Source organism: Juglans microcarpa x Juglans regia, chromosome 3D (assembly GCF_004785595.1).
Source record: "Juglans microcarpa x Juglans regia isolate MS1-56 chromosome 3D, Jm3101_v1.0, whole genome shotgun sequence".
In the NCBI taxonomy this organism is placed as follows: Eukaryota; Viridiplantae; Streptophyta; class Magnoliopsida; order Fagales; family Juglandaceae; genus Juglans; species Juglans microcarpa x Juglans regia.
The window spans coordinates 14,405,653-14,549,831 of NC_054598.1; the positions used below are offsets into that span (position 1 = coordinate 14,405,653).

The window sequence follows — 144,179 nt, forward strand, 5'->3', positions numbered from 1 at the left end:
CAAAAATAAAGGTAGAACAAAAAAATGAACCTAGCAATATGCTGATAAAAATTGCTCATCACCCTCGTGGGCGAGCAGAATGTTGATCAAAATCAATTCCCTCCCATCCCTTGAAGGGCGAGCCACAGGGTGACCAAAAGTGCTCACTAGCAGGGCGAGTGAAAGGTGATTGAACCGGGGGGTGAGTAAAGAGTGCTCACACCTCTGAAGATCAAAGTGTGCTTGTATCCAATGCTCGCGTCGAAGTGAGCAACAATAACTTGTACCCTGGATAGGAAAATATTGCTCTTCGGGTGAGGGTGAGGAAAAATGATCATCCTTGGGGCCACCAGAAGTGCTCGATCAGAGTGACAACTATATTGATAAAAAGTGTTTGTCATCCTCGTGGGTGAGCACTATGTTGATTAGTAGCACTTGGCATCCCGGAGGGTGAACAAAGATGTCATCCCAAAGGTTGAGTGAAGTGCTCTAACCCCAGGTAAGAGACAACACTAAAAAAGTGCTTGTGCCTCAACATGGCAAGTGCTCGCACCCCGAAGGGCGAGAAAAAGTATTCGACCCCTGTGCGAGCTCATGCAAATAATATCAGTTTCACGAGAAATACTTAGTAGAGAGTGAGCATTCAAAAGATTAATAAATGAAGTGATGTTTGTAATAGTGCTCGCCGCCTTGGACTAGCAACAACATCCTGCTCCCAGAGTAAGCATTTTACTTGCATTAAATGCTTGGGAATTATGTCCAATGGCCAGTGGAGGTTAGGTAAATTGCACCATCTCGACCGGATATAATACTTACGTAGTAGCTCAGCTCCCGAGCATGTAAAAGTGTACCCAATCTCCGTAAGTGTTTGACTACTGCTCAAATTGGCCAAATGACCAAGCATGTAAAGTGCACCAGATCGCCAACAGTACCTAACCTCCGATCAAATTGACTAGATGGCTTGGGATATCTGATCCTCGATCAAATTGATACGATTACGTGGCGAGCAATAACGTCTTGCACCCAAGGGTGAGCACTTTGCTCGTATCCTAGCATTGTACTCATAGCTCATCTTAAACCCACGATGACGTCACAATCATAAATCTTCATCTCAAAACCCATCTTAGAACCATCAAGTCCATGGCACAAGTACCCACAAAAGGTTTCCATCTTAGAACCATTAAGTCGGCCGAAAAAATGCCCACTAGAAATCTCCATCTTAGACTAATGGCAACGACATCACTATGGATCTCTGGTGTGAAAGTGAATATATTTCTGGTTGCTCTATATTTCCATCTCTAGCGTGGCCATGGGTGCGCCATGGTCAAATCTGTTCACATCGACACGATAATCATTTCTGTCATGAGTTGCGCCATGGTCGATGAATAAACATGGATATGCAATTTCTTTAGATAAGAAGAAGTATGACGCAGAAGGAGAAGAAAAATAACAAAAGAATGAAGAACAAGAAGAGGCTTGATAGAGAGTGGGGAGTTAGAGATAAGATTAATATAAAGCTGGTTCTTGAGATTTCTGGTTGTCGGCTGACTTGATTTGGATATAGTTGTTTCTATCTAATTTAATTTGTTGTAGGGATAATTTAGTCAATTCGGATGTGGAAGGGGCATTTCAGCTAACCCGGGTCTCTTACAGGGACACTTTGGTGGGATCACTATCTATAGTAAGGGCATTTCAGCCCAACATGAGATTCGTAAGGGACATTTTAGTCCAAGTCATCACATGAATTCCTACATCGTAGGCTCTAAACTCGCTCTTTTATTATAGATAAATATTCTCTTCTTTCGAATTATATTGTAATTAATGTAATTAGATTTTTATATGGAATACCCTATTCTTTCCTCTTATATTACTATTTTAATTTAATAAGTCTATTATTAAAAAGAATGAGTGTTGGTTTGATTGTTGGATTGAATTTAATGTGCATCTCCCCTCTAATATAAAAAACACTGGAAACATGAACACATACAATTGGAGGAGAGTTGTTCCCATAATTCACTGCTCATTAAAATATTATATTCCAAAACAATATAAATGAAACTCTATGCAATCACTTTATGTAACCTTGTTTCATCCCATGTTGCATACAATACATAATTTACAATTAGTTATATTTAGTTTACGAAAGATATAACAAAAGAAAACTTATAAACTAACATGTTTCAACAATTTTAAAAGAATCAGGAGTAAGAATACCAAGACACGAAAGAGTTTTTACATATACCTTGATTTGTTTGACTAAGGTGGTATGGATTTCTATCCAAGGAGGAGGATTAATGTGTAGCCTTTCGAAGAGTGGGCGGCATTGTTTCCTCATATCTTGGTAGAAATCAGCAACATAATTTAAGGAACCAAGAAATCTTTGTAACTGTTTTTTATAAAAAATGACATCAGGAAATTTGTTAACAAATTTAATAACTTTACTGATAGGTTTGATTTTGCTTTCAAAGATGTCATAACCAAGGAATCGGATTTTTGTTTGAAACAATTTGATTTTCTTGGCTGAAACAACAAGACCATTTAGTGTAATGATATCTAGAAATGAATTCAACTGTTTCTAGTGTTCATCAATAGCCTTGGGAAATATGAGAACATCATCAATATAGACAATAGTAAAATGGGTGAATGAGTTGAAGATATCATTCATGATATGTTGGAATTCACTAGGGGTATTTTTTAGACCAAAGGACATTATATTCTACTCATAGTGTCCAAAAGGGGTGTTAAAAGCAGTCTTATATCTGTCTGACTCTTCTATCTGGATTTGCCAAAATTCTAACTTTAGGTCAAATTTGGAGAAGACAACAATATCACTCAACCTATGAATCAATTCATTTTTGTTGGGGTTAGGATACATAATCCATTCTAAGACTTTGTTTAAGAGTTTATAATTGATAACTAGACGAGGGATCCCTATCTCAAGCTCAGCATTTTTCTGGACATAAAAAGCAGCACAAGACCAATGAGACTTACTATGTCTAATTATTCTTTTGTTGAGCAGATCAGTAATTTCTTTTTGCAAAATTTCAAAGTCTCACTATTCATTTGAATAGATCGAGCTTTGGCTAGAATATTTTTTTCACAAAAGTTCTTAACATAGGGTAAAGTAACAACATGTTTTTTTCTGTGCCAAAAAACATTTGGTAAATCAGAACAAACATCAGAAATCAGGCATTTGTTAAAATCATCAATTTTTTATCGAAGTAAAGTAGTAGATAATTGGTCTGAAATCTTTTTGTATTTAATGTTTTGTTGGAGGAAATTCAAATGCTTGGTTTTTGCAGAAAGTAGAGATTTCAAACTTTTAACCGTATCAATTTCAAATCTAGAAGCAAATTTAAACTTGATTTTCGGTCTGAAATGATCAGTGGTAATACCATATTTTTTAATCAGAAAGGGATATAAAGATGAAATGAAGAGGATTCCCAATATAACTTTGTCAGACATATTTCTGACCAAAACAGAGGGAATCTTGAAACAAACATTATCTAGGCAAACATGAGCAGTGTTTATCTCATAATTGATCTTCATCTGTGATCCATTGCTGAAAACAGTAAATCAGTAGATTTTTCAAAATATTTACTAGGTATTAATCCTTCCTGGATACAATTCATATCCGATTCGAAATCAATATTTTTTATATTATAAAATAAATTTAACGTAAACTTACATTTATAAGAATTTTTTAACACTTTTCTTGGGCGATTGCAAAAACTTATTGATAACAACAAAAAATGTACAAATATCTTCATGAGCTTCCGTGTTCAACTAACGAACAAAAAACTAATAACTTGTTTTCAATAAATTAACCATTTTTCTCCATTTTACATTAAGACAGAAGCAATATAGTTTAAGAAAGTTTAATGTTTTAATCAATCATAATAATTTGATATTAGAAAAAGAATTAAATATTTAAGTAAAAGGATATGAATGAACATAGGTAAGTACATAAATGACCTATCACACGTTTCAAGTAGGGGTGACAAATCGTATTCGTGGATCATATTTGTGTGGTGTTAAGTCATGAGTATTCAACTATATAATTTAACTCGAATACGACTCGTTTAATTAAACTGGTTAGACTCTAAAACCTAGGGCTGCTGGGCTGGCCCCTGCATCTCTGGCTTGCCCAAGCGGATGAGTGGCGGGCTTTGTAACAGAAAGGAAATGTGGGTGCATGCCAACCTACCCACCCCGTATACCTTAGTATAAAAAGGAAAACTTAAAACCCTAATTTTATTTTCTCTTCTCTCTTTTCTCTCTCTTCCTCCATTGTTCGACTTCGACCCCTCATCTCTCAATCTCTTATCTCTTCTTCTGTTTTCATAGCCTCTTCCATTGATGCTCCAACCCCATAGCAGGAAGCATGTTAACTTGTTTAATAATTAACTTTTATTGGGTGAACCTTGACACAACCGATTTATCAAATTTTAACTTGTTCAACCTGTTTTATATAAATGGATTGATTTGACACGTATATTTATTTTTTAATCTAATTATTATAATACCATGTGCAATACAATGATAACTATATAAATCATTCACAATATTATAAATGGATTCATAATAAAATATTTTATTACCAATACCCAAATCAATAATATATAAGAAAATTAATATGTTCATAAAATGAAATTATATAGTAACAAAAAAATTCAATAGTTTGAAAATAGTTAAATACTAATATCTATTCTCTATAGATAAAGAGAGAGTTGCGGCAATTTTTTTGGTACTTGAATGGGCAAGAAAGCCATTCAAATTGTGGGTTTGCTGTAGCTATAACACTGTCATAGCTTAACCATTTTTCTCCCATGGCTTAACCAACTTGCACGTTGTCACCCAGCCTCTATAGACTTATCCTATCTCGCGTGTTACCAAGGAAACATTATTTACTTCTCAAGATGAAAAGTTGAACATTGCGTTTGCTTCTCCACCAAATTGACACAAGAAAATCACAAAAAATGAGAGATGTAAAGGTGTAAAGTACACACAAGCTGAGTTGTTATAGGTTTTCCAGTGACTAATGATGACAAGTTGGCCATATTGACACAATGTGTTGTCTTGTTTATTCTACATAGAATAAATCAATCTGACAGACATGGTTTTGTTTGGTGCTCATTGATTTTCTCCCAGGAGATTCTTGTGTGGCTCTATCTCATTTCCTTTCTCGCTAATGCCCTCTATTTTCTCTAATTCTTTTACACTTCCTTGTAGTTTTGTTCCATCTTGTGTGCTTTTGAGCTCACTCGGGATCATCGAGTAAGGTAGCACTTGAATCATTGGCCTTTCTCGTGATTCTCGAGTAAGAGTGTTGATTTTCGTGAAAATGCATATTTGTCTGAAAAAATAGAGCATAACATGGAAATAATATTGATTATCCTATAAAAATGGGTTTGTTGGTCTTTCAAAAAAATCCCAATCCCTCGTTAGCTTCCTCTTGAATTGATATAACAAAATAGATGGTGCTGAAATGTTTATTATGAGTTAACTTCCTATGAACTTGATTTTATTTTGCTCAACTATTTCTATTTTTTATTTTAAAAGAAGTTCAGTTTGCACACTAAAAGGCAACGTGCTAGCCACCCAAGCGGACATCTCAAGAACCAAAGATGATGTTGTTCGCCCCAATGCCAGCAATATGGAGAGTAAGAGTGCTCGCCCCTGCAACGAGTATCGTGGAAAGGCAAAGTGTTCGGCTTTAGGTGAGCACCATGGAGTGCAAAATTGTTTGCGCCATGCAAGCATGATGGAGAGTAAGAGCGCTCACCCCAGACGAGCATTGTGGAAAGCAAAATCGCTCATCCTTAGGTGAGCATGTAACGTCCTATCCCCGTATGTCTGGAGAGTTATCTCTTGTAACCTAAAATCATCCACATAACATATTTATATACTCCAAATTTTTAATAAAATACAAGTTAATTTACTCAAACCAAATATATATGTTTCTCCACCAGGACTCCAAAGAAATACCGTAATTAAATAATTTAAAAAGTCCACAAAAACTCAAAAATATCCATGACCCAAAATACCAAAATAACATAAAATCATTAACCTACTAAATAAGACTCCAATAGATACTTATATCCTTTGGTGCTTATTTATCTACGATCATCAAACCTTACTAACACCTCTTACTTTTGACTTCCAGTTGAGGCATCAAAACTATCTGAAAAATATTTACGAAAATAAGGGATGGGTTATCAACAACTCAGTAAATAGAGAATATATACTAGTATGTAAAGATGAGCAATTACAGAGTTCAGAATGCCGATCAAAATATTTACTTTCAGAATGCGTAATCAAAACATGTTATCAAAAATATGACGGTGAAACTTTCTTAAACATTCTTATTCAAAAACAAAATCATTTGGCATATCGTAAACTGAGACATCATCTTCATATCATATCAAAGCATTACATTAACCCTCGTGGTAAGGTTATAAACCATCATTTTACTTGGGATAGAGTCTTATACCATTATTATCACCCGTGATAGGGCTGTGTACCACTATTATTACCCGTGACAAGGTCGTATAGTACTATTATCACCCGTGGTGGGACCTTAATTGAACGGAACCGAAAACGGAATCAGAAAGTTATGTCAAAGGATTTCAGCTGCCACATCATATCACAATAGAGTATGGAAACAAATTTAGAACATCTTCATATCACATGCATAAATTTTCATAAATTTCATATTCACCCTTTTACATAGTTTAGAAACAGAATGCCAAAAATAAGTTCATGTCTACACCAGTCATGACGAAAATACTTGTATTTTTCATACAGATTTCATGAGTAATGCCGAACAAATAATTGAGGTTGTTTCAAAATTCTTTTCATAACAAAACATGCATATTTTTCATAAAATTAACCCCAATTCATTTCCTTTATGCAAAGTCTAGCATAGGAACCCCGCTTACCTATACTTTTTAACTTTTTTGAATTTTCCCACCACAATATCGAACGAATATCAATCGTACCCTATAAAATAAATGCGCGACTTGCTTAAATCTCCACTTAAAAATGTATTTTGATATTTAATTCTAAAATACTAAAATAACCTCTCTCCTAAAAATATCTCTAAATCTCATACTCTTAAAATATCATCACTTTCCAAATTCATTGATACCCACTTAACCTTCAATTAACATAATTTCAACTCAATCATTATTCTATTTAAGTTCAAGCCCAACCCAACACAAGATATTATAGGTGTTTTGCAACAATTAAAAAAAATGGGACTCAACGTACCCACGTAAAATAACATCATCAGCCATGAGTTACAAATAAAGGGTAGGGATATAATTTAAAATTAAAAAAAAACTTGAATCTTTCACTGGAGGCTACGTGTGGTCTTAAGGGTATTTATGTAAAAATATATAATAGTGGGTAAAAATCAAAGGCTACAGAAAAAAAAAAGTTTCAAAGGGCTACATATGATGAGGGGGGAATGTGCGAGATAATCACCGAGAGGGCACAACCATCGTGCAAAGGCAGACCTGGTGGCTGGACAAAAAATAGGCAGCTGAATCGAATATCTTGGTAGGTACATTTATGAAATACAATAGAACAACATAACAAATAAGTACAAAATCAAATATTGAACAAATAAATATTAAATATTTATATTTCAATTAATACTTGATAAACCCAAAAGAAAAAACAAAATACAAAGCATACCCGAAAGCAAAGAACAACTGGAAACGCTTACAGAAGAAGTCTGACAAATTAATGAAAACAATTAAGCTGACAAAAAATAACAAGACAACGTTAAAATTAGTATTGCTAATTAAAATTTGTATAAGAAACTACATCATATAAATAAAACTAAGAACGTGCCATTATTAATGTGTTAATATTGATCGAACTTAAATAATATTTGAATGTTAACATTTTTTTTTTTTTTTTTTGGATTCCTTAACAGCTTCTTTTTTACTAAATTGAAAAAAAAAATTTATTCTTTAAAATATTGATTGTATTCTCTAAAGAAAAAAAAAATAAAAGATACCACCATAAAAAAACAATAGACATCTTAAATAATTCTCTTATTTTTTTAAAGAAAAAGATATATATGAGAAAAAATTTTAATAAAATAAAATCTCTTATTTTATTTTATTAAAATATTTTTCGTTCATCTCATTCTTTTTTTAAAAGAAGGGAAATTTAGGTATATTTTGTTTTATTGTTTCAATATGTTTATTGTTGTATATATTGATTATATTTTCTAAAGAAAAAAACAAAAGATACCACCATAAAAAATCCTCAAAGATTTTCTTGCTTTATTTAAAGAAATGGACACACCCAAAAAAATTCTAATAAAATGAAATCTTTACTTTATTTCATTAAAATGTTTTCCATTCATCTCATATTTTTTATAAAAAAAAACAAGAAAAACTTGGATATATTTTATTTTTTTGTTTCAATTTGTTTTATTGTTGTATATTTGTATTCTCTAAAGAAAAAAATTGATACAGCCATAAAAAAAAAAAGAAAAAGAAAAATGGATATCCTGAGAGATTCTCTTATTTTTTTTAAAAGAAAAAGATATATCAGAAAAAAATTTTAACAAAATAAAATCTTTATTTTATTTTATTAAAATATTTTTCTTCATCTTATACTTTTTTTAAAACAAGAGAAACTTGGATATATTTTGTTTTTTGTTTTTTTTTTTTTTTTTGTTTCAGTATGTTTTATTGTTGTGTAGATAAAATACAACAAAATTTTCTAACTATAATATTTTTTTTCTGATATTCTGACAGCTTGTATTTTACTAAGAGGAAAAAAATCATATAATTTTAAATATTGCTTGTATTCTTCAAAAAATTCAAAACAAATTTTTATTAAAAATTATAATGGATATCCACAATGATTCTTCCAAGATACATTTTGTTTTTTTTATTTCAACATGTTCTGTTCCTTTTTTTTTTTTTCAACATGTTTTATTAATTGTTATTATTCTGGAAAAAATAGTAAATTTTTCTTAAAAAAATAGCAAATTATTTTAAATAAATTTTGACAATTTTAATTGCATAGGCAGTTTTATTTATTTTCAATTTTAATTATGATGTTTTGCAAGACTTTTTCATATATTAAAAAAAAAAAGGTGATTACAGTTTAAAATATTTATTACATTAATATCTAAGAAAAATAAATGCTTACTGTAATAACAAATTTAAAACACTGAAAACATTCCCCCTTATTTAAAAAAAAAAAAAGAAATAAATGAAAAAATCTTGAATAAAATAGTTACAATTTGTTTTCACCATAATTTATAAATGATCTTTTAATTTAGAAACTTAATTTTTTAAAAAAGGATGAATGTCCTCATGTTTGTAAATTTATCGTCACAGTAAATATATTATTTTTTAGAGACAATGCAATAATAGTTTTAAACTATAAAACCTTTATTAAAAAAAATTCGCCTAAACAATCAGAAAAAATAAAAAATAACAAGGGCAATTTAGACCAATAAATTTTGAAAATTAAACACAAACATATTTTAATTTACAAAATTCAGCCTCAAGAAATAATTTTATAATTTGAGTATCTTCTGAAAAATCAAGATTGTGCACAGGAGTTTTACAAATCAAAAGTTATCATTTACAAATCAAGATTGTGCACAGATGATAATATTCATTTTCAAAACTTATAATCATTGGTATGTGATTTAAATATAAATCAGCATGAAAATACATCCTGCTTATAACCATTGATATCACTTGGTTTTATAATCAAAGTTTTCATCTTTTGGAAAAAACAGATAAATAAGCGAAATTGAGTTTTCATTTTTGACATAAACAAAAGAGCAAATTGTGCATCACAACCAATATTGCTACACTTTAAAGCAGAACAAAATATATAGAAAAAATATATATATGGTACAAATTAAACCTTTGATATCACAATTTTGATAATTTCATACTTACATCACTTTCATATTTAGATAACAACATCTTATAGTTAGTAAATATAAAATTCAAAGAAAACAATAATAATAGGATTTCTATCAAACTGTCTATCATAATACAAAGAATATAAATAAGGAGAATTTTCATCAGATGATGGAATAAGAATATAACAATTTCTTCTTTCATCTGAAGGTAATTGCTGCAGAAAATTATATTAAAAAACTCCATTATCTTATGACAACCGTCATTATCTAAACTCTTTTTTTTAGAACAAATAGAATCATAGCACTAAGCAATGCAATAAAACTGACTAATTCACATGCAAATCACAACAATGCTAAATAAGAACATTCTCATCCAGTCCATCTATATTAAATGGCTGCAAAACCCCACCTGAACCCTGATTGTCTTTTGGAGAAAGTACCACAAACGACAACATGGTCATTCAGGTGAGGATTATCCCGCCATATCGATGGGGGCTCCATCAACACTTGTGAATTAACCTGCACTATAATACCATCATCACAGCCTAATAACAGCTCACCTCCCCTGATACGAAATAATGCAAAGGACCGAACAACACATAACAAATTACCCAACACAGCCAACACAAATCATAACATGCAAACGAAAAATAAAATCCTAAATTCTTCTTGCCGACGCGCGAAGAGAGCTGCAGATGATGAACACACTGCATATCATCCGACTCATCAAACTATTAATCCCAATTCATAGAATATAAATAAAGAGAATTTTCGTCAGATGATGGAATAAGACCATAACAATTTATTCTTTTATTTGAAGATTATCATTGCCAACAATCATGCAAAAAAATTCTATCATCTTATGAAAACCATTAGCATTTAAATTCTTTTTTTTAGAACAAACAAAATGACATGTTATTTTTTATTTCATTGTAAGAATCACATAACAATCATAACATACAAACCAAAGAAAGCAAAAAACAATAAGACAACTACAAATGATACAGCAAAAAAAAAAAAAAAACCTTCACAACAATAAAAACAACAAACAATCATAGAATAAAAAAAAAAACACTGCATTATAAAAAAAATAGAAAACATCATACTTGGAAAAAAAAATTAACAAAAATTCTACCTATATCATCAAAAATCTGCTGCACAGCAAAAAAAGGGTTAGGAAAAAATGTATTTGTTGACAAATTTGAAACTTTTGATCACTCTTAAGACTATAAATAAATTAATAATTACATGCTATAATGAAATTTAAAAATATGAGAAATAACTACAAAACGAAAAATTCGAGAAAGACAAACCTTAAAGTAAAACCCCAATGTCAATCATATTGTTAGAAACTTCCTGCCAAAAACAAGTCAATATTAAACATTGAACATAAATTTGCTAGAAAGACCAAATCAAAGCTCAAACTCAGAAAGTCAAGAGATACCAACCTGAAACGAAAAGTCCAAACCACTTAGTCACCATAACATCAAAAGAAAATAATAAGACAACAATTTATAAATTTTATCTTCTATACTAAAACAAAAATAAAGGGAGGAGGAAATGAATAAATAACCAACAATGAAACCGAGAGAAAGCAGATGAAAGAGAGAGAACATGGAAGGCAAATAAAAAGGAGGAAGGAAAAAAAAAAAAAAAGCAAAACCTGAAGCCCCTTTGACATTGACACAGTAAAAACACCAAACCATCCCTATGTAAACGGACATAAAAGAAAAACATAAAATGATAGAAAAGACAAAACACTAAAAAAACGGATGGAATGCACGGAGGACAACAATCTTACTGTTCACCTCTATCGCCACTTATTTATTCACCATAGAACATATATTACATATCAAATCTTGAAACATACAAGAAAACATATAAACGAAGACATAAACCCAAATCTTACATTGTTAACAGAACAAACAGAAAATACCTGTTTGTTGAACAACACACATGAAAAAAACTGAATCATAAGAAAAGAAAAAGCAGGAAAAATATCACTAATGATACAACCAAAACACAAGCTTTACAAGAAGATGAAAATAAAAAGCTAACAGATTATAGCTGGACGAAAGCAAAAAAACCAACAAAAAAGCAAAAAATACAACACTGCATTATACTTGGAAAAAATTAACTTTACATAACTCAAAGTCCATAGAACAGATTTTAAAAAAAATTTTATCTATACCAACAAAAACCAACTTCACAGCAAAAATGCAAATACAAGATATAACCTAAAATAAAAAGCAACATTACATTGTGAAAAAAAAAATACAACATTGGATCATAAGCAAAATTATATTTTCTTACAAATCTATAGATCACATATAATAATACAACCAAATACAAATTCTACAATATTGTATTATAAAAAAAATTATATAAAAAAGTCATGACTAATTTGAAAAAAAAACCAAAAATTCTTTTTTTTTTTAAGAACAAACAGAATCACAGTATAAACCAATGTAACAGAACTGACCAATTCACATATTCACACATAACAACAAGTAAATAGCATGCAAATCACAATAATACTAAATAAAAGCATTCCATAGCTGCAAGGAATCATTTACATCGAATGACTACAAAATTTCACCCAAACCCCGATTGCCTTCTGTGGAAACTACCACAAATTACAATATGACCATCTAGGTGAGAATTATCCTGCCATATCGATAATGTCCCATTAAAAAGACCAAACCATCCCTAGCTAAACAAACACAAAAGTAAAACATAAAAGGATAGAAAAGTCAAAACACTAAAAAACGGAGGCAAATAAAAAGGCGGAAGAAAAAAAAAAAAAAAAGAAGCAAAACCTGCAGCCCCTCTAAAAAGACCAAACTATCCCTATATAAACAGAAAAATACAACACTGAATTGTATGCAGAAAAATTAACTCCATATAACTCAAACTCTATAGAACAAATTAAAAAAAAAAAACCTTGATCTATACCAACAAGAACCAACTTTGCAACAAAAATGCAAATACAAGATTGCATATGTAAATCACAGAACCAAAAACAAACACCAACATTACATTATAAAAAAGAAATACAATACTGGATCATAAGAAAAATCATATTTTCTTACAAATCTATAGATTACAGATAATAATACAACAAAATACAAACTTTACAATACTGCATCATAAAAAAGACTATATAAAAAAGACAAAACTAATTTGAAAAAAAAATAGAAAAATTCTTTTTTTTTAGAACAAACATAATAAAAGACCAAACATCATGCAAATCACAATAATGCTAAATAAAAGTATTCACATCCATTGCATTTATATGGAATGCATAAATAAATAGCACTTAGAATCATGCAAATATTGACAACATGCATAAGCAAAAAACCATTCACATCGAATGGCTGCAAAACCCCACTCAAAACCCGATTGCCTTTTGTGGAAAGTATCACAAACTGCAATATGGCAATCCATGTAACACCCCGTATTTCAGTGTATTTTTACTGAAGGATTATTTTTGATTATTCAAAAATTTATCCTCTTATTTTAAAATTGGTTGGATTTTTAGTAAGTTTATTTCTATGATTTTATTTGGTGAAAATTATTTTTTTGTGCTTTCCAAATATTTATTTATTATTATGCATTTAAATTGCTTTTAATATTTAAATTAATTACTGTGGGATTTAATTATTTCAATTTGACTTTACCATTACGTTTAAATTATTTTATTTAACTTGTGGTTTTAAAATCGTCTCCGTTGGATCTTTTTTGTGACCCAAGTTATGAGGATTGGACCTCATTTCTTTTCCTCCATTTTTTCTTTCCTTCCTTTTTCTTTTCTTTCTTTTCTTTTTTTTTCCTCATTTCCTCTCCTTCCCGCGCGATCTCTCTCTCTCCTCTCCTCCGCCCGTTTCCATCGTCTCCTCCCAGCGCAGCCGTCGCGCCGCCGTGCGCGACACCGCCCAGCCGACCAGCTCCCCCTCCCTCCGGCGACCTCACCTCCCAAACCTCAGCCCCTACCTCGCCGCCGGTAGCCCACACGCCCCCCACGAAGCCGCGGGCCACCTTCACGCAAGCGCCGCCGTGAGCCGGCGGTGGCCCTCACCGCCCAGCCCATTAGCTTCCCCAGCCGCCGGCGACCTCACCCCACCAATCTCACCTCCATCCGTGCCGCCGTTAACCACCAGTAGCTCTTCGAAGCCGCGGCACTCCTTCCGCCGTTGCGCCGCCGTCGCACCACCATTGGCCACCATCTTCCTACCACTTCATCCCCGACCTCTTGGCAACCCATTGGACCCAACCCCACCTCCGATCCGTCACCGGTGAAGCTCCACCAACTACATTTCCGATTTGGGCATTTTGGTCTTCTACCGCCCATTCCGCCTCCACCCACGGCAAACCACCGCCACCATTGGCTTCACCGACCTCCCTAGGCCCTACCCTATCAATCTTGGGTCTTCGTTTGTCCTCGTTGAAAAGTTGGTAATTGTGACCCACGGCCACAGTGTATTTTACACTGTGGTGTTGCTCAGAAATCACCACTTGCAACTTCGAGATCCTCCGGAAATTATTATATTGTACTGTAAGTATTTTCCTTAAAGAACTTTCGTGATTTAAATATATTTTTGCACTAACGCATATTATCTGTGAATTGGGTTATTTTGCCGGACTGAGTCCGAGGAGTTTCGGGGGTTGGATGGATTGTGGACGGAGTTGTGTTTGTTTGCATTGTGAATTGTGGTTGTTGGTTATGACTTGTTCACGTACATCGCATATTGCATGCATGATCATGTTTGTAAAGAAAACTGGGTTTTCGTGTATTGCATACATGTTTATGTATTTATTGGATTTGGATTTTCATGTGAGTAAAAGGAAAGAGACTGTAGGGATGGTGGTAAGCAGGGATGGTGGTTGTGTCCCGCCTGTGATTCCCGCCTACAGTGCTCTGTTAAGTATTTATTGTGTGTAAAGGAACTGTAGGGATGGTGGTAAGCAGGGATGGTGGTAGAGTCCCGCCTGTGATTCCCGCCTACGGTGCACGCGTTAGGGATGGTGGTAAGCAGGGATGGTGGTTGTGTCCCGCCTGTGATTCCCGCCTACGGTGCACGCGGTAGGGATGGTGGTAAGCAGGGACGGTGGTAGAGTCCCGCCTGCGATTCCCGCCTACAGTGTCCGATAATTGGATTGTTTGTGTGAATCATTTTATGGGAAAATGTGTTACGGATATTTTGGGCCAAAATGGGATTTTTGGCGTGTGTTGGAAATAATCATTTTTCTGGGAAAAAATGGTATTTTATGGTTAATTGTATTTTGCTATATTGTTGGTTGCATTAATGTATTTTTATCCCGAGAGTTGTTTGGTTTATACTTACCTGTGGTACCATTTTATGGTATCGCAGATTTTGATGCAGATGATGATGACGAGCCTTAGTTTGGCTCCGGTGGAGGAGTGATCTGGGATTGCTCCTGTTTAGTGAGTTATGTTTTTATCAATTACTGTATTTACCTTTTGTATTATATTTGGGATGACTGTATAATTTTTAAAGATAAATTGTGTTAAATATTTGTATTTAAATTCTGGTACTTAGTTGACTATCCGCTGCGTTATTATATTTGTACACTGTTGCATGTACACACACTGGCACTTCGTTGGGATGTGTGACCGTGTTGTCACCATCCTGGCGTCTCGATCCCTGTGTATTTATATAAGGGGGATTGGGGGCGCCACAATCCAGGTGAAGATTACCCTGTCATATCGATGGTGCCCCATTAACCAATAAAAACCAACTTTACAGAAAAAATGCAAATACAAAATTGCATGTGCAAATCACATAATCAAAAATAAAAACCAACATTACATTACCAAAAAAAAAAGATACAAAACTGGATCATAAGAAAAATTATATTTTCTTACAAAATCTATAGATTATAGATAATAACGCAGCCAAATACAAACCTTGCAATACTAAATTATAAAAAAGATTATATAAAAAATCCATAACTAGGCTGAAAAAAAAAACAAAAGACACAAGAAATCGATCTTCTCACACAAAAAATACAGAAAACTGAGAAAAAGCAAACCCAAAACCAAACAGAGAGAAATATATAATTTTTTTTTTATGAAAAATACAGAAAATCCGCAACATGCAAACCCATAAAACGCAAAAAAAAACTCATGGAAACTCATGAAAAAAAGACACATTCTCAAAAGGATCCAAAAAAATACACAACCCAAAAAAAAAAAAAAAATACGCAACACTGGATTATAAGAACACAAACAAACATACTAGAACACACGAACAAATGTCTAACTACATGAGAAAAGATAAAACACAAAAACCTCATGGAAACCCACGAAAAATACACATTCTCAAAAAAATTTAAAAAAAATACACAAATTTGTGGACATAAAACGAATAAAACCGCACGTGAAATATATGGACTCACATGAAGCTGGTGCAAAAAAAAAAAAAAAAAAAAAATCCCAACCTTGCAAAGAGAAGAGATTGTGCAAAAAAAATTTTTTTTTTGACAAAAAATGCAAAAAAATAACACAATGTTTTTACAAAAAATGCGGCCAAACAACCCTGACGAAAACGAAGGAAAAAAATTCCAACCTTGCAAAGAACAAAACTGAAGAGACCATGAAAAAACAATTTCGACAAAAAATGCAAAAAAAATATACAAACCCAAATCATACAAAAAATGCAACAAAAAATGCGAACCAACAACAGGAGCAAAAAAATAACCCACAGAACATCCCAAACAAAAATGCACAACCACCCCAACCTTGTAGAGAACAAAAATGTAAACCAACAGTAAAAGGGAAAAAAAATCAATTTTTTACCAAAAATGCCACCCAACAACCTAGAGAAAAAAAAAAGAAGAAAAAAACCAAACCTTCGGGAGAACAAATCTGAAGAAACCGCAGGAAAAAAAAAAGCCAAACTTGGATCATAAAAAAAATGCAAGAAAAAATGCGAACCAACAGCGAAAGGAAAAAAAAAACCCACAAAAAACCCAATCGAAAATGCAGAACAACCCCATAAAAAAATATACATTTCCACCCAAAATGCAACAGAAAATGAGAACCAACAACAGGTGGGAAAAAAACCCACAAGACAACCTGAACAAAAACGAAAAAATGCAACCGAAAATGCAAACCAACAACAGGAAGGGAAAAAAACCCACAAAAAAACCCAAACGAAAACGAGGGGAAAAAAAATCCCAACCTTGCAGAGAAGAAACCTGAAGAGAAACCACAGAAGTCAAAACACAGAGAATAGAGAAGACAAAGATAAATGGCCAACAGAGAAACTGAAAGAAAGCAGAAAAAAGAAGAAGAAATAGAGAAACAAAGAAAAGATGAAGAAGAGAAGATAAAAGAAAGAGAGAGAAGATGGAAAACAAATGAAAAAGCGGAAGGCAAAAAAAAAGTAAACCAGCAGCCCCTGACACCAACAAAGTAAAAAGACCAAATCATCCCTATGTGAACAAACACAAAAGTATAAAACATAAAAGGATAGAAAAGTCAAAACACGCTAAAACAGAGGTAAGCAAAAAGTTAGAAAGGAAAAAAAAAATACAAAACCTGTAGCCCTAACACAGCCACAGTAAAAAGATCAAACTATCCCTATGTAAACAGACACAAAAGAAAAACATAAAATGATAGAAAAGTAAAAACACCCAAATACGGATGGAATGCACGGAGAACGATAATTTTATTGTTCACATCTATCGACATTTATTTATTTACTACATATATATATATATATATATATATATATATAATATGGTTGGAAACCTTAGATTGTAGTGAGGAAGATCATCTTATGGGATATGGTCCATAATTTATAGGAATTGAGTGCTTTAATTCTAGAACGGGTTTAGGAATTTAAACGTGAATGGTAGGTACTTTAAAATTGTAATCCTATAATGCTTGAAATTCGACACGCTCATGGACTTGGACTTAATAATAAACTGGGCCATAATCCTCATGTCCAAAATAAATCCATCATCCAATAATATCTTTGGGCCATTAGGAGAATTTCTTGGGCCAAATTCTAATTATTTAGGCCCACTTGGTCCATAAATTATCTTAACCTAATTATCAACCTCAATAAAATTCATACACTGTCAACATAAATTTTTAGGCCCGTAGTCTGTTCTAAAATTACTAGTTACTCTCAAGTAGCTTTGCATACATATTATTTCCAATAAAAAAATTTGAATGCGGCTTGGTGCTAGACCTGGTATTACATGAGCACCATTGAAAGAAAATGTGCTCACCCCCAAACGAGCATTGTGGTGAATTTCGGATATGGCTAAGCAAAAAATTGAAAATTTGACACCGCTCCGACTTCGTACCATCGGAGTCGGAGCTCCGATAAAACGAATTTAGAGTCGGATTTATTGTTTTATTTTAGTCAGAGTCGAATGTGTTGTCTGACTAACTTCGACTCCGCTCCGATCTGACTTTGATATTATACCTATGTTATAAAAAATGTATTATTTATATATTGATCATATATACTAGTACAATTCGATAGTTATATAGTTATATAACTGGAACTTATATAGTTAAATTAAATATTATACTAGTATGAGCTAATTATTATAAAATAATATATTTATACTATAATATAGATAGATTAATAGTTTAGTATATGTAAATATAATAGTATTACTACCATACATAATCAATTATAGAAATAAATTAGACACTACTATAATATAATAACATATAATACTAATGTATAATAACGTATGATTAGATACTATAGTATATGTCTACTATGGAAATAAGTCAGACACTAGTATAAAAATAAGTTATAAATAAGTTAGACACTAGTATAATATAATAACATGCAATGCTAGAGTAAATAACATGTAATTAGACACTATAAATGGTATGTAATACTATAATATAATAACATGTAATTAGATACTATAATATACGTCTAGTATAAATTATGAATGATAGGATATCAAGAATAGCCTAAAGGGCCAACTTCATAAGTTTAATTTCTTTATTTTTTTAAAATTTTTCATATTTGCATAGCATATGAATAATTTTTAGTTATATTTTTGGTTTTTTCATATTTAAAATTTGTTTTTTGTTGTTATTTTTTGTAATGTTTTTAGTAAACTTGAAACTTGAAAGCCCACAAAAAAATGAAGTCCAAAATGGGCTAAATATGAAGCAAAAAAAAAGAAGCCCAAATCCGACTCCGCTTCAACAAGTCAGAGTCGAGTCAGATTTAGGGGGATACTGACTCCGATTCAGTCGATGCTCACCCTTAACCATAGATGAGGGTGAGCATTGTAGAAAGCAAGAGTGCTTGCCCTCAGGCAAGCCATGGAAAGCAAAAATGCCCACCATCTCGGAGAGCATTACGATAACAAAAGTCCTCGTCACATATGAGCATTTTAGAGAGCAAAAGTGCTTGCCTCCAAGCGAGTATCCCATAAAGACGAAAGTACTCACCCCTAGGTGAACAACACTAAAGAAAAAGTGTTCACCCCTGGCGAATTCCATGTGAAAGGCATAAGTGCTCACTCCTAAGCTATCACCATTTAAAGGCAAAAATGCTTGCTCCTAGGCGTGTTACGAATAACAAAAGTGCTGGCCAATTTAGTTTGCATTGCAAAAATAAAAGTGCTTGATCGCCAAGGTGAGTATTGTGGAGAGCAATTGATCTGTCTATTAGGTTGCGTTTGGATAGTGAGGTGATCTTATATATTATGTAAATATTAATAAAAAAGTAATAATAGAATATTGAATAATAGTGAATAATAATAAAAAATAGGTAAAAATGTAATAAAATAATAATAATAGTGAAAAAATATTTCACTATCCAAGGTAATCATGTTTTATTGAGTTAATACATTTTGATATATATATATATCAAACTCAAATCCTTTTATGTCCCATTGACGTTGAATTTAGAAATTGTGCTATTGCCACCACTAACTTCAAACCAAACCAAGCCAAGCCAAGCCATTCCAATTCCATACACAATGGCTTATCGAGCTCATATCGCCCGGGTAACACAATCACAAGTGCCGGAAATGTGCGTGTTTTCAGAGACAGACAACGAGCACTCATCGTAGTGGAAGTGGATCCAAACCCTTCCTTCTCTCTCTCTCTCTCACAGATCCCTCCGATTTTACGTCTTCGGATCTCGGGGTTCGAATTCGGACCGTTCATTCAGCTGGCGAATTCGACACCACCGGTGTTTGATCGCGTACCGTGTTCGGATTTCGTTCGGATCTGGCTGAGCTTTCCCGGAGCATCATCACTGACCCAATCATGAATCCGTTCTCTTCCGGAACGCGCCTTCGGTTAGTTCCAAATTACATACGGTTTCCATTATATGGATCAATTACACAAAATCTTACTTGTTATTCTTTAAACCTTGAAAATATATGTTAATCTTGGTTCACGTCGATTTTTCTTATTAAGATTGAAACAAATTGGTTGCTGCGGCTACCCATTCGGCATAATTCAATATTTTTACGGTTGAAAAGCGTAGCGTGTATATCCGCTTTTTGTTCATTATTGGGATATTTTTGTAGTTGGAGTTACTTGCTTTTGAATAGCTTTAACCCGGGGATTCATACTGAATGTGTGAGATAGTTGAGTTGGAAGCACCAAAATGTTTTAGATTTCTTTTTGTGGCACGGGTAAATGTGCTTGAGATGGGAGTTGGGTTTAGTGGGAATTGTTGAAGCAAATGTTGAAATTTAAGGTTGTGGTTTACCCAGTTAGTGGGGTGCATATAGTCTTGGATATATGGTCTTGATGCGGCGCGATATTATTTGTAGAGAATGATAACTTGGTGTAGAACGCCCTGAATCTTGTTGGGGCAATGTTTCTCTTAGTTTAGCATAAGACAAATGTAAGAAACGTGGTTCCCGGAAAGGTGCCTAATAGGTTTAACGGAATGAGCCAAAATCTGATGCTCTAGCCTCTGACACTACCTTATGATTCTGGAGAGGTTTCTAAAGTATGTTTTGGAACGAATTGAGAAGTGGAATTTCAACACTGAACATTCTCAACTTGGATCATATCCTGACGGAAAATGCCATCTTAGTTTGGGTTAAATTGTATTCCCATTCTTGTTTATCCATATAATAGCTTGAAGTGAGATGGAAATGATAAATATGTATAGGAAGCTTTTCAAAGTCATACAGTCAATAAAGACATTGTAATATATGTACACATGGGAGATAGTTAGGTATTTTCTCATGTATACATCCTGTCTACTTGGGCTATGCCTCATTTTCCTTTGAATAAAATTTCTTGATTAACCTATATATATATAAAAAAAAAGATTTCCCATGTCCAAGTCAGTTTCCCCACCCCCCCCCCCCCCCCCCCCCCCCCCCCACCATAAAATTATGCTAGATATTAACCTAAAACAATACCAGAATCCTTCCCACTGGTTTACCGCTTGAGCCATAGCACAAGGGATCCACAGTAACCCACACACACACAACACATAAAATCTAAAGCCATCTTCAACAGGGCCCCACAGGTTTACGGCTCAAGCCATAACTCATGGGTGCATCAGCTATATAATTCACCAAATCTACATAGTAGTCTTATCCAAGAATAAAAATCAGCATTTTTTTCCCAAAAAGTATTTAGGATATTTTGTATGTAATGAATTTTCTTTTTTCCTTTTTAACCTAAATGACAAGAATATGGAGGTTAGAGCTAGTGTATAAGTGTTAGTTACCACTTAGTCAAGGCTAATGTTATTATACTATGTTTTTTTTCTTAATAGGCACTTAAAGGTTTTCAATGTTGAGCCCCAAGTTTAGATTTCTAAATAAACATAAAATGGTGGGAACACCAGATTTTTTTTTATGAGTAGGAACACCAGAAACTCAAGCTTAAATTCCATTTTCAGCTAATCAATCAGTGGATCATTGGGAATCTTTATCATCATGGCCTATGGGTAACCATGGTGAAACTTAATAAGTTTCAAAATACTCATTTTTGGATTCATACAATATGGATGCTAGAGTGGCATCTTTTTTTTTTTTTAATAAGTAAGAAGATATTTTATTGATATTGAAATAGGTATAGCCCAAGTACACAGAAAGTATACATGTGATTACACGTAGTTAGGAACTAGAAACGGGTACAAGGAAATTATGAAAGTTGAGACCATTAAAGTCTATTACGATGGCCCACATAAATAAAGTCTTTGAGAAAAAACTCTTAAACTCTTCCAAACTAGAGTGGCATCTTATAAACAGTTTGTCAATTCTGACTTAATTCTACAACTTGTCTAAGCTTTTGGCATATGTCTTAGAATGGGTTGGATAATTTTTTATGACGAGGAATCTTGGAGACTATGTAAGCACAACATGTCTTTTATCCGGTTAAGTCCGGGATCCTTGTTAAGCTTCCCCATCAAACGGATAAGATAAAGTCATCGGCTATTAACTGATGTGATGTGGCCCCTAGAAATTGTTTGCACCCAAGACTTGGATGGAGCATACCACCAAGACCAAAATCCTTATCACTTGAGCCAGCACCTAGGGGGTGAGAACGGGTTGGATAATGCCAGTTAGATCTTATATTCAGTCTTTATTGAGCAACAGATAGAATAGAATGGAAAACAAAAGTTTCTAGGATTGGAAAACTTCTGATTTTAGTTTATGACAATGATGAAATGTCCCTGTTAATTCTGTTTTTGTTTCCCTTTCCCATGAAACATGAAATAACCCATTACTCCCATCTTTCTTTTTTGTGTTTTTAAGGTGTTTAATCTTGTTCATAAAAGTGCAGACAAAACTGTTTCTATTACCTTCAATGCTTCTTACTCCATTTGTTATGATTTAGAAATATTCCCGTGGCATAATGTAGCAGAACAATCTACATGATGGATTGGGTTGCAATCGATGTGCTAAATTGCACTTTTTGAAGTTTTAAATTATGGATGGCCCTTGAGGTGGTTCATAAAAGTTCACCAGATCACAAATAGAAGACCCGATTCTAGTAGTCTCTAAGACCACGATACCTTTTGTGGTCCAATGCATCGCCTTTTGCTAGTTAACTGTTTTGATCATTTTGAGTGAATGGTTTCTCATAAAGACATAAGGCAGTGGAGAAGAGTGGTCCTTCTTTCTTTCTCATGAGTATGTAATGTGCTGTCCTTTGGTATGCACAATTAAACTCCTTAAAATTTTAGTTGCTGAGTGAGAAGGCCATTTCTGTTTTTCTTTATTATTGTTTTGTTCTGCATTGCTTAATTGTATTGCTTCTGTTCTTATTTTTTAGGTGCTTCATTCAGTCAGTTTATATATTTGTAAGTTATTTTTATATTTTCTTCAGAAGCCAATGTTTCATGGACCTCACTCATTCTTTTGAACGTGATAAATTTTGTTTTGTGGTATATACCTATATCAATGCAGGGACATGATTCGGGCTATACGTGCCTGCAAAACTGCAGCAGAGGAACGTGCTGTTGTAAGAAAAGAGTGTGCTGCTATTCGCACCTCAATTAATGAAAATGATCACGATTATAGGCATCGTAACATTGCAAAGCTCATGTTCATACACATGCTTGGCTACCCCACACATTTTGGTCAAATGGAATGCCTTAAGTTGATTGCATCTGCTGAATTTCCAGAGAAGAGAATCGGCTATCTTGGCCTCATGTTGCTTCTTGATGAAAGACAAGAAGTTCTCATGTTGGTCACAAACTCACTAAAACAGTATCCAATGCTTTATTTATTTTTCAGCTCTATTTTTTCTTAGATTATTTTTTTTCTGTGTAAATCCCTATTTCTTCTCTGTTTTATGGTTTCCCCACATTATGCCTACTAACCGTGTTTTAATGTTATTAATTTTAAATTTGTTTTTAAGTGAATGGTTAATTGATATCGCATTCTTATGAGAAAACGAAAAGAGAACAATATCTATGCTATGTTGCATTCTTAACCTCTGTGCAGAGATCTTAATCATGCAAATCAGTATATTGTGGGACTTGCTCTTTGTGCTTTGGGGAATATTTGTTCAGCAGAGATGGCTCGTGATCTTGCACCAGAAGTAGAAAGGTTGTTGCAATTTCGAGATCCAAATACTCGGAAAAAAGTGAGTCTTTGTGCAGATTGAGATGTTAGTTCTGTTGAAATTATTTTGCAACCATTTCTATTTGATTACTAGTTTTTCTTGATTCTAGACATCACTTCCTTCCACATAGTTCAGCAGAAGTATATTTGAGAGAGAGAGAGGTAGTTTCTAGCTTGTAATCATTTTTATACAGAATAGAAGAAAATTTCCGACATATGTTAGTTACCCTTGACTACATGTTTTGTGACATGGGATAATCCTGCCCTTTATTTTCAGTGGCAGGACCTTAATCATCACCAGTTATTCCTACAAGGATGCTACTTGTAAACAGTTCTTTGCCAAATTCATTGCTTTTATTTTAGCCCTTAATACTCACCCTGAAAGAATCTGGTCCACGCATTTCTATTGTGAAACTACTTATCATTAAAATGGTCCATTTATTTAATTTTTTTAACCGGCTGATTCATCCTTCCAATGTTTTTCCCCCTCTTGATGGAAGCTATACCAACATGGTGTACTTGTTTAAACTACCATGGTTTTCCAGATGTGTTTTCTTTGTTGAGAAAATAATTTGAACTGATGCAAATTCATGTTTGGAGTTCATTGACCAACATATATATTTGAATTTCTGTTGTGTAACTTCCTGTAATTTGATGTTATTGGTTAACAAATTTCTCTTTAATCTTTCATTCTTGAAAGTTGACTACACTCAATGTTGTATGTAGGCAGCTTTGTGTGCTATAAGGATTATAAAGAAAGTACCAGACCTGGCGGAAAATTTTATAAATCCTGCTGCTGTCTTACTTAAAGAAAAGCATCATGGAGTTTTAATAACTGGAGTTCAACTTTGTACAGATCTATGTAAAGTCAGTGCAGAAGCTCTGGAATATTGCAGAAAGGTAACTTGACCATGTCCCAGCCAATATGTTTCCTATTACCCATAATAGAACAAAGGCATTCTATGTAGTTTATGCATGTGAAGTTTAATGTTATTGCGTGGAATAAGTTGTTTGATTAATGTACTTAACAATACAACAAACCTGCTGTTTTCACTGGATACGAAATGGCTTTAGTAGATCAGTTTTTTGTTTTTTAATTTTTTCTAAAATTCTAACAAGAGGTGTTTCTACCATTATTGTAGAAGTGTACTGAGGGTTTGGTCAGAACTTTAAAGGATGTCGCAAACAGCCCATATGCACCCGAGTATGACATTGCTGGCATCACAGACCCTTTCCTCCATATTAGATTGCTTAGACTTTTGCGTGTGTTGGGCCAAGGGGATGCAGATGCTAGTGACTTGATGAATGACATACTTGCCCAGGTAAATTGTCACTTAAATGCTAACTCATGCTATCTTTATTTGTTCTATGAGGTATGATTATTGGATTATCAGGAATTTTTGCTTTGCAAGATTGTTGACCCCATACCTAAAAAAACCTATTGACCCCATCAATTAGTGGGGTTTATTGGTTTGAGTTCTATGGTCAGTATATATCGTATCTAGAACTCTTAGGGGTTTGCTCCAGTGGTAACGGCCTTGGTCTTGGTGGTTTGCTTCCTCTAGGTCTAAGGTTCAAATCCTCTTGGGTGTAAACAATTTTTAGGGGCTATTGGACTGGTGGAGTTTTCCCTTGAATTTCCTGATGTGAACTTGCAGGAAACTCCTTGCCACGGGCATGTGCACCCCCGGGATTAGTCGGGACTTTGTTTTTGTACACTTGGTGCCGATAATATATAAGTTGTATCTAGGATGAAATACCAAATTCTTGCATGGAGTTTGGAACCTTGATTGTTTTAAATAAAAGGGAGGGGTGTGGAAGGAGGTTCTTAAGATGCATGTTTTATTAGTAGAAAGCAGCTTAACAGCCATTGGAAGCCAAGTTGGAGAATCTTAATGAAATATAGTTGATAAGTAAACATATTCTGTGGTTGTGTGTGGTTGCTCAAGATTTTTAACAATTAGCATTTAGGCCATGTTTGGCTGTAAAAAATGTTGGAAAGCTTTTTATTTGGGTGGGAAAATGTTTGAAGATGATTTTAATGGATTTTTGTGAAAGTTATGGATCCCATTAAAAATGTGTTTGGATAGATCGTTTGTGAGAAATGTTTCTAGAGAAATTTTTAATGTTTTGTTGTAAATTCTTAATTTAAAAAATTAAAAAAATAAAAAGAATACACAAGGCAACCTTAGGGGGGGTGGGCCCCGTTATGGTGGTGGCCTAGGTGGCCACCGCCATGCCACCCATCCATGATTTTTTAGCTTTAGTTTTTTTTTTATTTATTTTTTAATTTTTAATTAAAGGAGTGATAAAATTGTTTGAGGGACTTCTTATGGGGGGATGGATGAGTTGTTTAATTTTCATTTAGTAAAATGGGCCACAATACGTTCTCCAATTTCAAAAGGTAGATTGGGTAGCAGGAATTTTCATATTATTAAGAGAGTTTTATTGGGTAAGGCCTTGTTTGGGAACCCATTTCAACCCATCTCATCTCATTTCCTTCCCAAACATTTTTTTTTATAAGTAAAAATATTGTATATATCAAAAGGAGAAACCAAGTACACTGAATGTATACAAGAAAACACCTTGCCCAAAATGACTCAACAAGCCCCTAATGACCCAAAAAGCCCATAAAAAAACCAACCCAAAGTACATCAAACCCGACCCCAATCCCTTGTTTCCCGTAAAACTAAAACTCTACCTGAACACCAACCCCAACACTTTGATTCCCGTCTTCACAATGCCCTCTCTTTAGACTTCCCTCTAGTTGAACTACCACCCTTAGCGTCGTAGTTGATTGCCGAAAAAAGACGTTGTAACTCCCTATTTTTCTTGAAGCTTGTTTTGGTTTCAAGTGTGCGGCTTGCCTCAATCGCAGTAATTAGTTCGTTAAATTGGTCTTCACATCCTCCATGTGAAATTCCCACGAATTGCTGAATCTCGTTAACTTTAGGCATAATCCAATCCGCTATTGGAGGAAGAGAGACTAGGGAGCCACAATATCCCCATCAAACTGCACTCCCGACTCTAGACATTCCTCTACACAAGGCACCAATGCCAAACCCATTGGTTCTCTAGTAACTCCATTGGTTCTCTCTAATGGTATCAGGGTCCCCATTGGAGATTCTGGGGTGGCAGCAAGTCCCTTAACCTCTGGGGTGATAGCGGATCCTGCATCTCCTTCAGACCTCGGTAGTACACCCTTTTCCTTCAACTCTGACGAGGGAGCCATAGTTACTTCAGGGACCAAGGGTGTAATACCAACTATCGATCTATCCTGTGTTACATGAGGCGAATGACATTCTATTACTGATGTCTCTACGTCAATACCTGATGTAGACCCCGCTTCAAATAATCCAAATTTCCTTTTGACCCGCCATACTCTCTTGGATCTGGTTATAGGGAGAGAGCCGAATCTGATCTTCCGTTTTTCTTTTTCTAAGTTTAAAGGATTCGGGCCTATCATGTTTCTTACCACCCTGTTGCCTCCGGCTGAAAGTCGGTCTATTTTCGTAGACAAGAAGTTATCGCTGCCTTCAACTCGACAAGTTTGGTTTCCATCTCCTTTAGAGAATTGTGCATCTTGACAAGCTGGTCCTGAGGTGTGATTGGCAAAACCCCCCACACTCTGAACCCCCGAAGCATGTCCTGTCTTTAGAGCTGCCGCGTAGGATTGCCTTGCCACCGAAGATGTACTTGGATCTTTATGCATTTCCAAGTTCTCCCTCCCTGCCACACCACCTGCAGCACCTTGTCCTTCCAAGCTGTCACTCCCTCTCTTGTCGAAGGAACAATGACGTAGCACTTCCCCCATTCTTCTCCAGCCACTGCCCCCCTCTTCAGGAATGAAAATAAAATTCCTCTTCCCCGACCACCATACTCCTCCACCGCCATATAACGTCTGTGAGCATTCGAGCAGCGATGCGCTATGAAACTGCGTCGACCTTCCTTGATAGTGGAGAAAAAAATCTTGTTTCTTATCCTTAGTGCACGCTTCTATGGCCTTGGCCAGCCACTGTACTGTTGTTGAACCCAGAACCAACTTAGATATCACCCTTCGACTCCTTTCAGTAATGGCCAACATGCTCCCCTCCTTCACCAGTGAAAGGATTTAGATTCTATGACCAACTCCATAGAAGAACTCATACTGACCCACTCCCCGTCTTCAACAACCATTCATCATCTCAGAGACAAATCAGAAAACCGTTGGGAGCTGCAAGCACTACACAGTTGTCTGGACTCCAGGTTGTGCTCATAGGAGACGCCGGAGAACTCGCCGGAGCCTTAAGAGTCGACGGCACGACCAACAGAGCCTTCGGGAGGATTGCCGGAGTACTCTGAGAGACAATACAGTGATATCTAGGATGCCGGAGGTTGGACTGATGCCGGACGGCCCTCAGCGAAGTCGCCGAGGTCCATCGGCTTTATCTGTGACGACGGTGTAGTGTGTCTCGCCGGCAAGGGTGGGTGGCTGCAGATCTGGTTCCTTAGGGTTTTCATGCTTCGTAGTGTTTTCTCTCTCCTCTGGACCGACGTCGGCCGGCCGGCCCTCTCTCAGGGAAGTCGCTGGGGCTCGTTGACTTTGTCTGTGACGTCGGTGAGAGGTCACTCGCTGGCAAGGCTGGCGGCGGTTTCCTTAGGGTTTTACGTAAGAAGAGAAAATTTTTGAAGACAAAACTGAGACTACATGCAACACTCCAGGTCTTTTTCAAACATCACTCAAACACAAACATTTTTTAATTTCAAATTTTTAACTTTTTTATCTAATCATTACCTAGTCATTATAGCTTTTCCAAACTTTCAAACAAAACACTAAATACAATTCAACATTTTCAAATTACGAAATAAAAATAATATTAAAAAATTATATTCTAACTATATTTTAACTTTATAATATTTCTATTCAATTTTTTTTCTTTCCTTTACTAAAACCCAATAAAACATCTTAACTCAAACCGTTTCACTACTATTCACAGATTTCTCTTCTCATCGCATTCCCCAAGCGAGGCATGGTTATAGAGATACCAACAAGAAAATGGGCGGCTTTGTGGTGGGGCTTTGGAAGCAGACAATAAGAGGACAGGATACATTCTTTATATACACCCGCTTTGAAGTGGGTGATGGTTTTAGTATTAAATTCTGGCATGATTCATGGTGTGGCGATAGGGCCCTAAAGGAGGCTTATTCAGGAAGCCTCGATTATGTCTATTTTAGACAAATCCAAATGGTGTTCACCAATAGAATGTCACATTCTTTAGGGAGAGTCTATCCGTTTGGGGGTAGGGGATGAAGATAAGATTGGGTGCCCTTTTAAAAAAGGGAAAGTTCACTGTCCGCTCATTCTACAAGTCCCTTAGTATGAAAAACGCAAGTCCATTCCTATGGAAGACAAATGCTCTCATAAAGGCAATCTTCTTTGTTTGGGCTGCTTCCTTGGGGAAGATTCTTACACTAGACAACCTACGGAAATGCTGAATCATTGTCATGGATCAATGTTGCATGTGCAAAAGAGTGGGAAGTTCGTTGACCAAGCGTAGATTATTGAACACGATGGCTTTTAATTCTATTACTGTCCTCTCACAGCCGTCAAAGAATCAGACATTGTGTTCTTGCCAAATACACCACATTGCGCTCAAAAGGACCATCGTCCACTCTGCTAAATTATTATGACCACTACAAGGAGTCTGCCAACATCCCAGCAACTCTATCACACGTGGGGAATGACCCATTCAAACCCAAAAGTGTTAAATATTTCCGCCCATAAGTTCCTAGCCAATTTGCAATGCATCATAAAATGATCTATTTTTTCCTCATATTGCTTGCACATGCCACACCATTCCAACACTACAATATGCCTCTTTCTCAGGTTATTTATCGTTAAATCCTTCCTAGATCGAACTTCCAAACAGAAAAAGCTATCCTTGAAGTTGTCTCCAAATACACTTTCATGGAAATCAGAATCCAACTGGAGGGGTGAGCATTTTGAAATAACCCTGTATTAGGTTTATATGTCTCTGTGTCTATGTATGTATCTGTTGCCTGAGTAGTCTTTTATGACAGTTTGCAGAATTAAGGTGCAAAGTATCTCTTTGAAATCCTTGCATTTGTGTCTTCCTTAGCCATTAGTCCTGCTTGGTTTTTTAAATGCATAATCATCTATAAATCTAGTCCTGCTTGGTTTTTTAAATGCATAATCATCTATAAATCTATTACTTCAACTCCAGTCATATTATTGGAAGGACCCCTTTGTTGTGATTCCTTATACGCTTATTAAAGTGGGTTTGGGAAGCTTGTTGCTTTTACTCTAATATCATCTTTTAGACAGTCTTAATTGCTCATAATCCTTGACATCATCGTGCTTCATGATTTAACAGTACCTGACAAAGTTTGCACTTCTCTTTTTTGATTGACATGCCATATTTTGTCTTCCTAGGTGGCAACAAAAACAGAGACAAATAAGAATGCTGGCAATGCTATTCTGTATGAATGCGTTGAAACTATCATGAGCATTGAAGATAATGGTGGTTTACGTGTGCTTGCCATCAATATCTTGGGACGATTCTTGTCAAATCGTGACAACAATATCAGGTTTTGTTATATTATTTGAAGCTTGGTTGCTTTTGAGTCAATTATGGTCCTTTTTTATTTTCAGGTTTTACATGATTTTATTTTATTTTTTTATAAGCAAATAAGTATCTTTATTGAATAGAATGAAACTAGGCAATGCCCAAGTATGCAGGAAGTATACAAAGTGAGACACCTAATTACATTCTAGTAAGCTGAAAAGAAGATAGAAACTCATGGATATTCCCACCATGCAATAGCAGAAAACTACTGTAAAAGAGAAAATATAAAAAAACTCCAGATTTCCCCCACTGCACACTTCTTCTTGTTAAAACACCTATCATTCCTTTCTGACCATAGACACCACATTAAGCACAAAGGTATTATTCGCCACATTGCTGCCAGTTGAGCGCTATTATGCCTCCTGTTCCAGCACGCTAGTAGTTCCACCACACTCTTAGGCATGAACCAACTCAGCCCGGCTCTATTAAGGATACCATCCCATAACTCCCCAGCCACCTCACAATGTAAAAGCAAATGATCTATCGATTCTCCATTCCTTTTACACATGTAGCACCACTCCGTGACCACCATACCCCGCTTCCTTAAATTGTCAATCGTCAAGATCTTCCCAAGTGCAGCTGTCCAAGTAAAAAACGCAACTTTAGATGGCACTAAGACCTTCCAAATACTCCTCCACGGAAAGAATGTGGGCTGCTGGGCTGTCAAAGCCTTGTAAAAGGATTTTAACTGTAATCTTTTTTCTCCCCGTGTGAATCCACAACATACCGTCACCCCCATTTCCTCCTAACTTTGCTGAATACAAGTAGCTGTAAAAATTTGCCATCTCGTCAAGTTTTCAATCCTGAGCATTTCTAATAAAAGTGACATTCTAAGTTACTATCCCATTGGCACGACACAACAAATTTGAAATTGCAGCTTGCTGATTTCCAGCCAAATTAAATGCAACGGGAAAAGCAATAGAAAGAGAGTTCTCCCCACTCCAAGCATCGAACCAAAAACGGTTTCTTGCTCCATAACCCACATCAAACCTAATATGTTTTTCAAAGGTGTTCCACCCCTTTCTAATGAATTTCCATAGGCTTACTTCATAAGATCCCCTACGACCTCCTTAGGACACCATCCCCCCCACTCTCTACCAAACTTATGATCTATAACCTCTCTCCACAACGAGTCCCCCTCCATATGATACCTCCACAACCGCTTTCTTAAGAGTGCCTTGTTGAAGATGCTTAAGTTTCGCAGCCCTAACCCACCATTCGCAATCGGACAGCTTAACCTTTGCCAACTTACAAGGTGAAATTTAATTTCCTCCCCCATGCCACCCCACAAGAAAGCTCTAAACAACTTTTCGATTAGGTTAACCTCCCCCCTTTTGATAGATAGAGCCACTTCCACCCTGATAATTTTTTCTCAATCTTCTCTATCACTCCATCCCAAATACTCTTTGCTTTAATTGACACCCCCAAGGGAAGTCCAAGATTTTTCATAGGAAGGGAAGCAATTTTACAGCCCAATAGCTCTGCAAGAGAAGCAATATTACTCACATCCTCCATCGGTACCAATTCCGACTTCCCCAAGTTCACCTTAAGTCCTGAAACCGCTTCAAAACACAACAAAACCGCCCTTAGAGCTTGAATTTGGTCACTAACAACGTCACAAAAGATTAGTGTATCATCTGCAAATAATAAGTGAGAAATGGAACTGACACCATTACTGTTGTTGCCTACTGAAAAACCAGCAATAAATCCCCCCCTAACGGCAGCCTCCACCATACGGCTCAATGCTTCCATTACTAAAACAAATAGGAAAGGTGATAGCGGATCTCCTTGTTGCAAACCCCTCAAAGGCTAGAAAAAACCACAAGATTTTCCGTTGACTAAAACCGAGAACCGAGCAGTTGAAACACAATGTTTAATCCATTTGCACCACCTGTTCCCAAAGCCACATCTTCTAAGCATATAAAATAGGAAATCATAGCACACATGGTCATAAGCTTTTTCCATGTCTAGCTTACAAAGGACTCTTGGAATGCCTTCTTTTAACCGGCTGTCCAAACACTCATTTGCTATAAAAACTGAATCCAAAATTTGCCGACCCCGAACGAAAGCATTTTGAGGTTTGGAAATGAGTTTGTCCATCACCAAACTCATACGATTAGCTAGCACCTTTGATATGATTTTGTAGATCCAACCTACCAAGCTAATAGGTTGGAAGTCTTTCAAATCATGAGCACCAACTCTCTTTGGGATAAAAGCAATGAAGGTAGCATTTAATGACTTCTCGAACTTAAGGTTAGAATGAAAAGCATGGAAAATCTGCATCACTTCCTCATTCACTATTTTCCAACACTCTTGAAAGAAAGCCATAGAAAAGCCATCCGGGCCCGAGGCTTTATTCTTGCACATACCTCTCACCACTAGATGCACCTCCTCTTCCACAAACAGCCTCTCCAACCAACTTGCTACCTCCAAGTCCAGCGGGTCAAAAATTAGGCCATCAAGTTTGGGGTGCCATTCTACTTTTTCAGCTAGGAGCTCCTAGTAGTACTGCACTATATGTTCCTGGATCTCTTCGGCAGACTGTAACACATTTGAACCTGAATGGAGGACTTCAATAGCGTAGTTGTGCCTGTGAGAGTTAGCCACCTTGTGAAAGAACTTAGTGCATTTATCCCCATCCTTCAACCAAAGTGCCCTTGATTTTTGCCTTTAAGATATTTCTTCCATCAACAAAACTTTCTCAATTTCGGTCACCACCACATTCTTCCTTAACAAAGAATCCTCATTCACGTCCCTTTCCTCCAATGCTTGCAACTCATCCCAAAGAATATTTTTCTGCACTTCCGTATGTCTAAACACTTCTTCATTCCATTTCTTCAATTCAGCCTTTAGAGCTTTAAGTTTGCCCGCCACTATGAAACTAGGTGTACCCTCAAAAGAGTAAGCTTCCCACCAAGCCCTTACCTTCTCCACAAATCCTTCAACTTCCAAGTACATATTCTCAAATTTGAAAGGACGCCTACCCCCCCCCGCGAACCAAAGGAAGGTCCTCAAGATTCAACTGAAAAATCAGCTCTGAGAAGTCTTCCATTGCTCTTGTCGACGTAGATGCCCCTGCCCTCTCACTAGGAATTTTTTTGAGTTGTCTTATGAATTTTGGGGTTACATTATCTTATGAATATGCCCACATGAAAAAAAATTGATTACTTACATGATCTTATGAATTTTTTGTCACTACAATATGGATATTTTTCTTGGCACAGTATGTATTATCTGAACCTAGTTGTGTAAATGTGTCAAGGGGTCTATTATTTGCCTGTACATTTCCTTCTTTCATATAAACCGAGCCAAGAATAGCTGATTAATGATTCAAATCATAATTAAGGGATGTAAAAAGGCAAACTAGTGTGATGTTTTGGTAGTTGCCGCCAATAAATGAAGGCTGTCCCTATTCTGAATTCCCGCCCTTCATTGGACTGTACTAAGACCTCCTTACTAAAGGAGATTGCATTTTACTCACCTACCATAAATATATATTTTTTGATAAGTAAATATATGAACTAGAAGGGAGATGTGGGTTGTTCGTTTCAATGTCTGACAATTACATGATGAAAAATTGACCATTGATATCAATTGCTTTCCGCTATATGATATTAATGGTACCATAACTTGCGGGAAATATCCTATTTCGCTCTGCCCATACGGAACATGATATCTGTAGGTGATTATTAATATATATCAGAGGAGACAATCACCTCTATTTTGATCATGGTATCGTGCGCACATAACAGAAATGAAATTATATTTATTTGTAGAGGGAGTGAAACTGCTAGAAAGTAAATTAAGGTATTATATATCTATTTTTCCATCTTCAATAATGGTTTACCCAGTCACCAAGATCTAATTGACTGCATTTGCATGCTGCTATACTTGATTTGAGATTTCCAACCATGTAGGCAGTCTTCAATTTTGTTTGGATTTTCTGTAGACTTTTGTTCTTTTGCTTTTTCTGGCCTTTTTGAAACTCAGACTCAAGTTTTACTCTGTTATGCTTCAGCCTAATAGGTATTAGTCCTTGTATGTAATTATTTTCTTTGATTAATACCTTAGTTGCTTTGTCCCTTTACTCTATCCTTCTCTGTTGGCAGTTTGATCAGCTATATTACAAAACTTAAATTCGTGTTTCTTCAGATATGTTGCATTAAACATGCTGATGAAGGCTATAACGGTAGATACTCAAGCAGTGCAGAGACATCGGGCAACAATCTTGGAATGTGTAAAGGTATTCCATAGGTGTGCTTAGTTTTTGATTGACAACAATGAAAAAGTTGAGAAAATGGTTTTTTCTTGTTAAGCAATAAAGAAGTCTCCTTTTTGTTATTCTTTTAAATTGTCCTTTTTTCTTGGTGATTGAAATATACACAGGCAGCTTTCTATAGTCTTCTTGCCCTTTTCCTTTTTTGACTTATTTACTGATATAAGTATGGAGGGTTTGGATTGAGTTGTTGGATAGTTTCCAACATTTTCTGACATACAGCTTTATGTAGAATTAATGCATTGCCTTCTCGTTACCCTCTTCTGTATTATTATTGAGAAAACTGATTTTTCTAGCGTACAATCTCATTTGACCTTTCCTCTTTCAGGACTCAGATGCTTCAATTAGGAAAAGGGCCCTTGAACTTGTTTATCTTTTAATAAATGAGAGCAATGTGAAGCCTTTGACAAAAGAGCTGATTGAATATCTAGAGAGAAGTGATCAAGAATTCAAGGGAGATCTTACTGCCAAAATTTGTTCCATAATTGCAAAGTAAGTTACATTTGATGGATTTGAAATTGACGTCTTTCTCTTCTTTTCCTTTAATATACCAGATTATATTATCCTCGTATTTGCTATATAATTTGTGGCAAACATGAATATGGCTTCTTAAAAAAAAATTATGCTAGTAGCTACTAATAGGAGCAGGACTTGGTATTCATTTCGAAACATCTCTAGTCTCTAGAGGATCCATCACCCAATCACGTGTTGCTCTTGTAAATTCTATTTACTAGTGATTAGTGCTATCAACCCCTGTTAATTGTCAGCTATTGGCTCATCCTTCACCCATGTGATATTGATCAAAACTGGGAAAGGACTGCTCAGAGGTTAGTCCCACACCATAAGATCATGTTACTACATTGTGATGCAGCCAGTGCTCTGTAGCAAGCTGTCTTCAGTGTTTTGGGGTTGAGCTGGGTATCGGATCATTTTTCTATGTTGGAGTGGTCAATTTGGCAGCCTACTTAGTGAAACTTTTGGAAAATGATCCCAATTTGCCTAATGTGGTCTATAGGAGGGAGATAAAAGAACTCTCTATAAATGCATCATTGGGTGACAGCAAACTTATGTTTTTCTAGCCTTAGCTTTCAGATCTTTTGTGCCTTTTCACTTTTTCTACTGTAGTGGTTTTAATGTATAATCCTTGTGTACTTGGAAAGCACCTTTGTTCATTACTAAAATTATCTCTTATTTATCAAAAGAAAAAAAAAAAAATTGAACTTGTTTGCTTCCTATAACTTTTGTGTGTTGGCGATTGATGTTTTCTAAGATGTTATTGGAGCCTTGTTTAACTAAAAATGCCTTGGTTCAGTCTTGGTGGCCTCCATGCTGTTAATTTCTTCTGTTCTGCACTTGCAATGTCTACAATTCCTTCATTGTTACTTGGTAGGCATACATGTGATGGGGAAGTATTTGTGAGCTTGATATTTATTGTTGATCCTCTTCCCAAGGGTTTATACTTTTGGGATTGTTGTTTTTTTCAACATATATTATTTCCTTTTTGTGTGGCATCTGGAACATGACAATCTACATGCATAAAATAAATGGATTTACTATCCAGCAACAGTTGTTAACGTTCACTCTTTGGTGTTTAAGGTTTTCACCTGAGAAAATATGGTACATCGATCAGATGCTCAAGGTTCTCTCTGAGGTACAAATCATGACAATATATTCTCTATCTGTTGTATTATATTTAAGGCTGTTTGTTTGATGCTTTTCTGGAGAACGTCATTGTTTCCACTTTGATAAGTCCGTATAAGTACCCTAGATTGGTTTCTTGTGTCAATGAACATCTTTAGATCAAAAGGACTGTTGTCATACACGTAGAGCTCGTCTTGAATTGTCATAATGTGGTGTTATGAGAACACTATTTATTTTTCGGTTATATAAATATCTCGTTTGCTAATTTTATCAATAAATGAGGTGTTTTTTTTGGATCTCCAATTACCTGGTGCTAAGTTATTAAGTTGCATTCCTAATTCTGCTGGAATGGGGTGTTGCAACTTCCTTGCAACTTACAAAATGAACCCACCGACCAATAAATACAAGTGGGCAGTAAGAGAATATAATTGCTAATTAAAGCTCAGCATACAACAGCAAACCAAGAAACTCCTAACACACTCAACAGCCACCACCAGTGTAATTCCTTTTCACCACCATGAGCCAATAGATCTTCTAGCAACTGATAGGGGGATTAAAACTGCATGTCTATGCAAAAACTTGGCTTTTTCTTTTTTTTTTTTTTTTTTTTTTTTTTTTTTTTTTTTCTAGTTTTTTGAAAACAAAAGGTATTTAACTCATCATTTTCACTTTGATATCTTTTGGATAAGAATCCTTAATTCATTGGATAACTTATGTTCTAAATCTCCTTAATGCATATAAGGGCTGAGGGCTATCAAAATTAATAGGGCATCACCCTATTGTAAGTTAACTCTTCTCACCAAATATACTATTAAAATGCTAATCGGTGGATCACGTCTTACTTCACTGCAAGGTAGCCACCTCTTTGTGGCAAGTTATGCTTAATCGATATGGGCTAATGTGGGTGATACCCCAACGGGCGGTGGATTTGTTAGCGTGCTAGAGGGGGCAGATTGAGAGTCCTCACAGGGAAACGAAAATGATCCCAGTTTGCTTGATGTGGTGCTTATGGAGGAAAAGAAACGATTGCAATTGAAGATAACTAGAGGCTTTAGTTTTTAACCCTTTACCATTCAATGGCAGCCTGCCTTCGTATTCCTAGTTTTAGTATTAAAGAGTTTTCCGAGCTCTTTTTGTGCCTTAATTTTGCCTCTTCTTCTCCTTATTGGTTATGAATAAAATTTATCTTAGTAAAAATATGCGAATTCCAAGTTTAGAATTATGCCCTTCCTGTTCCCCAAAGCAATAAAATGAATGCTAGGATCTGCAGATCCTTAATCCTTCCCATGGCTGTCCTTCTAGTTATCCATCATTTTTTGTAGAAACGCAGATGAAAGTGATGGTGTTTGCGGTGTTGCACCTCTGCAGACACTTATGAAAACCTTTTTTGAGTCACATATTTGATCACCACCTGCTCGAATGCTTCTCCTAAAAACTATGTATAGAAAAATTGGACCATGTAATTCGCTTTGGTATGAAGTACCACATCTGACGTTAATCTTTCCATTCATGTAATTTTCTAATTTTCTCAGCACACTCAACTATATATATTGTTTGCCGGAGCTACTCATCTTTTATGCTATGCTTGCTAGGCTGGAAATTTTGTAAAAGATGAAGTCTGGCATGCACTTATTGTTGTGATAAGCAATGCTTCTGATCTCCATGGATATACTGTAAGGGCCTTATACAGAGCATTCCAAACTTCGGCTGAACAGGTACTTGATTTTTTTCCCCATTAAAAGAGATGAGCAATATGCTAATCAAAATGGAGCTCCCTATTATCTCGAGTATTTAAGCATACATGCCATGTATACACATTTGTTCTTCCTAAGAGGATTAACATTTTCAGCAGGAAACTCTTGTTCGAGTGGCAGTTTGGTGCATAGGAGAATATGGTGACTTGTTGGTCAAGAATGTTGGGATGCTTGACATAGAGGATCCAATAACTGTGAGTTCAACCTCATTGATGTGTTAGTTTGTATGAACTTCCTGTGGTAGTCCTGGCCGTATTCTTTCAGAGCATGGAAAGAATGACAAAGCAGCATGTAGACAATGTGTTTGAATAAGTCCTTTTTTCTTCTAACTTTTTAGGGGTTAATGTCTTGCTTATCCTGTGGGTGTGGATTGTTGAAACAATGGTTGTGATTTGTTAGGAGCCTAATTTTTTTGGGACAAGTCAAATTCCAAGGTAATATCAGAGCAGGAAGTCCTCAGTTTAATTCCACTTTGCCTCCCATTTATAAAAGAATTAGAAGTTAAACTCCACGTATTGGGCCTACACAGTAAGTTCGAGTGTTAGAAAAATGGTTGAGTGATTAAATTTATAATTTCCTGTAAGCTAAGTTTTTGGGACTGGTGACAATCTTTTTCCTTTAAAGTACGAACAGGTGGCAATCTAACACTGAAACATGGGCAAAGTAAGTTTCAGCTTCTTCGTCCTGTTGTGGAATAAGTTTCTGCAACTGAAATGATAGACAACTGAAATATTTTTTGCTCATCCCCACTTGCTCTTATTGCATAGGTTCAAATTGATTTTTTTTTATAAGTAAGAAATTTATTAAACCATGTAATTAGGCATATCCCAAGTACACAGGAAGTATATAAGGGAAAAACACCTCATTACAAACTAAAGCTGAAAAACAGCACGGAAATCATTTAGACTAGACCCATCCATTACAATAATCGAAGCCCAAAGCAACAATGTATGAAAAAAGAAGTCTTTAATCCCTCCCACCGAGCGTTCTCTATTTTCGAAACAGCGCTTCAAATTGAAATTACTAGTTAAATGATGCCATAGACGAGTTGTCCACATTCTGCAAGGTCATTTGCTTTATGCTAAACATGTGGGGTAAATCTACAACAATAAGGCTGTCTACTGGCTTCAGCTTTTACCGAAACATAATCACAGCATTGAGTAACATTGTTTGGTTGCAAATGAATGTTTAGACCCTTTTAGCTTGTCATCCTTGCATTCGTTTTTTCCAAATAACTCGGGCTCTTCTATACAGGTAACAGAATCTGATGCTGTGGACGTTTTAGAGGTTGCCATTAAGCATCATACATCAGATCTCACTACTAAAGCAATGTCTTTGATTGCTCTGTTAAAGCTCTCTTCTCGTTTTCCATCTTCTTCAGAGTATGTTAATGCTCTTTCAACTTCTATTTTAATCTTCATTTTATTTATTTTCTGCCATGCTTTATATGTTTTTTTCTAGTGTCCCTGATTTTTTTTGTTAAGAGGTGTATAGAGTTCCTAGTAAAATGCCCACATTCTGCAAATGCATCGCTGATGACCTTTTTGTTTTGGGTTTGAAAACTCGTTGCTCAACCTAATATGAACTGTTTGCTTTTCATATTGCTGGTTATTTATGGGCATATGGTTGGTCTTCTGATATGAATATGGTTGAGCCTCCCTCTCTCTCTCTCTCTCTCTCTCTATATATATATATATATATATCTTGCACATACTGTTATATGTATTGATTTGTGGATTTTTTGGGAACAGTGTGACGTTTTTGGACTTGGTCTTTGCTAGATTCCTCAAGTCTTCTAAAGTTAGCTAATCTTTCTAAGTAAATGAATAAAAAAAAGTTCCTTCTCACTTGTTTGTCATGAAAGTGTGATTGTTCTCTAAATTATATTGATAGGCGGATCCAAGATATTATCATTCAAAACAGAGGAAGCCTTGTGCTTGAATTGCAGCAGAGATCCATCGAATTCAATTCTGTTATTGAGAAGCATCAGAATATTAGGTATGCAGTAAATGTATTTAGATTTATATCATTAAGAGCTTAAAGTTTCTTTCCCACCCTTTATTGGGAAGCATCAGAAGGGTTTTTTTAATTGAAGCAAATTTGTATATTATAAGGAAAGCTGATGGATCAACTTATGCAGGTCTGCACTGGTTGAAAGGATGCCTGTCCTAGACGAGGCAACTTTCATTGGAAGGAGGGCCGGTTCGATGCCAGCAACAGTTTCAACTTCCAATGGGGCGTCACTTAATCTTCCTAATGGAGTCACTAAACCTCCTGCAGCCCTTCTTGTAGATTTACTTGATCTAAGTTCGGATGATGCCCCCGCACCTAGCTCTTCTGGTGCAGATTTTCTTCAGGATCTTCTTGGTGTTGATCTTTCAGCAGCATCAAAACAACCTGGTTAGTATTGGAATGTATCAAGGCTTAAATGTAGCATAAAAACATAGGAAATAGATTCTTTTATTTTTCTAAGCATTTTCCATAATACTGGCTGTTTTTGAGACCCCTGATCCAGAAAAGTTTTCCTTCTGTGGATTGGTGGAGGATTTGCCAAGGTTCAGCATAATTCCTAGAACACTCATACATGTGTGTATGTATACTTTGTGTATGTAGATGTGTAGTATTTCATTGTATGTATACATAGGCATGTATCATGTTGTTGTTGATGAATCAACTAGTCTTAATACATGCATATAACTTGTGTTTTTCTTTCAGGGATTTCTGGTACAAATCAGGCTCCAAGAACTGGCACAGATGTTCTACTGGATCTTCTGTCTATTGAAACACCTCCTGCACAAAGTAGCTCATCTATAACTGACATATTATCTAGCAGTCAAGTTAACAAATCACCAGATGCATCATTGGAGGGACTCTCCTCTCCATCTGCACTCTCTACGCAAGCTGCTACTCCTGCAGGAGCTGCTCCTATGATGGATTTGTTGGATGGCTTTGTCCCCAATTCACCAATACCTGGTAAATTTTGGCGTCCCTTGGTTTTTTTGGCAGATGATATGGTTTTCATCAAAATATTGATATCAAAATAGTGATAGCTGTTTCTTTCTGAACAGAAGACAATGGTCCAGTTTACCCATCCATCGTCGCGTTTGAGAGCAGCTCCTTGAGAATAATGTTTAACTTCTCTAAGGCACGTGGAAACCCACAAACAACATCAATCCAGGCTACTTTTACAAATTTGTCACCAAATGTCTATACAGATTTTATTTTCCAGGCAGCAGTTCCAAAGGTAATGGCAGTTTTTTTTTTTTTTTTTTTTTCCTGGGCCAAAGGTAATGCCAGCTGGTAGGATGGTAAATATGCCTATTCTGATATTGTATTTTTGATAGGTAATCAAGGAGTATTTATTCATAATAAAAGGCATAGTCAAGTACACAGGACGTATACATGAGCAATACCTATCTAGGATTTACAACCAAAAAAAAGATATTCATGAACATTAAGCCCATTAAAATCTATTGCCCCCTCCCAAAGGAACAAATTTTTAAAATAGAAAATTTTAAATTCATCTGCTGTCCTCTCGTGGTCTTCAAAACTTCTATCAGTCTATTCTGATGTTGTTTAATATATAAACTTATCATTGGAGCCCCCTTCTTTTTATAAGGGTATTTTACTTGCTGTTTTAAAGTATGTCTCCTGCCTTCTTTTGTATTTATATGAGATATTGTGTTCTGAGTATGGATTGATCACTTATGTTCTCTGGTTTCTATGTTCTTAAATGATCTATGTTTTCTTCATGTTAGTGGTTCTGAAATCTCCTGTTGATGTAAATCCACAGTTTCTTCAACTGCACTTAGATCCAGCTAGTAGCAATACTCTCCCTGCAAGTGGTAATGGATCCATCACACAAAATTTAAGAGTCACGAACAGCCAACATGGAAAGGTAATTTGCATATTCTCTTATGTATCTGCATGGTCCTGAGCATGTCTTTTCATGACTTCCTTGCATCGCTAAGTTAGCATGCATAGGCGACGCTCTTGTATATGTCCCGTATACTTGGTCCTTTGTCTACTTTATAGTCAATAAAGTTTTGTTTATTGATAAAAAAATGTAGCTGCATGGTCCTGAACCTGAATTTCATGACACTGAATAGTATCTGCAGTTTGTTATCGAAGTGGGATCATTTTTTTTTTATTATCCCTGCTTTAATTTAGTTACGCCCTTTTGTAATGGGGAAACATTACATGGGTCCGGGGTTTAACCAGGTAAAAGGTATGTTGCGTTTGCACGGTCTCTGGGATTCATTGTCTTAAAAAAAATTTAGTTATGCCCTTATACAAAAATAAGTAAAATAACTATGCCTCTATAATCTAATTTATCCAGATTGATTCTTTCATTGTCAGGCTGTTTTTTACTTTTCTTTTGGGTCTCATATGGAGATTTATGTTAGTCTTAGCTTGTTCTGCAGATTGTTTCCTTGCTTGGTTATGTGTAGCTCTCCTCGGTAGGCCCATGCTCTTTGTGGGACCTGTTAAAATTCAAGCTATTCTATGTTTTTAAATTAGCAATATTTATTTATTCATTAATCAAATCACTTCGCCACAACAAAAATAGTGTTAAAATTCCATTTTTAATGGCGGGCACAAGCATTCTCATTTTAATAGAAGACATTTAAGGAGCCCCATTGAATATAATGATATGTGAGAGAGTTTAAGGACCTCATCAGATACACTGGTACTAACTGATTTAGAGAGGTTGTTAAGAGCTGAGTCAATGTGTGGAGGCTGTAGAGTTGTTCATTCTAATGTGTTGTTTTGATAAATGAAGTGGTGGTTCTTATTTTATGATCATCTAGATTAACAACTCACTAAAACTAGAAGCCTTGAACTTAAATTTTATTTTTGCAAGTTACTTTTGTGTGTATGTGTGTGTGTATGTATAAGATTTATATTGTCTCCTAAAAGCATCTCCGGGATGTGGATACCATCATAGTAGATGAACTAGTTTATTTATGTTTGGAGTTCCGTACTTTCTATTGATAGGAGTATATGAACTGAACTTGATTTTTTCTTTTTTTTTTTACAAGTTACTTTTGTGTGTATGCATAAGATTTATATTATGCCTCGTAAAAGCAGCACTGGGATGTGGATACCATCATAGTAGATGAACCAGTTTATTTATGTTTGGAGTTCCTTACTTTCTATTGATAGCAGTATACATACCTTTAATAGGAGTTAACGGTATACAGACCTAAGTGGCCAGGGTTATACAATTCACATTATAGTTGTTATTACCCAAGAACACAAACAACCGACAACAATGTCGGTGAAAATCGGGATCTTTTTATCCTTCTGTTTATGTAGAATCTCTGAGGCCGCATTGAACGTCTTTTGAACCTCAAACTGACCCGTTGGTAATAGAAGTGCCCTGTTAACCCATCATGGAATGTCTGAGATGAATTAGCGAGATAAGTTGTAATGGTCTCTAATTAGTTTTATGGAAGTTACTTGATTGTGTAATCTAGTGAGCTCTACTCAACAAAGACTTTGACCTACTACTTGGTTTTGGATATCATGACTTTTTATGGGGCCCAGGATCCTGTGGCTTATGTTATTCCGCTGGATCATATCTTGAGGAATCTTCACCTTTTTATTTTGTGTGAGATACTATATAGTTACAAAGTTCATATTTTATTTCCAGAAATCTCTTGTCATGCGAATGAGGATAGCTTATAAGAGCAACGATGAAGATATTCTGGAGGAAGGGCAAATCAACAATTTCCCTCGTGGTTTGTGAGTTTGGATGGCCCTTTTTGATACATTGAAGATTGTGATGCGGTAGCACTCATCTATGTTGCGGCATGTGGTGTTGGTGCAATCTTCTGTTTCAATTCCTCAATTTGGGGCTGTATGATTTGTAGCAATTGGGATTTGGGACTGATTTTGATTTAATTTGGGATCATGGCTTCACTACCTTTCCCCAACCTTTTCCTTTTTACATTTTACTTCCTTTTGTAGGTGTTCTATGTACATTATTACACAACAAGGAATTCTGGTAATTAAATTTTGCCTGTCTGAGGCACAGAGAGGAGGGAGCTCATGATGTCATATTGAGTACTTGAGGTGGTTTGATTTTCCAGTTTGAATTTATTCACGAGCTTTATTCGGTGGTATCAAAGTCTCTGACTATACAGTGATTAGCATACTGCAACATGATTTTGTGTAATATTTCTTCAACATTATCAGTGAAATATCATCGAATATTATTTGTTTATTTAATTATTTCCCCGCCGAATTTTGAGTATGACATAGATATACCTTGGCTGGTGAAACATCAGCGGATATTTGCTGAATAACACAAGATATATGCATTGTAGTTTAGTTACTAAACTACTCTCAACACATCATTACAACTTTTTCAAATTTCAATACAAAATATAATAAACAATTCAATTTTTTCAAAATTTAAAATAATAATAATATTAAAAAATAATATTCTAATAATATTTTATCAATTCAACTCAACTCAACTCACTTCAACATTCAAACACACTGAGTTATATTCTCAAGTTCAGGAAACAGTTAATCAAGTCTCGTTTGTTTTCACAGATGAGATGAGTTGAGTTGAGATTAAAGTTAAAAGTTGAATAAAATATTGTTCGAATATATTTTTTTAATATTATTTTTGTTTTGAGATTTGAAAAAGTTGAATTTATTATTTTATTGTGTGAAAATTTAGAAAATTTGTAATGATTAAATGAGATGAGTTGAGTTAAGAGGAATTGTAAAAACAAACGAGATGATTGTTATTTATTATGTCTTTATGAATTTTTTGGTCTGTCTTAAATTTAAAAAAAAAAATTAAAATTAAAGAGTTTACTTTACAGTAGTATCTCTCTTATTTGACGCATGAACTTAGAAAGCGATCTGGACTTGAAATGCATGAATTTCTGCAACTTTTTGTTATGTCGATTACTTTTGTTGTACTGGTAAAGTGGCAAAGTAGTTATGAGTTACGCTATCATGAGCGCATGGATTTGTCATGAACACTCTCTCTTTTTCCCTTCCTCCTTTTTAATTATCCATTTGTCCAAGTGGCAAAAACTTCATCGAATTTAATAAGGCTCTGCTAATCATAGACTTTAAAAAAAGAAAAAAAAATCTTCTCCCTTCATCTATCGATGCGGACCATTTAATTTAGGTGACTTTTATACACAAGGTAGGAGCCAATATGGTCCTAAAATGGGTCTATTTTAATGGAGAAAGATCATTCATCATTTCCCATGTTAGATTGAGCTAACCCGGGGTAAGCCAATAGGGAGGCTGGCAAAAGTGACCAAATATTATCTTTTTTCCTTTGATTTGTAAACTGTGAAATGACATTCTCATTGTCATGCACTAAAGTTGTGAAGACCTCGGATAAGACCCTTGAACCTCTCTCTCTCGCTCTCTCGCTCTGAGCTTGAAAAAGATGGTATTAATAATTAAAAAAAAATGCATAACTTTATATGTATGATCGAGCCCGTGTGTCTCCTGCGGAGTTGGTATTAATATATTATAATGATCTCAGGCTCACCAACTTCGATACAGATAACTTGACTTTCGGCTGTCTTGCTGTCAGTTTCCTCAGAAACCAGCTTGTGATTCTTGCCGATTTCGCAAATCACATGCCATCCATTACGTCGGCAAGACGGCGACCCCACCCTCTTCCCCCACACATTTCATTTTGCATCAACTTGGTCACTGTTCATAACTTCATACTATAATTCTCCCAGCATCACATACCTGCCCCTTCCTCCCTCCCTCCTAAATTGGGGGCAGATCTAATTTTTCAGGAAAAAAAACAACACTTTTATTTAGCGTGGAAAGATTTTTCCGATTAGTGTTCATTTTTCGTATAAATAAACAACAAGACACCAACATGCCTAATCTTACCTTTCTCTATCCAACTCTTATTTTTTTTACTAATCCCATCTGAATACCATAGCTTTTAAGGTTATTTTGCTGTTTAGTGCAGACACTGCAAGGAGAACTTGGCATTGGATTCAGGTTCTTAAAATCATTCTCGAGGATAGATTCCATCATATGATGGGGAACAAACTGTTCCAGCCTCACCGGCCAACCCACCACCACCACCGGCTAATGTCAACGTTTCAAATAATTGCTCTTCATCACAAGCGTCCCATACGCAACTTTTCATGGATCCCACCATGAATTGGGTCTCCACTAGAAAGATCAGAAAAGAGAGAGAGAGAGAGCGAATTTCTTTCAGACAAAAGCAAACTTCAGAGAAACTCGAAGCATCCAAAAAGCAACACGTGATTTGACTCAACTGTCAATCCTTTTTTCACACAAAAATCTCTGCATGTAAAAGACTCCCTTGTCGTTTGAATGAAATCACACATGGAAAGTTTAGATAATAAGCAAAGATGTTCATTTTGTCTGAGAAATTATCAAACAAGCGAGACATGGAAGAAAATAGCATAAGTTTAAAAGTAAGATTGATACCTTGCTCAAAGTTCAATAGTTCGAAAAAAGTATAGCATTTCTCAAAATCACAAATTTATTATATCGACGAGATAAAGTAAAAGCCGTTTGCCAGAAAGTTCAATAACAATGAGCACAACTTACAGAGTTAGCATGTAGAAAAGGAATCACCCAGAAGAAAAAGCAAAAGCTGAGAGAAAAAAGTTATGAGAAATGGATTATTGAAAAAAAATGCAAAAATTACAATGCACATTGAATACCTTCACGCACCCTGAGATCTATCAGAAGACCATGGCAAACCCACGGTAACAGAAGATGTACCACCCATATGGTTTTCTGAGGAATTTGTGAATTTACTCTTCCTAGACCATTGCCAGATCTTGGAAACAGAAAAGCTTTCACCTTTACTTCCAATGTTAATCTTCTTCCCCTCACTGTCCCCATCAATTGTGGAATTCCCGTGTTGTCCGCCTCTCCCTTTCACAATCCTCATACTAGCACCCACTCTGTTGGGGCAAAGGGCAACTTGCAGCTCTGAATCGGCAACCACATATTGATATGATCCCATAGAATAACATCTTCTTGCGTCCAAATTGCTGCTACTTGTCTCTCCCACTCTTCTCTCAACTCCTCCTCCTCCTCCTCCTAACCCTCCTCCATCATTCGAGCTTCTAAATTTGCCAAGTCTTACAGAAAATACCCTCTTTTCACTCATAATCTCATTCTCTGCAGGCTTTTGCCCAGAAAGAGCCCCACTTCCCCCATTAATCGAAATTCCATCTTCTTCCCTCCGATCTTCAAAATAAAAAACTGGGTTTTCAATTGCAAGCCCAGGTGTGTAAAGGTTCCCTCTACAAAGAGGGCAAGTTGAATTAGATAGTAGCCATGTGTCTATACAATCAATGTGAAAAGCATGACTACACATGGGAAGCAACCTCAACTTATCTTGTTCTGAAAATTCACAAAGGCAAACAGCACAATCAAATGGCTCTTTCAGACCCATTATCTCTTTGTAAAGGAAGACAGGGAGGGCATCAATGAAAGCTTGATCTAGGCCAGAATCGTGAAGTTGAAAGAGTTGTTGTAACTGTCTCTGGAAAGTATCGGACTCAGACATATCTGGGTATCCATTGGATTCGGTAATTGATGATGAAGATCTATGCTTTACGAGAAATCTAATAAGCAAGTGAAGGAGACCAGATATGAAAAAGATGACAGCTAGAATAATTATGATAAATAGTATTGCTGGGCTTATTTTACCTCCGGATTGTTTCTGGTAACCACTAACATTTGGCAATGGAGGAGGAGGAGGAGAAGAAGGGGACGAAGAGAGAGAAGAAGATAGCGGATGATAGAGAGGAGGGCTGGTGAGAAAACCATATCTCAGCCTCACTTTAGATTCAACCCAAGACATCTTAGTATACAGGCATACTAAACACCACCGCTTTCCTCAAATGGGCAGTTACCTATATGAAACCTCAAGACACAGTTTTTCTTGCTTCCTCTGAGATTAAAGCCAGCTCATTTAATGCAGTAAACAAGCAAAAGTCACATTATTTCTTGCACTAGCAAGAAACCCAGTATAGTTTAATCACTAGTGGGTACAAAATACCTACGTTTTGACTCGGATTTGCAAGCAAACTGATACTTGCGAAGGAAATATTTACTTGTACCAAACACACCACCTCCTATCTTCCGCATTGACATTAAGCCAGAGATATTGGCGTATAGGAATATTGAAAGGGAACACACTTTAGAGGTGTAAAGGTTGCAGTTTACCTACCTCACTCAGCTCCGAGAAAATCTACCATTAATGAAGCAAATTTTCATGGTACTCGAAGAGTCTTTGTCTTGGACAGTGTTTTTTTTCTTTTGGCAGTGGGAAAAGAAAAAGGAAAAGAACAAAGAAAAGCCCCTGAACAGAAAATTGGCACGCTTCGAGTCCTAGGGCTTTGATCTCTTTTTATAACGGAAGAAAGGAAGTGAGGTTAGAGGAAATGAGAAGAATGGTAGTAGCTTCCAAAAAGCAACAAGCTATAGAGAGCATCCAAAAGGAATACCAGGGGCAAGTTTGTGATATAGAATGGCAAGGTCATTGACCTGTACACGTGTTACGACGACACCACTTTTCACTGGCTGATTAGACGTGACGCGTGCACACATTTCTTGGCTTACAAATGTGACGAGTTGGACCAAAATAATAGTCGCTTAGGAAGCAGAAGAACATAATAATAATAATTAATTATTATTAGAAAAAACGTGTTCTCAAAGTATAGAACATTTTTATTAAGCAATTGTCAATCTTTTATTGATGAAGGAACATTATGGAATTTGCTTTTCCGTTTTGGATAACAAAGGATGAATCCGAATTAGAGTTCTTTAGAGGAAATTCATCTGATTAATTCATGTGTTTCTATATTTGTATTTACAAGTAATTTTTATAGTTGAAAGTTGGTTTCCATATGGAGGGTTGTTTTTTTTTTTTTTTTTTTTTTTTTTTTTTTTTTTTTGTCTCAATCTAGGGAATGTTCTTTGACAATTTTCGTAATTTGCTTTGTCAACAGTAGAGGATATACAAAGACAACCAACGTTTTACCTTTCATGAATTGTTTTGTTTTCAAAGCAAGTTAACTTAACTTAGTTAAGTTTAAAAGGTTGATGTAGGTATTCCTCCATTACAAATGAGATTTATCAATAAAATTAGAATGTCATTAGATTTGATCTCGTTTGGATAATGAGATAAGATGAGATGATTTTAATGAAAGTTGAATAAAATATTATTAGAATATTATTTTTTAATATTATTATTGTTTTCAAACTTGAAAAAGTTGAATTGTTTATTATATTTTGTGTAAAAATTTAAAAAAATTATAATGATGAGATGAAATTATTTTTATATCCAAATGAGGCCTTAAAAGGCCATGGTGAGTATTTCTATATCTTATCTTGGAAATTACACAGGACTAAAAAAAAATGTTCTAATATTTGATAATAGACACCTTTCTCTCTCATGAATTTTTGTTTGAGAATTGTTACATCTAGAAACATATTTTCAAAAGCAAATTTATAAATTGATGTAGCTTAACATGAGATGTCAAATTTACTCTCTAATCAAAATAATTTATAACATGACGTATCACATTAATTTATAAATTTAATTTATAAGAAGTTGTTTTATAAATCAAGCATTTATTGGATGCTAATATTACGTTGAATGAATCTTTAGGAAGGAAAATGTTAGTATAACTTTCAAATGTGTCTATTCATATATTTAAATTTTTTATTAGTAATTAAGGAAGTGACCATCTGTATTAGTGTGTATATTTGGAGTGCACATTTAGGTCCGTGAATTGAGATGAAAGTTGAATAAAATATTATTAGAATATTATTTTTGTTTTGAGATTTAAAAAAGTTAAATTATTTATTATATTTTGTATGAAAATTTAAAAAAATTGTAATAATAAGAATCGAGATAAAATGAGATGTGATGAGACACATTTTGTATCAAAACCAGGCCCACGTGCAACCTAGCATTGTCCCTTTAGGAATGGGCCCAGCACGAGGAATCCATATATTAAGTATTGCGTCGGCACTGTTTGGTTCGAAGGTTTGTCTAATTAGCCAAGGATCGATTCCAAGCAGTACTTGTTTGTGGGGAGAGAAAATTCTTGACTTAGATGAAGGGGTTTAGAATTTGGATATCAAGGAGTACTGGTTTGGGTTTCAAGGGTTGGATCCTCCTTCCCCCCACCCCCCCCCCCCCCCCCCCCCCCCCCCCAAAATAGAGCATGTTTTAGGATTAAAAGCATCAATATTAACACCTTCATCTCTAAAATTTAGTCATATTCTCTTCGTCTACTCTCCTTTGATAGGAAACCTCACATACTTTGCTCAAATCAAGAAAGATTAAGAGCTTTTCATATGATGCATCATGTGCCTATGTAAAACCCACTATCAAGAGTAATAACTCAGCTCTTTAAAAATCCATCTAAAATTTAAATGGGTTTTAAGATTCATTGGTTACAAAAAAAAAAAAAAAAAAAAAAAAGAGTAGAGAAAATCAAGAAAACAAAAAAAACATAACTAAAATGCTTTATTAACTTTAAATAAAAATTACTAACTTAATTAGTTATATTATTTCGCATTCAATAATTTTTAGCTTTAATTACATGTTATTTGATTTTTATTTAATGACATAATAGAGAAGTTGGTGATGTGGCTAAACATGAAGAGTAAAGCTCATACCTCTTAAATATTATATTTTGTAATTATAGGACTCTTGCTTGCATGTAGCACCCCAATTGACCCAACTCTATATAACATTATTAACAGAGTAATGCTATGCACTACATTCTCATTCTATTTTGATTATATTAAGTAGTATGTGTCACATTCATAACCATTAGATGATAAATAATTATGCAATAAATGATCATTTAATAGTGATAAATATATTACATTATACTTAGTGAGATGAAAGTGAAATAGTAGTATAATGTATATAATTTTCCTTATTAACATGATAGATATTGATAAAACCATTACATTTACCATAAGAAAATTGTTGATGCGACACTTTGTCGAGGAAGTGGTGTTACACTTGAAAGCTCGTGTCACAAGGAGATCTAAATTTTCATGTAAAAGATATAATAGGTTGTTTGTATGGTTTTCATTTCTATATTATATCTCATTCTTCAATGCAATGTTGATCCCTATAGTAAAGATGTAGATATTAAAATATCTTCAAAATCCTCTTCTGTGAAAGGTGAGAAAAATAATACAAAGCTCATGCTATTTGGTTTGTATATGAACAAATTGAATTTAAATTATGAGCCTAAGGTGCTGTTTAGATAGTGAGTTCAGATGAGATGAGTTGAGATGAATTGATTTGAGATGAAAATTGAGTAAAATAATATTAAAATAATATTTTTTAATATTATTATTATTTTAAAATTTGAAAAAGTTGAATTGTTTATTATATTTTGTATAGAAATTTTAAAAAAATTATAACGATGAGATGATATGAAATAAAATGAGATAAAATAATTTTTATATCCAAACCGAGTCTAGAGATCAAATTGGATATAGACCAAAAATCCTTGGGTGATCCAATTTTAGTGGAGGCCAAGGGCCTTAGCTCCTCACCCTAGAAAACGAAAACTTTGTATTTCCACCGTAACTACCGTTGTAGATCAACCAGGAATAGGTAAAAAGTGTTTATGGAGCATGGACGTGCTTACAAGCCCAATCGCAGTTATTTATAACTCTTAATAAAATAATATTTTTTAAATATTTAAAAAATCACATCAAAATAAAAGTCAAACTAAAATTTTAAAAAATATATTATTTTAATCCATAATCGTAAACAAGTTGGTGGTATATCACTTTTTATATATGGGACTACCAAAAATTCTACTAAATTGAATCATACCGGTTCGGTCGGTTTTAAGTTGAGTTTGGATATCAAAAACATATCAATCTATCTCATTTAATTATTATAATTTTTACAAATTTTTATATAAAATATAATAAATAATTTAATTTTTTTAAATTTTAAAATAATAATAATATTAAAAAAAAATATACTAATAATATTTTATTTAATTTTTATTTTAAATCATCCAAACCCCACCTTAGTTTCTGAAAATTGAAACCGATTAAAAACTAGTTCGGTTCTCATTTTCATGATTTGAAAAGCGAATTAGATCAAATTGAACTGAAATATATATTTTTAATTTTTTTGTATTATATATATATATATATAAATCATACATATTATAAATTAAAATAAAATGAATTTTGAATCTTATTATTTATCCTTCTTTAATATCAACTTACTCTTAAACATATTAACATGTTTATATATATCCTTACAAAGTAAGTTACGTACTTATAATATGGTATAAGTATAACATATGGTATAAGTATAACATACATAATATAGATTATATATTTTGATAAGTACATTTTTTAAGCTAAGTAGTTGGTAGACGGTTATTTTGTAGTTGGACCTTTTACTTGGTGGTTGCATTTACATTTGTTTTATTGTATTTTTTAAAGGATTTTTAAATTTATTTTTTTATGTTGGACTAATTGGTTTTTATATGCATGTTTTGGGCTTTTAGGAATATTTTATATGCATTTTTTATTAGGTTTTCTTAACCATTATTAAATGCATGTTTTAATTAAACTGATTAGTGTACTTTGGCATATTGATCGTAGTATTTATTTAGTTAATTGGTTATATGCATGATGTTTTGAGCTGAAAATAATGTTTTAGGCTCAATCGCTAAAAAACTTATCCATTTAGGTTGAAAAACCAACTAACCTAACAAAAAAAAACTCAAAATTGAATCACACGTATGAAACCGAATCAAGTCGAAAAATCGAAAGTTCCAATTCCCTGGATTAACCATCGGTTTTACTTCTTGAAATTTCAAAATCGACTTAAATCCGTTTGGTTCCAAAATATATTCAAAATCAGACTGAAACTATTGCACTCCTATGTATATATCCCACAAGTTTCAAGTTTTTAGAGCTAGCTAGCTACAGAAGATGTCCTCGAGGATTTCTCTGAAGTTCTATTTGGAGCCATTGAAAGCCTCGTGTGTAAGAGAAATCTCACACCTCAACCGCGATTTGTGGCTGCTATTGACCGATGGCCAGTGAAGAATAGAGTTGATGTGGAATATTTTTTAGGCATTCTTAGAGTAGGGATATTTGATATTTTCCTTCTATCATAATTCATAAGATTTCATTTCAATTAAAATTGATGTTTACATAAAAAAAAAAATATAATTACACGATATGTTAAGATAAAGATTGAAGTATCACATCATGTATATTATAAGAATACTTAATAATTTTCCGTCCATGCCAACGATAATCAGCGGCTTGTTTGGAGGAGATCATTTAATCGGCAATTAGCAAAACTATCACTATTTTCAGTAAACAGATCATGCAGTTGCAACTTGTACGTGACTGCGCAGTCCCTTGTAACACCTATAAAAGAAAACAACAGATTGAAGCAAAGCTTAATTGATACTGTCATTAACGAGTTTGAAGTTCATATGCAAAGTATTTAAGTAATTATACATGAAGTGAATCAAAATATGTACAAATAGACTTGAACTGGTACTGATCTTCTGCAGTCTTGCATTGGTTGACTGATTGTCCATGGCCGCGTGAATAATTAAGCACATTAGAACTGAATGTTTAACGACACTTGTTGATGTCATGTTTTGCAGCCCAAGCAACTTCGCGATGGGTCGATCCGTTCCTGCAAATATAGAGGAATGGGGGCTCGGGGTGGTGAGAGACACCTCTAATGCCTAAGTCAATTTGACAGTCTGTAATTTAAAGGAGCTCAAATAAAGTGCATAGAGAGTTTTTTGGCCCCGCGAGGGGGGTATATATACTTGGTTGGGTGGTCCCCTAGCAAGTCGATCATGGTGATGTTGCTATGTACTCAAGTCGTGCCCTCTCCCAATGTTCTACCACACGATAGGTCATCCATGCATGATCGTGAGAACCACTGATAGTCCAGGGTTCACGTCGTGGCGTGTCCATTCCCGACCTTTATTAAATACAGCGTGGTCTCGGCCTGGTGCGCCCACATTCCAAGTCTGTCCAGCCGTCGGTGTCCAGGGACCAGGATTGTCCCTGACCCTGTGTATGTGGATTGTTGGCCAGTAGTGGTGTCAGGCCTTCTAACTCAGGGATCCACGTCCTGCGCGTGTGACTTTATTGCTTCTTTCTTGGCTTCCTAGGCTAACCTTGCTCTTCTCGGCCTGGCCCATTCTATCATTTCAAACCGATTTCCTACTTCCGGGCTACCCTTAGATCCATTAGTGGCTCCTGGGTTGGGCCCATGTGGTTTGGCCCGATCCTAGGAATGACTTCCCTCATAGTATCCCTTGAATTCCCACCATACACGTGTGTTGAGAATTCAAAACGTCTCCTTCCGCCTTTCTCGAGTCAGTTCCCCTTAGCGCATGCCCGATACCCTGCGATTGTTCGGTTGCATCATTAATGACTTGACGGGTTCTTCCCACCCCTTCGTTATCTGACAGTTCAGGGCAGGGGGAAGTCCGGCCATGCACTAGTTTACGTATTGGACAATACTTCCCACATGCCCGTCACTTGCTCCTTACGCTCTCGTGGGTTTGTGTCGGTTAGGTTCCATGAGGCCACTCCGCACGTTTCTCAAGACTTGGCACGTCCCTTGGTTTCCTGGCTCGGGTTCGTTTCATTGTCTGTAGAATGCCAACCGTCATGTCCTTCTCTATATAAAGCCCCCATTTCTCCCATTTTCTACCATATCTGCTTCTCATCCTTCTACATTTTCCTTCGGGCCTATTTTCCTAGTTTCTCCTCTTTCACTCTCTTGCTTCGTTCCTCCTTCCTTCCAGTTTTAAATGGCTCCCAAAGAATCTTCCGACGCTTGCCATCTGTACTTCGCTGGGCAGAGTTGGGAGTTGTTAGTCTTTGTTGATGACCTCCGCTCATTGAGGAAGGCATACAACATTTCAGAGCTGGTGTTTCTAGAGATCCCTGGGGATCGCTTAGCCACGGTGGACTTTGATGGGATGGCGTCTCGGATTGTGCTCTACCCCTTGATGTTTACAAACAGTCTTTGTCTTTCGTTCTGCTGCCCCATTCGGGAAGTTCTCAACTTTCTGGGTTGGCCCCAACACAGCTCCACCCGAACAGTTGGCAACTTCTAATTGCCAGTTGCGTGATCTTTCGCAGGGTGATTAGCTCCAGTTCAGAGAAGTACCCTGATTTGACAGCTTGGGACTTTCTATTAGTGTACCGAGTGCTATGTCTTGAAGGGAGCTTGTGTAGCTTCCAGGCACGCTCATCGGAGAAGTGCATCGCCAGCCTGGAAAAACGGCACTCCCACATCAAAGACTGGTTTCAGCAGTTCTTTTTTTGTCTTCAACTCGGGATGAGAGTACCTAGAGGGGGACGAGGTTCACTAGGAATTCCCAGTCCGGGCCATCTGGTCATATGTGCCCAACAGAAAGAACTTGTCCATCATGCTGAACTGAAGAGAGGAGGCCAGGCTGGCAGCTGTGCAAGCTAGGGTGGCGGCCCACCCCATTGACATCGAGACCAACATGGTGTTAACTGAAGCCAACATCGTGAGGTTCCTGTCCTCGACCATTTATATGTGTTGGGTTGGGATTTCTTGAAGGATTCCCATTTGCCCCAGGGTCAGAAACACCATTCTAACTCTCCTGTGGCTGGGGATAGAGAGAAGCGGGGTTAGGCAGGCTGCGACAACATTCGTGGGGCATCTGGGAGTGAGGCTAGGGCTCTCATTTCCGCCCTGTTCCCTGGGGTGGCGAACGGTTTGGCTACAATGAGATCCCAGTGAGGAGCAGTGCCCCCTGGTTCTTGCCGCCCATGGCCTCGTCGACCTCGGGTTATGCTGTTGTTGAGGAGGAAGGTGATGAAGACCTTCGAATGCCTTTATCAAACTCGCACCCCGTAGGCTTACATTGGAGGTCAAGTCGTTCCCCTCATTCGAAGGATCACTTTCACTGGAGCACCCTGTTCCTCTGACCATTGTAATGGAAGCTCCCTTTTCTACTACTGGTCCCAGGCCGATTGACCGAGAGGAGGCCGGGCCAACTTCTCCCTTTATCATGGAGTTAAGGGATGACCGCTTGTCTATCCCATCACCTACCTTTGGCCACTTCTCGTAGACAGACGTTGGCTCCCTACTTGGCTTCAGATGAGGCAGGGCTGTAGTCTCCCACTGCGGGCGAGTCAGGCATTCCTGGGGTAGATGCCGCCTCAAAATCGAATAAGTGCCCCTAACGATTGAGGAACCTTCTTGGAGCCTGCTGCGTTTGAGGAGCACGTGTTGCTGTAGCCAACGCCTGAGCGAACGAGAGTCAATGACGTCAATGAAGTACCGGGTGATCGTGATGCATGCCTCTCCTTTGAATTCGCCCTTGGCGCGTTTGGGCCTTCGTGGCAATTGGGGGATGTCAGGCCGTCCCCATATGCTGGGATAGAGGGGGCCCAGAAGATAGGTTCGGGTTTCGAGAGAGCTAAGGCTGAAGTAATTGACCGGGAGGCTAAGAGGTTAAGGCCCCTCTTCCCCTAGGTATATTTTGTTTGTATTTTGTTCAATACTCTAAAAAGTTTTTCCTTTTAACATTGCTTGTGCTGGAGGCTGCGGACTAATTGGTCGGTATGATCGTAGAGGAGCGTGGGGAGCTCAAGGAGGAAAACAAGGCACTATGCTCCCTAGCACTTCTTGCCCGTATGGAGGTTCTCAAGGTGATCCGGGAGGTGGAGAAGGTGACCCTTGAATGCAACGCCCTGGTAAAGGACTTGGACACATTGAGGGAGCATAATAGGCTCTTGCAGGAGAGGGGCAAGGAGCTCTGAGGCGAGAAGGCCTTTATGGAGCGTGAGTTGGGCAGGACCAAGGAGGAGCTTTTCCAAGTCACGTCGAAGTGCATGCGTCTCAAGAACGAGCGCGTTGGGGTTTAGCGGGACTTGCGGAGGCGAGAAAGGGACTAGTTGCTTAAGGAGCATGCCTCGGACGCTGGGTGGCGCTTGGGCAGTTATCCAAGCACTTCTAGCTGACCCGATCAGTCCGTCGCTAGAAAGTCTTTGTATAGCAACACGAGGCCTAGGCTCGCTCCTTGGAAATGAAGCTGGTAGCTACAACCAACACCATCCTGGCCCGAGATGTTCGTATCTCAGCCATGGAGTCTAGCATGGCATCTAGTTGCACCTACTAGGGAGCGATCATGTCCTAGATCAAGGGTGCTAGAGCTGTTTGGGAGGAGGCCTTGGGAGTATGGCTACAAAGAGGGTCTTGAGTGGCTAAGACACTATATACGAGAGCACCCTGCGATCGATCTCAGCACTCTGAATTTGGCTTCCCTTGAGCTTGAACCCCGAGCCTTTGCATTTGTCAGGATCTTTGGGAAGGACGTGTTGCCACTCACCTTCCCAGATGCCCCTCCTTCACCTTGATAGCTGCACTTGTTCAGACTCTTTTTTTCCTCTCTATCTCTCTCTCTGCGCCTTGTAAGGCCGCTTGATGTAATGCCTTTATCTATATTATATGGACTTCGTGCCTCTTGCCTGTGTATTTTCTCTTATCTCTACGCATTTCCTTTCATTTCACAAAGTTTGGCAAGTAGAGGGACTTGTGTCTGACTGGCTATTTGAGCAGAGCTTGGGATGCTTTGGCCCGACCACTTCTTCTTGGTGAGTCTAGGGACCCAATTTACTGTTCACGAAGTTCAGCAAGTCAAGGGACTTGTGTCCAATTGGCCACTTGGACAAAGCTCGGGATGCTCTGGCCCGACCACTTCTCCGTGACGAGTATAAGGACTTTGTTCACAAAATTTGAAAAGTTAAGGGACTTGTGTCTGACTGGCCACTTGGGTAGAGCTCGGGATGCTCTGGTAAACCACTTCTTCTTGGCGAGTCCAGAGACTCGGCTTATCGTTCATGAAGTTCGGCAAGTCAAGGGACTTGTATCCGATTGGTCACATGCACAGAGTTAGGGATGCTCTGGGCTGACCACTTCTTTGTGGCGAGTCAAGGGACTCGGCTTATCATTCACGATGTTCGGCAAGTCAAGGGATTTGTGTCCGACTAGTCATCTGGGTAGAGCTCAGGGTGCTTTGGCCCGACCACTTCTCTGTGGTGAGTCTAAGGACTCGACTTATCGGTTGCAAAGGTCGGCAAGTCAAGGGACTTGTGTCCAACTAACCATTTGGGCATAGCTCAAGATGGTCTGGCTTGACCACTTCTTCGTGGCGAGTTTAGGAACTTAGCTTATCGTTCATGAAGTTCGGCAAGTTGAGGGATTTGTGTTCGACTAGCCACTTGGGCAGAGCTCTAGATGCTCTAGCCCGACCATTTCTTTGTGGCCAGTCAATGGACTTGGCTTATCATTCACAAAGTTCAGCAAGTTGAGATGTATTCGATTGGCACTTGGGCAGAGCTTGTGATGCTCTGGCTCGACCACTTCTTCGTGGTGAGTCTAGGGACTCGATTTATCGATCATGAAGGTCAGCAAGTCGAGAGACTTGTGTCCGATTGGCCATTTGGGCAGAGCTTGGGATGCTCTGGTCTGACCACTTCTTCGTGGCTAGTCTAGGGGCTCGGCTTCTAGTTCTGACAAAGATGAGACAAAGTGAACGTTCATACTTCTTCATTCGTAAAACACATTTGATACATTCATAGGTAAGATTATGCTTTCTAGGCGAAATACTTCTTAAGGTTCTCAGTGTTCCACGGGTAGGGGAGTTCGTGGCCCCTATCGTCCTTGAGGCAGAAAGAGCCAGGCCTACCATTGGCTGTTACCATGTATGACCCCTCCCATCGGGGCCTTAACTTTCCCTCTTCCTAGGTGGTCATTTTGGTCTACTTCAGCACTAGGTCCCCTACTTTAAAAGAGTATGGCCTAATCCGTTTGTTGAAGTATTGCTCCGCCTTTCTCTTATTGTTTGCCGTTTGCATTGCAAACTTCTTGTCATCTCTCTTCCAAGAGGTCTAGGTTTTCCTTTAATCTCCCATCGTTGAGGTCTGGTTCGAAGTATTGGACTCGGTAAGTGGGCATTCCTATTTTCACTAGGATCACTGCCTTGCTTCCATAGGTGAGGGCAAAATGTGTCTCTCCTGTGGGGGTCTTGATAGTCATTTGGTTGGCCCATAGCACCCCCCGGGAGCTCTTCTGCTCATCTTCCTTTCTATTCTCACAACCTTTTCTTTAAGATGCCCAATAAAGTTTTGTTGGCCGCCTTGACTTATAAGTTGGACTGCAGATGTCTCGGGGAGGAATACTTGACCTTGATTCATAACTCCGTGCACCATTCCCGATAATGTAAACAATTGAACTGCTGACCATTGTCCGATATGAAGCTTTAGGGGATGCCAAACAGGCAGACTACCGACTTCCATAAGAACTTTGTGATGACATGGGCTGTGATGGTTGCCAATGCCTCTGCTCCAACCCGTTACGTGAAATAATCGACCACCACGACTACGGACTTTTACCTCGCCTTTGGCCATGGGAAATAGCCCAATTAAGTCCAACCCCTATTGTGTGAAAGACCACGAAGAGATGATCGACGTTAGTTCCTTTGGTGGGCAGTTGACACGGGTGCATGTTCTTTGCATTTTGGGCTCTTCTTCGCCGAGCTTTCTGTGTCTCGGAGGGAGTGGGGCCAATAGTACCCTGCCCGTGTTACTCTTGCGGTCAACGCTCTTTCCCTCGAATGTTTCCTGTAGATTCCATCATGTATTTCTGCCAATACATACTTGGCCTCTTTTGGCGAGATGCACCTTAGGAAGGGTTCGGAGAAATCCCTTTTGTACAGAACTCCTCCCAATAACGTGAACCACATAACTCTGTTCCTAACCCTTCGCGCCTCCTCCTGGTCGTCTGGGATGTCACCTTCATTAAGGAACTTTATGATGTCTGGGCCTGCTCGGGTGGTGCCGAGGAGATAACTGACACCTCAATCCCGACAGTTGAGACATCGATTGTTTGGATCACGGTATGTTTGGGAAGAGGGAGCTCTTCTTGTCCTGAGGTGGCCCTTACCAACCGGTCTGCCTTTTGATTTTCTACTCTTGGAATTTGCTGGATACGAAAGTATAAAAAAAAGGTCGCACTCCTCGCCCTCTTGCTGAAGGTTTTTCGCCTTTCGTGGTGAACTCTCCTAGCACCTGGCTGAACACTACTTGGGAATCGGCTTTTACTTCGACTTTGGCGGCTCCCAGTAGCCTGACCACCGACATTTCTGCTTGTAGTGCCTCATACTCAGCCTCATTGTTGGTTGTCTTGAAGGCGAGTTTTATCGCATAATCGTACTCCTCCTCGAGCTCGGTGACAATGTGCACCCTTACACCCCCTGCCAAGGCTTTCCCCGAGGTGCAACTTGTATTTCTTCTTGGAAATTGGTGAACCCTTACACCCCCTCCAACCTGTCCGTTAATCATTGTGCGATGAAGATACTCTATATCGAACTCGCTTAGTTTGATTTCCCATTTCATCAACCGGTCAGACGTGTTGGCTTCTACAAGATCTTTTTGAGTGGACATCGATGAGCACCGTCATCAGATGGGCTTGAAAGTACAACCTTAGCCTTCTTGCAGCGACCACCTATGCGAACGCTAACATCTCCGTTCGTGGGTATCTTGCTTTGGCTCCATGGAATGCCTAACTTGTGTAATAGACGAGTCGTAGTCCTACCTCTGCATCTAGATCAGTATGGCGGACAAGGCATGTGGCGATACGACTAGGTATACGTTCAAGTTTTCGTCTGGTTTGGTCTAGCTGAGAAGTGACAGGTGGGCCAGGTACTCCTTTAGTTCATCAAACACCTAGTCGTAGTCGATGTCTCATTCTTGTGCTTTCCTAGGACTTTGAAAAAGGGAAGACATCGGTCAGTTGATCAGATGATGAAGTGGTTCAAGACTGCCAGTCACCCCACGAGCCTCTGCACTTCATGAAGGTTGCTTGGCGCGCGGGGGGGCATTCCCACTATTGTTTCAACTTTCTCCGAGTTGGCCTCGATTCCCCATCCGGAGACCATGAAACACAAAAACTTTACAAACTCAACTTTGAATCCACACTTCAATGGGTTGAGCTTCATTTGGTAGTGTTGCAATACTGTGAAAACCTCCCGGAGATCAAGAAAATGTTGTTCGGGTCTCTTGCTTTTGACTAGTAGGTCGTTCATTTATACCTCCATATTTCAGCCAATCTGTTCTTCAAAAATTCAGTTGACCAGCCACTGGTACATATAGTTTCCTTCTTAACTCTTTCATCTTCTCTTTGTATAATTTTTATTATGAATTGCAGAATTGTTATGGTTTGTTTTGATTCTATTATGAACTAATTTTTATTGCTAAGGCTACAATGTAGCCTCTTCATGCTAATTCCGAATCTTATTTCTATGTGATCACAATTTTATCATTCATTTTGAATATACATCATTGAGTTTAATGTTTTCAATTATCTGGCCAATAGTTGAGTGATTTGTTATGCATGTTAATTCGAGAGATGATGCATATAGTTTAGCTTCGTATGATGTATGCCATGAACTGAATGAAAGACAGGAATGTGCCAACGTGATTTGTGCAGCTTTTATGTGAAATATTATCAATATTAATGTGCTTAAATGTTTTTAAATTCACATAGACATATCGCGGGTTATCGTATGTTGAGTAATTTTAATTCTACTCGAGAAATGGTCTTAGATATGTTAGAATATTTTGTCGGCAAATAGGATGATAATTGATTGATTAGGTGAGTCGGGTGCTTTAGTATTTTCTTCTTAGGTGAAATCTTTTTCTTTTTAAGTGTTTGGTCAATTCTTCATTTGTTGATTTAATTTAATTTGTTTTATTTTTCAAATTCAAAATTCACCACTTTCTTGATTTTCAAATAATTTAGAATTAGAATAATTTCAATAGTTAATAGGTAAATAGTCCTCGTGAGTTCGACATCCTTCTTTATTACTATACTACTTGTTACGATTTTGTGCAATTGCGAAATTTCATAACTAGTTCTAGATTAATTTGATTTTTTTTTAATCTTAGTCTTAATTGTTAATTTTGTTTTCATTTTTCTTTTCAGGTTCCCAGAGTTGTGTATGAGACATACTCCAAACTTGGATTTAGTACCCTTTGACCCTGAAATTGAATGCGCCCTTCATCGTTTGAACAAGGAGTAGAAGGAGGATTCCACAACCCAAATCGAAACAATGGAAGATCAACTTGGAAACAAGACTTTGGGAGATTATGTTGTCCCCTTGGTCACCGGAGCTACTTCTAGCATTTGACGGCCTGTCATTTAAACCAATAACTATGAGATAAAGCCATATATTTTTCAAATGGTGGCCTCAACGGTGCAATTCAGTGGCATGCCACATGATGATCCAAATGCTCACATAGCTAATTTTCTGGAGTTATGTGATACTTTTAAATATAACGGAGTTTCTGATGATGCTATTAGATTGAGACTCTTTCCATTCTTCCTTAGAGACAAGGGAAATGCACAGTTAAACTCACTTCCACCGTTAACCATAATTACATGGGATGATTTGGCTAAAAAGTTTCTAGCAAAGTTCTTTCCCCAGCAAAAACCGTGAAGATGAAAAATTATATCACCACTTTTGTCCAATTTGATTTGGAGTCACTTTGTGAAGCTTGGGAGAGGTATAAAGAATTGCTTAGAAAGTGCCCACATCATGGACTTCCTGTTTGGATTCAAGTGCAAACCTTTTTCAATAGTTTGTAGCCTACACCACGTATAATGATTGGTGCGGTAGCTGGAGGGATTTTGATGAAGAAATCACCGGAAGACGCATATGAGTTGGTGGAGGAGATGACAACCAACAATTACCAACGGCCAGTGGATCGAGTGACACCAAAAAGAACCCAGGGAGTTCAAGAAATTGATTTTTTTTTTTTTTTTTTTGCTTTAGCTGCTCAAGTTGCAACTTTATCTGAGAAATTAAACAATATCAATGTGAGTTCCATTTAATCTACTAATACAATTTGTGAATTTTGTGCAGGGAATCTTATGGGGGTAGATTGTCAAGTGGGAAATCCATTTGCCAACAATAGTTCAGAGCAAGCAAACTTTGTGTCGAATTTCCAACTACAAAACAATCCTCATTCCAACACTAACAATCTGGGATGGCGAAACCACCCAAATTTCTCATGGTGCAACTCCCAAAATGTTGCTAAGCCTCCACAGGGTTTTCAAAATCAACAACAAGAGAAAAAGCCGAATATGGAGGAGGTAATGGCACAATTTATGGTCAAGGTGGATGATAGATTTCAAGATCATGACATTGCTCTAAAGAACAATGAGAACACTATGTGGAGCATTGAAAGGACGGTTGGTCAATTGGAAAAATTAATGTCTGAAAGGCCTCAAGGATCAAGCACCACAGAAAACAACCCGAAAGAGCAAGTGAAGGTCATTACTTTAAGAAGTGGAAATGGGCTTAACTTACAAGAGAAAGAGCAAAATGTCAGAAAAGAGGAGCAGGCTGTGAGAGTTGTGGCATCGGAAACTCAAGGCTGCCGCACTCGTCCCAATTCTGAATGCCGAGACACCGAGGCCGTAGTGCCCCACATCCAAGGCTATGGCGCCCATCCCTGTTCCGAGCCCAATAGTTAAAAACTCGGGAAATCCTCTCGAGTCTTCTTCTCTTACTTCTTCTTATGTTCCTCCTATACCTTTTCCTCAAAGACTTCAGAAAAATAAGCAAGATAAACAATTTTCTAAATTCCTTGATGTCTTTAAAAAGTTACATATTAACATTCATTTTGCAGATGACTTGGAACAAATGCCTAGCTATGTGAAGTTCATGAAGGAGATTCTATCAAATAAGAGGAAATTAGGAGAGTATGAGACCGTGATGTTGACCGAAGAGTGCACCACTATTTTACAAAATAAGTTGCCACCAAAGCTTAAAGATCCATGGAGTTTTACTATTCTTTGCACCATTGGAAACTCTTATTTCGAAAAAGTTTTGTGTGATTTAGGTGTTAGCAAAAATCTGATGCCATTTTTTATTTTTAGGCAATTGGAGCTAGGAGAGGTCAAGGCCACTACTGTTTCACTTCAATTGGCAGACCGATCCATTAAAACAACCAAGAGGCATAGTAGAGGATGATCTTGTTAAAGTCGACAAGTTTATTTTTCTTCCAGATTTTATTGTTTTAAATATGGAGGAAGATCGAGAAACCCCACTTATTCTTGGTTGACCATTCTTAGCAACGGGAAGAACTCTCATAGATGTGCAACAAGGGAAACTAATACTACGGGTGCAAGATGAACAAGTTACATTTAATGTATTTGATGCAATAAAATATCCGTCAATAACCGATAAATGCTTCAACATAGATGTGATTGATGAACTTGTGATAGAAAATTTTGAAGAGTTATCCTAAGGAAAACTTGAGGCATGTCTTGTTCAATCCATTGCTACCGATTTCAAGAATTCCAAGATAAGCAATTGTGCATACTACTTAGAAGCATCTCCATTTTACTTGCCTAAAGAGAAGCCGGAAAACATAACATTGGGCGAAAGCACTACTCCACAAAAACCATCCATTATTGAGGGCACTTCTTTAGAACTCAAACCTCTTCCTTCTCATCTTAAATATATTTCTTTACGTGATTCTTCTTTACCCGTAATAATTTTTTTATATTTGACAGGTCTTGAAGAAGAGAAGTTACTTTGAGTTTTGAGAGCTCACAAGCAAGCTTTGGGATGGACTATAGCTGACATTAAGGGATAAGCCCTTCACTTTGCATGCACAAGATTTTAATGGAAGAAAATGATAAGCCTACGGTGCAACCACAAAGGAGACTTAATCTGAACTTGCAAGAAGTTGTAAAAAAAGAAGTTCTCAAATTGTAGGATACTAAAATTATTTACCCTATTTCTAATAGCTCACAAGTAAGTCCGGTGCAAGTAATGCCCAAGAGGGAGGAGTGACGGTAGTAGAGAATGAAAATAATGAACTCATCCAACAAGAACGGTCACGGGTTGGAGCGTTTGCATAGACTATTGCAAGCTCAATGATGCCACATGAAAAGATCATTTTCCACTCCCTTTCATTGATCAAATGTTGGAATGACTCGCCAGTCATGTTTATTATTGTTTCCTCGATGGATACTCGGGATACAATTAAATCCAAATTTTACCGGAAGATCAAGAAAAAATCACTTTCACTTGCCCATATGGAACATTTGCTACCAAAGGATGCCCTTTGGTTTGTACAATGCTCCGGTCACATTCAATGATGCATGATGGCCATTTTTTCGATTATGGTGAAAAAGTTTATTGAAATTTTTATGGATGATTTTTTTGTCTTTTGGTTCTTCATTTGATAATTGTTTAAATAATTTATTTTTAGTTCTACAAAGATGTGAAGAAACTAAACTTGTTCATAATTGGAAAAAATGTCATTTTATAGTGCAGGAAGGAATTGTACTTGGGCATAAAGTTTCTTCCAAGGGCATCGAGATAGATTGAGTCAAAGCAGAGATCATCGAAAAATTACCTCCACCTAGCATGGTCAAGTGCGTGAGAAGTTTCTTGGGACATGAGGGGTTTTATCGTCGTTTTATTCATGATTTTTCTAAAATTACTTCATGATTTTTCTAAAATTACTAAACCCATTTGTTCTCTTTTAGTCAAAGATACTCCATTTAACCTTTTCCGATGATTGTTTGCAGGCATTTGCACTTTTGAAAAAGAAGCTAAGTTCAACCCCAATAATTTGTGCACCGGATTGTGCCCTACCATTTAAATTAATGTGTGATGCAAGTGATTATGCAATAGGAGTTGTAGTTGTACAAATGAAGAACAAGATTCTCCATGTTATCTACTATGCGAGTCTTATCTTGATAGATGCCCAATTAAATTTTGTGACTACGGAAAAAGAATTGTTAGCCATGGTCTTTGCTTTTGATAAATTTAGATCATATTTAATTGGGTCCAAAGTAATTGTTTACACTGATTATTTTGCTATTAAATACTTGTTAGCTAAAAATGAAGCTAAACCAAGGTTACTTAGGTGGATTTTACTGCTACAAGAATTTGATTTGGAGATCAAAGACAAAAAAGGAATTGAGAATCAAGTCGCTAATCATCTCTCTAGACTTGAGCGTACAACCAAAGAGGGAGCCCCATTTTCTCCAATAAATGAGGTATTCCTAGATGAACAACTCTTTGTTTTATCTCTAACACAAGTTTTTTGGTATGCAGATTATGTAAATTATTTGGTAAGCACTGTGATCAATCCGGATTTCACAAACTAACAAAGAAAGAAATTCTTTTCGAAGGCCAAACACTACTGTTGGGAGGAACCTTTTCTCTACAAGCATTATAGTGATCAAGTGGTTAGGGGATGTGTACCCGAGGAAGATATAGAGTTGATCCTAAGATATTGCCATTCATTAGAGCTTGGTGGGCACCATGGAGTGAAAAAACGGTGGCTAAAGTGCTCCAATTAGGTTTTTACTGGCCCATCATTTTTAAAAATACTAATGTTTTTGTTTCTTCTCTTGATAAATGTCAAAGGATTGGTAATATTTCCTGAAAAAATGAAATGCCATTAAATAATATACTTGTAGTTGAGCTATTTGATATTTGGAGCATAGATTTCATGGGGCCATTCATTCCTTTATCTAATCAATACATTTTAGTAGTTAAAAATTATGTTTCCAAATGGGTAGAGGCTTTGGCCTTCCCTACAAATGATTTTAAAGTTGTGATGAATTTTTTGAGAAAGTAGATATTCACACGATTTGGAACTCCAAGAGCAATAATTAGCGAAGGGGGAAAACATTTTTGTAACCAGCAATTTGAGGCACTCTTGAGCAAATATGATGTTACACACAAGGTTGCCACTCTGTACCATCTCAAACTAGTGGACAAGTAGAAATTTCCAACCGAGAGTTGAAATGAATATTAGAGAAAATTGTGAGCAACTCAAGGAAAGATTGGTCCAAAAAATAAGACGATGCACTATGGGCATACTGGCCAGCCTTTAAGACTTTAATTGGTATGTCCCCATATTGTCTAATTTTCGGGAAGGCATGTCACTTACTGGTGGAGTTAGAACACAGAGCTTATTGGGCTACCAATACTCTTAATTTTGACATGGAGGCAGCATGTGAGAAGAGGATATTACAACTCAACGAGATGGATGAGTTTCGGCATGCATTCTATGAGAATGCTCACATATAGAAGGAGAGAACCAAGAGATGGCATAATAGACACATTCTCAAGAGAAACTTTGAAGTTGGCCAAAGAGTTCTTCTTTATAATTCTAGACTTCACCTCTTCCCCAGAAAATTACGATCCCGATGGTCCGGACCATTCACAGTAACAAGAGTTTTCCCATATGGTGCTATTGAGATTTCTAACGACTCAAAAGGCACATTCAAAGTTAATAGCCAACGTCTAAAGCCCTACTTTAAAGGAGATTTCAACAAGTAAAAAGTTTCAATTGATTTGCTTGATAGGTGATTCAAAGAAAAAAACGTCAAGCTAAAGACTATAACCAAGCGCTTTTTGGGAGGCAATCCAGATTTCTTTCCATTATTTTATTTTACTTTTCTGATTATTTCACTTTTATTTTATTTTTCATGCTCTCACTTTGCAAATTTTTCTTTTTCATGTGCTTAAAAAAAGTTTGCTTAAAAAAGAAGGGCAGCTCCTCGCGGTTGCACTAGAAGAGCCTGCCACAACACTCCATTGAAACACACCCAGGCATACACACCCGAGAGCCAGTGCCGCAGCGCCCAAATGACTGCCTCCAATGTTGTTCTCTACTCTAGACTAATCATAGCACTTCTATAACACTTATCTAGATCTATTATTACACTAATGCAATATTTTCAGGAAAGTTTACTTTTATCCTTTTAATTTTTCATCTCTTTTGATTCTTCACATTGTGGACAATGTGTTCATTAAGTTTGGGGGTAGGGGTCATTTATTTTGGAGTATCTATTTATTTTTACAAATATATATATATATATATATTTAAAGATTTTGAAAATCACAAAAATATTTTCTTTTCCTTTTGTTTTGTTTTTGGGTTGACGATCACAAGCATATGATATTACTTGATTGAAATTGAGTTGGATTTTGGAAAAATGCTAAGTTTTTCTTATTTTGTGCTTAATTCTTGTGGTAGCTTGATTTATTTGAATTCCTTTGAGCGCTTTTGCACAATACAATGATCAATAAGTTGCTTTGTTGGCTTAGAGTATATTTATGTGAATTAGATATTTTCTAAGATCTCACCGAATTCTAGAACATATTTGATAATCTCTCGAGGCGAAATCCTAGGCAGCACACCACTAGAGAAATGATCTCGGCCATCTTGGGAATGTTTGAGCTTTTTTAGCCTATCCTAATTATCTATCTCTAGTCACCCCTTTGAGCCTTAAACACATTGGCCATTTTTCTTTCAATAACTCATATTAACCACACCTTTTAACCAATAAACACTCATCCTACTTTTATTTTCAAGAAAATTTGTTATTTGCTTAGTCATTGGATAAGAGAAAAGGTTTGTTAAAGAGTTAGAAGAGCAAGAGCAAATTTTGTTATTCTATTATAAAAATATATGTGTGTAAATAATACAACCCCAAGTCCAAAAAATAAAAAGTTTGGAGGTTGTGGATTGACAGTAAAAGAAAGAAAAGAAAAAAATATATAAAAAAAATTAGATGAATAAATTGCTTGTAAGTTGCTCTAGGAAGTAAATGTAAAACTTTGTCTCTATCTTCATTGGTGAAGTTTGTGTTGAGTTTTCTTGCTTTGAATTTTATACCATTTTTTTTTCTTTTGCCATTACCCTAAGCCGAACATTACTAGCTTTTATTAAGACGTTTTAATTTTTGGTGGTGTGTTTGTACTACATTAGTGGAGAGTGGATTTAAAAAATAGGCATATGAAGTTCGAGAAGCTTATTCTCATAGAGATCAATCATAATTCAATTGAGTTTGCATAAATTGATCTGAATTAATAGAGTAGCAAGTTGAGATTGGTTACTCACACACACATACACACTCAAAGGTTTCCTTGTAAACCTAAGCATGCTCTTGAATTAATCTAAAAGCTTGTTAAATGTTTAGACTTTTCTTTGAATCAATTTCTTTATGCAATCCATGAGGCAATCATTGTGAGAAATCAACTTATTCTATTTGTTTAATTTTTCTTTTTTGTTTTCTTTTTGCTCGAGGATTAGCAAATCTTAAGTTTAGGGGTGTTTGATGTGCTTAATTTCTATATACGTTTTGTCATACTTTTACTCTTAATTTTATGCTAGTTTGTGTTTAATTTTCTTATTTATTAGATTTTTTATTTATTTATTTTATTTATTATTATTTAAGAGCAAATAAATTGAAGGAGTCATGGAAATTGAAGTAGTCATCAAGAGAATAGGAAACACTCATTTCTTGAAATTCCTAAAATACCTTTCAGTATTTGGTGCATAAATTTTGCTAAAGAACTCCAATAAGGGCAATCTAAGTGTCTACGGAAAGTTAAGAGAAAACTCTATAACTTTCATGTTTAAGACTTGACCGAAAACTAACATCTTAATAGAGAAAATAGCGCGTTAAGTCAGGGGTTGAAAAACAACCGAATTGAGAATCATGTTTTTGGAAAAGGAGAGAAATTTGGAGGACGACCAGAACCTTGTGAAAACGAGTTTTTCACCGTTGTAGAGGAATTCAAAGCTTGGAAAAAAAAAAGAGAAGAAGATGGAGGTCGAATTGGAGTTTGACGACGATTGAGATTCTCAATCTACATACAATTTTCTTCTTAAATCTTTCATATTCTTTTTGTACAATTTTCATTATGAATTCTAGAATCATTATGGTTTGTTTTGATTCTATTATGAACTAATTTATATTGTTAAAGCTACGATGTAACCTCTCAATGACAATTCTGAATCTTATTTCTATGTGATCATAATTTTTTCATTCCTTTTGAGTATACATTATTGAGTTTAATACTTTCAATTATCTAGTCAATAGTTGAGTGATTTGTTGTGCATGTTAATTTGAGAGATGATGCATGTAGTTTAGCTTCGTATAATATATGCTATGAATTGAACGAAAAATAGGAATGTGTCAATGTGATTTGTGTGGCTTTTATGTAAAATATTATCAATCTTAATGTTCTCAAATGCTTTTAAATTCACATAGATATATCACAGGTTATCGTATGTTGGGTAATTCTAATTCTACTCGAGAGAGGGTCTTAGATACATTAGAATATTTCGCCGTCAAATAGGATGAGAATTGATTGATTGTATGGTTAGGATTTGAGATTGGATCAGTTAGGTGAGTTGGATGCCTTAGTGTTTTCTTCTTGGGTGAAATCTTATTCTTTTTGAGCGTTTGATCAATTCTTTATTTGTTTATTTAATTTCATTTGTTTTTATTTTTCAAATTCAAAACCCACCACTTTTCTTGTTTTTCAAATAACTTAGAATTAGAACAATTTCAATAGTTAATAAGTAAATAGTCCTTGTGGGTTTGACGTTCTTCTTTATCACTATATTACTTGTTACAATTTCGTGCACTTGCAGAATTTCACAACAATCATGTTATCGATCCAGGGCATTTCTTCCTGACTTCACACAAAAACATCTTGATGCTCGATAAGGAGTCGCTTCATGACCTGCCTCAAATCGAGAGCTATTTTGGTCCCAACCCGTACGCTGTGCTCAGGCCTCCGTTCGTCTATGGAAACCAGCTCCAATGGTTCATTCGGCTCTGCCTGCCCTAGTGCCTGTTCGTCTCGGACCTCTTATCCCATTTGGCTAAAGTCAGTGGTGGGGGCGGTCCCGCAGCCTCCCCTGCTTCTTTGACCGTCTTGAATTCCTTCCTATCATGTCTTAACTCTCCTGCGTAACACTCCCAAGCCAGCACCTGCTTGCCTCGAATTTCGCCCAACCCCGAGTCTGTAGGGAACTTCATCTTGAGATGATATGTGGACTCCATTGCCTTTAGATTATTCAGGGTCGGGCGACTCAATATCACGTTGTACAAGGACTGTGCCCTTCCCACTAGGAAGTCAACCATTGTGGCTGAAGTTTTGGGGGCCTTGGCCGTGATGGATAGGGTAATAGCTCCTATTGGCTGGATGATATCCCTGTGAAACCTTTAAGTAGCATCGAGGCTGGGTGCAATTCGTCAAGCTTGATTCCCATCCTAATGAAGGCCTCACAGGATAGGATTTTTGTCAAGCTGCCGTTGTCAATCAAGACTCTCCGCGTTGTGAAGTTGGTGAGCTACAAGGTGACTACCAAGGCATCGTCATGGGGGTGGAGGATGTTCTCTTCGTCTTTCTCGCTAAACATTATGACGGCTCCCCCTGTATGTCTCTTGGCACTAGTGGCTATCCTCCCCATCATGAATACTTCCTTGTACCAAGCTCCACAGGAGTGGACCATTCGTGCCGATGAGGTGGGCCCTCCTCCCGCATATCCCCCTACTAGGCTATCCGTCCTAACTGGGCTCCAACGTCATGGGCTCCTTTGGGCCCTCTTTCTTGCCCTTTGTCTCCTCAGGCTCTCACTCTGCCAGGGCCTCGAGCGGTCATTTGCTTGTCGAGCTGGCCGTTTGTCCTCCTAGCGTAGCTGGTCCAACAGACTCCCTAGCTCTTCCATCCTCAATTTCAGTGTATAGTAGACCTTGGTCCTATGCTGGTCTGTTCGATGGTAGGTGCAGTATTTGTGATTCTACTGACCCCGTTGAGGTTCCTCCCGTGAACTCGGGGCTCGTTCACCTTCCACAGCCATACTCATATGCACATGTGGTCCGCCATGCACCCGAGATGGTGCCTCATTCCTTCACTTGATTTCCTGCATGCCCTACTTGTTCCTTTGGTGGTTTGCTCCGCTATTCTGCCTTATGGCTTTCTTATTCGCTTGTTCTAGCTCAGTTTTTCGGGGGGCTGTCAAAGCCTGAAAGGTTTCCTTGGCGTTGATAAAACCGTCGGATCGGTCCATGAACTCTTTCAACATCGTTGGGGTCTTTCGTGCTATCTCAATCATGAACGGATTCTGCAGCCATATTCCCCCCAGTAGGGCCGTCAGGGTGATCTTTTCATCTTGATCGTCTGTATTCATACACTCCAGATTGAATCGGGAGAGGTATGCCTTAACGCTTTCATCATCGCATTGTTTTACCTTTAGGAGGTAGGCAGCCCGGTGCCTCATCTTTCGACTTGCCATAAACTGAGTTAGAAAGAGACGGGCCAGCTCGCCAAAGCTTTCAACAAACCCTAGTGGTAGGGATCAGAACCAGGCCCTCGCTGTCCCTTTTAGCATTAGTGGGCTCGGTATGCAACCTCTCCCGAAAACCGTGAAGGGTCATGTGGGCTTTGAACATCTCCAAGTGTTCCAGCAAGTCCTTGGACCCATCGTACATGTCCATCTGGGGGACCATGAACTTGGGCAGGAGAGGGATGACCATGACTTCTACGCTATACGGTAGATCTGTGCAAGTGATCAGCTTGTTTACAGAGGATGAGGTGCCCATTCGCCTGGCCATCTCTTTGTACTTGTCCCCGAGCTCCCGAAGCTCGAGGTGTATCCTGCATCTCTTTTCTACGGCCGTAGCAACCTCTGGGGCGCGCTGTGATTCGACGTGCTCGTTGTGGTTGGGTTCTGTTCCTCCTGCCAGTTCTTCATTGGTTCTTCGTAATGCAGCGTTTTCTTGTCGGAAGGCTCCCACCTCCTCCATCAGCTTCTTTATTGTGTCTCCCATTTCGGTGAGTCTTGCTTCCATCGTTCTGGACTTATCTTCTTCTGTCTGCAAGGTTTAGGAACGCTTCGTTTCCGGCATGCAAAGGAAACACTTTTATCAGACAAATCCCACAAACGATGCCACTATTGATGTCGTGCTTCGCAGCCAGAGCAATTACGTGATGGGTCGATCTATTCCTGTAAATATGGAGGAATGGGGGCTTGGGGTGTTGAGACACCTTCGATGCCTAAGTTAGTTTGGGTTTTCAATCTATGATTTAAGGGAGCTCAAATGAAGTACTTAGAGAGTTTTTTACCCCCATGACGGGGGTATATACCTGGTTGGGGTGGTCCCCTAGCAAGCTGATTGTGGTGATGTTGCTCTGTACTCAAGTCGTGCCCTTTTCCGACATTCTGCCCCACGATAGGTTATCCATGCTTAATCCTGGCAACTGTTGATAGTCCAGGGCTCACGTTGTGGGGTGTCCGTCCCCGACCTTCATTAAAAGGGACTTGGTCTCGACCTAGCGCGTCCACCTTTTAGGTCTGTCCAGCTGTTGGTGTCCAGGGACGAAGGTTGTCTCTGACCCTGTGTTTGTAAATTGTCAGTTAGTAGTGGTGTTAGGCCCTCTTACTCAGGGATCCACATCTTGCATGTGCGACTTTGCTGTTTCTTTCTGGGCTTCCTTGGTCGACCTCACCCTTCTCGGCCTGGCCCATCCTATCCTTTCATACCGATGTCCTATTGCTGGGCTACCTTTAGACCCATCAGCGCCTTGTGGGTTGGGCCCATGTGGTTCGGCCTCGCCCTGGGAACGGCCTCTCTCACAACACCAACTGTATGTATGGTCTAACGTTGGTGGATCTCGATTGAGGAGGACCATTGCATGCAAAACATCATGCTGTGTGTGTCTATATAGATATTTATAATACATATATTAAAGGGCTGGAAAAGGGTGAAATTACTACAATTAACCTAAGATAAAATTCAAACTTCCAGTGCATTTTGGTGCGTTGCAAAACGTATGGCGAAACTTCCCTTTATTCAAACTTCCAGTGTAGCCCTTTATTTTCCAGTTTTTGTTTGTTTTTCCGTCCAAAGTAAGGCGAAACGCCGATTTGAAATTCAAATGGGAAGAGGAGAAAAACAATGATGATGCACAACGCTTGAAAAAAAAATCCACATCGGTGTACGATGATGAGTTTGGAATCGAATCGAGACAGAAGGGAGGGGCTCTGGTTACCTAGGTTTGTGATTCGCTGTGGGTGCATCTATTTTGTATTTGGTGTGATATTTGATGTGGCAACTCATAATAGGAGGGTTGCTTCTCCAGTAAAAACAGCCAGACCGCTCCAAAGTGGCTTTCATATATAATATATATACATACTTACACACACATATATATATATATATAAATAGTTTTTTCTTTTTTAATGAAAATGTAAATTATTTCCCTTGATGATGATCGTTACTTAACATGCACTGTACGTATTCCTGATGTGGGAGACTATGGATTGATTTTGTAGTACTTTAGATCATTATAAGATCAAAGAGCAATATGCGGTATAAGAACTTGCGAAACCATCCAAAATTTGTACAAACTCTTTGCGCAAAATTAATTTAATTGGAGATTATATATAATTAAAACCTCGACTTTGAATGTAAAATGTACATCGATCAAAGAAATATGATTTGTCCATCCATGATTTGGATACACATCCAGTTCATTAGATTTTCTAATTTATCTTTGTACGTTCTGATTTCTGATCTTGATCATGATATATATATATATATATATATATATATATATATATATAATACTATCTTGTTTATAAAACAAGACACAATAATCTCGTCATGCTTTTACCAGGCCGGCCTAGCTAGCTCCAACATCAACTAGTTGGTGATCCAGTACTACTACTCAAATAAAATAAAAGTTGTACCCAATAAATCATGTAGTCAAATGCCCAAATTGAATAGAATTAAATTACCCCAGCTGAAAATCCTACCCGACTTGCTTGATTCTCAATTCATGTTTAGTTTCACATATGTTTTAATAATGGATCATTAGCTATCTGCATGCAGCATGATAAGCCATAGATCAGATCATGCATGGGAGTAGTACTACCGTATATGGCTAGCTTTCAAGCAAACCAAGTACGTACTAGAGTAAAACGCCAGGTTTCTAATGCTGTAACCATTAATGGAGGTAGAGAGAGAGAGATCAGAGGGAAATTCCCGAAGAACTTCCCTTCAGCTAGCCACTTTAGAAGTTTCTCTCTCAAGATGCACACCCACACACATTCAATGTACCAATTAAGTTTATTTTGTGTGCTTTGTTGATATAGTGATGCGTGCATGGTTACCGTTAAACAAAGATGAGACTCAATTTTTCTATATCGAAAATTAATTACATTAAACCCAAAATTTACGCACTATATATCATCTGATCTTTTGTAATATATATATATATATATATATGACCCGGCCTAAGATTAATACTAATTAAAACTATTACTTAACTCTCTAATTTAAACACAATTAAGTACTAATAATTAATTTGCATCGTATTAAGTTATGGTCATTAATTAAGATAGAGAAAACTAATTAACAGATCATGGTGCACGTTCATGTATATATACCCAATCTTAGTAGTCAATATTAATAAATTAGGATACAATACTGCATGGCAACTTTAAAATGAGTGGTGTTTCGAGAGCCTATTAATTTTACAGTTTCCCATTTATTTTATTTTCTTTCTTATTTTTCTATTTTTATAGTTTTTAAATTTTAACCTTGTTTTCACAACACATCTAATCTAATTATTACAACTTTTTCAAAATTTCATACAAAATAAAATAAAACAATTCAACTTTTTCAAATCTCAAAACAATAATAGTATTAAAAAATATATATTCTAACAATATTTTATTCAATTTTTTAACTTTTATTTCAACTCGTCTCATTTCATCTCATCTGTAAAAATAAACGAGGTAGAGTTTTACTTTCGACACCTCGTCCAAGAGAATATTAGAGATATTGAAACTATTTTTTTCAGCTTGCAATATTATATATTGGCAGTACTTAAGACTAGTTATAATTTTGTCAATAATTATACGAAGTTCAAATTAATTTTTGTTTTTGGTGGATGCATGTGGCATTAATACCAAAGTGCACCAACAGAAAGAAATTAACTCGTGATACCAAGAAAAGTAAAAAGAAAGTTCAAGAAATGATGAAACTATGCATTCAAAACCATAAACTACAAATAATTGGCAAAGTTTAATACCTGTAAGGCAGTAAAATACTAGTGGCCCTACGTACGTACGTACCTCTTCTTGTAATTAATTTTTTTTGGTATCAGAAAAAGAAAATGAAAAAAGAATCACGAGACGGGTTTTGGAAAGAACAGAAAAGAGAGTAAGCAACTGATAAATGGATGACTTTTCAAAAGTAGATCTATCTGTCATAGGAACAATTAATGCATATAACCTGAATTTACATTCATATAATTCATGCTGAGTTTGTAGTGTTGAATATTAATTTCAAGTACTTATAAATCACAGGAAACAAAACCCCTAATTCGTACTTAATTTAAAGTAAAGTTGCAATTTTTAATAAAATGGGAATTAGATTTTCAGGAAGGTGTTATGTATGTACCTAGCTAGAGCCAAAAATCATGTGTACTCCAGATTAAACAAGCTGAAGGCTTGCAGTCAATAGATGAGACAGGAGACTGATAACAAAGTTATAGGACCAAAGGGTCAAACTTTTGAAACCCAGAAGAAAAATGTACCCAACCGATTTCCCTTCATGTGGTTTAAGACAAATGAGAAAACAAAAACCATATTAATGAGAGAGAGAGAGAGAGAGACTAGAGAGAGAGAGAGAAATGAAACTTACAATTAACATTCCCTTGAAATTGGGAGTTTCTGAATGCTGAAAAGCATAGACATGAGGTGATATAACCCAACACAAGCAGAAACAAAGAAACTACGACTCAAGATAATTAATGGCATGGCATTTTCAGTACACCTTAAATATATGTCTTAATTAATAGAGTAGCAATGATTATATATATATATATATATATAAACTCGATCATGGTTTATAAATCTTGGAAAGAGCTTGCAACAGGTTTACTTGCAGCCTCAAATGCAGGATATAATCTGCAGTACGAAGAAAGAGTCGATCCGGCTTCAAACATTGCCCTCCCGGAACCAGACTCTGCAGCTTCTTCATCTTCATTTCCACAGCCCAACGTCGAGTAGCAGCCCGCCTCTGCCTCGAGGATCTCCTACATTTCATCTTGGAAATTAATGCTTTAGAACCCATTGCCTTAATTTACAAGTACGTACTGGCCTTCAAAGAAACAATTAGAAGCTCAAGAACCTAAAATATTATCCCCAAAACTTCTTTCCTTTTCTAGAGACGATCAGAAATGCGTTCGATCGAAGCTGTGAACAGCAAGCAAGAAGTGATAGAGCTATAAATGAATGGGAAAGACAAAGGTGTGGGAGTTGGGAGTTATAGGACGGGGCCATGTGAGCCGAGCTAATTACATATTTTCTTTTTATTTTTTCACTTTCTCTCTTTCTTTCTTTTTGGGTGCCCATGGCTTTTGGACGATGAAGAAATTTTTGAAGAATTTCACTACTCGCAACACACGCTCAATTTTGTTGTCGTTTTGTGAGGGTTTGGAGGGGATTGATCGATAAAACCATGCACATGTATGACAGCTCGCTCGGATGCTCACGCCAGCCATTACTACTACTGTTACATTTTACACTTTACAGTATCTGTCCTCGTAATCCCCGAATCCCGACGACAGTTTTGGCCCCCCCCCCCCCCCGGGCCGGGGCCCCTCCGGCCGCACGTATTTAGATCCAAAAAACCACTAGATCACACGGTGGATAATCCATCATCTGATTGGATTTTGTTGGGACCAACTAGTAAATTACTGTCCACACGTGCCACAGTCAAGGTTTCATTACATGTCACGTACATGGGGTATAGTAATTAATGATCAGTTTGTGGTTCATCATGATGTCCAAGTCCAACCCTCGGGTTTCCAAATCTCAGAGCTTATTGGTCCGTAATTAAAGAGGTTTTTGACCATTAAATTCATTGTTCTTCAACAGTTTTCTCCGTTTAGATTGTCCAAAACAGAATTATGAATTGTGTACCATACCAATTAGATGGTGTTTGCCTGTCTTGGGAAAGTGGGAAATGATTAAAACTTTGAATTCATTCTTTTTTATGGCTCTAAAATCATAAGTTAGGAAATATTTTGCTGTGCTATTGGTTTGTTTGCTAGCTTTATGTGTCAATTTTATTCTTCATTTTAATTTTTTTAATTCTTAATCATATGTACTAATACACTAGCACATTTTATATGACAGTTCATTTAAATAGTTGATATATAAAGATATTTAAAATCACTACAAAAAAAAACAAACATTTGTGGTCGAGGGATTATTTGTACGATAATGACTATTTGCTACGAAAACAAACTCATTTTAGCAGGAAATAGTCATTTTCGTAGAAAATAACTGACCACAAATAAGTAATTTTCTTGTATTGAATATGTCGTATCAATAAGCATGATTAAGGATAATAAAATTTATGATGATGATCATGAGTACTAATATTAATCACCCGTATATTAATCTAAGCATCAGATTAATTGAGGGGATGTTAGAAGATCACATGACTTGGGTTGGGTGTGAACTTTAGTTTGAATTCAAATTTGAGTCTCCATTGATATAGTTCAAACTTGGTCTGAATATATATATATATGTGTGCGCGCGCGCGCGCTATAATTTGGCATGACTTCAGATCGCACCTCCAAGCTGCATATTAATTTTATTTATATTATTATTTTTGGCACATAATGATTGAGGAAACATCCCTTTTGTTCTAAAAAATAAATAAAATATTCTTCTTATTTTGATTAGTAGTAATGGAAATCAACCACGAATGGAAGCATAAATAAACTAATAAATAGAAGATCGAAGAAGTACGGTATGGGCAGCGTGTTGCTTTAATTTGGTCTTATAAATAATGAGGAAAAGATAATTATTTTATGCACCACACGCATTATTGTTAGGATTTGGTTTTTAGATTTGATAGTACTCAAAAAGGATTGATATGGATCTCTACTTTTTTATTCACACACACACATACATACATATATATATATATATATATTTATATATATCTTGGGAAGTAGAGAAACCATGCACAATGAAAATAGTATGTATATTCATGATGTAAGCTTGGTTTCAAACATTAGACTCATGATTGATTATTCAAAGCTCGATCCATGATCGGTTAATTTATAGCTAGCAAGTGACCAGAGAAAAGAAAGAAGTCGATTGTCAAAGCCAAGCTAGCCTTGCAAGCCAAGCTTATAACTATAAGAATCACACAAACTAGCTAGACACCAAAAGTGGAAGCGATGGAACACCTAAGAATTACATAGAAGTAGCAGTCGGCAGATCGATCGATCGAAGCTGTACGTGTTAATGTAGATTGGAAGAAGTAGGCGGTCCCCTACTTCATGCCCTCAGAAAGTTCCAGGGGTTCACGAGGACATTGAAAACCCATGCCCATGTGAGGCTTGATAACGACTCTCATGAATATATATAAATGAATCGTGAAAATCACATAATCACAAAACGACATGTACACGTACGTGAACATGATGAATAATAATGCATTTTATCTTTCACAGATCGAGCATGCTGTTAGCTAATCATATACATGATATATATATATATATATATATATATATATATGGGTATGTACATGATGCACCTATACTGTGAGCTGAGAAATATTGAGTGCCACCGTTGACATTCTTGACATGGAGAATATATATATATATATATATATATATATATATATATATATATATATATATATATATATACACACATACACATATTTATTTCATGAATTCCTTTCGATCTTACTAATTAGGATTCGTTGATAATTGATCATAAAAAATCACCCCACAAAAACGAAGTTAAGAATTACATTAATTAATGCCATGCATGTTAAGTAGGGTTTTGTTTGATTTTTTGTCATTTCCCTTCGTGAGTTAAAAAGATAAGTTTATTGGACAACTCGATCGAGGCGGGACATGACTTAGTGGTATCCTCTTAAATTAAGGGATGGCTAGGGCAGGCAGGCATGTCTGCCGGAGGGCTGGCCTATTATATATAGCTCATGGCCGGTTGTGGACATGAGTCATGAGATATATATAGGGTGGTCATGAAGGGTCAATTTCTCGGGTAGTTTCAAGTGCCGGCGGGGTCGTATGCATTGTCTCCTTCGTGGATGTCCCATATATATAAACTTAATCATCCTATATAGAATGTAGCCAACATGAATCAAAATTAAAGAGGTCATCATGAATGATTTTCATAGTTTGCACTTATATATATATATATATATATATATATATATATGCACAATATATATGATGATGATCATCAACTTGTTTGTAGGGGTTACACGATGATGATGATATGGGTGGGGGTGGGGCCCTTGAGGTCCACTAACCTACAACCTTCCATTGCACCCTAGCTACAACCCATACTGTGCATGTGGTTTGCCAACTCATTGATCTTTACCATTCATCGGGTTGACATACTCCTATACATGATAAGATATGGTTGTTGCCATCATATAATTAATTACTTGGCCGTGGATATATAATTCGATATTTTAATGTTTAGTTTTTTCTTTACTTTAGTCTTTCGGTTTCTACGTTTAATTAACATATTGGCCGATAGATCAGTACGTACGTAGGTCATTTTTCTTTTCTTTTTTTTTGTCGGATTTGAATTAGAACTTATAAAATCAACTGCGCGCCCAATAGTACTCACCAGCTAGCCTAGTTATTAATTCAATTTCATATAGAAAAGATGATGAGGCGCCCCTGATCACCCATGCAGTACATAATTTGCTGCTTATAATATAATATATCTAAAAACTAGAGGTTATTCTCTTTATATAATTCCCTTGTAGCTTTATGAACGGTCGGTCCCCACATAGACGGAAGCAGCTTTGATTCTCTAATTGTTTATGCAGCCACTCTTTGTCTGTATAAGCTGCTGATGATCTTGACGTACGTTGGTGTAAATCATTTCCAATTAGGAATTCACATGTACTACAGATATTGTTGAAAGTCTTTTGGGTCGGAGTCAAAGTACTAGGCATGCCAAAAATCAGCCTTTGCGAGGAGGAAACGCGGGCATGCATGAGATCAACCCTCTAGGTGCAGATATAAAAATTAGGCCCGTTTGGATAGTGAAATAAGATGAAATAATTTTAGATGAAAATTTAAAAGTTGAATAAATTTTAATATTATTATTGTTTTGGAAATTGAAAAAGTGAAATTATTATATTATGTTTTGTGTGAGAATTTGAAAAAATTATAATATTGATGAGATGAGATGATATGAAACTGTTTCTGTATCCAAACAGAGCCTAATCTCTACATCCATCTACAGGCATGCATGAGTGGAGCGAGGCCATTTTGTGGAGGATATTCAACCACATATTAATTTGTTTGAGTTTCGATGATAGATAGATAAGATCAATATTAAATTGCATGAAGAATTTTCTGCACGTACGTATAAGCTAGCTGCATGGAATGAAGTGTGTGTGTGTGTATATATATATATGAATAAAATTAATATTGACTGTACACCCTTCTTTCCCATATTGCTGACATGATGGTTGATTGCATTGATTATAAGGATGGTCTTAGAAGTTAAAAAAATTAAATCCTAAGTTAGATCGAAAAGCATATATATAAATATATCTCCCTAATTCGGAACAGTTGATGATTTCTTGTGTCATTATTTATAGTGTCCCCGCTAGTAGCAAGTTGCCTAAGCAAGACTTTTTATGCATGATAACTATGCACATTCTGCTGTCACATTGCCACCAATTAGAGGGAAATGGAACCCTCCATGTTTGCCAACTAGAGAATAAATAAATTAATATAATATAACCTAAAAAGTATTATTGCTTTAGAACAATTACTATCCAAACTCCTTACTCCTGGGAATGATATATGCCACGTGTTACATTTTAATTTTTATATATATATATATATATAACTGATCCGTGCCTAATTATTGTGTTATATCATCAGTGTTTGTAATTTATACAATAATTAGGGATCATCACTTAATTGAAGATTTGATCCAGTTATATATGAACAAACCATGCATGTATTATTAGGGAAAAAGATCAGGAAATTGATAGTGAAAGCGCGCGCACATATATATATATATGTGTTAAATATAGTCATAGATTGTGCAAGCGTCACGCATTCCTTTTGAAAAAGAGTAGAGTCTACTATTAAAAAATTAATTTTTTCATGTAGGTCTCATATTTATTTTTTTTTTAAAAGGAACGTATGTGTGACACTTGCGCACTCTATGACTACAAAGATCATTTTATATATATACTGTGAATGGGCAGAAAGTTGTGGAGTTTTCTTGTCTAGCTAGGAAGGTTTGGAATTTGCAGGTAGATGATGAGAGGCCAGAGAGGTGTTATGAGAAGGCAGTGAGTAGTGGTGTGGGATAGGGTGGTGAAAGCACGTGTTGCCGTTTAGAAATCTTAGCTGGACTAATTGTGGTGGGAACGGAACGCACATGCCTTCACATGTCCACATGAGTTCTTAGTTTTAACCCCTCCCCTCCTCCACACAGTCCCACATCCAACTTGGTTTCCAGTTGTGATATGCCCTAACAGCAAAGTAATTAACAGGTCCCCCCGACCCCTAGCCCTACCATATTCCCTATGTTAGTGATATTATTCGTACATTGTTCTTGTGATCACCATAAATGTGAAAATGGACAAACCAAAACTATAGTTTGTTAATGTAGTAGATCCATATTGCACATGAACTCTTGGGAGATTGTCGACTAATGAGGTTGGATTGCTTTTGATGCGATCTTATCGGAAGAAGCTAGTTAGCGACATCCTTGTGAAACACTAGTCGTGAGATGATTAAGGTCCCGTTTGGTTTCACAAACGTTCTCAATATTCAAAAACCATTCAAACAAAAACACTTTTCAATTTCAGATTTTCAATATTTTCATTTAATTATTGCACTTTTCAAAACTGTCAAATAAAAGGAAAAAAACAATTCAACTTTTTCAAATCCTAAAATAAAAATTATATTAAAAAATTATATTCTAATAATATTTTAACTTTATAATATTTTTATTCAATTTTTCCTCTCTCATTTTTCAAAACCCAATAAAAATCTTAACTCAAATAATTTTACTGCTATTCAAAAACTATCTCACTACTATTCACAAATTTTTCATCTCATCTCATGTGTAACCAAACGAAGCCTAATAATATTTTTCTAGCAACTTTTTTTCAAATAATTCTCAAGGTGCCGTGAGACCTCGAACACCTCGAGTAAATTGAAGCCACAAGATCATGTGTTTAAGAGCTAAAAAAAAAAAAAAGAAAAAAAAAAGAAAAAGAAAAAGAAAGAAAGAAAAGAAGGAGAAGAAGAAGAAAGGAGATGTTTTGCTCTTCCGCATCTCGTGACATAATTTATTTTGCAAATCTTTGATTTTTCTGAAATGCTATATATTCAAGTATCCTAATGCTGGCTTTTGGTTGAAGTACTAGTTGTAAGTACTTGTGGATACTGAAAGTATTTTATCTTATCTCATTTCATCATTATAATTTTTTTTAAATTTTCACACAAAATATAATAAACAATCTAATTTTTTCAAATTCCAAAATAATAATAATATTTAATAATATTTTATTCGACTTTTATCTAATACCATCTCATCTCATTATTCAAACCGCACTAATGTTTGCACACATTCAGCTTCCATGCCATGCGCTTTCCTAATTACTTGATGATTTGTCTATAAAAAACACCCTTTAGTACCTTTGAGTTTCACAAATAACTTCCCCTAATTAATGAAAACGTGGTGATCATTAATTCCAATTTCCTATTTCCTCTTCCTACCAATTAAAAAAGAAAAAAGAACCTCTGTTCTAGCTATATAATATATATGCATTGTCGTGTATGACCTACCTAATTAATATATCCATTTCGCGTTAGTCGTTTCCTCTATGGCTCAGGAATAGGAAAATGGGTTTGAAACCCTTTTACTAGTTCTTTCTTTTTGCACTGCATCTCTCGTGTTCCCGTGCTAATTATTAACGCAATCTTGTATTATAAAATAATAATAATAATAATAATAATAATGTATATGGGCGCTCGTGGGAGAGTGGGCTCTTCCTGACCCAAATCATTTGTGTGTTTTTTTTTAAGAGCTAGGGCTTGGGCTATGCATTTGACTATATACCAGTTGGTTCAAACCATCGCTTTGGAGTTGTATGCTTTAGTTCTTTCCGTTATGGGAATCTTCGAGTGCCTTCCCTTTCTCTGGGAGAAAGCGTGAGGTTCCAGTACCTTTGATTCGTCAAAGGTTAAAGTCTCATTCTTTGTGAGATTGTTTTTATTCTTTCCTCATTTTTTTTTGGGTGGTGAGACATAATGGAGGCTGAGGATCTGACAACACGATGGGAGAGGCTACAGCTTTCCAAAGAAGAGAGTGCCTGCTTCCATGTAAAGCAGGAGAACACCAATGGAGAGGAAAACTGGGGCAACTATTGTTTAGTGGGGAAGGCCCTAACCGAGAAGGGAGTTAACAGTGAAGGCTTCAGGATCACAATGTCTCAAATATGGAGGTTGGAAGGGTGGGTGACCTTCAAGGAGCTTGGAGAATAATGCTTCTTGATTGAGTTCCAGAAGATAGGTGACAAAGAAAGGGTCCTAAGTGGACAACCATGATTTTTTGACAGACATCTCCTCACCATGATGGAGGTGGATGAAATGGTGTCCATAGATGCTTTGCAGTTTCGCTATGAACCCTTTTGGGTACAACTTCATAACCTCTCACTATCAACCATGATAGAAGGCTTTCGAGAGCAGTTTGCAACTTCCATAGGCCTTGTCATTAGGGTTGACGCAAAGGCGGATGGTCATGCATGGGGGAGGTGTCTTACAGTAAGGGTGGCGGTGGACCTTAACAAACCCTTGTTGCGAGGGAAATGGCTAAAGCTAGGAGACAAGCAGCATTGGGTCTCCTTTAAATATGAGAGACTACAAAGTTTTTGTTTTCAATGTGGTGTTCTTAATCACAAAGGAAAAGGTTGCATGAGATCACGTACTGCTCAACAAGGAGATATACAGTCCTCAAATCAGTTTGGTCCATGGCTTTGAAGACAACCCTGGAATACAAACATTTTTGACAACCGTAAATATGGCAGCTCTAAGGGTGAAAACACCACCAGAGGGATCAACAAGGTGGAGGGGGCAGTTTGGTCCCAGAAAATTCACTGCACAACAACCTAGAGGTCTATCCAAAAATTGTGGTAGAAAAAGAGGAGATGTCAGCAGCGAAAAATAAGGGAGGAGGATCTAGTGCAGGCCCATCTCAGCCATCAACAGAGGGCAGTGCAGGAGTAGGAATTCCTAATGATCCTTACCTCGGGAACCTGTTTAAACTCCAGGAGGTAAGTCAACCCTCTGACCATGCACAGGCAACCTATGTACATGAGGGCAATAGCTTTGTAGAACCCTCTGGACTCCAAGACACCCAAGGTACTCACGTGGGGATGGATGTCGAGTCTAACCTAATACTAGGGACATATAGCTCTCATGAACCAATTATGATTTTTTTTTTTGAATTGGGAACGTGGGATTTCACAAAAAGCAGTGAGGTGGCACCTATTGATGCTTATCGTGGTCTAAAACAAAAAGATCAAAACAAGAGGGTGGATATAGGTAGTTTACTTGGCACAGACACTACCATGCAATCGGTTAATGATAATGGTTTGAGCACATTGAGAGAATGGAAAAGGAGAGCTCATGACAGTGTAACAAATATAGGAGGCAATGGTACCTCGATATTGGTTGATATCTCAAATCATCTTGCCAGGAACAAATATCAGAGGGGCTGCAAAAGGAGTATACCATTGCAGGAACTTATTCCAAAGAAGACAAAGAGATGTTATGACGCCAAAGGAAATCCCCTGGTTAAGGCAGCGGCTAGTTCCTAGTCCTGCCATCCTCAATAAGCATTTTGGTGTGGAACTGCCGAGGGCTTGGGAACCCTCGAACAGTTAGTGTCCTTAAGAATTTAGCTAAGGAAAAATATCCCACCTTAGTCTTCCTAGTGGAGACTAAGTGCAGAAGGAAAATGATGGAGGTGGTAAGGAGATGTTTGCAGATGGATGGATGTTTCTCAGTGGATTGTGTGGGTCTCAGTGGGGGTATTGCTCTCCTGTGGAAAGAGGAATGGAGTGTTACAGTCATCAATTATACAAGATGGCACATTAGTGCTCTGATCCAGGAAGAAGGCAGTGGACCAACATGGCAATTCACAGGCTTCTATGGACATCCTGATACAGAGAAGAGAAGCAGTAGCTGAAAATTATTGAAGATGCTCAAACCTACTAGCTTCATGGCTTGGTTGTGTGCTGGAGATTTCAATGAGATTCTCCATCAAAGTGACAAAATAGCTGGAGCCAGTAGACTATACAGACAGATTGAAGAGTTTAGACAAGTAGTTGAATGTTGTGGTCTCAATGACATACAATCACATGGGCAAGAGTTTACTTGGTTTGAATAATAGGAGTGGCAGGGACTTTACCAAGGAAAAAATTGATAGAGCTCTTGGAAATAAGGAATGGAATGACATCAATAACCATGGCTTGTGCACTGTTCTTCCTGCCATTAAGTCTGATCATTCTCCCTTGTCCATGGGAAGAAGAAACGGAGATGGAGCTTTAGATATGAGATGGCATGGGAATTAAAGGAAGAATGCCAGAGGGTTGTAGGTGAGGCATGATAGAAAGTTAGTACAACAGACTATGAGGCCAGATTACTGAGGATCAAACTTGGGTTATGCCAAAAAGATCTATTGGTATGGAGGCAGACACTTAAGCAGCAAGAACATATGGATATCACAAAGGGGAAACAAAGTATTGGCCATCTACAGAACATAGGTACAGGCAAGCACTTAGCAACTATGAAACAAATTCAAAAGGAGGTGGTCTCTTCCATAACAGAAAATGAAATCAAGTGGAGTCAAAGAGCAAAACAACATTGGCTCAAGCATAGGGACAGGAACACTCAATATTTCCACATGCAGGCTAGCTAGAGAAGGAAGATCAATGCACTCAAATGCATAGAGGATTCACAGGGAAGATGTGTCACTGAACAGGTAGAAATTGGAGAGGTCTTCATAGGTTTTCTCTCCTCCTTATTTACTACTTCTCACCCTTCGAATGTTGAGAATTGCTTGCATGCAATGGGCACAAAGTTAGATATGGAAATGAAGGCATGGCTTATAAACCCTTTCAGTAGGGAAGACATTACAGTAGCTATTTTTCGAATGAATCCTTTAGGATCTCCAGGCCCTTATGGATTTCCTGCTCAATTCTATCAAAAACACTTGGAGGTGGTAGGTGAACAAGTATGCAGTTACGCTCTTAAGTTTCTAAATCATGGTGGCTCACTCAATGATGTTAATGATACCTTCATTTCCCTCATCCCCAAAGTTTAAAGCCCCAAAAAAGTAGCTGACTATAGGACTATTAGTGCGTTTGGATGTTGAAGTGAGTTGAGTTGAGTTGATAAAATATTATTAGAATATTATTTATTATTATTATTGTTTTGAGATTTGAAAAAGTTGAATTGTTTATTATATTTTGTGTTGGGATTTGAAAAGGTTGTAATGATGAGTTGAGATGAGTTATGTTTCCAAACGAATAGTCTTTGTAATGTCTTGTATAAGATTTTTTCTAAAACCATTGCAAACAGGCTGAAAGTTATTCTGCCCAAGATCATTGCCCCCAACCAGAGTGCATTTGTACCTGGAAGGCTCATCTTTGATAACACCTTTGCAGCCTAAGAGATAGAAAGAGAGCTAGAAGGGTAATCCTCAGTCAGAATCAAGGACTGCCGAGTGTGGAGGACAATTTGGAAACTAAAAGTACCCCCTGCCACTAAGATGTTTCTATGGAGAGCCTGTAGTGAGGCTCTCCCCACTCTAACTAACTTGAAAAGGAGGAAGGTAGTAGAGGATAGCCTTTGCCTGATATGCAAACAGGAACTTGAGACCTCTGGCCATGCTTTACGGGGATGTATTGCTGCTAAAGATGTTTGGTGTCAAGGTCCAAAGAAAGTGCAGAAGCTATCTCTCCAGAGTGATTTGGTTTTCAATGTATGGGCAGGCCTTGTTGACACTCTTGATCCAGGGGAACTCGATGAGGTAGCAGTCATAATGAGGGTGATATGGTATAGAAGAAATGACTGTTTACATGGAAAAGTTTTTAAACACCCAAGTGATGTCACAAATCAGGCCAAGACAGAACTTTTCTATCATAAGGAGGCACTCCAACTGGAAGCTAGTTTTAATCCAAAGTCTCTGGCAAGGGCTTATAGTTGGTCAAAACCTGCAGTAGGTTGTTTCAAGGTCAACTGGGATGCAGCTGTACAATCGAGGGAGGGGAGGATTGGCATAGGAGTACTCATTAGAGATTATCAAGGCTTTGTGATAGGTGCCTTTCGTGCTAACGGACCCCTAAGAGGCAATGCTTTTGATGATGAAGCCTATGGGCTACTTTTGGCAACTGTTTTTTGCAAGGAACTTGGATTGAGGCAGCTCTGCTTGGAGGGGGACTCAAAACAAGTTGTGGACCTACTGAATCAGGATACCTCCAATTGGAGCATGGGTGGATATCTCATAGCAGATGCAAGGATTATACTAGACTTGACAGCTACTTGGTCAGTTTCACATGCATATCGTGAAGCTAATATGGCAACTCACAGTTTAGCAAAGGCTGCTCTCGAATGCTGGGAAGATGTTTATGATATTGAGATATGTCCAAACTGTATTTTACCGATGGTTATCAAGGATATGTTGTAGTTTGGTTCCAGTATATTGCTCTATCGAGTTCTTGTAAGTGTTTGACTATGATTAATGAGATCAGTTTTCTGATATATAAAAAAAAAAAAGACTATATACCAGTTGATGAGTAGTTGGATATATGCTCAATGGCCTTAATTATATACCGAGTTGGAAAGATACATATAGGCCTCGAGTGAGAGGACTGAGGCCCGAGAGGATATAAAGTACATGTGCCATGACATGCAAAGGCGCATAGCTCTCTTTTTAAGTTGTTAATTATAGGGCGCGTTATTCTCATCAACTTTCCTATAAATTTTCTTATAATTGAGTAAAAAAATACATTTTTTTAATTTTTTTTTAAATTTTACTCATCTTTAAAAATCTCGTACATTTCACTCCATATTCTTTCTCCATTCTATTAAAATAATCATCTTTTATTATTTTTTCTACTCCTTTATTTATACATCTTTAATTACTCATTTTTCTATCTTTCCGGGAATGATCAAAAGAAAACTTTTTAACTTATTTTTTTTTCGCATTTTCATAATTATTTCATTATTTTTTGTACCCATATTTTCAATTTTTCATTTGTAACGATTTTTTTTAACTACTCATCTCTCTAAATGATAATAATTTTAAAATCAGTGCTTTTGTAATAATTTAAAAAAAATCATATTTTCACAAATGATCAATTTTTTTGGATCATCTCAATTGTGACATTTTTTTTCAAATTTCAACTATAACAAATATGAGTATGAGAGAAAGTGTAGATAATTAGAAGAAGAATTTATTTTATTTGTTAGAATATATATATATATATATATATATATATATATAAAGTGATTTAGGGATTAATAGTGACTCCCTCCTAAAACTTTTTCTTAAAATAGGTAACCGGATGGAGAGGTACCTTTATAAAAAAGTTAAATTTATTCTCTAAAATTTAGAGATTTTGAGGGTTTAGAGAAACAGATGGAAATGCTCTAAACGGTTGGAGCACTAGTACTGGCAGCAATACTCTAATTACAACTCTAAACAGTGGATCTAACTGTTTTTGTCTGATATTGCTTATCTGTCTAGCTATTTGGCTAAATAATAGATGATCCAAGAAACAAGAACTTTTGGGGAGGGGGGTCTAAACCCTAATCTGGTGATTGTTCTTTGGCTTGGATGATGATTCTGAATTAATTACTAAAACCCATTCGGTTTAAACCCTCTAAACCGTATATAGATGACAAAATACGAGATGACAATGGCTCAGCAAAGTCAATCCCTCTCCGAATTCACCACCCATCCTGAGACCTCAGCCGCAGGCAACAATGGAGGATCAGATGGCAATCTTCTGCCCCTTAAAGGGAACAAACTCAATGGACAGAATTATCTTCAATGGTCACAATCAATAATGATGTTCATTTGCGAAAAGGGAAGAGACGACTACCTCGCTAGAGTAGCAGGCCCCCCAAGCAAAGAAGATCCGAAGTACTGAACATCAAAGTCAGAGAACAACATGGTGATGTCTTGGCTTATCAACTCAATAACAAATGAAATAGGAGAAAATCTCCTATTGTATGGGAACACAAAGGAAATCTGGAACGCAGCCAAAGCAACGTATTCTAGCTTTGATAAGTCAACTGAACTGTTCCTTGTTGAAAGTATTCTTCATGATCTACGCCAAGGAGATCTCGTGGTCACTCAATACTTTAACACTCTCACACAGAATTGACAACAATTAGACATGTTTGAAGAATACGATTGGAATGTAATGGACCCTTATGCTGTAACTGGTTTCTTTAACAGTGATGACTGCTTCGAGGGAGTCAGGCCTCCAGAAAGATGATCAAAATGAGAGAGAGAGAGAGAGAGAGAAGGAAAGAAAGAGTTAACACTTGAATACCAGAGTTGGCCTCAATTCCAACTCATGGCTACCTCTTTATACTGAAACTATGAAAATACAATGCATGGAAAAGATTAAACACGACTGTGTTTAATCTTCTGAAATGAATGCAAACGACACTGTATGCTAACTGCTACACAATGTGCAAAACGATACCGTATGTAAACTAATTACAACTGTCAATACAAGTGGAAGAACAACACCGTATTTAACCAATTCATTAAAAGAAACGACATCGTATTACAACTAACATAACTGTCGATCCTTCTGCACTTCACCTTCAATACAGCAACCTTCCATTGTATTCCCTCCAACCTTCAAGTACATAACATACCCTCTCCCTTTAGAGAACCTTGCCCACAAGGTGAGGAAATTTTTCACGCAACTTCCAATAAGATTCCCATGTAGCTTCCTCAATTGAAGCTCCCTTCCATTGGACAAGAACCTCAACCAATGGCCTGTTATTGACTTTCCTGGTTCTCCTCTGCAGAATACATTCAGGTTCTGAGGCTAACTCTCCATGAAAATTGACTGGTGGCAAAATGGACAGAGGAGAGATCAACTGGCCTAACTTCTTTTTAAAACAAGAAACATGAAACACTGGATGCAAACTCGAAGTCTGAGGCAAATTCAACTTGTATGCTACCTGCCCAACCCTTTCCAGTATCTGAAATGGCCCATAGTACTTAGGAGATAATTTTAGATTCCTCCTAGCCACCAAAGATTGTTGTCTATAGGGTTGTAACCTGAGAAACACCCACTCTCCTACTTGAAATTCTCTTTCAGTTCTTGACTTATCAGCCTGGTACTTCATCCTTTCTTGGGCGGCTTGTAAATTCAGCTTTAAAGTAGCCAATAGCTCTTCTCTTGTTCTAAGCACTTCTTCTACTGCTTGATTAGCAAATAACCCAGGAATATAAGATTGCAACTTGGTTGGAGCTCTGCCATAAACCACTTCATAAGGGGTTAACTTGGTAGATGCATGAAACGTGGTGTTATACCACCATTCAGCTAAAGTCAACCAATCAAACCATGAGCTGGGCTTGTCAGCTGCAAAGCATCTCAGGAAATGTTCAAGACATTTATTCACTGCCTCAGTTTGGCCATCACTCTGAGGGTGATATGCAGATGAATAGGAAAGGGTGACACCTTGTAATCTGAACAATTCTTTCCAAAAAGAACTAGTGAAAGTAGCTCCTCTATCTGAAACAATATTCTGGGGCATACCATGTAATTTAAAAACATGGTCAAAAAGTAAGGAAGCCACTTTCTCTACTGTAAAAGGGTGCTTAAGGGCCATAAAGTGGGAGTACTTTGACAATCTATCCACAACAACCATCACCACCGAGTAACCTTTAGAACTAGGTAAGCCTTCCACAAAGTCCATTGATAAATCAGTCCAAATAGTTTGTGGCACTGATAAGGGCTGTAACAAACCAGCTGGATAGATGTTTTTTACCTTATTTCTTTAACAAGTTTCACACTCTCGAATGAAGGTCTTCACATCCTTTTTTAAACCAGGCCAATAAAAGTCATACCTTGCCCTTTGTAAGGATTTATGAAATCCTGAATGACCAGCAGATGGACTGGAATGAACAAAATGTAGTCACTTCAGTTTTAATTGTTGACAATTAGGGACATAAATCTTGCCTTTTCTGAACAACACTCCATGTTTCACAGTAAAAGAATTGTGTGAAGTAACCCATCTGTTAACAAGGACAGCTGTTGTTGAGTTACAGGATCTGAGGCATAAGCTTGTTTAAGTTCTTCCAACCAAACTGGGGTAGGATATGAAATGGCATACACTGCAGCTTCATCTGATTGGCAATCATTTCGAGACAAGGCATCAACAACCTTGTTCTCTATCTCTTTTTTGTATTCAATGGAAAACTCATAGCCCAACAACTTTGAGATCCATTTTTGTTGAGCTGCTGTACCTACGTTTTGCTCCAACAAATACTTCAAGCTCAAATGATCAGTTCTTATTGTAAAAATAGATCCCAACAAATAAGGTCTCCATTTTTTAATGGCTAAAACCAATGCTAACAGTTCTTTCTCATAGGTAGAGAGTGTTAAATTTTTTCCCTTTAAAGCTTGACTTAAGAAAGCAATTGGTTTATGATTCTGAATGAGCACAGCACCCACCCCAACTCCACATGCATCACACTCAATGACAAACTTTTGAGTGAAATCTAACAATGATAACACATAAGGAGTCACAACAGCTTCCTTTAACTCCTTAAAGGCCATATAAGCTTTCTTATTCCACAAAAAAACATCCTTTTTAACAAGGAAGTCAGAGGGCTGGCAATCTTACCATAGTGCTGAATAAACTTTCTGTAATAACCAGTTAAACCCAAAAAACCTCTCAAAGCTTTAAGAGTTTTTGGAACTGGCCAGTTAATCATTGCCTCTAATTTCCTTGGGTTAGCCTTCACACCCTCCTTGGAAATCAGATGGCCCAAGTACTCAATCTCTTGGCATGCAAAATGACACTTAGACTTTTTAGCATATAACTGATTTTGCTTCAAAACTCCCAAAATAGTAGCTAAATGTGTCAAATGAGTTTCTAGGTCTTTGTTGTATACTAGAATATCATCAAAGAACACAATTACAAATTTTCTCAAGAATGGTTTAAAAACATAATTCATGAGAGCTTGAAAAGTTGAGGGAGCATTAGTGAGTCCAAAGGGCATAACAAGGAACTCATAATGGCCCTCATGTGTTCTAAATGCAGTTTTGTGTATGTCTTGAGGTCTCATTCTTATCTGGTGGTAACCAGATCTAAGATCAAGCTTTGAAAAAATAGTTGAACCAAATAATTCATCCAAGAGTTCATCAACTACTGGAATTGGATACTTATCTTTAATGGTGGCCTCATTAGGCATGCGATAGTGTATGCACATCCTCCAAGATCCATCTGCCTTCCTGACCAGTAACACAGGTGATGAGAATGGGGATTGACTTGGTCTAATAACTCCAGTTTTAAGTAAATCAGCTACTATGTTCTCAATTTCTGCCTTCTGAAAGTGTGGGTATCTGTATGGTCTCAAGGATACTGGAATAGACTCATTCTTTAAAATAATTTGATGGTCTCGAGATCTATGGGGGGGAAGGCCTTTAGGCTCCTCAAAAACCACTTGATAAGTCTGCAACAACTCCTCAATCTGGGGGGGTATAGTAGACTGCTTCTGAATAGGCTCCACAGCCAGGAATTGGAGCCAAAACCCTTTTGATCCCACTTTAGAAATAGTAGCTAATTCCCTATTATCAACCAATTCAGCATTTGTTGATGTCAGCCCCTTAAGAACTGCAGTTTTTGTGCCATAAGAGAACTGCATTTGCAGCTCAGTAAAATTCCAAAGTATGGGACTAAGTGATAGCAGCCATTGCACTCCCATAACCATATCACAACCTCCCAAATTAAGAGTAAAGAATCAGCAATAAAACTTGTACCTTGCATATGGACTGTTACAGCAGAAGTTCTACCCAAACTTTCCACAACATCCCTATTTGCCACACAAACCTGAATGGATTGATCTGTATCAACAGCCAAGTCACACTTAGCAGCCACTGTTGTATCCACAAAGTTATGGGTACTACCAGTGTCTATCAAAATGACCACCCTTTTTTTATTAATCTGCCCCACAATCCTCATTGTTTTAGGATTTGGAGTTCCTCCAATTGCTTGCAAAGAGATGAAAGCAATGTCACCATGCTGCATTTCTTCTTCAACAATCTCCACCTTATCTTGATCTTCAACAGTTTCATCCCTAAAAATATTCATTCCGTCTAACACATAGATCTTTGGCTTAATGCACTTGTGGCCTTGATGCCACTTATCTTCACAAAAATAGTAAAGACCTTTCTTTCTTCTTTCTTGCATCTGTGCTTCAGAAACTTTCTGATAAGACAGCTTATTATTAGACAACACCTTAGGTGTTCCTAATATTGACCCACCTGTAGAATTCCCACCAAAATCACTACTAGTGCCCTTCCAAGATCTTCTCGTTGCCCACACATACTCTTCTTGTATCTTGGCTAAACCAATGGCATCATTTAAAGTAGTTGGGTTAAGCATCCTCACTGGGAGCCTTACTTCATCCTTCAGGCCACTCAAAAAACAACTAAGCTTGTTTTTTTCAGAAACCCCTTTTATTCTATTTGAAAGTAACTCAAACTCTGCCTTGTAAGTAGTAACAGAATGAACTTGTTTTAAACGTGTTAATGCCTCCATTGGATCATCATAAGCTGATGATCCAAACCTCACTTGAACAGCTTGTGTAAATTCTTCCCAGGAATGAAAAGTGCCAGCTTCACTAGCATCTTGAAACCAAACAAGGGCTTCTTCCTCCAAGTGAAATGAAGCCAAAAAAATTCTTTGTCCAGGAGGAACTTGATGATACAAAAAATACTGATTGGCCATATATATCCAAGCTGCAGGATTCTTGCCAAAAAATCTTGGAAAGTCAAGCTTAATCCCTTTAGCAACAGATCTTTCACCCATGTCATGAGTGTGCACTTCTTCATTATCACCTTCTCTGCCTCCACGATGACTATCTTGATTATTCCTTGCATTCTGTCCATTTCCTTCAGAATTGTTGCAAGAAAGTCTTGAAATCTGTTGGATAAGATCCGAGAACCTTTTCTCTTGATTTTCCCTTTCCAATCTTGCTGCTTCTTGCTGTTGAAATGAAATGGAAATAGTATCTTCTAATTGCTTTTGCTGTCTTTCCTGCTGCTGTCGAACTTGATTAACTGTATCCACAATCTGAGCATACGATCTTGTGCCTTATGCCATTAGTACTGACTGCTGATACCAACTGTAATGGACCCTTATGCTGTAAATGGTTTCTTTAATAGTGATGACTGCTTCGAGGGAGTCAGGCCTCCAGAAAGATGATCAAAACGGGAGAGAGAGAGAGAGAGAGAGAGAGAAGGAAAGAAAGAGTTAACACTTGAATACCAGAGTTGGCCTCAATCCCAACTCATGGCTACCTCTTTATTCTGAAACTATGAAAATACAATGCATGGAAAAGATTAAACACGACTCCTGAAATGAATACAAACGACACCATATGCTAACTGCTACATAATGTGCAAAACGATACCGTATGTAAACTAATTACAACTGTCAATACAAGTGGAAGAACGACACCGTATTTAACCAATTCATTAAAAGAAAACAACATCGTATTACAACTAACATAACTATCGATCCTTCTGCACTTCACTTTCAATATAGCATCCTTCCATTGTATTCCCTCCAACCTTCAAGCACATAACATGGAATTGCCCAGAAGATGGAATAAAAAACCGGAAAATCATTGAAAAGAAAAGACTCTATAAGTTTCTGTTGGGCCTCAACAAGGACCTTGATGAAATTCGAGGAAGAATCATGGGGTTGAAACCGCTACCTAGCATTCGAGAAGCGTTTTTAGAAGTGCGCATGGAAGAGAGTCGAAAGAAAGCGAAGATGGGACCCCCAACTACGGCTCACAGCCCTGAAGGATCTGCACTCTCGGTTCAAGGCCCTCAACATCAAGCTGGAGATAACAGACTGAGAAAAGGACGACCTTGGTGCGATCACTGCCGAAAGATTGGTCACAACAAGGAGACCTGCTGGAAGATCCATGGAAAACCTGTCGATTGGAAGCAGAGAAATTCGTGGACATTTGGCCTCCTGTGATGAGAACCACACACAACCAAAACATAGTCTATTCAACAAAGAAAAATTGGAGCTTTCACAAAATTATCAACCAGCAACAATCCTCCGATACCTCAATCATTGGAACTGGATCCTTAGCACACAAATGTAATTTTTTAAATGCTCTCAGTGCAACAAGACCCGTGGATTGTGGATTCAGGAGCCTCCGATCAAATGATTGAAGATGCAAAGATTTTTAATATTTATAGTCCATGTCATGAAACTTTTTTTGTTAGAATTGAAGATGGGTCTCTCTCAAGAGTAACAGGAACAGGTTCTATGGTTATATCAAAGAACCACACTCTAAACTCCGTCCTCTTAGTCCCAAACTTAGATTGCAGTTTACTTTCTATTAGCAAACTCACTCAAGAGCTTAACTGTGTTACTAAATTCTTCTCAAACGCGTGGGAATTTCAGGACTTGAATTCGGGGAAGATGATTGGCAATGCTAAGATGTACTCAGGGCTCTATATCCTCAAGGTTGGTGATCTTCCGAAACAACAAACTCACAAGACAAACAATTAGTCTACCAAAATTTCTTTTCCTGTTTCTCGTTTCAATAATGATAGTGCAGTTATGTTATGGAACTATAGACTAGGTCATCTAAATTTCGTGTACCTTCAAAAACTTGTTCCTTCATTATTTAACAATAAAAGTCCAAAAGTTTTTCAGTGAAAGTTTGTCAATTCACTAAACATGCCCGTAACCCTTATTCAATTCAACCATATAAAAAATTCCATCCATTCTCAATGATCCATAGTCTGGGGACCTACACGTATCAAAAATATTACTGGGACTCGCTAGTTTATTTTATTTGTCGATGATCACACTAGGATCACCTGGGTGTTTCTCATGAAAGAAAAATCAGAGGTTGGACAAATCTTCAAAAACTTCAACACTATGATTCAAACCCAATTCCATACCAAAATACAAATCTTTAGGACTGATAATGCAAAGGAATACTTCAAACACAATCTCGAAGATTACGTACAAAGTCAAGACATTATACACCAAAGTTCATGTGTTGATACTCCTCAACAAAACGGAGTAACGGAAAGGAAAAATAGACACATTTTTTTTATAAGTAAAAATATTATATATATAAAATTAATAGGAGTAACCAAGTACACTGGACGTATACAAGAAAACACCTACCTCATACAAGAGAGCCCCTAATGACCCAAAAATCTCATGAAACCTACCCAAAATACGCTAAGCCTGAATTATACACACCTCCCCAACTCCAACCCCTTGTTTTCATAAAACTAATCCTCTACCCGAACATCCCACAACGAGATCGTCTTCACAATGCCCTCCCTTTATTCTTCTCTCGACTTGAGCTACCTCCCTTAGCATCGTAGTTGATTGAACATAGAAGATGCTTTAACTCCTTACTTTTCTTAAAATGTGAAATAGACACATTCTAGAGGTTGCTAGATACTTATGTTTTCCACTCATGTCCCAAAACACTTTTGGGGGGAAGCCATACTCACAGCAACTTATCTCATAAATTGAGTGCCTTCCGGTGTCTTAAACTTCCAAACACCTTGTCATCTCCTTCACTCTTATCCCAACACCCGAATTGTCTCAACAATACCACTCAAAGTATTTGGGTACTCCATGTTTGTCCATGTCCACCAACAACATAGAAGTAAACTCGACCCCAAAGCACTCAAGTGTATATTCCCTGGTTACTTTCCAAACCAAAAAGGGTACAAATGCTATTCCCCAGTTACAAAAAGATTCTACGCTTCCATGGATGTTACTTTCTTTGAACATCAACCTTACTACCCCAAATATGATGTTTAGGGGGAGAATCTCATATAGGAATACCAGCTTTGGGATTTTGATGCCACAACAACCAACAACCACCCAAGTCCACAAGTCACCGTCCCTCCTATCTCAACTACTCCTTCTCTTACTGAATCTGAAAATCTTCCACCTCCTTCAACTCCTGTCCAACGTCTAAAACCTACAACCAATGGTGAGCTCATTGTATATTTCTCGGTAAAAGAAGATTTAGAGCAACAAGCACCACCTAAGCAAAGTCAAGAATTTGACCCGAATGCAAGAACACATGAAACTTCACCAAGTAACACTAGCTTTGAATTCATCACTAATGAGTCTATTGCTAATGACCTTGATTGTCCCATTGCTTTAAGGAAAGGTGTGAGGTCATGTACCAGTCATCAAATCTACAACTTTGTCTCTTATAAAGGGTTGTCACCTACCTTCCAAACATTTGTGGCAAACCTGAACAAAGTGTAGGTTCCTAACTCCATTCAAGAAGCCATGTCAATTCTAGAATTGAAGACTGCAGTATGGGAAGAAATGCAGGCACTAAAGAAAAATGGAACTTGGGAAATTTCAAAGCTACCGAGTGGCAAAAATCCAGTAGGATGTAAATGGATATTTACTGTCAAATACAAGGCTGATGGAAGTATGGACAGGTTTAAAGTGCGACTAGTTGCAAAAGGGCTCACTCAATCCTATGGCATCGACTACCAAGAGACGTTTGCTCCAATAGCCAAATTAAACACTATTCGGGTACTACTATCATTGGTTGCCAATCTTGACTGGCATCTTCACCAACTTGATGTTAAGAATGCCTTTCTCAATAGAGACCTTACAGAAGAATTCTACATGGACATTCCTCCTAGCTTTGAAACACAGGCAACTATGAATAAGGTATGTAAGCTCGAAAAATCCCTTATGGACTAAAGCGATCCCCGAGATCTTGGTTTGACAGGTTCAACAAAACAGTGAAGAAGTATGGGTATTCTCAGTGTCAAGCAGATCACACTTTGTTTATCAAACACTCAACCTAAGGAAAATTGGCGATTTTCATTGTGTATGTTGATGACATCATCTTAACAGGTGATTATGAAGATGAAATGATCAAGCTAAAAACTTTACTTGCCAAAGAATTCGAAACCAAGGATCTTGGGAGCCTAAGGAGCCTAAAATACTTCTTTGGAATGGAAGTAGCCCAGTCAAGAAAGGGAATTTCAGTGTCACAATGGAAGTATGTACTAGATTTTCTTAAAAGAGACATGAATGCTTGGGTGCAAATCGGCTGAAACACCCATGGACTCAAGTACTAAGCTTGGAGCAAATAAGGACAACATTCCAGTGGACAAAGGTAGATATCAAAGACTTGTTGGGAACCTGATTTATCTTTCGCACACCAGACTTGATATTGGGTTCTCGGTTAGTGTATTCAATCAATTCATGAATGATCCAGCCAAAAAACATATGGAAGCTGTCAACTGGATACTGAGGTACCTTAAAATGACACCAGGTAAAGGCTTGTACTTCAGAAAAAATTGAAGGAAAGATATTGAAGTGTTCACTAATACTCAACATCTGGTTATTGTACGTATTTGTGGGGAAAGCTAGTAACATGCGAAGAAAGAAACAACTAATAGTTTCTCAGAGCAGTGCAGAAGCGGAGTTCAAAGCTATGGCACTTGTAATTTGTGAGGGAACATGGCTAGAAAGACTAATGAGGGAACTAGGAATCATCACTTCTGAACCAATAAAGGTACTTTCTAAGTCGGATGTGGGGGAAGGATGATTTTTTGGTGTGCTGTAATCTCCGAATAGACAAACGAAACTTACTCCAGAGTAGTAAACTGTTTTGCTCCTATTTTTATTAATGATGCTATGGTAGAATCTGGGCTCGCCCGTAAGGGCCTGCACATGGCACTTACAGTCTGAATGCCCGGGTCGCTCGTCTCCCTAACCGGGGAGAGTGTAGTCTATGCTCATGGCGTTTGCACTTGCAGGGAATTACTGTGCACTTAAGTGCACAATGGTCTGCACGCGTAGGTGTCATAAACAGCACTATGTACTTAAATGCACAATGCCACCGCACACGTAAAGGCCGTGCATGACACTATGAATAGGGTCATGCATGGCAACTGGACAAGTGCACATTCCTTGTACCCGTGGGTAGCCTCATGCCCACGCTATGGCGCCACCAGTAGGCACTCTAGGCAGCTAGCATTCTTTGCCGCAGCCGCGATAGTCATTGTAGGTGCTAGCCATGCATGTCGGGCATGGCGGGGCAATGTGTAAACATTGCCCAACGCCCCCGAGAGGCTCATGACTGGCCACCGTGAGCCCATTTGACTCTCCGACGTCCACCACTTGGGCCGCTGGGAGTTTCCATCTAGTGTGACGTGACCGCCCTCCTGCGGGGCCACGCCCAGTGGTTGGTCTACTCAACATGACGTATGAAGGGGCCACAGGCTGTGGCGGCAGTGTCCATGCGAACTGCCTGCTTCGTCTATCCCCTTAAAGACGACCCATGCCAGCCCGTCTGTGGTGGAGGCCTAACTGTATGGCCACGTGCATGAGAATGCATGTGGCCGATATCTCGAATCACCTCGGCTCGGCAGCCACCCTGCTCACGGTTCATCGCAACCCCTCGGCTCGGGCAACACCCCCCACAGGGTCCTCCCCTGCTCACGGTTCATCGCAGCTGCTCGGCTCGGGCAACCCCCACACGGGGTCCTTCCCTGCTTACAGTCCTCCACAGCAGCACCTCGGCTCGGTAGCCAACCCACTTGGGAGTCTCCATCTCAACCCCTCCAGCTCGGGAGTCATCTAGACGGGACTTAGCGTCTCGGGAAGGTCATGCATGGCAGCCCACTAGCTCGGGAAACCAACACCATGCATAGCTCGGGAACCACCACTCGCGCACGAAAGTTAAGCTAAAAAACAACTCCAGCTCGGCAGCCCATCTGCACGGAAGCAATTCCGCTCTAAAGCCCCTCAACTGGACAACCCACTTGCACAGGAGCAACTCTACTTGGGAATCACATGATCGAAAGACACAACTCTGGAAACAACTGCATGCACGGCTCAGGAAACATTCAGCTCAGGAAACCAACACCATGTACGGCTTGGGAATCACCACACGTGCATGGAAGTTAAGCTTAAAAACAACTCCAGCTCGGCAGCCCATCCACACGAAAGAAACTCCGCTCGGGAGCCCCTCAGCTGGGCAGCCCACTTGCATAGGAGCAACTAGGCTCGTGAAGCACCTGCAACACATCTGCACAGGAAGGCCTTTCCCACTTGGGAGTCATCTATACGAGACAACAGCCACACAACAACCTCGCTTGCTCGAATGACACCTCTTCGGCTCCGGAAGTCACCTCTACTCGGGAGTTACCTACACGAGAAACGCATCTCAGACCAGCCTCATCAGCTCGGTAGCCCGCCAGGTCGGGAACCACTTACACGAAGCTTACCTGCTTGGGAATCGCAACTGACAACAGACAATATTTTAGTCAAAGCAAAAAGATCGACTAAAGTGGCTAAAACTATCTGGTTTGTCATTCTCAAAATCTATGTGAGCTCATTTCTACTAACAAAATTACTTCCTGTAACATGGAATGCAGGTCACGAGGTCGGGTCCTTAGATCCGCTGCGGGGTAAGGGTAAGTCTCTAGACTTGGTGCCGACCCCCCATCCAACAAAGCCGAGTCTTTACACTCGTGAGAAGTTGGTTCCCTAGATCCGCTGCTGGGTAAGGCCAAGTCTCTAGACTCGGTGCCGACCTCCTGTCCAACAAAGTCGAGTCCCTACACTCGTAAGAAGACGGGTCCTTGACTCGTTGCAGGTTAAGGCCAAGTCTCAAGCCTTGCTGTCAACCCCCCATCCAATTAAGCCAAGTCCTTACACTCGCAAGATGGGTCCCTTGACTCACTATGGGGCAAGGTCAAGTCCCAGGACTTGCCGCCGATTGCCCGTCCAATTAAGCCGAGTCCTTACACTCATAAGAAGGCGGGTCCCTTGACTCGCTACGGGGTAAGGCCACAAGTCTCCGGACTTGCCGCTGACCCTCCGTCCAACAAAGTCGAGTCCCTACACTCACAAGAAGAAGGTTCCCTTAACTCGCGTTGAGTGCCATGCTCGAGCCATAACCACTACTAGTGGGTTACTTTTGAGAATAAGCCTTTGAAGCTAACATGCCTCCTAGCTCCACAACCGCCATGCACGGGTTGCCTTCGGGAACAAGTCGACGGGCTCGGCAATTACCTAAGGTGGACCCAAGGGGTCGACGGGCCTTCTGACCACTTTGCTTGGGTTACTTCACACAAACTCCAACACTAACAACAAAACAAAGGCATCAAACAAACATATACTTTACAAATAATAACAAACATCCGAGCTCTGCGCTAGCACCATACGTGGTCGAGTTCATCTATCACCTTAGCTAAGCTTCGTGCTAACACTCTACGTAGTTGAGTCCATCTCCTACCTTATTCAAGCTTCGCGCTCGCACCATATGCGGTCGACCCAGCCTCCTACCACATCCGAGCTCCGCGCTCGCACCATATGCAGTCGAGCCAACCTCCCGTCACAACCGAGCTTTGCGCTCGAACCATACATGGATGAGTCCATCTCTCGCATTAGCAGAGTTTCGCGCTCGCACTCTATGCAGTCGAGTCCATTTCCTGCCTTAGATGAGCCACGCACTCGCACTATACACGGTCAAACTTGAGTTTGGAAATATTTACTATTTGCACTGGAGGAACAAATGAATGGGACCGGCCTCCGGAATTTACTTCCCTACGTATCCAGCAGATCAAGTCGAAGGTCTTTACTTGCCCTTAAGAATCGTGGGGTACTATGAGTAGGTAAAAACAATAAATCCCAATACATGGCCCAACCACAGGCCACTTTAGGAGAAAGACAAAAAGATGAGTGGGGATAAGGGGGGCTTATAAGACAAAAGACATCAAGTGGGGAACAAGGGGGAGACATGATAGGCAAGTGGCAGGGGGCTTTAGAGCATGAGCGGCGCAAGTGGGAAGAAGGCATCTTGACAGACGCAATGACGGGCACGCGCAAATAGATGTATAAAATGCCTTCAGGTAGAGGACTAAGGGCTAGATCTTCTTCTTCGATTCTTCTATTCGACGACTCCTTCAACCTCAAAAAAAGGGAGCTCCAGCGAAGGCTTCTTATCATGTAAATTTATATTTAGCATCACCATTGTACAATGAGATATGAGAGACCATGATAGACTATAAACAAGAATATTATAGTGGATTTCTCTTCCCCAAACCTCCTGGACATAGGCCTGGTGTCGAATCACGTAAATCTTGGTACCATCTCTATTTACTTTCTCTGCACTTATTTTCCATTCATTGCCATGGACGTATACACCGCCACCGTATAGCCTCACAACAACACTGCTGAGGGCTCCAAACAACATCGAACGAGACCCCGAGTCGCCCCAGTGTGCTGGGAATGACTCTTTCTCCCCTTCTGACTTGTTGAGCCATTTTTACAGCATCAATTGGGAGTTTAGAAATTAAATCAATTTTTGACTTATCTACCTCAATACCCTTAGAAGACACTATATGCCCCAATACTATATCTTGCTGAGCCATAAAATGATATTTTTCCTAGTTAAGCAGTAAATTCTTTTTCTCACACCTGGTCAAAATAGCTTGCAGGTTAGTTAAACAGCTTTCAAAAGTGCTTCCAAAAACAAAGAAATCATCAATGAACACTTATAGGTTACTTTCAATTAAATCACTAAATATACTGAGTATGCATATTTGGAAAGTTGCTAGAGCATTACACAACCCAAAGCACATTCTTCTAAATGCAAAAGTTCCAAATGGACATGTAAAAGTAATTTTTTCTTGCTCCTCAGGTTCTATCTCAATTTGATAATAGCCTGAGAACCCATCCAAAAAGCAGTAAAATGCATGACCCACAACTTCTTCTAGGACTTGGTCAAGAAATAGCAAAAAAAAAAATGGTCTTTCTTGGGTTGTATTAAGCTTTCTATAGTCTATGCACATTCTTCATCCTGTAGTCACCCTCATGGGCACTAACTCATCCTTCTCATTCTTTATTACTGTCAACCCAGATTTCTTTGGTACTAGTTATGTAGGACTGACCCACCTATTATCAAAGATGGGGTAAATGATACCCACACCTAACAACTTAAGGACCTCATTCTTCACTACTTCTTTCATTGAAAGATTAAACTTTCTTTGCACTTCTCTCGAAGGCTTGACATCCTCCTCCAAGTAAATCTTATGGGTGCAGATTAGAGGGTTAAAGCCCTTAATGTCGGCCAAGGTCTAGCCTATGGCCTTTTTATGTTTTGTTAGAACCTCCAATAGTTCATCTTCTTGTCTATTAGTTAAACAAGAAGAGATGACCACAGGGAAGGTGCTGTGAAGTCCCAAGAAAGCATACTTAAGTTATGCAGGTAGGGGCTTGAGATCCAATGGTGGAATTTGCTCCTCTGTAGGTCTTATTGTTGATGTCACTTGGGGTAGTTGCTCAAACTTGAGTTTCCACTACAATTTAGCTTGGGTCCCTATAAATGAAATAGAGGGAAATTCATTAGATGAGTCAATTGGGTCAAAATCATCCTCTAAATCAATTAATGAATTAGTACACTAGAAGGACAGTGGAAAAGTTTTTTAAAAAAATGCTTTCTAACAGGTTTACTTCCTGTACTTCTTCCACTTCTTGGGGCTGCCTGCACAAGTTGAAAATATTTAGTTTCAAAGTCATATTTTACAAACTTAATTTTAGAACACCATTTTTACAATTTATTAGAGCATTTGAGGTAGCATGAAATGACCTTCCCAAAATTACAGATGCTTGAAATATAGAATTGGTTGAAAGTTGCATGTCAAGAACACCAAAGTCCACTGGGTAGTAAAACTTATCAACCTGGAATAAAACATCTTCCACTACCCCTTAGGTATTTTTATATATCTATCAGCTCGCTACAATGTGATTGAGGTGGGTTTCAGCTCTCCTAGGCGAAGTTTCTCATATACAGTATAAGGCAACAGGTTCACACTAGACCCTAGATCTAGCAATGCATGACCAATTTTTGAGTTTCCAATTATGCAGGCAATAGTAGGTGACCCTGGGTCCTTATACTTGGATGGGGTATTGTTTTGAATGATAGTGCTCAGTAAGGAAGGCCTTTTTTTTTTTTCACATCTAATTTTCTTTTAATGGTGCATAAGTCCTTAAAAAATTTGGCATATGAAGGAATTTGCTGAATAGCATCCAACATATATATGTTAATCCTTACTTGTTTAAAAACCTCTTGGATTTCAGCCTGGTTTTTATCCTTGTGTATGGAAGCTAACCTTGTGGGAAAGCTTGCAGGTGCTGTGCATTGTTCTTTTTCAGCTTCTATGCAAAGTGGGTTAGAAACCTTACCAGAGTTGTTTGATTTTGGGATGGGAATGGGTGTTTCTAGAACTTTACCACTCCTCAAGGTTGTGATAGCTTTTAGTGGTTTAAGGGTTGAGCCTTCAACTGCATCTAACACTTGATGGAGTTGACCTTGAGGATTAGGTTGTGGCTGAGCAGGGATCTTCCCCTTCACTTGAATGCTTAGGGTTGTGGTCAGCTTTGATAGGGACCCCCTGATATCATTAATGGCTTGTGAGTTCTGGTTGTTGATGGTGGCTTGCCCCTGCATGAATTGTTGGAGCTTTGTTGCCATTTGCTGGACAGCTTCCTCGAGATTCCTCATCTGGCCCAAGGATGGTCCGTGGATTAAGGGATGATCATTTCTCCAGCTGAAGTTTGGATGGTTCCTCCAATTGGGGTTGTATGTGTTCGAGAATGGACTTGGAAAAGATTTAGCAACCATATTAATAGTGTTGATTGATCTAGAAGAAGTTCTTTAAAAGCTGGGATTGTAGGGCAGTCATTAGTTGAGTGCCCTATATGCTCACATATATTACATCTTTCTGACACCTTTTGGATAGTTTGAACCTCATTTACACATTGTTAATATCTATAGTTTCTAATTTCTTAGAAATCATAGATAACCTAGCATGTAAATCATCCACTTCCCTCAAATTATACTTTCCCTCTCCAGATAGGTTTTTAAGGGTTTTGCCCTATCATAAATGTCTGAAGTATCCCACGATTGAGTATTTTCAGATAAATAGTCAAAGTATTCAAAGGCCTCTTCTGGTTCTTTATTAAAAAAAATCCTCATTGCACATTGTTTCCACAAATTGCCTCATCTTGGATTGTAAAACCTCATAAAAGAAAACTAATTATTCTCTAGTTTTCATACACATGGTGAGGATAAACATTAATCAAATCTTTGAACATTCCCAGCACTGATAAAAGGTTTTATTGTCTTTAATAGCAAAATTCATGATTTTCCTTTTCAGTGCATTAGTTCTATGAATAGGGAAAAAAATTTAAGAATTCAGTTTGCATTTCCTGCCATGTTCCTAAGGATCTGGGCCTTAAAGAGTTTAACCAGGTTTTGGCTTTGTCTTTTAATGAAAATGGGAACAGTTTAAACCTAATTACTTCCTCAATACATGTTCGATCCATGAAGGTTGAACAAACTTCCTCAAATTCTTTGATGTGCAGGTATGGGTTCTCTAATTCCATCCCATGAAAATGAGGTATCAGGGGAATCATGCCAGGTTTAAAGTTGAAGTTGTTTTCATTTAAGGGTTGAATTATGCATGAGGGTGAACTGGTCCTGCAGGTTGCAAATAATCTCTAAGGATTCTGTTATGGTTACCCACTCTTCTCTCATCTTGTTTATCTTCAGCCATAATGCTAGATTTTTCAGAGGATGAATCATGTGAAAGTGATGCACAGTCAAAGTATGTCACATACTCTATTCATACCAAACGAAATGTATGATCTCGATTCCAAACAGACATACAATAGCCCAAGTGACTACAGAAAACAAACTCCAAGTATATATATAGAAGAAAAAGAAAAATAAATAAATAAAGATTAAGTTGGGTTAGAAGTCACCAAGAGTGTGAAGAGGTTCAAAACTCAATAAAGCATCCTTTCAGCTGTGATAGGTTTTGCTCCAAAATTTTGCCATTAGATCCCGACAAAGGCGCTAGAAACTTGTCTCTCCAATAAAAATGCCTCCCAAGTGTAGAAGGTGTACAATGTGTTTAGGGAGAGTCCCAAGGTCGATTTCACATGGACTATGGTAATCAAAGAACTTAATCCCACCACTAAAAATATAAGGATGCTTTTGCTTTCTAGAAAAGTGATAATCAAATATGGAACTATAGGATGTAAGGATCCGATCCAATGTAAAAACAAAAACTTAGAAATAATAATATTTGTATGCATGGAAATGATTTATCATGACAAAAAACTACTTTACCATTTTAAAACTGCTCATTCAGGTTTCTAAGAAAATGGTAAATTTTGGACTGTCAATGATGTATGCAAAATCAAGTTAAACACAAAATTTTCTGACTAAGAAGCAATTAAACAAACACCTAAGCTACAAAATCCTTGTTCTTGGGCTGATTTTGAAATAGATTATATTTCCCCGAATTACTTCAAACACAATTTAAGTCAAGAAACAAATGCTCGGATGATTTATAAATTTCGTGCAATACTCATATCTTGCAAAGGCCTATACTGATTTAATAAACAATCCATTTGAAATGAACTCTATCAAAGTGAGTTTTCGGTGCAATCTAAGCATTCATTGTGCCTTTACGTCAACAATGACTCAGAAATCAACTCAAGAACCTACTATAAAACTCAAGTAAAGACTGTTTGTAAATCTGTAGATACAACTATTCAAATGAAACAGGAAGTAAAACTCATCAAAACTCAGCCCAATCATAGTGTTTCCGAGCTTAAGTATGAAAGACTACTCGAGCATATAAAATGGGAAAAACATTTTTCCAAAGATATGTAGAAATAAAAAAAAAATGGTAAAGATGAACACTAACAAACCCTTCTTGATTCTCCAATTTTTCGCACTTCTTGTGTATATCCTTACTATGTCTGATTCTCCTCTTTTTATGCTTGTTCCCTGCACCCTCTACTGCGTGTGTAACCAACCCCACTGCTGGGACCACCGAATATTCCATCCTTTGCCTTGTGGTTGCTCGATTCCTCGCTCCACTATGATCTGCGATGGCATAGAGGTGTGCTGTAGCATAGAAGAGTTAGGTTTAGACTTGGAATAAAATCCCTAGGGTTCTAATTTCTATCACATAGGTGTATAGGTTGCATGTGCATTTTACTTAAAATAAATGTACAGCACCTATTTTTGCTATAACATGGCTTCATTAGTCTTTTCTTCAAATTAATGTATAAATAAGCATGTAACATGTATTTTAATTCTCTATTGCTCAAGTAACATGCTTTATTTATACATTATTATATCCCCATCAATGCCCATTACACAAACTAAAATATACTAGGTTCCATTTAATCTACCAGCCCTACGTGGAAGCCCAAGCTCTAGCCAACGTGTCCAAAGCCATGGGAAATGTTATAAATCCTCCTCTATCAGAGCACTTTGCCCACAAGGTGCGAGTGAGATTCCTTGATCTAGTCTTAGAGTTCCCATTGGTGGAAAATGACCAACTGTCAAGCTTCCAGGTCTCAAAATTCTTCATAACCCAAAATTTCTTCACGACTTCATCAACATATCTAACATCAGCACACATGCCCAAAAGTATATTGTGGAGAACTCCATCCACAAGCTCTAAATATTGAGTCCTCACCCATTGGCAATAGAGCTCAGCATGGGCAACGTCTGCTATACCATATATTGCAACAAAGCTAAAACTAACCAAAACACTAACTATAGTGGTAGAAATTAGAATAATGACAAAAATCATAATCAAAGCTGGATAAACTACAGAGTCCGCTCATGAGTCATTGACCATTCCACTATCTTTGTAAGATAAAAAACCATGCAGTAAAAATGTATAAGAATTTCCTCCACCTTTCCCAAAAGATGGAAACATGGGCAACTACAAATTTGCCCTTTCTTTGTCCTTGACTTTATCAAAATTGTGTAAATAGTCAATAATCACCTTTAAAGCCGAACTATTTACTGGCATAATATGCAAATGTACTAAATTCTTCATACTACTTAGTATTGGACTAGGCACATGCATTATAGAGGAACCTTGAAGACCCAATAAAGCATCTATAACATGATTCAAAATCTTCACATCTTTTGTGACTTCAAAGAGCCAAGTTGTACAACCCCATGCAGAATAACAACCACAACAACATAAGTAAAATATAAACACAACATGAGTTAACTCCTCCCAAGTCTATCAACTACAAGATCAGTTGCTCTAGTCATGATTATCTTCCATAATCCAAGTAAGATTGAGAACGTGACTTGATCAGGTGTCAACCTTCTCTCACACCTTTCATCAAACAACTTCTCAATATTCTTATTCGAATGCAATGCACCAACAAAACCCCATAAAGGCAGATCATCCACAAGGAATTTAAGCCCGTAATTATTCTCAATGGCATCCCTGAACTGTTTAACTTTTGCTTCATCAAGATCTAGAGAACAAATGATAATCAATTCATTTTTACTAAGGACCTCGCCTTTGATATTTGCAGCTCCGCCCATCTTTTCACTTGCATGTCCTTCCACTGTGATTTTTGTTGAAACCATCAACAACAAGTTCATCCAATTCCATGGCACTTCCTTGTTGTTATCACAAATTCTCCAACATAACACCACACACCCAAAGGCTCTCCTATACCCAAACACAAGACTTTATAGGTTTTTGTGTAAAAATATTTTAGCCCATGAGAGTTTTGGCCTTGTAAGAAATTAGGGTTTTGAAGTCCAATGCAATTAGGGCTCACACCCAACTTAAGGTTTATGCATGGTGCTTGACATCCAATGAGGTTAAGTATAGGACTTGATGAATCTAGATGGAAATAAGGGAAGGGAGGTGAGAATGAGCTAGGAATTTTGGCTTTCACACCTATCATAGGAAAATCTAGCACTTTTCGCCATGTGTCACGCATGCATGAAGATATTTGCTTGTGGAAGGAAACTTTTGATACACGTCATCATGGGGAAAGGAACTTAGAAGGAAATGATTAGGATTATAGGAAAATGGAACTAGGGAAGGCCAAGAGGCCTTCGACGGCAACAAGGAGAGGAGAAAGGATTGCTTTTTGCCATGTGTCTTCCATGCATGAAGGCAGGTAAACATTGCCTTGGAAAGGAGTAAGAACAAGGAGGGAAGAAGGCTACACGCCTAAGGGCTTCTAGAAGAAAAGCTTGTGTAAGAAACCTTTGAGATGGTCAACTAGGGCAAGATCTTTGTGCCAAAAAGAGGACCAATCACATACTTGTCCAAAAGTATAGTGAAAAGAAGATCTCTTAGGGAAGAGAAAGGGGTTCGGTAGCCCAAGCACTTACACACATTCTTCACATGCCACTTGGCACTCATGCACACATGTAAGAGATAGAAGATGATTTGAGTGGACAAAGGACCTTTTAGCCACTGGATACATTTAACCAATACATGAAATGAAGGGCAAATGAGGGAGGTGAATTCGGTTTTGGAAGAGGGAGGTGCCACATGTAGGAAATGATGCTTTTGGTTCATAACATAATCAAATGATGAGCTATGGGAAGAGGTCATAGGGCTACATGCCACATGGCATCCATGCATGAGCTTGTTTCATGCAAAAGGCTTCTTAAAATGTCTATAAAAGGGGACAAACCGAAAACCTTTGGACCTTTGGCCATTTTATGCTTCTTTTGTGAATTTCGGTCACTACACATTTCCTCCCATGTTTCTATCATTTTCTCACCATCCAAACACTCTCCACCATACCTTCTTCTCATTCAAACATCAATTGGAAGTTAAGCAAAGCTAGGAGATATTTTCAAAAGGAGAGACTAGAAGGTATGAAGCAACCTTTCCCTTACTACACAAACACACACACGGATTGAAGAGAGAGGAAGTTTCGATTTAAGCATAGTTCATCTAGAACTTATGCTCTAACATCCACACACTTGAGCTAGATGGATTTAGCTTGTATTTTGAAAGGTTATTCCACATGAACCACGCCAACACTCACATGGTTAGATCAGGGTTTTTTCTTCAAGAAAGATAATGTAACCCTACTTGTCTTTAAGCTCTAAAAACATGGTGTTCTGAGGAAAAATGGTCACAACACTAGTGAGTTGTAGCTAGGGTTTCTATTGGAAAGCAAGTTTGGATTCAAGAGGGAAGGGTTCGAAAACTTGAGGTTTTCTTGGAAATAAAAGGGTGTAAGAAGCACTACACATGAACACATGGGTTAGGACTTTCTTGAGCAATGATCCTAACTAGTATTACATGTGATTTTCAGCTTCTTGTTTTAAACACATATTCAGATTTTTGTAAGTGCACCTATAACTTGTATTTGGATATTTTATGCATATGGCTTGTGAACTTGTTGGTTGATTCGGTTTTGTATGATTGTTTGGGACTTGATGTTCTTCCATGTGTTATGAACTTCTTTTGTTATGATTATTTTAAAGTATGATTGAAATGGTTTAAGGAAGATGTGTATGATATGAAAAGGGAGTAAGAATGCCATGCTAGGGTTCAGTTTTTACAATGTTTGTTTATACATGAACGGTTGTCACTGAAACGTTTTTAGTATAGGACTAAACTCATGAAAATATTGTCCATGATTACAAGGAAGGGTTTCGGCCTTGAAATTCTTATTTTAAAGGTTTTGTCCAATGCATTAGAAGATTCCATGTTCATGAAAATTGATTAAATTGCATGTTTACTATGATAAAAGGTTTCGGCCAACCCTATGGATGAAGCACGATCATTGGTGTCTTAAGATTGATGTGGTACGAATGATGTTTGGTTAGGTTAGGGTTTTATATGTTTCAACCCTTACATGATGATGATTGGAATGTATGCCTTTGGTTGATATGAATGCCTTCGAGTAAGTATAAAGGAACATGTTCTAATATTTTTAAGCCGTAAAGCGATATGTATTTCATGAATGAATGTTTTATGGTTATTATGATAAGCATTTTGGCATCTCATGGTTATGATGAAACATTTTGGCATTTCATGTGTTTCATAAAAGTTTTAAGATTTATTTTAATGTCACATGCATTGAGATTGTGAAAACCCTTTTCGAAAGGAAAAATAGTCTTTTTAAAAAGTGAAGTTTTTATCATAACTCCAAATGCTGGGATGAGGGAATGTCCTAGTAGAACTCCTCTGTCCTCCCAAGAGTATTTAAAATAGAGGGATACCCCTGGGTCGACGAAGTACTGTCGACAGATCTCGAATGGTACCTAAAAGAAAAGGATTCTGGAGCGAGATTGCACTTAAAGCTAGTGAGAGCACCTACGGTGAAGGCGAAATGTGATCTGTTGTATACAAAAGTCAAGACGTAGTTACCTTGATCAAAGTGACCGATGGTTGATGCAGTAACTAGCGGGGAACACATGGTGCATAGGGGAGCCGTGAGGTATCTAATGTTATGTTATGTTATAAGTCAAGAAACGCTACGAGCTCTTAAGTATGAAATGATGAAAGCATGTTTATGAAAGTCAAGGTTATGAAATGTAATGTTTTTAATATGAAGTCTTTGAAAGGTTAAGAACATATGTAGAAGTTCATGTTCATGCATTCATTATTAAGTTTGTTTCATATGCTTATGATATTTGTTGCACGTTATTTATTTACTTATTGAGATTTCTTGAAATTTCATTGTTGTATTTACCCACTATCATTTCTCACTCGGAATTATATAAGTTGTGACAGGTTTAGTCAACGCAAATGACGAAGCACTAGAGGACAATACCTCTTTCGAAGAGGATCATGCCTAAGATGGTTATAGGCTCGTCCGAGCCTTCCATTTTGGACCATCTCGAGTCGATTGATAGAGCAATTACTGAGATAATTGAAGACATAGAAAAGTTTAGAAGGTCCCACAATAGGGAGAAGGACCGGGCTTTAGAGAAGCGAGTGAGGGCCGAATCTCACTAAAGATCAAGACAATATTATGGGACCACTTTTGGGAAAAGATCATTTGTTTAAGTTTTTAAATGTTTGGTCCCGTGTTTTGGGAGTTCTTTAGAAACTCATATCCACTATGATGACTATTTTGGAATTATGCAAAATATTGGAATCTTATGTTTCGGTACCATTACTAATATTTCCTTTAAATTGGCTTAAGTTGACTTTCCGCTGCGATATACTGCATACTGTTAGTTATCAATAGGTGCATTGTATCTTATTTGTCATGTACGAGGGGTAGGTAACCCTGGTGTTGCATGTCCCGGCGTTTCAGTTTCCGTCAAATCCCAAGCGAGGGCTAAGGGCGCCATAGGGCCCGTGTGACTTTCCTTACGTGCCAGTTAATGGTTTCTGTTGAATGTTAAAACCGTTGAGCCACAATGCATTGTTCTTCTCCAAGCGCCTCTATCGAACAGAATATGCATATTTGTTCCTTGATGGTCATCCATTTTCTAGAATCCCTAAAAAACCATTGTTCCATAACAAGAAGCATAATGCGCGGAAGGCATCAACCTCCATTCGGAATAACTTGTGAAAATTCTCTGAATTTCCATTCAAAACTTCTAGAATATATTGATGTCCCCACAGGTCGATATTATGTTGTGGCTGTTATAAGATTTTGTTGCTTTCGACGACCGAGATTCCTAAGGAGGTCCATGATCTCAACCGTGTTTTCTGCAAATTCATCACTACTATCAGTTGCACCCTTATTAGGGAAGATGTCATACATATCGAGGTTTACGTCCATCGAGGAGGTTCCCACTGACCAATTTGCATCATCCATGCTCTACCACGTTCTACTATGTTGTCCGACCAAAATAGTTAGGAATTAGAATTTCATATATCGACAACATTATATTTTAATACAGAAACAGAAACTCTATTATTTTTAAGTTGTCATCAACCATCCAACATATACTTTGCAAGAAAAAATATTAGTAATAAATATCGCACTTAATACCATATCCCAACGATCATGGAAAATGTAGCAGTACATAAACTCATCAAACTAATACATAATCGTCTCATGAAACAAATAAAGTAGCAGTCACACAAATAAAGTAACCTATAACTCATAAAGTAGTAGTCTCGAAAATACAAGTAGCAAGAGCGAAAATAAATAAATGACAAGGCAATTATCATACATGCTCATCAACAAGGACGGGCCCAAAGTTTTGTCTTGGCGGGATCCAACGACAAGAAGTACTGCTGCATAATAGGGTCCCATAACTCCTTTATTGCATTATAGCATTGTGGGCCCTCCAGTCTCGGGAAAATCTTGTTGAGCAATGTCATAAAATGACTAATCGGATTGCAACCTCCGTCGTTGCCCTCATTAGGCTATGATCATTTGTTGCACTTTACTGAACCCATAGCTTCCTCATCCTTATACCACTTACGTCGCACGATCTGCATGCGTTTAACCTGATCTAGCACGCAGAGATTTCTTGATCGAGCGGGTTCATTTTCTATTTATGCCTACATGATGAATGTGCATCTAAACCGCATGAGTGTGACCCCATCCCCATCAAAACATCGATGGACAATCCCTATCGACTGCCCAATGCGGGGAGCGAGTTGAGCTCACATCTCCGAATCAAGCTGCTGCTCCTCATCACTATCTAGAGACAGTTGTGTTGAGGCATGTTGCAAGGTCCCGTATGCAACTAAAGTACCGAATATGATGCACAACTCCTTGTACTTTGGTAGGCCAAATGTCAGAAAGCTCCCCCATTTATTTTTGAGTTTTCATAATACATACATGTTAGCTATAAAGTTGGACACAGGAAAATTAGATAATCAGGGCACAAGTATGCATTTACCCTGATGGGCATTTTCCTAGGCCTCATCGCTTCCCACTACCTTCTTCATGTCAAGATCCCAACCCATCCCGGTTTGGCTCATTAAATAAGTAAACAGATTCTATTGGGCTTTTAACCTCTGGATTTTGCCCCGTATCTAGCTTGAGTCAAACACCCTCACGCCAACAGCGGTGAGCCGCTCAACATAAAAGGTATGCTCCTTACTCATGATCTTGCCAATCCTTAATCTATCATGAATGACGTCTTGGTAATGACATCTTGGTAAAGCATGTCAATGAATACCTCCTCCTCTATGCCATCGACCCACATTTCACGATCACGACTCGTGTTTTCCGGATCATCCATGTTTTCATGTTTAATAGCTAAGAAATTGATAAAATAGCAATGCAAGTTATTGTTTGTAAAATATGCAAAATTATAACCTCATGTCAATTTGAATAATTCTTTTGGTAGGGTAGACATGAAAAATAGAAATATTTTTACAACAATGTATTATAATGTTCTTTATTGAACATCATAATAAGTTTGGTACTAAAGTAATGCATTAATCTCTAGGATTTACATATAGCATTGACAAATCAAATAAAATTCCCTAATTCATCACAACAAATTTTGACCTGAGTGCTGCAATTGGCTATAAATAGAAAGCCATTTGGTTTAAAAAATGGAAAGGGTATCTAGAATTGGTAAAATTAAGTCAACAGTCATCCATTCTAATGATAAAAAAAAGTCATATCAGGCAACATTTTCTAAGACCAGTCACATTACATCCCCTTTATTTCACTAGACAAAAGTTTACTCATGAAAGTACCCATATTCAAGTATGCAGGCCAAAAAAAAAAAAAAAAAAGTTCATACATGTATAACAACATAACAAGTAGTACCGAAATCTGAAAATGTATTATAAAGAACTAATACAAGTAATGGGTGTGGAGTGAAAGCAATTCATACCTGTTGCGATGCACGCAGTGATGGAGAAGAGCGTAAGTAGTACTGCTATTAGAATAGAAAAGACCAAAGTGTATTAAGCTTAATATAAGCTAATTCAAAAGTATATATAAAAACAGTAAGGAATAAAAAACAGGACTCGAAGGCTGCCTACATTTCCATCACAAGATATATATATATATATATATATATATATATATAATAACTATTAGAGAACAAATTATTTTTTACAGAAATAAAATTACCTTTTAAAAATAAAACTGGTCTCTTAGAAAAGGTTTTTTAATTGGTGGTAAGGTCAGTCAAGGGTTATTACAACAACCATCAGCTTATGAAGATGTAGTTTGTTCAAGTGCTAAAACAAGAAAAATCAAACAAAGTGCTCAGTGATTCCAGTTTTCAACACAATCCACCAAAAAACATAGTGCTGCAACAAATCATGATCATACCAAGAAACCATGTTCAATGCGCATGCAAAATCCAACCCCCAAGACATGTGTACATGCCGTCACGCATGACATTCACACTCTAATCTCCTCACAATTTTCTTTTTTGGTCTAAAAGCTATACTAATATATTAAAAAAATAGTAAATTAATATAGGAGAAAAGTGGTAGCATGATGCAGATGCAGATGCACTTGGGACTCTATTAATAATCTTGATCTAGCAGCTCCAAGTTTTGTCTAAGAGCAAGTCAAATGAATAGTGTATTTAGGACAAATGGTGTGTATCAAATGGTGTTACTTTGGCGTGGTTGGTAAGGTGAAACTAAATGGGTGAGAGAAAAGGAAGTTTGTGGAGGAATCAAAGTTGGTGAAGTAAATTGACCTATGTAATTTGTATCATGTTTTGAACACAAATTAATGTTGTTGTGTGGTATGAAAATAATAAGTAGTATTTCTCAAATGAAAAAGAAAGACAATATATAAGAATATTTCAACGACCTAATAGCAAGTACAAGCTAGAACCAACACTGTAACTTGCCTCCAATTCAAACATTTACTAATGATAGTGTTTCTTACATCAGTTTTGCATTTTAGATTAAGCCATGATCAGATTCTTTGTAATTTAAAATTCATACTTATCTACTATGTATGTAATTATCTTATCATTTCAGTTGTAACAAACAATACCATCACCTTATAAATACAAACAGAGCCAATTGCCATTTTCCACCTTCCTTCTTTTCTTACAACTGCTCCAATACCAATTAGTAAAGATTCAGCTATTAATTCAAGAATTACAAGTTGTCTCTTGGATATTAATAGGTAGTCTGAATAGGGTCTCTAAATGAGACATGTTGCAAGTGAAATCTCATGGGTGTGTTAGCTTCTCATGATGGGTGCATGACATTTTCAAGCAACACTAATAGTTTGAATAAGAAAAATGATTTACGCATAACACTTTTCACAACATTTTACATAATTATGTTTTAAATGAAGAGTATTTATGTAAAATATCTTATAAAAGTAACATCATTTTATACAAATACCTTCATCTTGTAACGTTGTTGTGAAATATATTATGAAATGTGTTTTGCGTATCATTACTTTCTGAATAAATATGCAAAATTCTTGATAAAATGACTTGAAAATTATAAACCAAAGCTTAATTTTTTTTACTAGAAGTCTAGAAGTGAGTGCTCCTGACCAGACCAATCAACTTTCCAAACCGCAGAGATATTTTTTTTTTTTTTTTTTATAAAAGGGATCACATTTCATTCATAACAAAGAACATACAAATTTGACTTTAAAAATTCAGTTACATACGTTAATAGCTCTCCAGCACACTTTCATGGCTGACATGGTCTAGTCCAGACGACCGATCTCTAAAGACCAAGGTCTAAAGGATCCGTCGTGCACAACTTTGTCCTCGATAGAGACATAGTAACCAAATGACAAAACTTATACTCCGACTACATGGAGTAAGGTGCACCAACCCCATACACCGTTCGGACAAAGGTTTGAAGGAACAACATTTTTAGATTTTTTATTATTTCAAAAAGAAAAACAGGACATGAAAATAAAATACAATGAAAAAACACTCTAAAAACAGAAAAAGCAATGCTCCACCCGGCTGCGGTGGCGCGTGCTTTACACGTGGCTACGGAGGCTCATGCAGTACACGCTCCACCCTGGGAGAAACCGACGACCAATCTTGGAAGATCGGGACTCACAGACCCTAGTGGCGCCGCGCGTGACGACGACAGAGGGCCTCTTGGCATCGCGAGAGAGCCACTAGCCGAACGTCTCCAAGATCTTTTGGCCGCTCGTGCGAGCTACTCGCCGCTCCAATTGGCGTCGCCTTCTGAAGACTTGAAGATCGGAGACTGGGCAACGCCATGGAGAGGCGCGTGCTGATCTATAGTGGCCGGACATTCAAGATCAACGACTCTCCCTTATTTAGCCTGTAAAACACAACAAACACAACAAAACACAAAAAAGCGAAGCACTACACAGAGGGGACGGTGGGAGAGGGAGGGAGGGGGAAGGAGCCGAGGCTCCCACCCCTCGAGACAGGTCTGTAATGAAGGTTTAGAGGGAGACGGGTTCGAGAGAGAGAGATGGGTTCCGAGAGATCTCTAAAACTGCATCACGAAGTCCAAGCATTCAAACCGCAGAGGTATATACTATATATATAGCAATTATTTTTGGTTCATTGATTGATTTTTGGAAATCTATACACCTCTTCAAGTTGGTTATTATGTTCCTATATATGGGTCAACATGATGTAGATCTAAATATTTCAATTCTTACTTGTTCAAGTTTTTTCATGTCTTCAAATGGTGTGTATCACATATATTTCAAGTTTCCGAATTGATCTTTTCCTCAGTTATTCCCCTTTATATATTAATATATTCTAGTGAAGTGCCAATGGAATTTAGCATATCACTATAGTATTTGACTTAAAAAAAAATGGTATTTGACTTGGATAAATATATCATTTCCACCCAAGAGAATGTGAAGAGTGTTTCTTTTATTTGTCTAGAACTTCATGCACCTACTTAGCAAATAACTTCCTGCATATTGATCATGTTATATTCCTATCACCAGAGCAGAGCTCACTACCCTTATCTCAGCTTTGAAGGTTTTTAGTGTTTTGTTTGTGTGTGTGTGTTTTCATTTTATTTTTAAAATTTTATTCTTTTTTTTTTCGGCGGGGGGAGGGGGAGGGGGGGGGGTTATCGTCCTACATGCTGATATATTTAGATTTTGTGTGTGTTGTGAGGAAGCATATGGTATGTCTGCTTGCCTTTGATGTGAAAAAACAAAAAAAGAAAAGAAAAGAAAAACCTCTAAAATTAATGGATCTCATGAATATATTGGGGGACATGATCAGATGATCCTAATACATTCTGGGTCAGGTTAAATGCCAAGTTTTGACCCAAACATTTCTTAAACTGTACTAGTAAGGATGCACAATAGTATTTAAAGATAGACTCGCTTCTGTGAGCCCTTTAATAAAGGGCAGCTTAAAATAGTTTCCTTGTTTTACTTTGTTTAGTGCTTGCTAACAATTTACATTTACATTTCATTACCTGCTACACATCCAAAAAACTGTCAAAGATGAATTGGTCGACTTTATTTTTTGCCATTTGGAATTTCTATTTGTCTGTACCAAGGATTATCTGCAAATTTACTCTTCATTTTCTCTTTACTTATCTGCAACTCGTCTATGAAACATAAAGATCACTCAACTTCCTCTAATAACAAATAAAATTTCAACTTTACACTTCATCAGAGCATGTGTATTTAGGCCCCCACTACCACATTCAAGTATGTAAGCCAAAAAAAAGCAGCAACATCAAACCATAAACATCACAGCATATAGACAATTTCATTATACAACATCAAAGCCTAGACATCCAACATATTTGTGCATTGCATAAATAGAAGCAAAAAAATTATTGAAGTTAAATTCACATACTCGGAAGGACCGTGTCCTTGGAGCCATGGTGGTGATATAAATACCCTGTGGGAGTTTATGGTAGGATCAATTTATTGAGGTGCAGTTTGCAACGAGCTGGAATGGTGGGTTTCATTTGTGTCAGCATGTGTGAATTTGTAATGTGAGGAGCACGAATAAACCAATTTCTACACTGTTTTGAGATTTCAAAAACCTCAAAACTCTAATGGGTATTGAGCAGACTTTGGGTCAGGGGGCAGGGGAATCTCTGTAAAAAAAAGCTGAGGTTCATGTACGGTTACCGGGGCAGTCTTGGAAAAGCTGGGTTGAAAGGACTTACATCTCACGTGTTGAAGGGACTTGGGTTGCAGAGGCGTGGGTGTCAATTTGATTGCAGGAGCCACTACCTTCCAACCCCAAAATCGAATGGTCTAAAATTGATTGCAGCGGTGCCCCCTCGACCATGCCATAAAGTGAGATGAAATGGTGATGTCTGGCGTCGATCACGGCACAGGGTGGGTCTGCCCAAAGTGACGAGCCCTGCATCGAGATGAGGGGTGGGTGAGGGGCAGAGATGTTAACTTCATTACACTCCCGTGAAAAAAAAAACATTCTCCTTCTGAAAAACAAAAAGTAATGGTCTGAACTTGTTTTTGTCGTATATGAAACTAGTCAAATGCACTTTAAACATTTTCATCTTAGCCATTTGGATTAGAGATGAGATGACTGTGACACCCCAACCTCCGTTTGGGATGAAATGGAAACTTTGAGCGTCAGAACATGCAACACAAGATTACATACTCTCGTATATGACAGTTAATATGCAATGCAATCCTAGCATGCAAGTAGCAGTATGCAATAATCGCAACAGAAATAAAAGGTGTAAGTATAAAATATGCCAGAATAACTAAAAACATCCCAACTTCATTGGAAATTATTAAGTTCAAAATACCAATGAAGCATAGACTTAGTGCAACTAAGAGTTAAAGTCAAATCATTCTCTTCATACGATTTAAAGCATGAAAGACTTGGACTATAAACATCAAGATTAAATCTAGTCTCCTTTCAATGTCTGGCTCTTCCTCAATTAGTTGGATCCAGTGCTCCATCTAGCTCAATCTTTTCTCTTCAAGACTTGGTACAACTTCTATCATTCCAAGTGGAATGACAGTGGTCCCACAAGGGGTGAGATTTACTCAAAATCTCAGTAAGTTAAACAATCAACTTGCACAAATATAAAATTAAACATGAAGCACGATAAGTATGTAATGTATGAGATGTAAAGAAATCAATATGCATGTCTCCCATCCAGATTTCTCAACATTTCAGAAAAATGGAGACACGGGTTTTCCTTCAATAAACATTTTTTTGCCATCCTTTTTTAAAACATAACTTCATTATAAACTTTTATTATAAACTTTCATCATTATTAGCAATTCATAATTAACTTCATAATGTGTAGTAACGTCACAGTTTCCCATATGCATTGTGAGTACCTGCCGGTGACCATAGTGCAATTCACGTTGAAACTACGTTGTATATAGACTCATTCTCAATGCATTGGTAATATAACATAACATCATAAAAATCATAACGTGTATATCCACTAGCATTAGATGTCATAACATGTTGATTTCGTTCTGGCTTTCTTTAAAAAGAACATATTCGAAGCCTATTGATTGTTCTTCGTCAACCCGGGGGTTACCACTTCATTATTAAACACTCCAGATTGGACAGAGGTGTTCCACTAAGATAATTCCTCATCCTAGCCTTTGGAGTTGTGACAAAAATTATTTTTATGCTATGTTTGAAAAATATATTTCATGATATGTGTATATATAGCAAGTTTTCATGTAAAAATGACATTTATATGCAATATGCTAAAAATGGTGAAAATCTCACATGTCATGTAAGTATGCACTCAATATATCATAAAACATGATATTTCATGCTCAAAATGATAATTAAAATATGAATGAAACATTTATCAATGATTCATAAATAATCTATCAAGGTGTAAGTTAGAGGCCAACTTATAAACTTCCTGAGTAATTTGAAAATAATGTCGTAACTGCTTAAATCAAGTGCATACTAAGTTATGATTAATACTTCTATGGATAAGGTTCACAAACGAAGGCTTCAAAAATTGGGTCTTTACAAAAATATCACTAGACTTTCAAAAATTGTCATTTAGGTTGGAAATTTTCACTAATTGCAAACGAACTCCAAATTTAACCAAATTTCATAAACCTCATATTTTTGGCATTCTAAAACCATCTATGCCATTGGATTTTCAAAAATCAAAGTGAAACTTTCCCAAACAGTCCCAACCCGTGGCATGCACTCTAGTTGATGCCTAAGTGTGTTTTCAACTATTGATCCCTATGAATGCATGCATATGAGATTTTCTTTAATCACAAATGATCAATAACATCTTTAATGACATCATGAAGGATAATTCTTAGATAATCAAGTTCATCCCAACACTTAATCTTGGCTAAGAAATCTTTAATCACTAATATGTTCAAAATCGATACATACTTGATGATCAAAACAAGATAGATTCAAAACCTACCATGACATACTTCTAACCACAATTTAAACTTTCTATAATTATGTTAAGACAATGATAAATCATATCAAATCATGCTTAAGACATGCCATACCTAAATTCTCACTTAAAATCATTTAATCATTCAAACCATATCTTAATTGATCCGGTTTTGAACTAAGCATGATAACCTTTCCAGAACTCAATCAAATTTTGTACCAACAGTTGGAAATAAAACTTGACATGCTAACTAAGATCAAAAGCAAGAAAACTTACAAGTTTCATGACCTTTTGCAAGCATCAAGACAACCTTACATAAGAACACTTAAGAACTCACCAAGAATTCACTCGGTTTCATTCTTTTGATCTCTAAGAGGGAGAAGTGCTCTCAAGGCTTAAGAGAAATCTTGGAGCTGAGGTGTAGAGGATATGAGGAGGTGAGGGAGGTATTTATAGGTGGCCAAGGGGGTAGGAGGCGTTGGCCTTGGTGGAAGGTGATTGGGTGAAGTGGGAGGTGCACAAGTCTGGAAATTTTCCATATTGTTTCTATGGGCTTATGTCACCTTGTGCAAGGGGAATAGTGGCCTAAAACCACCATGATTCTCTTTCCACAGTAGCTGCAAGGGTCTGTAGAGATGTCTAGGTCGTGGGCATCATTTGGGTGGTAAAAAATCCCTCAAACCATCTTTGGAAACCGACGGATGGAGGTGGTTTTGAGGTGGCAGAAATTCAGTTCGGTTTTGGATGATTTTGTGCAGCAAAATTGAGTCAAAATCCTTCATGATAGTCATGGGACCTCTTGGGGATTGGGTGGTGAAAGAGGTGGCGTAGGTTGGTGGTGCAAACCATGGTAGATGACTGGTTCAAAATTAACCCAATCTGTTCCTACACAAACTAGACCAAGGTGCACCTGGTTTGGTTCATTGAGTTGGTTGATGCAACCAATTTCGTCCAAGGCTCAAATTGGGTTTGGAAGGGTCTCATGAGGTGTTTAAGGACCATATTACCTTTGAGGACAAACTACAAAAATGTTGCACCCAAGGGCTAAACAGTCCAAGCATTACAAAGGGTAATGCACAAAACTGATTGATGCAAAGCTTGGGCCTGATATGTCATTTTTCTTATTGACATGTGTGGAGGTTTATCTAGGGTATTAATGAGGTCTAATTATGAAGTAATGAAGTATTAATTCAAGAAAATTTGAATTAAAAAGTTTAAGAAAAAATTAAACACAATTAAGTTTCAAAGTATGGTTTAAAGTTCACTAACCTCAAGAATAATGGTTAATAATCTTAGTCAATTTTCAAAACTTAATTTGGGTACTTAGAGTATGATTTGGGTTTAAGGAAACCAATGGTATGGGCCTTGTGGGCTTTAAAGAGGGCCAAATGTGTTGGTTCATGGCTTATGGGCTCTTGGACTTGAATGAGAGGGACCTTATTTTCAGATTTTTTGGGTTGAAAAAAAACCTCAAGATCCACTAAGATGGGCTTGAAAAGGTTTGACTTGGCTTAATTGGGCCATGGGTCCATTCTACACCAAGTTTGGCCCAAAGGCATGCCTACCTTATACTTGGACCAAAACTAGTCTTGATTTTCTAAGGATTTGGTTCAAGTCTTCTTGGGCTAGGTCCGTGAATGCTTTAAGATTCTAAAAGTCTCACCAAAATTACTGACGGACTTGCTTATCTATTCTTTAGCTTAATGGTACTTAGTGCCAAGATTAACCTCACTATCAACCTTAATGTAAGTAATAATCCAAAAATTCAAAACCTAATCGAAAGTGCTTAAGGGTTTAATCTAATGGTTAATTAAGCGGAAGGTTACAATGACCGTACAAGATGAGTTGGGAATCTCTCAATCCAAACCGACTCTTAATCTCATTTGCAAGAAAAAAAGAGATTTGATACCAAAGTCACTCTATTTGACGAACAAAAGCCATAAGAACAATTGATCCAAATGAAATGGATGAAATAAGATCATTTGCCAACGGCCTTGGTCCAAAGTCAAACTCCACAGGCAAATAGCGTTTACATTGCTTGGTGCCAACGCCACGCAAACACACAGATCCCCTCCCCCAATGGGAATCTCGCCGCCTAAAACCCTCTCTATAGACTATAAAAATAAACACGAAAGCTAAAAACCCAACTCACTACCCGTATGCTATGCACTAGGCTCAGGGCTGCCCTCTCCTTCCAATTCCGCCGCTTCTCCTCCCCCTCCACTCCTTCGCCTTTTCCTTACATACACTCTCTCCCCCGCCATTTCTCTTCGACGCCACCACCAATCGCCTCCATGGCGTCCAATCACCCCAAAGACGAAGCGTACCTCGGTAAGGTCATCCCCAAACGCATCCAGCTCTTCCAGTCCATCCAATCCCGGCAACTCGCTCAGCGCGAGTCCCTCCCCGCCGATCCCATCAAGTAGGAAACAATAAATTCCCAGCCCTCTCTCCGCCACTAACATATGCATTCATTGATTTATTTATTTTCCTCTTCTTTTTTTTGTTACTTTTTCGTTTAGGATTACGTTGCTGGATGGGACTGTGAAGGAGGGGAAGAAGTGGGTGACTTCGCCGATGGATGTGACGAAAGAGATTTCAAAGAGTCTGGCTGCGAACGCGTTGATTTCGCAGGTGAATGGGGTTCTCTGGGACATGACGAGGCCCTTGGAGGACGACTGTGAGCTCAAGTTGTTCACTTTCGATAGCGACGAAGGCCGCGACACATTCTGGCATTCCAGCGCGCACATTCTCGGCGAGGTACTGGCATTTCCATATTTTCTGGCGCATTTGAATTAATTCTATATTCTTGGGAGACAAAGAAAAGTTCTAATCTTTGGCTCGATGGATCGTTAAACTTTTTGTTATGGTGGTGCAGGCGGTCGAGCAGGAGTACGGTTGCAAGCTGTGCATTGGACCCTGTACCACAAGAGGAGAGGTAACTTGCTAGTACTGTTGTAAAATTAGCATGTTTTCTTGGCAATTTGGTCATTGGTAACTGCTAGCATAATTCTACCACAAGCTCGTTTATTGCTCAAATTTGGTTCTATTATCATACAGTTTTTGTTATTTTGCCATATCGAACATCTAGTATTGAAAACGATTGTATGGGTTTGACCTTATTTTTCGGTGGTGTAACTATGTTAAAGTATGAAGTGCAAATTATTTCTATTTCCTCATGTAATGGTGTGAATGATATTACAGGGTTTCTATTATGATGCATTTTATGGTGATTTGGGCTTGAATGATGATCACTTCAAGCAAATTGAATCAGAGGCAATGAAGGCTGTTGCGGTATTGCTCTCTCTCTCTCTCTCTCTTCCCCCCCCCCCCCCCCTCTCGTTGACAATATTTGTGTTGCTTATTGTTCTTTTGGTTCCGTTGTCAAGCTTAACAGAAACTGTTGTTCCTGCTCTTGTTAGACAAAAATACTTTTGCTTATTCGATTACCAGTATAAATGAAGAAAGTCAGTATAGGTAAAGGGTATAAAATGATCACATGGTGGAGAGAAGTCAAAGAATTGTCTTTGGGTAGCCATAAATCCCCAACTTTGAGTGTTGGATGAAGATGAAGTGTGGTCATAGGCATATGCATAGCCGGGATGTTTGGTCCTAGTGATGATATGTTCTTAATATGGGTTCATTTGCACTTCATACTTTTAACATAGTTCGGTGGGTTTGACCTAATTTATACTGGTAATAGAGGTTGACCTAATTTAGTTTGGTGGTGTAACTAAATTAGCACGCCTAGGTGTTGCTCTTGTATATGTCCTGTATACTCGGCCTTTTGCCTACTCTTTTGATCAATAAAAATTTGTTTATCGATAAAAAAAAAATATGGGTTCATTAATTGATTTTTATATGGTTTTATTATATATCACAAAAAAAACTACTTTAGAAATGCTGAAAAACTTTTAAAGCTATAATCTGACCGTGTTTTGTTTACTTCACTTTTGGTGGGTTGCCTCTTGGCTTGGTCATACTTTTCCATCTTTGATGAGTAGTAGACCTTTTAAAAAAGGCTGGGACCTATCTCTTTCTCTCTCTCTCTCTCTCAGTAAGAGAGATGCTCATTGTTGTCAGTAAAGCATATTTTTTATTTTTAATTTTCAGGATAAACAGCCTTTTGAGCGCATTGAAGTATCAAAGGATGAGGCACTTCAGATGTTTTCTGAAAATCATTTCAAGGCATGTAAATCTTTCTTATTTTGACTCAAAAAATTGTATAATTCTTCAATAATTTCCGATTTTCATTTCATAGTTCTACATTTCTGACATACATTGTTTTTCCAAATATTGTAATCAGATCGAAATCATAAATGATTTGCCTGCAGACAAGACAATCACAGTGTACAGATGTGGCCCCCTGGTTGATTTGTGTCGTGGACCGCATATACCAAACACATCCTTTGTCAAAGCAATTGCTTGCTTGAAGGTGACATGTTTCATGATTTGTTAGTGCTTTGCACTTACCAAACTAAGAGAATAATTTGTTAGTGTTTTGCTTAGTGATATGTGCTTGCATTAAGTATAATAGCAGAAAACACCTAATTACATTCTAGAAAACTGAAAAGAGAGCAAGAACTCATAAACATTCCCTCCCTTTAATATAATAGCAGCAAACCATTGAACTAAAGAAAATACAAAAAAGTTCCATAATTCCCCCACAGTCCTCTCCTTGTTGTTGAAACACCTCTCATTGCGTTCCATCCATATACACCACAATAAACACAAAGGAACCATTCTCCACGTTGCAGCCAATTGGGGCTGTGATGTTGTCTATACCAGCATGCTAGAAGATCCCCTACACTCTTAGGCATGACCCAAAACAGACCAGCTCCACAAAAAATACCTGCCCATAATTACCTTGCCACTGCAAGAAAAGATGCTCCGTTGTTTTTACACATGTAACACCACTCCGTCACGATCATCCCGTGTTTCCTTAAATTATCGGCCGTCAAAGTCTTTCCTAAGGCTGCAGTCCATGTAAAAATGCGACTTTGGAGGGCATGGGAGCTCTCCGAATACCCTTCCATGGAAACAAAGTGGGCTGGTGTGCTGCCAGCACTTTGTAGAAAGATTTGACAGAAAAATTATTGCTCCCCGAATGTTTCCACTTCATTCTATCTCTCCCATTTCCACCTATCTTCTTAGAATAAAGCAAGCTGTAAAAATCTGCTATTTCCTCAACTTCCCACTCCTGTACATTTTTGGAAAAGATCATATTCCAATGCACATTACCATTGGCTCGGCACATCACATCTGAAACAACCACCTGCTTATTTTCAGACAATCTGAAAACACCTGGAAAACAGAAAACAGTGCTCTCTCACCACACCATACATCAAACCAAAAGCTGATTCTTGTGCCCTCTCCCACCTTGAAATTAATGTGTTTTGCAAACACCTTCCACCCAGTTCTAATAAATCTCCAAAGGCTCACACCATAAGTCCCCCTACCTTCTTTAGAACACCAACCCCCCCAATCACTGCCATACTTCCTATCGACAACCAATCTCCACAACGAATCCCCTTCCAATTGGAATCTTCACAACCACTTTCCTCATAGAGCTTTGTTGAAAATGATCAAGTTGCGCACCCCCAAGCCACCAACCTCCTTCGGACAGCACACTTTTTGCCAACTCACTAAATGGAGTTTATGTTCCTCCCCCATGCCACCCCACAAGAAGGCCCTAAACAGTTTTTCCAACCGATTGGCCACTCCTACCGGTAAAGGGAATAGGGAGAGAAAGTATGTCGGAAGATTAGAGAGAGTGCTTTTGATGAAAGTATGTCTCCCCTCTTTTGATAAGTAGAGCCACTTCCAACCCGCCAATCTTTTTTCTACCTTCTCAACAACACCCTCCCAAATATTGCTTGCTTTGAAAGAGGCTCCCAAAGGAAGTCCAAGGTATTTCAAACATACTTAGCATATATGTTTTAATTACAGGCTTCATCAGCTTACTGGAGGGGGAATAAAGACCGTGAGAGTTTACAAAGAGTTTATGGAATATCTTATCCTGATAAGAAACGGCTTCAGGTGCATTTATATTTTCAGCCCCTTTAAATGCTCTCTGCTTTTCTCCAATTTGCCTGCAACTCATGTATATGCTTTGGCTTGACTGCTGAGTATGTTTTGTCTTTTCCTTTCGTTCAATTGGGAATTTTATGATCTTTGGTTAGTGGAAAAATTTAAGACATTCCTGTTATCAACTTGAAGGTATTATTATAAATGATATTGGTAGTTTTGTTGTCTAACATTTTGTATATATCCATATAGTCAATCTAATGTGAATGTTTCTATTCATGGGGGCGGTTGATGATAAACATAGGCCCACTTACCTTGCGAGATAGGATTATGTGTAATGATATTGCCTTCAAAATTTGTGGCCCCCGTAGTGTATTTGGATAAGCATATGTACTAGTACATCCACTAGTGGATTGAAAGTACCTCATGGACGCCACTTTGTTAGCTGATTAAATCATTCACATTGGACACATGTTTGAAATTTTATTTAATCAATTAATATGATTAGGTACGAATGTCTATGTTCCACCATGTTGGATATAACAAAAAGTGAGTACTTCATTGTTGAATCCAACAAGGATTTGGATCCACTGAAAGAACTCCTTTGAGCTGAAATACTGAATCTTTTGTGCTGAACCTAATTACTTTTGCATTTTTTCTCCAATATTGATTTTGGTGGCTCAAAATATTTCAAGTGAGAATGTTACTTAAAAAAAAAAAATAAACAATCTCAAACGAAAATGTTTTCTCCTAATAACTTTCCCCTCCCCAGAAAAAAGTAATCACTTTCATTAAAAGAAAAAGACGCATTTTTTAAAGCCAGAGTAATGGTTATCTCTAGAAAATTCAAATGAAATGAGTGGTTAGCTTGGTTGTTAGTAGTTCATGGCATTATTGATCTCTATGGACTGAGACCTGAAGAAACTAAACAAAATCCAATTGCATTGGCTGTGTTGGTAAACGTGTGCTTTAGTGCAAGATGCCAATGTTGGCGCACTTTGCTTACCAAAAGAAAAGCAAATTTTCAAAAGTGCAGTTTATGTAATTTTGTTATAAACAAGTACCCTTTAAGTATTTAGTTGATATTGAAAATCATTTATGTAACATGGTATATGATGTCAAATGTGATGCATATGCTTTGAACCTGTTGTAATAGGCCACATTGATTAGTATTGGCAGAAAGCGCAAAGCCTGAAGGCTGAATCTCTTTCCTTACCAAAAGCGAAGCGCATTTACCAAAGTGTGCTTTTGACTCTTTATGTGTGAGCTTAAAGCTTAGAAAAACATGCTTTTGTAATTTTAAAAAATTATAAAAAGCCATTCATGACCCAGAAAATGATGTAAATAAATATTCGCAGGTATTTAGTAGATATTGAAGGTCATTTATGTATCATGGTGGCACATGTGTGACATGTATGCTTCAATGCCTACAATTCTTTAGTTTATTTATTTTTTCATGACCTTTTTCTACTTTAATTTGATTATGCTATCAAATCTTATAGATTTGTATATTTTGTTAAGTACGAGAGAGTTACTATAAAAAAATTCATGTGATTAGTCAATCATTTGATTTTCATGTTGCTTAATACTCTAAGAAATCAAATGAATAGGCTCAATATACTACCATCTTGCCTTTTTAAACTTTTCTTGATTGCGTTTTATGGATTTTTTTGTTATTATACGATGATTCAGAAATCTGCACTTTATTTCAATAAGACGTGCGCTTGCACTTTGCGCTAGCTCTAAATGATGTTTGCGCTTAAGTGCACATAGCGCCTTCACCAACACTAGTTGGCTTTCTAGATGGATTGATATTTGATTGCTTATTTTAGCATAGAAGTTAGCACCTACAATTCTTGAGCTGTTTTAGTCATGGCCTGGTTGGTATAGATGTGTACATTTAGTAAAGCACAATAAAATTGTATAAAATGCTATATTTAAATTTTATATAATTAGTTGATTGCTTGATTTCATCCTACTTAGTTGATTATTGAGTTTCATTTTGCATAAAACTCTAATATGTTGAGTTAGGAAAATTCTACATACCACACTCCTATCTCACATCCATCCCATTATGATGAGTCGACATTGTCCACTTTTGAATTTTTCTTTTAAAAAAAATAAAAAATGATCCAAGGATGATAAAAGTGCCACATTTTATATAGTGGGATGAGGGTGTGGTGTGTAGCATTACTCATTGAGTTACTATCTGAATATATCACCATCTTGCTTTTTAAGCCTTATTTTATTTTATGGATTTTTTTTTTTTTATTATACATCATTTTTATAAATGTGCACTTTACTTCAATCAGGCACATGCTTGCACTTTGTGCTTAGTGCCTAGGCTCTAGTGGGTTTGTACTTAAAGTGTGTCAAGCACTTTAACCAACATCGGGCATCGGGCAATACACCTTGCTTGGTGTGGCATTCTCTAAAGGAGCTGTGAGGCATTAAATCATTATATGTTTCTGTGGGATCATGGAGAATAACCCCAAAAGCCTTAGTCAGGGAATTAATATATGGAGGACAAGATACCGATCAAAATATATATATATATATATATATATATATATATATATATATGGAGGACAAGTTGCTGTATCTTGTTGGGAGAAGTGGCATTGGTTTGATATGGATATGATTATTGTTCTGAATGATGTAACTCTGTCTTCTCAACATTAATCTTTTTTGCAGGAATATATCAAGCAGCTGGAAGAAGCAAAGAAATATGACCATAGATTAGTGGGTACAAAACAAGAGCTTTTCTTTTGTCATCCACTCAGGTAGGGTTTGACTTAATATGCTTTATTTTGCTTTTTATGATCATGACTGCTCATGACAATTTTTTGTAAATGTCAGCCCAGGAAGTTGGTTCTTCCTTCCTCATGGGGCTCGGATATACAACAAATTAATGGATTTTATTCGCAGTCAATATAGGGAGAGAGGATACCAAGAGGTTGATAGTCAATGATTAAAGTGTTGTGTTGTCATGATATTTAAGAACTGTAAATGTACCCTTAACTCACTTGACTTTGCCAGGTTCTGTCACCAAATATGTACAATATGCAACTTTGGGAAACATCTGGTCATGCTGCAAATTACAAGGAGAATATGTTTGTATTTGAGGTGTGGTTTGTATATGCTGTACAGCTATGAGTTTTTATTGTAAAAAAACCCTTCATATCTCTGCTCATTATAGAGAAAACTTGGAACACCAAGAATAGGGGAGCAAAAAATAATGGGTAAAAAAATAAAATTTTGATTATTAAAGGCTTCTGTAATATATTCATTCTTGTGTGTGGGGTCTTTTTTCAAGGGGGGATTGGTAAATAGCAATTCTGGTTAAAAACATGTATGTCTGCCACCTGGGGTTGTACTAACCAGGCATTTTTTTTGAAGTATTTGCAATAGCATATAGATATATTCTTGTTGAGAAGTGTTATTTTGGAATGTAGTTGTATGTGATGGCATTGGAAGAAACTGACTTGTTCACAAAGTGATAATGAAAATATAAATCTATGTTGTTGTTGGAGTTGTGTTTTGTGAGACACATGAAGCATGTCCACAATTTTTTTTATGTTTAGCACATGCTCACATGTTGCTTGGTAGATGAAAGATATTATAATATCCACATTCTTTGATATGATGAAATCCTGTATCTCTCGCAGGTAGAAAAACAAGAGTTTGGACTGAAACCAATGAATTGCCCTGGGCACTGTTTAATGTTTCAACATAGAGTTCGCTCATATAGAGGTAAGTTCTTCTCTGGTATACAGCACATATTTTATTGTAAATTTTGGTCAAACACCTCCTGTGTGATGGGGTACTTAGGTTCATGATCCTGTATGTTTTTTAAAGAAATAATTCTTGCGGTATGAGTTACTTCAAAAGAGAATCTCTTGTTAATTTTTCTGTCCATCAACCTCAACAGAAAAAACATGTCATCTTTAGTTGTCATTTTTTTTTAAAAAAGATCAAATAAAATTATTTTTTTAAAAAATAATAAATCAAAATAATTTGTAAAAAAGATTTGAATTTAAAAATATAAGAAAGAATCACCACGGGCTGTCTGTCCAGTTGTTTTTAATGTTTTCAAAAAAATTTAAAATCTGTTTTTTAGATTATGAACTACTTAAATTTCAAAAGATATTTTATTTTTTTAAAAAAAATTTAAAGATGACACGTGGTTTTCTGTGAAGTTGTTATGTATTTTCTATTAATGTTGGTGGATGAAAAAATGAATTGAGGATTCTCTTTCTAAAAGAACTCATGTCATACCACAAGGCACAAGGTGTTATTTCTCATTTTGAGTTGTAGAATGATCAAGTATGACTACATCACTAATTGAATATCACTGATTGCTCTATAAATGACACGGAATTAGTTATATGATGTATTTTTTGAATGCATGATGATTTTGTTATGGAGGACTTATTTTAGGCACAGTTTGCCTTAAATTGAAGCTACTAAAACTATGAATCTATGATCATTTTGTTTTGGTATAGACTTGAAGTTGCTTGCATATGGTTAGAGGTATAATCTTTGTTCTTTTCATCTTTTCTCTCCGTACACTTTTGGCTTTTCTTGGTTTTTTTTTTTTTTTCTGTTCTTGCTACTGGAGCTTGGGCCATCAATGGTGGTAATTCCTTGTTGTGATTTAGCATGTAGTCCAGTTGGGTGTTAAGTTCAGATTGGTAGTCCAGTTTGGTGATTATCGAGTTGGTGTTTTTTGTTGGTTTTCATGGGAACGTGCAGAGATGTTTTCATTGAACAAAAGTTATTTTCGTTTAGGAAGGAGAATGATAGATGGTGGAGTGTCACTAAGAGTAGCCGTCGTGTGGTGAAATATGTCTCCTTGGATCATGAAGCTTTGGGGTGGTTGGGCTTTACGGTGAAGGAATGTGCCGCGTCTTTGGTTTCTCCTAACTTTTTAAGAACACAGAGAAAAGGAAACTCAGTGTTAATGGTGCAGAGGGGATGCAACCACAATGGCAGTTTCTTTTCCCTTTCGGAGTTTGGGCATGATAAGAGGAGAAGTATGTTAGTGGTACCGGAAGGGAGGAAGGGTGAGGGGTGGAGGAAATTTGGAGACACTATTAAGGAGCTTACTCTTTCCTCCTCTGTTTGGAGTGGGAGAAACAGAGGAGCCTGTGTTCTGTGGTCTTCTCAGGCAGGCAAGCCGAAGGGGCACAAGGGAGATGGTGGTGCTCCTTCGTCGATGGTTGTTGGTTCATGGTCGTACCGTGAGGTGGTGCAGAAGGTACTGCCTCGCGTAGTGGTCCCAGACATGTCCAGTTCAGAGATCGTGCAAAGAAAGGAGGGAGATGGCAGTGAACTGTTGGGGCTAAATGAGGATAAATTCTTACAGTCGTTGGCTGAAATGGAGGAGAAGGTTGGGCTTCTTTTAGAAGATATTCTTTGCCTTAAACGCTATGTTAAAGGGAAATAAGTAATGAAGATGAGTTTGGGTCAGGTTTCGGGGTGCAATGTAGGGAGGGAAATGGAGCAGAGGGGGATGGGCTCAAAGGTGGGTAAGGCTCACTCTGTGTAGGCTGGGTCCGTAATGGGCCCTGGGTCGGGTCAAGAGGAGTCTGGCCCAAAGAAAGCATGGGTCATGTCTCGGGTGTCTCGGGTGCAGAACAATATTTCAGCCCAAACAACGTGCCTTCCTCCTACGGCGCCGATATGCGTCTTGCCGAACTCCCCACCGGCACAGAAACTTCCGCCGGACACCGTCAACCATCACGGTGAATCTGCACAGTCACTACACTTCGGCACAGAGGTCGGCGAGTTGGTAGAGGTGGTCCAGACAGTGTGCCCTCCTCCTGCGGCACAGATATGGGTTTTGCCGGACTTCACACCGACACAGAAATTCCTGCTGGTCACCGTCGACCATCACGGTGAATCTGTTCAGTCAATATACATCGGCACTGAGATTGGTGAGTCAGTAGAGGTGTCGGTAGAGGATGGGTCTTCGTGCGATGACCTCCCGTCGCCGTCGCCTGGGTTATCGACTGCACAGATCTAGTCGAGCGTGGTGGGGGAAGGCCCTGATGCTCTGCTTGTACTGTCAGACCTGTCGGAGCATGAAGTCTCATTACAGGGGTCTCCGACAAGCTTTTTACCACTGGAGATGGAGCATGTACATGAGAACGAGTTTGGGGAGGAAAATGAACTGGCTTTAATATGTGATGTACCAGTGGTGAACCAATTAATTTTGGCCGAACCCAGTGGTGAACCAATCTTAACTTATAGCTCGGAACTGGCTTTATTTTCCTCTGATAGTCCTAGTGAGGAGGGGGCTTCTCTAACTCCCCTGTGTACACTTCCTCCCAGCTCTAAGTATGGGAGTTGCTCGTCAAATTGGGTTTTCAAGAAGGTAGAGGAGATTCAAGCCGTTATAGGGATTTCTTTTGGAGGTTATGAAGAACAATTCAAGGCCCTTCTTGTAGCACTCGAAACTAGTCATTCCAAATCAGCTTCAAAGCAAGATAGAGAACTTAGACGGCTAACTTGTTCCATTAACTATGATGTGAAGGGAGTGGAGGAAGGGATAGATTGAAAGGGAGGGGCAATCTAGGTTTCTTATGAAGCCTAAGATCTTATCATGGAATGTACGGGGGCTCAATGATCGCAATAAACGCCTTCGTATCAAATCTTTATTGCGGATGTGGAAGGGTGATGTGGTTTGTTTTCAAGAAACAAAGTTACAATTCATTGATAGAAGAATTGTGCGAAGTTTATGGGGGTGCTCGTATGTGGGTTGGGCTTATTTGGCTTCTTTGGGAGCTTCAGGAGGAGTTCTACTAATGTGGGATAAAAGAGTGGTAGAGGTGATTGAGGAGTGTATTGGAGATTTCTCGGTTGCGACGCTGTTTAAAAACGTGGGTGATGGATGGGAATGGGCATTTGCAGGTTCCTATGGTCCTAATGTGGACAGGGACAGGAGAAGGTTGTGGGAGGAGTTGGCGGGCTTATACTCACTATGGGAAGTGCCGTGGTGTTTGGGGGGTGATTTTAACATTACGCTTTTTCCTAGCGAACGATCAGGGCATTTCCGAAATTCTGTGGCTATGGAGGATTTTTCCGAGTTTATCTTGGATCTGGATCTCATGGATCTCCCTCTGGTAGGGGGAGAGTACACTTGGTCAAACGGGAGGGTTTGGTCGAGATTGGATAGATTCCTTGTCTCTCCCTCATGGGAAGCCCACTATCCCGAAGTAAGCCAGAAATGGTTAGCTCAAGTCAGCTCAGATCATTTCCCTATTCTTTTAGACTGTGGGGGTATTCACAGGGGTCGCTGGTATTTCAAGTTCGAAAACATGTGGTTATCAGCGGATGGGTTTGTAGAGAAGGTGAGTGTTTGGTGGTCATCATATCAGTTCGTTGGTACTCCAAGTTTCATTCTTGCAGGCAAGTTAAAGGTGTTGAAATAAGACCTGAAGAAGTGGAATTTGGAAGTGTTTGGTCATATTGACGATCAGAAGTCTGCAATGTTGGAGGAATTGCAAGAGCTAGAAGGCAAAGAATTAGTGGGAGATACCTCGGAGGAGACCTCATGGCGTCAAAAATCCAGGGCCCTTTGGTTGAAAGAAGGGGATAGGTGCACTAAGTTCTTTCACAAAGTGGCTAATTCACACCGGCGTAATAATGTTATTGAGTCGCTTCAAGTAGGCTCTCAGGTGATTTCTTCCCCTCCCGAGCTAGAAAACCATATAGTACACTATTATGAGACCCTTCTCACAGAATCGGCTTCTTGGAGGCTGAAGCTTGATGCCTTGCCTTTCGAGGCAATTGACTTATAGAGCGCGCGTGATATAGAGAGACCTTTTGCGGAAGAAGAGATTTACAAGGTTATATCTGGTATGACTAAGGATAAAGCGCCGGGTCCGGATGGTTTTTCAATGGGTTTCTTTCAAACTTGTTGGGATATTGTGAAAGGTGATGTAATGCAGGTCCTTAGTGAATTTCACTCTTTCCAAAAGTTTGAAAAATCCCTCAATGTGACTTTCATTGCTCTCATTCCTAAGAAACACGGGGCTTCGACTATTGAGGAGTTCCGTTCAATAAGTCTGATTAGTAGCATGTATAAGATTATTGCGAAGGTCCTGGCCAACCGGCTTAGCCCGGTGTTGGAGCATATCATTTCCAAGTCTCAGAACGCATTTATTCGGGGGAGACAAATTCTTGATTCGGTTCTCATTGCAAATGAGTGTTTGGACCACAAACTTCGGGAGGGAGGCTCAGGTGTTCTTTGCAAGCTTGACATGGAGAAGGCGTATGATCATGTGAACTGGGAATTTCTCTTATACCTGCTTGAGAGGTGTGGTTTTGGGGTTAGGTGGATTTCATGGATGCGTCATTGTATTTCCATGGCCCGATTCTTAGTTCTAGTCAACGGCACACCTGCTGGTTTTTTTGATAGTTCACGGGGTTTGCGGCAGGGAGATCCTCTATCCCCACTTTTATTTGTTATAGTTATGGAGGCGCTAAGTAGGATGGTGCAGGCTGCTGTTCGAGGAGGGTTTTTAGCTGGTTTTCAGGTGGGCAATGGCTCTGGTGGCCCTACTATCATCTCACATCTTATTTTTGCAGATGATACTTTAGTCTTCTGTGAAGCGGATAATAGCCAAATTCAAACACTACGAGCATTGCTACTTTGGTTCAAAGCAGTGTCAGGGCTCAAGGTGAATCTGGGTAAGTCTGAAATGGTTCCTGCGGGTGCGATTCCTAATATCCTTAGCTTAGCAAGCCTGTTGGAATGTAAGGTGTCTTCTTTTCCAATGAAATATCTGGACCTTCCGTTGGGAGCAACTTTTAAGAATAGAGCTATTTGGGATGGGGTGGTGGAGAAGATAGAGAAAAGGTTGGCCGGTTGGAAACGGGTGTATTTATCAAAAGGGGGTCGCCGCACTCTTATTAAGAGTGCTCTCACTAACCTCCCCACATACTTTTTATCTTTGTTTCCTATGCCTGCAGGGGTGGTAAATAGGATGGAGAAACTATTTAGGGCATTCTTATGGGGAGGCATGGGGGAGGAGAAGAAATTTCATCTGGTTAGATGGAAAACAGTTTGTGCTTCAGTTGTGGATGGAGGATTGGGAGTGTGTAACTTGAGGACTTTTAATAAAGCTTTATTGGGAAAATGGCTTTGGAGATATCACTTGGAGGAGGATCATTGTGGAAGGAAATTGTTGATGCTAGATATGGCGTCGCTAGGGGAGGTTGGTGTTCCAACGAAGTAAGAGGGGGATATGGTGTGGGTTTATGGAAGTTTATAAGGAAGGGGTGGCCATGCTTTGCAAATCAAATCCGTTTTGTAATTGGTAAGGGCAATCGAATAAGTTTTTGGCGGGACATGTGGTGTGGAGATCAAACTTTGGAAAGGGCTTTTCTGGCTCTATATCGTATTGCAGTTAACAAGGAGGCGTCAGTGGCGGATGTGCGGTTATTTTCTCATGGCTCGTATCAGTGGAACATTATCTTTAGTAGGGATTTCCATGACTGGGAATTATCTATTGTTGCAGAATTTTTCAGTTCACTTTATTCTACAGGGACCCCTATAGCACAGCGTGATCGATTGAAGTGGAGATCTAACAATTACAAGATATGCACAGTGAAGGCGTATTATAACATCTTGACAACTCAAGATAATACTCCGTTTCCCTAGAAGAATATTTGGAGGTCTCATGTGCCTTCTAGAGTAGCCTTTTTTGTTTGGAGTGCCGCCTTTGGGAAGATCTTGACCACGGATAATTTGAGGAAGAGGATGTGTAGTCATGGATTGGTACTACATGTGTAGAAAGAATGGAGAATCGGTGGACCATCTCTTACTACATTGTGAGGTAGCGAGGGTGTTGTGGGATGAGATCTTTCAAAGGGTTGATGTTGCTTGGGTTATGCCTATGAGGGTGGTGGATTTGTTGGGTTGTTGGAGGAAGATGCAAGGCTGTCATCAAGTGGCAATGGTGTGGAAGATGATTCCGTTGTGCATCATGTGGTGTATTTGGACGGAAAGGAATGCGCGCTGCTTTGAAGATAAGGAACGCACACTGGCTGAGTTGAAGAATCTTTTGTTCCACACATTATTGTCTTGGCTTTCCGCCATGGTATTGCAGGGGGGCAATGTTCATGATTTTTTGTCTTTAATTTATCGCACGTAGAATGTATTTAGGTGTTCTTCAATATACTTCTTGTGTACATGGGCTATGCCTATTTCATTCATATATATAATATTGATCTCTTACTTATCAAAAAAAAAAAAAGAGGTATAAAGTTTGGTTGCTAACAAGATTTCTGTACCATAACTACTGAATTGTGAAATTACTTATTAAAAAGACTACTGAATCATGAAAGTGCCCTCAATAAAGATGATTTTAATTCTGGTTCATGCTTATTGTGTTACAGCTGGCCCTTTCTTCCCCCTCAATCTGTGCCCCTTCTGTTCTTTTTAATTTGTTTAACTGCATATTACATATGACTTGTAGTTTTAAGGGTCTGCCATACGAGGCAGAAGTTATATGATCGAGACTACTAATGTTGTGTTACTATTTTTCTGATATACAACTCCACCTGTTGGCGCAAAAATAGACGGTCACAAGGCCCTAGTCAACACAATGAAGCAACAAATGATTGATAAGTTTGCCACTCTTCTTGCACATGCTACACCAGTCCATCCGCATAAGGTGCCCAAGGAAAGATTCTGACTATGGACAATATAAGGAGAAGACGTTTTATGGGGATGAATTGCTGTGGTGACACTATTGTCCATTTGTTGCTTCATTGTGAGGTGGCTAGAGCCTTGTGAATATAGACATATGGAGGATGGCTCTAGTGTGTATGGAATAAATACTACACCAGCAATTTCAAACACTGCAGGAGAATGCTACATGAGCTAAAAACCTCTATGCTCAACTCTTTGTATAAATGGTTAAGCATCCACAATGAAACATGCTTTTCTTCATTTGTAGATTTTCTAAATTCTTGTTCCCTTTCCCCTCAACTAGGTGTTCTCCTATGTATACTCCCAATGTACTGGGGCAGCATGCTTTGTGCTTTTTCTTTTATGAAATTGAGTGAGGTACTAATAAAAAAATGTTTTCAACCAAAAACCTCATGTATGATTTGATGAACATATCATCCTATTTTCTTCTATTCCTAACCCCATTATTAGTCAGTTACCTTTATGTCACTTCTTTGCACCTTCACTGTCCTGATTGTTTATGATTTGTTTTACAGAACTTCCACTTCGACTGGCTGACTTTGGGGTATTGCACCGCAATGAGGCCAGTGGTGCACTCACTGGATTAACTCGTGTCAGGAGATTTCAGCAGGTACCATTTTAGCTGTGGTTGTTAATGAACTGTTTTTATTTTTTAATTTTTTGTGATTAAATGCATCTGGCTGGTTGGATTTTTCTACCTTTCTTCTATTTTTGTTAATTAGGTTCCCACACTAATCATAGAACTCTTCTCTCTCTCTCTCTCTCACACACACACACATTTTACTATGGGCTTGAAGTGCCTTGGTCCAACACAGTCAATCGTCCAGGTGGACATTTTTATATTTTTAATCGTTTCTGAGGTGACTGGGAAAAGTTAACTTTGACTAAATTAGTTCAAATCTTCGTACAGGATGATGCTCATATCTTCTGCCGGGAATCCCAGGTGAGTTGAATAATTGACTCATGATAGAACTGTTAATCTCTTTTTGCTTCCTATGCCTGTTATTTTAATGTGCTTCATTTGACAGATAAAAGAAGAAGTACGTGGTGTCTTAGACTTCATCAAACATGTCTATGATGTTTTTGGGTTCACTTTTGACTTGAAGCTATCCACGGTATGCTATTTGCTCATTTGTGCTAAAATTTGTTCCTGTTGATTGACAATGTTTCGAACTCGAGTTTAATGAGGAAAAGCAATGAAAAAGTTAGATAGTAGGAGTTTCTTGTTAACGAGTCTTTTCTCAAACTAGTAGCAATGAAATACTTTGTCACTTTTGACTTTTTCGGTTGCGTTTGGGTAATGAGGTATTCTCAGGTATTCTGGAGTTTCTTGTTAACGAGTCTTTTCTCAAAAATTATGTCCCTGGTGGGTACAATGTTGTTATTGATTTTGCTGAATAATATTAATTCTTTTTGTTAAAGACAACAATTTAAACCATAAACAATGATTTGTATAATCGAGATTACTTTTATGAACTTATAAATCAACAAAAATTCTTTAAAACATAAGCCAGAGTATTCCTTCTTGTGTAATCGCAAATTTCTTCTCCCTATGGGGACAAATTTAATGGCTTCTATAGGATATACATTGTTTGCTTGTGATGAATTTACAGGGAAACTTCAATAAAATTTCTGTTTACCTATCCACTTAAAAAAAAAAAAAAAAAACCTGCTGTTTACCTATCCAAAAGAATGAACTCGGGGAAATTAGATGTCAATTGTGTATCAAGGAAGGGTCCTTGCATTTCTGTGGAGCAGAACTGTTACTGTTGAACTTTTTTGTTGAATATCTCTTCTCTGTATGTCCTTTTGAATTTTTCTATACCTGCAATTTCCCACTTTTGTTTTAGTTGGTCATTTCAAGACCTTGATCTCGAAGTTGCATATGCACAGTTCATTATGTGTAATATAGCTTTTCTTTGTTTCTAGTTCTTTATGATGCCATATCTTTTTGGTGTCATCTGTTTCTGTTGAATATACACTTTCTCCCAAAACACACCCTTTTCCTCTTGGTGTGCATGGAAGTATATAGTGGAATGAATTTTTATAACATGTGACCCAATATCTCTGTTGGTACCAATATCGTAGAGGCCTGAGAAGTACTTAGGAGACTTGGCTACATGGGAGAGAGCAGAGGCTGCACTTGCAGAAGCATTGGATGAGTCTGGAAAGCCCTGGCAGGTAACATTGCCCCTCTTACACTTCAACTGCACCTAAGCTTGAGCCAGGCGTTAGCTTCTGCTCCTGTTGGGCTTTGAGCTTGGCCCAAACTGGATTTGAAACTTTGATCATGCTGAAGTCAGTCTAAGCAATAGAAAATGTAACTGAAAAATACTGATCCATTTTATGTTTTTAACATTCCTACCAGCATTTTAATGAAATCAATGATATGATACCCAAGCGTCAGAACTCTAATAATTATATAATGATTTCAGAGGGTCCTCTATTAATCAGATGGCTTGAACCCAACCGATTAGATGAAAAGGGACTAAATGCTTATAGTTCAATCAGTCTTTGTTTTTAGCAGTAGTCTATGTATTATCCCTGTTCTCTCAATGCTTATGTTATACAGATAAATGAAGGAGATGGTGCATTTTATGGACCAAAGATAGATATCAGTGTATCTGATGCATTGAATAGGAAATTTCAATGTGCAACATTACAGGTTTATGGTGTGCATTTGTATTTGTGTTTTGTCTTTCACCACGTTTTGGTAGTGCAGAATAAGCACTTAATAGGTCGATGTCTGTGGTTGCAGCTGGATTTCCAGCTTCCAGCTCGTTTTGAATTGTATTACTCAGCAGAGGATGAAGCCAAGAGGGAGACCCCTGTTATGATACACAGAGCTGTTCTAGGATCTGTTGAGCGTATGTTTGCCATACTCTTGGAGCACTACAAAGGAAAATGGCCCTTCTGGCTTAGTCCACGCCAAGCTATTGTTTGCCCAGTGTCGGAGAAATCTCAGCCATATGCGCTAAAGGTCATTACTGTTATTAATTTTTGTGTTTTGTGTAAATATATGGCTGGAAACGAGCCCAAATTATGCTTAGTAGTTGGTAGCTCAAGCTATAATGTGATACCCCATATTGAACGAGTATAGGTGGTGAATCACTGGATGAGATCCCACATTGCTTGGGAGGGACAAGGTTCTTGCTCTTTATAATGATTCTAGTGAGCACCAATTGTACCATTGACCAGTCCTTTTGGTGTATGACTAATACGTGGCTTGGGCCTCCGTTGGGGCATTACATATAATCTTAGGCTGATCATTTAGATCTTAATAAGCGGATCACATGTCAAATTTGAGGTGCTCAAACTTTTAGGTAAAAGTTATGGTCGAGTCAAGCAGTATGTTTGCGTATATGGGCTCACAACACAAACAAGCAGTAGGTTGCTGGAGTCTTTTTTTTTTTTTTTTTTTTTTTTTTCCTGGAGATCTTGAGCGATTAAGCCTTTGTAATGAATTGTCTTTTAGCAGTTGTTATAGTTGCCAAATAATTTAATTCTTATAAGTATATTCAGGTGCATCTGCATATCACAGTGCAATAGCTGTCAGAAGTACTGGATACTTATAAAAAAAAAAAAAAAAAGAAGTACTGGATACTTCATTTGATAGGGTTGTTAAGTTATGATTACCATTTCGAGTTATGAATTATTTGAGGCTCTGTTCTGTTTGCCAATGCTTTGTTATAGGTGCAAGATCAGATATTTAGAGCTGGTTATCATGTCGATGTTGATACTACCGATAGAAAGATCCAGAAAAAGGTTCATTCCTAATCCCTGCCTCACATGTTTTGTTGATCTTTTACATACCCATGAACTGTTTTTAATTAATTAGAAAGAATACATGAAATGCCACAAGCAAAATCAATATTCTGGTCCGCAGGGGGTTTATGTAAAAGATTTGTCCATTTTTCACTCTTTCCCTTTTGGAACTCCTCTATTGTGGTTTTGAGCCTCTCCCCCCTCCCCCCCGCCAAGAAAAAAAACAATTGCTTCTACTTTGCTAATGACATTGTAGGAGAATCTGTTCAATTACTGATATTTTTAGCTTCCTGCAGATAAGAGAAGCTCAAATGGCACAGTACAACTTTATATTGGTTGTTGGGGAGGAGGAAGCCAACACTGGACAGGTTCTACCTATCTACTACTTGTGTAAAATTCCTATTTGTTGCAGTGTTCTTTATAGATAGTTAGTTCACTTACCATATAGATGCATGCATTTGCATTGCCGGAAACCAGCTCTCTTGTTTGAATTTTGGTGTACTCTTTTTGGTCTCTGGGTTTTTAGACGAACCATGTTATGTGTGAATGTGAAGTGTCCACGTTCTCTGAGTATTTGGCATGTGTGAATCTTGTTTTTAGGCGAATCTGGATAAATTAAAATAAATTGATATGTTAAACAATTTTTTTACCTAAATTTGCATTTAAATGAAAAAAATAGGCATTTAAGAATTAATATAGGCTACTTTTAGGCTGACATGAATTTTTTGGATGAACTTAAATGAAAAAAAGATCTTGAAGCATGTAAGAATCCAATATTAATTCCGTGAGTAATAAGAAAGAAGAAAAGCAGAAGAAACTTGCTCGGATTCTATATTGTAAGCACCTTTGTATGTTTGGGAACTGGAGCAGTACAACTACCTTGGCTTTGTAATAAAATTTATTACTGGAAAAATAATTTTGAAATGCAAATCACAGGACTAGACTCCGGCAAATTGGTTCAATTATTCATGTGCGAATTTTTATGGAAGTATAATACAATTCAACTGTATT

At 37.6% G+C, this 144,179-nt stretch overlaps 6 protein-coding genes, 2 long non-coding RNA genes and 1 other non-coding gene across 14 annotated transcripts in view; 3 read left to right on the forward strand and 6 right to left on the reverse strand.

The window, feature by feature from the left end:
- The first annotated feature begins 19,831 nt into the window (after window positions 1–19,831).
- On the forward strand, window positions 19,832–44,487 carry LOC121254812 (AP-1 complex subunit gamma-2-like). Of its 4 annotated transcripts, none has more exons than XM_041154979.1 (18): window positions 19,832–20,209; window positions 23,297–23,599; window positions 23,837–23,978; window positions 24,683–24,856; window positions 25,099–25,278; window positions 30,390–30,544; window positions 34,735–34,825; window positions 35,187–35,350; window positions 36,455–36,509; window positions 38,092–38,214; window positions 38,349–38,447; window positions 39,508–39,635; window positions 40,147–40,251; window positions 40,394–40,653; window positions 40,969–41,226; window positions 41,325–41,497; window positions 42,047–42,151; window positions 43,910–44,487. In XM_041154979.1, the coding sequence occupies exons 1-18, from the start codon at window positions 20,178–20,180 to the stop codon at window positions 44,003–44,005; spliced, it is 2,643 nt and encodes an 880-aa protein (XP_041010913.1). In that variant the 5' UTR covers window positions 19,832–20,177; the 3' UTR covers window positions 44,006–44,487. The 4 variants fall into 4 exon arrangements, with proteins under 4 accessions (XP_041010913.1, XP_041010914.1, XP_041010911.1 ...); XM_041154980.1 differs by having other exon boundaries at window positions 25,102–25,278; window positions 41,322–41,497; XM_041154977.1 differs by having other exon boundaries at window positions 19,833–20,209; window positions 41,322–41,497.
- Window positions 44,488–46,035: 1,548 nt separating this feature from the next.
- LOC121256140 (RING-H2 finger protein ATL47) lies at window positions 46,036–48,736 on the reverse strand. Of its 2 annotated transcripts, none has more exons than XM_041156799.1 (2): window positions 46,956–48,736; window positions 46,036–46,434 (listed from the first exon to the last, which is right to left on the reverse strand). In XM_041156799.1, exon 1 carries the CDS (start codon window positions 48,107–48,109, stop codon window positions 46,958–46,960), a length of 1,152 nt encoding a protein of 383 aa, XP_041012733.1. In that variant the 5' UTR covers window positions 48,110–48,736; the 3' UTR covers window positions 46,036–46,434; window positions 46,956–46,957. The 2 variants fall into 2 exon arrangements, with proteins under 2 accessions (XP_041012733.1, XP_041012734.1); XM_041156800.1 differs by lacking the exon at window positions 46,036–46,434 and adding an exon at window positions 46,454–46,587.
- Window positions 48,737–57,199: 8,463 nt separating this feature from the next.
- On the reverse strand, window positions 57,200–74,349 carry LOC121256374. The gene is made up of 3 exons (XR_005938979.1): window positions 74,104–74,349; window positions 64,986–64,990; window positions 57,200–57,212 (listed from the first exon to the last, which is right to left on the reverse strand). It is a non-coding gene; the product is annotated as an uncharacterized LOC121256374 (long non-coding RNA).
- On the reverse strand, window positions 62,840–62,946 carry LOC121256822. The gene has a single exon (XR_005939112.1). It is a non-coding gene; the product is annotated as a small nucleolar RNA R71 (small nucleolar RNA).
- Window positions 74,350–76,821: 2,472 nt separating the features above from the next.
- Window positions 76,822–77,605, reverse strand: LOC121254083 (transcription factor IBH1-like). Its single transcript, XM_041154045.1, has one exon. The coding sequence runs from the start codon at window positions 77,324–77,326 to the stop codon at window positions 77,093–77,095; it is 234 nt and encodes a 77-aa protein (XP_041009979.1). The 5' UTR covers window positions 77,327–77,605; the 3' UTR covers window positions 76,822–77,092.
- A 14,940-nt stretch (window positions 77,606–92,545) lies between these two features.
- LOC121255061 lies at window positions 92,546–98,572 on the reverse strand. Its single transcript, XM_041155352.1, has 6 exons — window positions 98,412–98,572; window positions 96,372–96,513; window positions 94,328–95,642; window positions 93,651–94,286; window positions 93,189–93,458; window positions 92,546–93,063 (listed from the first exon to the last, which is right to left on the reverse strand). The coding sequence occupies exons 1-6, from the start codon at window positions 98,570–98,572 to the stop codon at window positions 92,546–92,548; spliced, it is 3,042 nt and encodes a 1,013-aa protein (XP_041011286.1).
- A 3,116-nt stretch (window positions 98,573–101,688) lies between these two features.
- Window positions 101,689–117,317, reverse strand: LOC121255759. The gene is made up of 4 exons (XR_005938850.1): window positions 117,155–117,317; window positions 110,004–110,012; window positions 102,956–102,962; window positions 101,689–101,702 (listed from the first exon to the last, which is right to left on the reverse strand). It is a non-coding gene; the product is annotated as an uncharacterized LOC121255759 (long non-coding RNA).
- Window positions 117,318–124,665: 7,348 nt separating this feature from the next.
- LOC121255757 (threonine--tRNA ligase, mitochondrial 1-like) overlaps window positions 124,666–144,179 on the forward strand; it is a 20,167-nt gene continuing 653 nt past the window's right edge. Inside the window, exons 1-19 of the mRNA XM_041156251.1 lie at window positions 124,666–125,075; window positions 125,176–125,413; window positions 125,532–125,591; window positions 125,858–125,947; window positions 126,767–126,841; window positions 126,960–127,088; window positions 128,603–128,692; window positions 131,375–131,463; window positions 131,540–131,636; window positions 131,720–131,806; window positions 132,349–132,433; window positions 139,919–140,013; window positions 140,314–140,346; window positions 140,432–140,518; window positions 141,492–141,584; window positions 141,976–142,068; window positions 142,162–142,383; window positions 143,097–143,168; window positions 143,465–143,536. Of these exons, the coding sequence (XP_041012185.1) occupies window positions 124,813–125,075; window positions 125,176–125,413; window positions 125,532–125,591; window positions 125,858–125,947; window positions 126,767–126,841; window positions 126,960–127,088; window positions 128,603–128,692; window positions 131,375–131,463; window positions 131,540–131,636; window positions 131,720–131,806; window positions 132,349–132,433; window positions 139,919–140,013; window positions 140,314–140,346; window positions 140,432–140,518; window positions 141,492–141,584; window positions 141,976–142,068; window positions 142,162–142,383; window positions 143,097–143,168; window positions 143,465–143,536 (2,070 nt within the window). The 5' untranslated portion in view covers window positions 124,666–124,812. The remainder of the gene's footprint in view (window positions 125,076–125,175; window positions 125,414–125,531; window positions 125,592–125,857; window positions 125,948–126,766; window positions 126,842–126,959; window positions 127,089–128,602; window positions 128,693–131,374; window positions 131,464–131,539; window positions 131,637–131,719; window positions 131,807–132,348; window positions 132,434–139,918; window positions 140,014–140,313; window positions 140,347–140,431; window positions 140,519–141,491; window positions 141,585–141,975; window positions 142,069–142,161; window positions 142,384–143,096; window positions 143,169–143,464; window positions 143,537–144,179) is intronic.
- On the forward strand, window positions 133,243–134,752 carry LOC121255758. Of its 2 annotated transcripts, none has more exons than XM_041156254.1 (2): window positions 133,243–134,153; window positions 134,208–134,752. In XM_041156254.1, the coding sequence occupies exon 2, from the start codon at window positions 134,244–134,246 to the stop codon at window positions 134,706–134,708; it is 465 nt and encodes a 154-aa protein (XP_041012188.1). In that variant the 5' UTR covers window positions 133,243–134,153; window positions 134,208–134,243; the 3' UTR covers window positions 134,709–134,752. The 2 variants fall into 2 exon arrangements, with proteins under 2 accessions (XP_041012188.1, XP_041012186.1); XM_041156252.1 differs by having other exon boundaries at window positions 134,208–134,739.

Coding starts and splice junctions, on each gene's coding strand:
- LOC121254812 (XM_041154977.1), top strand. CDS start 20,178: ATGAATCCGTTCTCTTCCGGAACGCGCCTTCG. Junction 20,210..23,296: donor TCTTCCGGAACGCGCCTTCG/GTTAGTTCCAAA, acceptor ATATCAATGCAG/GGACATGATTCGGGCTATAC. Junction 34,826..35,186: donor CAATCTTGGAATGTGTAAAG/GTATTCCATAGG, acceptor TTCCTCTTTCAG/GACTCAGATGCTTCAATTAG.
- LOC121256140 (XM_041156799.1), bottom strand. CDS start 48,109: ATGTCTTGGGTTGAATCTAAAGTGAGGCTGAGATATGGTTTTCTCACC.
- LOC121254083 (XM_041154045.1), bottom strand. CDS start 77,326: ATGGGTTCTAAAGCATTAATTTCCAAGATGAAATGTAGGAGATCCTCG.
- LOC121255061 (XM_041155352.1), bottom strand. CDS start 98,572: ATGAGCTCACCATTGGTTGTAGGTTTTAGACGTTGGACAGGAGTTGAA. Junction 94,287..94,327: donor TGTAACAGTCCATATGCAAG/GTACAAGTTTTA, acceptor TTAATTTGGGAG/GTTGTGATATGGTTATGGGA. Junction 93,459..93,650: donor AAAGCTTGATCTTAGATCTG/GTTACCACCAGA, acceptor ATGATATTCTAG/TATACAACAAAGACCTAGAA.
- LOC121255758 (XM_041156252.1), top strand. CDS start 133,422: ATGGGAACGTGCAGAGATGTTTTCATTGAACAAAAGTTATTTTCGTTT.